Below are 125,263 nucleotides of genomic sequence, written 5' to 3'. Positions count from 1 at the left end.
TCTTGTATCTGGCTTCTGCTTCAGAAGAGCTGTTTTGGTCAATATTACAGGAAGTTAGTATGTTCCTAGTGAAGTTGAAAGGAAACAAAACCAAAGCTCCACAAGTCGAATCACAGTATTTATTTAATTTTAATTGTATAGATAATTTTAATCAGTGCCAGAAATACTATGACTTGCAAAGCAGTTTACAGTGACCTTTAGTTTCAGTGTTCTTGGTCAGTAGCATGTTATGCTTGCACTTTTTTCCCATATGAATAGAAGGTCATCTGGTATTAAGTGCATAAAACCCCATCGATAATCTAGTCAAGTGATTCGCTGCTCGTTTTACACTTTCTCTGCTTTAAAATCACACATAGGATTAAAGTAAAATGGCCAAGGATGTAGTTTACCATATGTAGATACACGTTTTGCCTTAACGGATGCAGAAGAGCAGTGATAATTGCCATGCACTGATATTTTTTTTTTCCGAAGGGGTTAAGCCCTGTAAAAGCTACGCCAATGTATTTCCATTGCGACAGTTAGAGGAAAATAATCAGCCCTGCACTTTTTTTAGATGCCTTGTTTTCCCGGAATGGAGCTTAGTGCTACTGTGTATCTGGCTGCAGAGCCACCTCAGGAAGTCCCTCTTTTTTTTTTTTTTTTTTTTTCTCTCTCCTTCCTATTTTCTTTTTCTAATTTATTTATAAATATAAATGTTTACATAAAGTCTAGGTCTTAATTTTGACCACTCCATTTAAATTATCATCAAAAATACTTCACTTAAAATGGAGTCTCATGTTTAAATTATATTCTACAGAACTCATTCTTAGTATTTTCATAGGTATTACAATGACAAGCTTTTCATTCTGTTTACATGTGCCCAAATCAATTATAATTTCTTCCTGGATTAATTTTGCAGCTGTAACATAAGGTTATTCAGTGAAATGTTCCAGATTGCCAAGTTTGTCACCATAAAACCTGTTAGGGTAGAATTTGGTGCCCTAATGGGGTTTTTTTAATCAACCAAAAGTCTCGGCCACTTTTTCTACATTCAGTGAAAGTACTCCCGTAAGTTATCATATGCTTCACGTGTATCTCTGTCTTTACATGGTAGCTTCCCAACTTTGTGCCCTTTGCAAAGGCAGGTTTGACAGGCTGGAAAATGTATCTAACAACTGGGTGTCGTGTCGCGGAGCCTGCACCGTTTTGAAGGGTTGTCTTGTACATATGTTCTGTAAATCGTAAGGTAAATGGTTCATGATTTTCAGTTTACGAAAGTAGTCTGTTAGGTGAGCACCGCAATGATTTTAGTTTTGTTTTTGCTTTTTACGATTAGTAATGTTTTAATTACTCATCTAGGTCAAAATAATTATCAAGTACAGTACAAATGTGTGAAATAATTTGTTCACACCAACAGTAATTTATTTTATGGCAAATTTTAAGACTAAAGGCACACAGCTTTGAGTCAGTGGAAAAGTAGTGCTATAAATCAAATTGCTGAGTAATTTTAAGTCGATTTTATTTTGTAACATTTTTAGTGAAAACTTATAGAACTTTGTAGTTGGCATTGAAGTTAATCTAAAGACACTTTCATACTGAATTTAGTATATGTTGGCATTGATTTGGAATAATGAATGAGTTTGAAAATTATTACTTTTCTAAATTATTTTATTGGCGAGACACACTGTTTATAATATTTTTCTTTCTATTGTTGCTGATACTCCTGTGCAAAGGTGTCTTCCAGGGTTCAGCACCTGTAGCTGATCTACAGTTTTGATTTTAACGCTTGATTGTTTGAAATGTGATTACATACTGTATGGTTCGAATTTTTTATGACTGCTTTTCTAATTTACAATGATGTTTTCTTACTTTGTAACCAATTCCAAAGCAAATTAAAACATTATTTCAAATGTAGAATCAACATTCAGTTTGTACAGAAAACCACAACTCTCAGACTTGTCTTTTATGTTGAAGATCCAGCCTCTGTTGTTTTAATTACCGCTAGAATAAAATTATCTTTTGTAATGTTTCAGAAAGCAATAAAATTCTACTGAACTGTTAGAGATGTTTTTTTTTTCTTTCTTCGGGGGCTGCGTGTGTGGGGCTGCGTGTGTGGGGCTGCGTGTGTGGGGCTGCGTGTGTGGGGCTGCGTGTGTGGGGCTGCGTGTGTGGGGCTGCGTGTGTGGGGCTGCGTGTGTGGGGCTGCGTGTGTGGGGCTGCGTGTGTGGGGCTGCGTGTGTGGGGCTGCGTGGCGTCCCCGTGCCCATGGCGACGGCCACCGGCGTCGGCGTCGCTAGGGCTGCCCCAGCGCCCCGGAGCACGGCGGTTTGCGATTGGCCGGCGAGCCCGGCTCTTCACGAAGAACGTGGGACGCGATTGGCCGAGGGGAGGGGCTCCGTTCCCTGGCGGACGGAGCGTCGCCGTAGCCAGACGCGGAGCGGGGGCGCGACGTGAGTGGGGCCGTGCGCGGGGTGGGAGGGAAACCGCCGGGCGGGCGTAGTCCCCTCAGAGGGGCCCGCGGGCGGGAAGGGGAAGGAAGGGATAACCTCGCCGAGGGGGAAGAGGGTTGGTGTGGGGAGGCAACAACGTGAGGCAGCGTCCTCTCAGCGTGTCACGGGTTTGTCACAGAGTTACCGGATGGTCGCATACTCTAGCGATGGCATAATTAACTCACGAAGCAATAAAGGTTTCAGACTTGACGTTAAAAGACTCAAAAAATCACGTTAGCATTTGGGAACATACATAAACATGCAACTTGATTTTTTTTCTTTTAAGTGTTTTATACCAAGTGCTAGGCCAGACCTGCTCAGTCACGCATAAGATGTGAAAACTCCAGGGAATATCTGCTTCTAAATGAAGCCCAGTTTGTGTGGCGCGCTGCCTGCCAACCCGAGACTGCATCTCAGCCCTGGATCTCGCCTGACGAATGAGGAGTAATGCCTCTAAAACAGGGGTTACCCTACCCCTATCCCTCCCCTAATGATGTCTTCCCCAGCCCTGAGAAGTCAGAAGACTTCAAACGACCTCATGATTCCCAGAGGGTCCAAGTTGCCGCAGTACAGTTCCCTGAAAAGGTCCGCCTGGCAGGGGAGCAGAGAGGGGGAATGTCAGAGTTATGTGTTATCCTTGCGTTGATACAGAGCTGCTCGCTAGAGCTCACAAACCCTGGTTTTCTTCCTATATCTGTGAATGACAGGTAACAGGGTAGATTTAGGCACAATCTACAGATAAAACTTGTGACCTGGGAAAGAGCCCAGAGGTTTACATTTCATGGGTCCGGGAATCTGAGAATAGGCCTGGCCATTAATGGCACCGCTAGAACTGGGGTGGTGCAAAGGGCAAACAACCAACCCACGACCCGCACCCCAAAACCCAAACCCAGCAGTGGCTTGAATATTCTAATTTGTTGGAAAAACGGGAACCTCATATTGGATCCTAGTTAATTTTCAGAGAACCTTCAGAGAAGTTACTAAACACAATAAAATTAGAGGTAAATATATGCATGTGTAAGTATGTGTAGCAAGCATGCAGATCACCATATTGACCTGGTCAATCAAATGTGTAAGAAATATTCTTCAAACATTGTCTTTATGGGTTCATCAGTGTAGAATTTCCTAGACACGGGCTGTCACTGGTGGTGACCCATCCTCTGACTGCTGCGTTCTCTGGGAACAAGGGGGGAAGCGGCCCGGAGTTCCCTTTGGTTTCATCAGACTGGAGAGGAGAAGTATGTTTTGGGAACTTTTCGTCATCTTTTATGCTTCCTTTTGTCATTTCTATTTTGACAAGAATATATTGATAGTTGCCCTTTTAAGAAGTGAGTTTTCATCTGACCTCACAACCAGCTTATGGTATTAGATACATTTCTATCTAGCAAGAGCATCAAAAGTCTTATTAAAGCCAAGATATAACATATCTACGACTTCTTTATCCAGCTTAAGCCAGTTAACCTTCTGTGTATAATTAGATAGTGGAACTCAGCCACTGGAGCAATTAAGAAAGGAGTTCAAGGGTAAATCAAGCAACTAGTTGGCTTACAAACTATCCATATCCAGTACTTATTGCTAATAAAGATTATAAAGAATCTAATAAATCTTTTTATTTAAGAGAGTGTCTAACCATTACACTGTAGTTTGTGGGGGTAGAATTATCCCCCAACATGTCTTTGTGTTTTTGTTTATTAGGGGGTTTGTTTTCACCTTCTGAAACTTTATGTGCTTGTATCAGCTGACACAGATACTAGACTGGGCCACAGATCAAGTCTGGGGTGGTAATTCCTTTGTCTCCTATTTCTCATTATGTGAATTCCTTCTTTTCTGACAGGGTTCTTGGAGCATTTCTTGTCCTGTCCTCTCCTGCATGCCAGCACTGTCAGAATGCATCTCTCTTCCTATGTAACTGAGTTAACATAACTGATTAAATGTAATTATCCCCAGTTAAAATTAATTAGTTAATATGGCCCTCATTTCATTGTTTTAAATGGAATTGAATAAGGCTCTATGCTGTAAAGACAATTTCCTTTTAATGTGTTTCCATTCTTTTAAAGAATTGTCTGATCTCAATCTTTTTCTGGCACAACCTAAGTGAAATGCAGGCGTTGTTTCATTTGTTTCTTATACATTACTCATGGGGCTGGCTTAATAGCTGCGGGATAGTTCTGAGGCTAGTTAATAGCCTGGCTCCATGGGAATTTCTGCTGCCACGAGTAAAGAAGAAACACAGGGGTGGGAAATTATTCAGTGATTTCAAGAAAGTCAAGTAACTGTGAGAATAGCTAAGGAAATACTTCATGCCTGTTTTCTCAGGTTTATGGCTGATGCAAGGAAAATGGTTGTTTCCTTTTGTCTAGCCCTCATTTAGGGTGTGTGCTGATACACCTACCTGATTTAATGACTGGCTACTGATGAAAGGGTTTTCTGCTCTTCTCCCTCTATTTACAGCTGTGCCTTCCTGCCCTCTGCCTTGTCAGCAGAGATGCTCATCAGGCCACTCCAACAGTGAGCTAAATTAGTAGAAAACTAATTATATAAAGTGAGGTGTATTGTTTTGTGCCTCTTTAGCTCTCTAAACTGGCTCAGGTTTGTGTCAGATCAGCTGAAGAAGTGGAAGGGAGTGGCTGAGGCGGGAAAGGGAAAGGATCCACCATTTTTACCAGCAGCTGGCTGTTAATGAATTGGCTCATCTCTGTAGTAAAGCTGAAGGGCACAATACTTTAAGCTTCATGGATAAATGCTTCTTTCTGCATATTGTACCTGTTCTTGTCCAGCAGAAATACTTGGGGACAAGCTATAAAGCAATCAGAGTTAAAGTAGGAGAGATTATTTGTAACCTGAATCAGGTTTCCCAATCCAGTGAGCTGTGCGCCTATGGAGGTGCTGTGCTGGCAGGTCAAAGAGGTTGTGCAGGGTCAATTTGTGGCCGGGGCTGGCCTCTTTTTGTTAAAGTGCTTACTGACTCATGTGGGTTTAGCGGCCTCTAGGAAATGTAGAGCTGGGTGAGGGCTGCATCCTTGCGTGAGCTGCATCCCTTCATTCTCAGACAGCAGCAAAGGCACATTTTGATCTGTAATGACAATCAACCTTTAAAATATTAGTTAGCTGTTACTCTATTTCATCTTCATTAATGTACCACAAACAGCAAAAACATTGGACTGGCAGCCTTATAGCAAGATTGGTCTACAGTTGAAAGATTTTTGTAAATAATTGCGAAGACTGAACAATTTTGGATTAAATCCTAGCCGTACTGGGAATCCTGCTGTTCATGGTTGAGAGGTTTAACCCAAGGATTACTTTTTTAAATGGGATGCTGAAAATTTTAAGATTTAACTTTATTTGCTCGTGGACGAGTTGTTTTGTGTGTGGTTTTGTTTGGAGATTCTTTAGTTGGTTGAAATCTGTTCTTTGTACACACATACTCATAAGCAAGTTGATAATCTGTGAGTTCCACAGTATTTCTTAAGTGCAAGTGTGAGGTGATGATTGCATCATGTCGTGCCTCAGTGATGTGCCGCGTGGATTGGGGTGTTAGGAAGAGGGTATAAAATACAAATATGGCTAAAACAATACATGGAAATTCTTACCCACGAGGATTCTTAAACTTGCTTAGCAATGTACTTGGCTTCTCTTCACTTCTACTGCTTTTGAAGCAAAGGAAATAAATGAATTGAACTAATTTCATTCGCTTTAATCAGAATTCAGGAACTTTGTCTGCTGATGGGTAGAACAGATCCTGCTTATATTCATTCCCTGGTGATAACTGGTACAACAGAAGTGTTCTGAGGTGGTTTTTAATAGTCCTGTTGAGTGGGTGCATGGAGGAGAGAGGAATTTGTTGGGGATCCAGATCAACCATTCTCTATGGGGGGACTGGTGGTAGGATAAAGGCTTGGTCAAAAGAACAGAAATGGATGAGCTCACAGGCCACTTCCCAGGGTGGGTTAATGTAGTGCACGAGTTCATACTGTCAACAGTTGCATTCCGGGTGGTTCTGTGTCTGATGTGAGAATGTATGATTGGGAAAATAACTCTGATTTTGTCAGTGGGAAGCAGCAGCTTCTGGTAGTTTATGATGCTTTTATTTCCTGCCAGGTTTTTTTTCTTCTCTGCCTTTAGAGGAAGAGGAAGGAATAAAAATCAATAGCAGAGGAACACTACACTGCACAAAGAAAGAAGGAGACTATCATATTTCATACGGAAAAATCCTATTAAAGAGACACCAAAAGGAACATCCAAAGGGTCCCTGTTTAGTAAATAGTAAAATGGGTAGAAAAGATCAGTTAGTGGTATTATATCCTTTTTTTTTTTTTTTTTTTTAACTGGAGGTGCTCTACCAATATTCTGTAGCTGTATGCAGGTCTCTCTGATAATTCTTCAGCCCCAGCCTGCTCTTGATCATTCTTTTTTCTCTCAGGGCAGGATCTGCATTGGTATAATTGCTTTCATGGCAGCAAGAGATCCCTCTTGACTACCCTCTTTCTATGTCTTTCTCTTTTAGGGCTTTATATGATTTTCAGTGAATGAATGTTGTATACTATGCCAGCAACAAGCTGTGGGCTTTTGTGGGAAGTCAGACCTGCAGACTGAACATTTGTTTGCAGTGAATCTAATATGAGGCCAATGAATCTATGATACGGCCAGGCCGTACAGCTCTGCTCTTCTATGGAAATAAGCTGCGTGTCCCACCACAATAAAATAGTGCCCACTGGGCACTATTGGTACAAGGCATTCAGGTGAAATTCAGAAGACCCAGATTCCAAAGTGCTGAAAACTTCTGTGGTTCTTTGGTAGACTGCATGATGTATGCATCTCATGTGTTTCTCAGATACTTCCTTTTTCTACCCTTCATCTGTCTTGTTTATTTAGATGATAAAACCATTATATTCACGGTTGTCTGGACAACAGCTTGTGTGATACAACCTTGATGTCAGCCTATAAGCACTGCTGTAACAAAAACAGATAATGCATGGTGACAAATAATGGTAATAATGTGCAAGAAGAGGCAAAGTCCCAATAAAAATGAAGTGTAATATCAAGACGGCCAATGTTATCTACCCATGTGTTGGGAAAATAAGGTTTCTGTATGTTAGGTTAATTACTTTCCTGTTAAGATCTGGAATTCTACAGGAAATCCTCATATAATGCCTAGGGGTTCATGTTGGGAAAATGGTAGAGCTGGTTTTTTTCTTAAAATGTCATCAGTTGGTTCTGTAAGTAAATATTTGTTGCCTTTGTTGCAATGATATAATTCTATCTATCTGTTTTTAAGGAAATGAGTTTTTAGCCATCTGATAATAGTTACACACAATGCCCTATCAGGACAAAAAGTTGAAGAGCACAGAAAAAGGAACAGACAAAAATCCTCATGGGACCTCTATGAGGTATAGTATCTGATGTCTTTCTTTGAACTGCAGCAGGACCCGTGTGGAATTTGCACTAGCTGCCAAAGCAGACTGCTTTAATTTGAAATGCAGTATAAACATGACAACTGTTACTCTGGTCACAAAGTTTATTTACACCTTTGTTGATTTAACACATTCTGGAGAAGCTATAAATTCTTCTCTATGCAAAATGGGGACACTCGGCAACACCAGAAAACTTTATTTTCTGTCAGTAGCATTGTTGCTTGTTGACCTTTGCTCTTAAAAGTACTTTTATGTAACAATTAACACATATATTTATGATATTGTGTTTTATCCTAGGGATTATTCTGATCTTAAAAGACTTCAGTCTCTCTTAAATATTCAGTCGAGCAACCAACAGGTATTTTTCAATAACTATTACTTTTAAATAACTATTAAGCATGCTGTAGAATTATATAATTATAAGTAATGGCAATTATGGATTGTGGCAGATACTTAGGATATTGTGTTCCATTATGATTAAACATGTTAGCAAAACCTGCTGTAGCAGATGTGGCATCACTTTTAAAATAATATTTATTTAATTATTTTTATCAGTGCATATAGTCAAGTAGCCTAACAGATTTTTCTTCCATGCTGCTCCACAGTGTCATGAGAAGGTAGGCTTAGAGTTGTATTACTTACAATATTATGAAGAGTGGTAAAAAATATAAAATTTAAAAAAATCAGCATTTTAACCTTAAACAATTTGTCTCTGGAGGAAAACACTTCAGCTAAAAATCGTCAGGGCATAAATATCAATGCATGAATCTTATAGGACACAGTAAAATCTCCTTTACCTCAAGTCACTTGGTAAAGCTTGTGTTTGCCATTTGAAGCAAAGAAACCCAACACATGATGATAGGTATGAGTCCTTGGAATGCCAGAACAAATTTTCCTGTTCTATTCCATAAAACTATATGACAAAATGACTTGGGGAATCATCCATGAGAGGTAGGAGTCATGCACTCCCTTCCTGGATAGAGCCGTGGACTTGCTTCTGAGCCAAAAACTGAAACATGGGAGTTCTACAGTCTAAAAAGAATATGAAGGTTGTGCAACTGTAGAATTGGGACAGGTAAGGAGCATAGATAATGAGCATGTGTTGCAGATTCTATTGAGCTTTACTATTATAAATTTTAAGATGCTGTTCTTCACATTTTATATACCTCCATTTACTTGTTTTCCAGCTTTGCTTTACATCAGTTTTCTACCACATCAGTTTTGTTTTGCATGGGGTGTGTGTATATCTTATAATGGCAGATGATAGGTCCAAAGTTCAAGTCAGAACTTGAGAAAAGGTACTTTTGCTTGATAATATTCTTATAGAACTTAAGATGCAGTGTTTGACTAATGAGTACTATCCCTTTACTCCTTAGCTTCCAGCTATACGTTTTGGAAGTGGTCAAACCAGTGTGACAAGAGCTCAGCAAAATGTCAAAAGCAATGAACAAAAACCCTGTGGTCAATGGCAAGAACTAGCAGAAGCTGTTGAGCTTGAAAACTTTAGGTAAAAAAAAAAAAAGAAAAAGCTCTGAACATCTTTATGTATCTTAAGCTTCCCAAGGTGTTGAAGGCATTTACATGTTCACTTACGCCTGTTACTTGTACTTTCACATTAACCCACTATTGGACATATGAATTATATATTTTTAACTTTCTAAACCTAACTGTCAATGTTCCTGCCTTTCTAAGTTTCACACACATGTTCCCACTCAGCAGAGGGTACTGTTGAGAGTTAATATAGTCAAGCTAAATAAAGTAATTGTTTCTTTATTTGGAAAGCTTGTATTGTGCCATTGTAATAGTCCCAAATTATGCATGAGACGGACTGTTCTTCCATGTTAATGTCTGGAAATCTGACGTTGTGTTTTTCCATTGTAACTGCTGATACGACATTTCTTAATTTTTCTTGCTAAGTTTTGGCAATCTAAAATTATGTTGTGGCAAGATAATCAGCAATTCAGCATGTTTGTTTTGGTTCTTTTTTCCTTATTAGCGTGACCTACAAGAATGAGAGAAATTTTAGCAAACATCCCAAACGTGAGCTGTTTCAAGAGATCTTTACAGCTTTAGTTAAGAACAGACTTACCTGCAGGTCAGTATATTGAACATATTCGCACCCAAGAAGGGTCACTCTCTCTTGCTGTAAGCAAAGAACCAAGATGCATGGATAATGTTTCATACTGTTTCAACAACGTATACAGCATATGTGGTTTAACAATAATCCTCTGATGGAAACTGCCAGCTTCCCATCTCTGCATAATCTCAGTTTTAAACAATCACTTCTGTAATGGCTTTGAAGACCAAATGCTTGGGGTAGTGGGACGGAAAAAGGAAGGTCTGTGTATATGACAGAATTTGGATGACAGAAATTCTAACATTTGCTATGCGTCCTTAATTGTTTTTCCATATCTGGTATCTGTAATCTATGGTTTGCTTTTCTAATTTCATTTTTATTTTACTCATTTTACTTGTATTTTATGGACTGCTGCCTATAGGGAGATCGGTAGCTTTCATAAAATTCAGATGAATTGATGCTACTGTTCATATTTATTTGTATTCATGTCTATAATGGGATTAGAAAGGGATCACTTATGCTGCTCTCATTTCAGTGGGGAAGAAGTGCAAGACCTTAAAAAAATAGGGGAAATAAAAAAGGATATTTTCTGAAAAAAAGAATGTTATTTCAGGATTTCTGTTACTATACACCACTGCAATGGGTTGTATTTTTCTTTTTTTAAAGCCCAAATAAATTTTCTGAAAAATCTTAGATGGTACAGAAGCTTAAAGGAAGAATCCTAGAGCATTTAAAGGTACTAATGTGTAACTGCTAGAATTTACAGAAGTACCTAAAAACCACCAAAAAAATCACATAGTTTGCTTATACCTGTTTCAGAACTAACTGGGGAACTAGGGATCGCATATTTGATTATCTAAATAGCAGTGAGTTTAAGACAGATCATTTAAGTGATTTGTAAATCTGGTACCTCTTTCTTTGAAAGTGAACTTTATCATTTCAGTGCCCACCGGTGGGATGTTAGTGGCTCAGCTTAATTCACCAAAAATCTAAGAATAACTTGCATTGTGTCTTCCCAAGTTCTATTTTTATGTGCCATACCTAGCTCATGTTTTGGTTTTTGTTTTGTTTGGTACTTGTTGTTGATGACGATATAGCAAAACCAGCCTTGTATTATAAATGAAAGCAACCAGGTAAGGTTAATGAAAGGAGCATATATTGCTAGGTGTGTAAAACCCATGACATAAATGCAGTTACAAAGGTGATTTAGTTGCCCTTTATAAATATTTTACTATGGCTGCCATGGTGTCCTCTCTTTGGAACTACTGCCATTGCATTGTGTCAGAGTCTTAGAAACTGTCACCCTCACCTGTTATTACATACTTTTGCTGGCATAACTGTGTTGGTTGGGGCACAAGAAAAAAATCACACCCACTTACTGGCATCACTGTGTCAGCAGAAGTTGTGACTGGAGGTAGTTCCATTGACAAGAAAGCTGTGATCAGCTTAGCTTAAGTAGTGTGGATGACGAGTTTAGGTAAGCAGGCAGAAAAAAATCCTGCTGGAATATACTGGATATATACTCAGGTATCTGACGATGAGTATTATAAATTAAACTATAGTAGAAGAAGCCCTCAGGTGTTAATGAGGCCTAGAGAATTACTGTCCGTCCTTGGAAGTGTGACAAATCCGTTGTTCATCCGTTAGGTGAAGAAACTAACTTCTGTTGAGTCAAAGCTTTTTGAAAGAATAACTTTGTAGAACCACTGTGATAATGATCTTCAGGCCACTTTAAAATCTGACCTACAAATTCTGCCTACCAGTATATGGTTGCTGTTTTCTTTCCATGAAAGTTTTGTGATGTTCTGAAGTGGCCAATTATGGAAGGAAGAATAATAAAAAATAGTATTACTTTGGGCAGAATATTGGCATAGAAGGGCTGAGATTTTGTTAGTATCTATTTGAAAAACATTTATTTTTATCAAAATATTTTTAGCCATTGGTGTTGTTCCCAACTGCAAATGATAAAAAGGGAAGAGAACTGCCATGTCTCATAAACTTCTTCTGTTCCTTGGAAACTTGCCCAGATACTACAACAAAAAAACCACCACCGCAAAGATGTCCAATTCTGGGTTTATTTTAAATAGGAAAATGGGGATATATACCTTCAACAGACAATGGAAATAGTGATTCTATTACTGGTATTTTATGCAGGATTACTGCCCCTGGATACTTTTTGCAAATCTGAGTTGTGTTTTCTGCCACGTGTTTGCTGGGAAATTGTATGGACAGATATAAAAGAGGAATTTCCTTTATCAGGCACACTTAAACTAAATAACAAATTATTCCAAGGACTAATGGCATTAGAGTTTTTAAAACCGAGGATAGATTATGCTAATTCAAAAATTATTTCAAATCTGGCTATTTTTACTTCTGTAGCACCCATGTGGTTTTTAAAAATATTTTTGTGTAAGTGTGTTTTGTGCACTGAAGTTTGATATGTGGTTTCTCAGTGATTTTGCTCTTCTGGGCCTTGATGCAAATACTTAAAATAAGTTTATATCAAAGCATGATCAGTTTGTGCTTAGAGATAAGCATGTACTGTTCTGCATCAGTTCAGTGATAAGTGATGGCTGGCAACGCTCATGTAATGAATCAATTTATTTAAAGCTGTTACTATATTTGAACATAAATGTTATTAAAAGTTCCATAGTATAGTATGTTGTACAGCTGTTGTAGGTCACTAATCTTCTAGTCAATTGATTCCTGAATCAAAGTGTTTCATCCAAGTGTTTTAACATATTTTTATTGTATTTGGTTTATGTTTTGAATATCTCTTTTACAGGGAGTGGGTTAATCAAGCTCCGTCCATCCATTTTCTTAGAGTATTAATCTGCCTTAGGTTACTAATAAGGGATCCATGCTATCAGGTCAGTATGTCAAAATACTGTATCTTGTATGCATAAGAGAATGCATATAAGCATCATACATATGAGTTGTCATGAAGCATGTGTATAAAAATGTGCATTCTTATTGATGCATACTTATGCATACTTATTAGATGCATACTTATTATATGTAAGTACCTATGTACCTATGTGTAGGTGAAGATGCTATTTGCAAACAGATGCCAAGAGAGTGAATTTGCACTGTTACTGCATAACTTGCTCAGTTTCTGGAATTTCTTATGTAGTGTCTGTTGTTGCTAACCCTAAAAAAGAACCTGTAAATCTCCATAACAGATGGCTCGGTCGTTGCTCCCAGCCCTAGACTCCGTACCTGACATTAGCACATGGATGTGTAGAATTCCCATAATGTAGTAAGTGAAGGAAACTGAAGGCTGCCTATTCCTCCTAGCAGCCCAATGCTCTGAACTACAAACAACTAGCTTTTAATTTTATTCTGGCTATTATAGTTGCTATTCATAGGACTAAGCCTCAGACATCTGTTAAGATATTTGGGTTTGTGTATTTCTTTTCTATGTGTTCCAAAGCTTAAACTGTTTTTCCAGTTTTCGAACCTTTAAAATTTCACTTCTGTGTTTTTATTTGTCTTCTAATTATAAATAATTCTGAATTCTGGAGATGCTAAGCGTCTTTGGAATCCATTGACTTTGACAACTGGAGTTAAGGTTTCTACACATTCATAACAAACAGTATTTATATTCTAATGTTTTCTGTATTTTGACTCAATTTTTAAAATTTTAAAATTTTCTTTTAGGAAATGCTCCACAGCTTGGGCGGGATTGAAAATCTAGCTCAGGTAGCATTCCTCATAGTACCTTTGTTCATTATGTTGCATGTCAGTTTATTATGATAAGGATGAAATACACTGTAAATAGCAGCGTACATATAGTCTTGGTTTATGGAAAAAAGCGAGTCTGTTCCTCTGTTTGCCCATAAGCAGTTGGTGTGGATTTTTTCACTAGTGCACAAAGCAGCTCTCCTCATATTTTAGCAGCATTTAACCCAGGACTTCTAGTTAGGAGGTTTAACAAATGCCACCTGAAGTGGGAGGAGGATTAAAAAAGTCAGCACAGTTGGTTCAGTCAAAAGAAACTGTAGACTTTTGAAGGAAGATGAGTAAAGTCACCTTGAACTGTAGCAAGTGACTTTTCAAAGGTAAAAGCATAGTGATAGAACATTAAACAGGTTTAAACTTGGGGACTAAAGTATATTTGCATTACAAAACGTTGATAGCTGACTGCTTTTGTTGTACAATTGTTGTACGATAATTGTATTGTTATTGCTCTGTGTTAATGCTGCTTTACTCCTGGGTTTTTAATATTTGTTCATCAGTGCCAATTTAGCAGTAAGATATGACATATCTTGAATATCTTTGAAGTTGTTGGCAGTTTGCTTTCTAGAAAAAAAATCAGAATTTTAATGACAAATATATCTTTATCGAATGCAGTCATCGTTCATGAATATTTGTAGAGCCACCTGTAGTTCAAAGAACCAGTAGTGTGCTATTAGCCCATTGGTCAGTCAAGTGTTTGAAATGTCCCTAAAATTTCTGGAGTTAAAGATTGTTTCTAATGGATACCATGGAATCATAGAAAGTCCTAAGTTGGAAGGGACCCACAAGGATCATCAAGCCCAACTCCTGTCCCTGCACAGGACAGCCCCAAGTTCACACCATGTGTCTGAGGGTGTTGTCCAAGTGCTTCTTGAATAGCGTCAGAATGGGCGCCATGACCTTATCGCTCTCTACAACTACCTGAAAGGAGGTTGCAGCGAGGCGGGGGTCCATCTCTTCTCCCTCGTAACAAGCGATAGGATGAGAGGAAATGGCCTCAAGCTGGCAAAGGGGAAGTTTAGGTTGCACATTAGGAAAAACTTCTTCACTGAAAGGGTTGTCAAACATTGGAACAGGCTGCCCAGGGAGGTGGTTGAGTCTCCATCCCTGGAGGTATTTAAAAGAAGGCTAGACGTGGTGCTTGAGGATATGGTTTAGTGGTGGACTTGGCAGTGATAGGTTAGCGGTTGGACTCGATGATCTTAAGGGTCTTTTCCAACCTTAATGATTCTATGATTATGTGACTGCCTCCCTGAGGAACCTGTTCACCCTTCACCCTTTGGGTGAAGAAGCTTTTCCTAATATCCAACCTAAACCTCCCCTGGCACATCTTCCTGCTATTCCCTCGGGTTCTAATATGATACCCACAGGAACTGCTTGGCATTTTCCAGTGTTGTATGTCATTAATGCGTAGCCCTACTTTTTGAGGAGCTTGGACAGTGAAAAGCCTCCTGAAACGTTGGCAACGTCTGCAAGCAGAATCTTCTGGGGCAGGCATCCTAACTGTATAATTGATAATAATTTTTACTATGCATGTGTTGCTGGCATAGAGAATTTAAAAAGTCATGAGATGCAATTTTTATGATTTCTGAGCTTCTGCAGAACTTAATCTTTTTTGTCCTTTGCAGCAAGATAAAATTGTTAAATGGATTTCTAGCACTCTGAAACGCAGTTTGAAAAAAGTTATAGCTGAGACTTTCAAAAATTCCTCAGAAATTTGGAAGGTGGCAGTAATTTCAAGGTGAATTGTGCATCCAAATCACAAGTCTAAAGTCCTCCATTAGACTATTTTATACACCATTAAAACCACATTTTTTCTTTTTTTTGCGTAGTTTCAGATAAAAAGCTGTTCTCATTTTAAAGTGTTTTGGGGTGTTTTAGTAGAAAACTAATAAAATTATTATTGCTATTATTACTTTGCATTATTTGTGTCCTCCTCATGTGACTTTTCTTTCTAAATTGTGTGCTAATACTGTAGTTCTAGCCTGTCTGTACCATCTGCTTGAAACTGCTGTAGTTTCCCTATACAGTGTTCTGGAAATTTCAAAATGCCACCATATGTAAGACTGATATACAAGTGATGCTATGAACCATATAATGATTTTTTGTGCTAACAAATATTACATCCTTGTGATAGTTCTCATTTTCTGGAAAAATATGTTTAACCAGATAATTATTAGGGTTGTTAAAAAAGATTGACCACCTTTCCCACCAGTTGTCTATGTCCAAAAAAACCCCAACCCAAATCCCCCCTGCAGTTGTGTAGGTTTTGTAGAGTCTGAGCCTGTCAGCTGTGTGGACTGAATATCCATCTGGTTGTTCCAAACAGTGGCCAATAGTAGGTGCTGAGGTTTGAGAGCAGAAAACATGAAGTCGTAATTCCCTAGAAAATGCTTACCAACATCTACCAGCTTGCAAAGAAGGGAATTTTGGCCCTAAAAGTAGTTGTTGTTGTATTTGATAGTCTTCAGTGAGTTTTCCGTGTGGAATTTTACACTTGCTTTTTTTAAATTGTTATGCTTCCAAGATCTCTTCTGTTCCTTCACAAGTTTTACAGCAAAAGTATGTGGGATGGTGCAGATGCACCTTTTCCGTGAAACCAGTGCACCACCTACAGGCTATTTCTGTGCATAACACTCTACGTTTATGAATTCTTAAAACTATTTTTAATGGTATCCTTCATTCCCCCCACCCCCCCTTGTAGTATATGGAAACAGTAGCAAATGGCTATCTTGATTATGGAGAAGAGCAGCATAATGCAGACAAGCTGGTCAACGTGACATGTAAGTGTTATAGCTGATAACAAAAATTATAAGGGCGCTTAGAAGTTTTTGTGTGAGGCTTAAAATGTTAATACCTGAGGTGGTCATTTAAGTAAGATATTACTAGATTCACCGTAGTCATCATCATACAAGTGAAAACTGAAATTGCTGTGGAGAAGCACATCTTGGTTTTGTACATAAGTAGTATTTCGTTAAGAAATTAATACCTCTTTAGGCACTGAAATAACAGAGTAAAATGAACGAGTCACGGTTCAAAGAGAGATTGTGCAGTGTCTTGCTTTATTTTATGATTAGTAAAATGAAAAATATTAAGTGGTAAAGCTTCAATTTATATGACTTCCTTTGTTTCCATAGACATTTTCCAGAAGCTTGCTGCCGTTAAAGGTCAAAGAGAATGGGTTATAGCAAGTGGAGCACATAAAGTAAGTGCTTTATAAAATTGCTGATTATAACCAATTAGCTACTTAACTGAATGACTTACGCTTTTCAGATGTGATCTAGGTGGGAGTAAATTCCTTATCTTGTCAAGCTTGTAAAGTAAGGTAATCTCGGCTCTGTGTTTTACAGATGTATTTGTAGTATCATCAAAACTGTTTCTTATATGTAAGGTAAGTGGCCTTATGCATGGTTATTAGTTGTTTGAGATAAATAGGTCTTAAATGTTTGGACCAAACTAATTTGTATAAAAATTACTACTCCTGTTTATACTGTCCTGAGCTACATGTTACTATGATATAAATTGGTTTATATGTTTTTTAATATAAATATATTTTTATTTATATTTGTATATAAATTTCTGATATGACTTTTCACTTATAAAGTATTCTGTGTCTAAATGGAGCGGTGTCAACCGAGACATCCTTTGCTATACATTACTATATATATACATTGCTATACATCTAAGGATCTGTACTTAACCACTGCTGATTTATGGCCAAACTCAGAAACAGTAGATCAAGATCAGTATAACTAGTGCTTTGTGATTCTATTATGCTGCTGTAAAACATTGGCAATTATGATCAGAGAGTATCAGACAACATATTTTTAGAGAAGCTAGACAAACATGGAATTCACATTGATATAAATCTTTAACAGAATATATACAGGGCCTTAAATGACATTCTGCATTGCTTAAATATAAGCTGAAAATCAAGGCCTCCTGAAGCAAAAAGTTGATTTAGAACTCTGAAGTGTTTTACACAGGAGCAGATTTTTACAATGGTATATTAAGTTGGACAGATTCTTTAACGGTCAAGAGAGATGCTAACTGCAGTTTGAGAAGAAATGTCCTTGCTTGCCCTAAGACTGGGTGTACTCTAAGACTTCAAATGTGTACTTAAGGTGGATTTTAAATGTGCCTAAGACTTTTAGTGTATTGTGTAAAGGATTTTGTATGTTAATTTTGACTTTTCAATAAATAACTATATACGTGTTTGAGTCATAAAAGAAAATAACCAATCTATATTTATCTTGTTTTGTGTTTCCTTTTCCAGACCTTAGTAAATTTGTTATCTGCCAGAGACAGCAGTGTGCTTTTGGGTGCCCTCCTTGCTCTGACTAGTCTAGCAGAAAGGTAGGTTCAACTTAATGTGCTGTAGTTCACAATAAGCATTTTAATGTTATCTCTTGACACAGCATTAAAACTGCTGTTTATGAGAAGACTACAGTTTTTCAAAATGAGGCCTTGTTTTGTGGAGGTCTACGAGGTATGCTTAGTTTCTGCTGCTTTACTATAAAATTAAGTAGACGCTTTGGTCCTTGCAGCAGACTTCTTTCTCATGCGGAGAACTTTGCAAGACTGGAGTCATAGAATCTCTCTTTGCAATCCCTATGCAGGATTCTGTAATTCTTACTGACTTCCTGCATATAGAAATCTTTTGTGCTGAGCTCAATGTAACAGTGCTTCACAATAACCAGGAACAATATTGCTCAGTGTAGTAAATAATGAATGCATATACTCAAATCCATGTGTGTATATATCCTCTCTTCGCTAACAACTCTCTTAAAATAAGACATTTTTTCCTGGTGTGGAGATAAAAAAAAGAAAAGGAAGATACAGCACCTTTCATTCTTCATAGTTTTATAGATGAAAAGCTGCTGCTTTTGCATTACTGTTCTGCTGACTTCCAGAGTTGTGTAATAACTTTATCTTCTAAATGAAAATTGTAAGGAAAATTGTAAAACTGAAGAAACCAGATACAATTCAATGAGATCAGTAGAAATTTATTGACTAAGATTTCTCTGGATTTTCTCTTTCCCAAATTCCTTTCATTCTATTTCAGTTAAATTTTTTTTAATATCAGTATTAATTTAAATGATGTTATACATACATTTTCAACTTCCATTTAACTTTCTTCACAGAATTAAATGTGTTAAATTTGAACTGGGCAAGAAAGTCTTTGGAGTATATTACAAATGCTTATGGAAATTATATTTGATTCTAAAAATATACCTTATTTGCTCAATTTATAGTATGAAGAAAATTAAATACTCTTGTGTCTTTACTTTTATACCTTCACACTTCTTTTGTACTGGGAAAATTGGAAATTTTTGCAGTGTCAATCTTGACTCATATTTTTGTGGCTTTAAATATTTGTGTGCCCTGTATAATATTATTCCTGAAGACTTGAGGAAAAAAAAATTGGTCAAATGTATAAGGAGAGAGCTAAAGAGCAATGTGTGTTTTTTTCATATAATTTAATTTGATATAAATGCTAGGAATAATCAATTTGTAGTCCAGAATGTAGGGAGAAGATAAGTGAGCTCACCATTGTTGAGAACTTGCTGGTGATATTACATGAATACGATTTGCTTTCTAAAAGGTGAGACTTCGCTTGTAGATTGTGTTAAAATATTTTTTTTTAATTTTTCATTTAGGTACATGTTAGAGCAATTAGATAATATGCTGCTTTAATAGACTCAAGGTAAAGTTCTGATACCTATGTATTTTCAGTCAGATATTGATAGAGCAGACTCTTTTCTAGCAGTTTCATTACAAGCTGTCTCCTCTCTCTCCAGCGATGGCCTGCAGCGTGGTGCGAATAAATTGCAATGTTAACATACAGTGATAGCAATTGCTTTTCTTGGTGCGTCTTCTCTTTGCTTCTCGCAGACCCAAGTGGTTAGATGGAAAGTGCGCTGAACTCTGGCAGTTCCTGGGATGCCCAATATAAACTAGTGAAAAACTGCAAGAAATATAGCTGTTGGAGTTTATGCTAGAGGCTGGGTCAGACCCCATATCCCTTCAGTCAGAAAATCTTAAAGGTTCCTTCAGTTCTTTAAATGTCCTTTTGTCTCAGCAAAGCCTGCTAGTTGAGCCTAGTATATCTGCATTTCAGTAAGAAACCAAAAGACTCTCAAATTTGATGATATGTCAATTATCCTATGACATTTAGAATTCTGAAGAGATTTTTTAAATTTCATGCTTAATTATTTCACACATGTAAATTGTTATACATATGATCAAAGATAAAGAAGTTGAATATACCAAAAGATTTTATTTAGACTCTGAGTTTGAAAGTATTTAGATTATGCATAAACCAAAAGTTTGTAATAAAAACCGGTATTTGAATGTAGACAGGGTGCTGATGAAGTACAGTGCTAGTTAAGAATAATTTTCAATTCAGATATGAATCTGAATTCATACATTTCCTCACACACATGCAGCTTTTTTTTCTTCAAGTGGGAATAGAAACCCCTAACCATATTTTATATGGAAAGTCCACCTTAATTGGAGTGAAGTTAATGAAAATCTTGTATAAACCTTTTAAATGATATATCCAATCCCTTTTGTAAACATAATATTCAAACCATACTGGAGAAGAATCACGATTATTTGTGGAGTTATTCTAATTCCACAGATGGACTTTAAAAGGTCATGCAGACAGTGCTACTTGTAGTACTAATGCCATTAACAAGAAGGTGGTACCACACACGACTGCAGCCTGCTTGGCCACCCCCATACACGGCATACATGGCTGTGTATGCTTGGCTGCCTATGCTGACAGTCAAACTCAATGTTAATATAATTTCATCCCTTGTGCAAATTTGGACCACCTTCTTTTTTTTTTTCTTTGTTTAAAACAATGACTTTAAGCAGTTTTCTTGAATTTCTTGTTTTTTATAAAAGGTCTCTGTTCTTTCTTAAACATTTGCAGGTTTTTTCCTCTTTGCTAACTGACAATACAAAATAATGATGGAGTCATAGTTAAAATTTCTTGCTGATTTTTTTTTTTAGGCTCACAGCAGAGTTGCTACGTCTCCTCTGTGCAGAGTCACAAGTCAAAGAGCAAATAAAAATGTACGAAGGAGTTCCAGTCTTGCTCAGTTTACTCCATTCTGATCATATCAAACTTCTATGGAGTGTAGTTTGGATTCTGGTCCAGGTTTGTGAAGACCCTGAGACTAGTGTGGAAATCCGAATTTGGGGTGGAATCGAGCAGCTCCTTCATATATTACAGGGGTAGGTTTTCAGTCCTCAGCATTGTGGCAGTTACATGAGACTCTTTCATAATTTAAGATACATTTGACCAAGCCCTATTTTATCAAATAGCATCTTTGTTTTGTTCAGCTGTATATGATGTTTGCAGAAGTTAGAAGGCTATTTAGACCATAATGAATAAGCTGTATTTTTTTCAGCTATGCGTATTTCATTGTAATCTTAAGGTGTTTTTCATAATTTCAGCGTATCAACTAAATAATGAATAGATTATAAATACATCATTGCTGTCTACTTCATTTTCCTATTAATCAGACATCTATTTAGTGAGCTAGTATTGTGAATATAATTGATGAAGGTAGTAAAGGAATTTTCTGTTTAAAGGCTTGTTTGCTTTTTCAGTGTATTAGCTAATTCAGCGAAAAACATACAAATTTTCAGAACATCAGAAATGGTTAATAAACATACGTTAAGCCTTTTTTTTTTGACACTGCAATTTGATTTCCCCGCCCAGGGAAAGAAATCTTGTTTCTGATCGCTCTTCAGTTGGAAGTTTATCTAGTGCGAATGCGGCAGGGAGAATCCAACATATTAATTTGTCAGATGATCTGAGTCCTGATGAGATACAAGAAAATACTTTCTCACTTCAAGCAGGTAGGCTTGTAAGGCCTAATCCTCTGTTATGTGTTTACTTACACTTGCGCAAAGGGATTCAAAATATTTAAAAATTGAAATTGTGAACTTTTATACCTGCTTCAGGGAGTGGGAGCACCAAGTCAGCTGTGTTTGTTTCAAAATGTGTAATACCAGCACGTTATTTTCAAAAAGCACACTTTTTTTTAGAAAGAAGCAAAGGATAAGCTATTAACTACGTGGGAATTATATATATTTCTTCCACCTGTAAAAACATCTCAAAGACAAATTTTTTTACTTTGTTTTTAGATTGAGATTATTTTTATTTCATCATATTTTTCCCTCTATGCAAATTTACTATGGTAGATCAATCGTGAATTGGTTATGATGAAAGCCTTTCAAAGTGGTATTTTAAAGACTACCAGTCGGGCAAGGGTTCCTCAGTAGTTATGGAGAGAATCCCTTTTAGAGGAGATTTCTCAATAGCATGTCAACTATCCATTCTGAAATGCCATCCGGAGGATCATGCCTTTTTCCAGTTACTATACAAGGAAAATACAAAATATCCTTACTAGGATTACATGAGCCTTTGCAGTATCTTCCTGAAACCTGTAACATAATACGCAAGTTATTTTGAATACTTTATCATGAGTGTTACCTCTGAAGAGCTGGTAATGTGAAATAAATTGCAGTACCAAAAGTACTGCCAGTGCAATATTGCAGTGTATTTCTGGGTTACTTCTGCCTTCCTTAAGGACTCCTAAGAAAGAGTAAGCACTGAGCCTACAGAGGTCCTTTTTAGTTCTGACCGAGTACTTGTTTATGTTTTTCGCCTTCTGTATTGCATATGGATGGCAAGGTTTTGTTAGCAGGGGGCCTGCAGAGGTGGCTTCTGTGGGAAGAGGTAAGGGATTGCCGTGTGCTGGACACAGCTGGTTCCGCTGGCTTCACAACAGACCCACTGCTTGGCAAAGCTAAGTGAAGCTGGTGGTGCATCTGTTAACACATGATTCAGAAACGGCAAAAATGTGGGTGAGCAGAGAAGAAAAAAAAAAAAAAGGGAGTAAGAAACAGCAGCGCAAACACCAAGGTCAGAGAAGGAGGCGGAGGAGGTGCTTTAGGCACCAGAGCAGCGATTCCCCTGCAGCCCATGGGAGAGACCTCAGTGGAGCAGGTATTCACACTGCAGTGTGTGGAGAGGACCCACGCTGGAGCAGGGGAAAAGTAGAAAGGAGCAGCAGAGTGGAACTGTTATGTACTGACAGTAACATTCACCCACCACTCCCCAGCGCTGCTGGGGTAGAGGAGTCGGGAGTCAAGGAGTGAAGATGAGTCGGAGCGGGGGGGAATGATGGTGTGGGGGAAAGGTGTTGTTTTAATTTTTGTCTTTGTTTTTTTTGCTATCAAAATCTATTTTAATTAGCAACAAATTAAATTATTTTTCCCCAAGTCAAGTCTGTTTTGCCTGTGATGGTAGCTGGTAAGCAATCTCCTTGTCTTTATCTTGACCCATAGGCTTTTCCATCCTGTTTTCTTCCTCTGACCTGTTAAGGAGGTGGAGGGAATGAGCAGCTGGATGGGCATTTGTCCCTTAGCTAATGTTAACCCACCAGACTATCTGAATATCTTTATAAATCTGGCCCTAAATGTTACATCTGAATTTTTATTCTAGCTTGTTGTGCTGCAATTACTGAACTGGTGCTCAATGAGGCTAACGCTTACCAGGTAGTACAGGTAGGAAGACTTTATTCAGTTAAGTAAGGCATCCTAGTTAAAAATTTGACTTAATTGTTCTTATTTGTCACCATAATCTAATTTAATTAATTAATAATTTAATTAACAAATAAAATGCATTTGAAAGGTATTTATATGATTTAAATATCTCTGTTTCTTTATACCTTTACACATAGAGACATATACACAAAGATATCAAATTACGCATCTAGCTGTCTGGGAGAATAAACAGCATTATTCAGACAGGGTTCATTTTGGTTTCTTTTGCCATGCTTTTGCCATATTCAAAATAGGATAGCAAATAAGAGTAATGATGGTATTCACTGAGAAATACAAATTCTGAATTTCCTAAAGTCTATTAAAACAAACTCTGTGCAGCTTAATATTGGCGTGTTGTTTCACAAACAGTTTCTCTTTTCCTTAGAGTTTGGTATTTCTGAGAACTACCTGCCACTCCATCCCCAGGGTTGTATTTCTAAACTGTATTTTAAAATGTAATATTTAAATCAGGTAGACTCTATGGTTCTGAAAACCATTGTTAAAATCCCTGGTATGTATTCCAGACATAGTAAAAAAGACAAATATTTAGGACATTAATACCAGCTAAAAGCTGTAGCCAGCTCTTACACTCTAAATATTAAGTCAGTGGTCAAAGCCTTCAAGATAGCTTAAAACCCAGCTAGAGGTATTCCTAGACGTATTGAGAGAACAGAGAGCCTTAAATATTACTGGGAAAGAAGTTAATGTATATTTCAAAACTGTTAGTTAAGAGGAAAGGAATCGAAGTAAGTCTAGAAAAAAAATTATTTTCTATGTATCTTAAGCACTAAAATAGTCAATAAACCATATTGATTTAGACAACATTTTATCTGAACAATGTAACTGCATACATTTTAGGCTGAGCTGGTTTCATCAAAGTAAAATATGATTTATTTGAATTGAATATCTTTTGAAAACAGTGTAACTCCTGGAGGACTTGGGAAATAAAAGGCTGATTTTAACAGAAAGTACTGCTTTGCTCTATCAGTACATGAGAACTGTGGTGTCAGTAAATTGCTTAAAAATTGATGGGACGATGTGCAGGTTCAAGCTTATCTTCTTCCCCCACTCATCCTGTTATAAGACAATAACCTCTCCCTTTGTCAAAACACCAGCCACTGTCCCACTTTCAGATCAGGGCATAGCTTCGCGCATGTTTATTTCAACTGGTATTCCACCCTACAACAGCCTCTGTCATTTTAAATCCTGTTCCTTTCTCTGTGCTAATATATCTTTGAATGTTGCATGGTGAACAAGATGAAGGAACTCAGGTTAAAAACAGATAGAGGGAGAGGATTTGCAGTTCCTTCGGTTACGTGCTGAGAAAGTCAGGCTAAGTGATCTCTAAAGGTTTATCTCATTCAGTGGCAAAGAACTCTTGGTTCAGGCGGTTAAGAACCATTTGCTTCTGCTGTAGCTGCCCTCTACCTGTCCATCCTATGTCCTTGTCTCAACTTACAGCCTTGATAGCAGTTTGCAGCAGTTCTGGTAGTAAGCTGGAACATGTTTATGAATCAGTGACTATACTGCACAGCCTAAAACCTTAGCTCGACTCTACCTTCATGAACAGTCTAAGGAAACATGTCAGGAACTGCAGCAGAGACTCTGCAGAGGTAGCACATATTCCCTTCAACTCTGCTAGAGAGGAAAGTAGTCTCCAACAGGGAGCTTGTCAAGTAACTGGGAGCAGTACTGTAACTATATCTACCAGCCCCTGCCTATCAAACCAACATGATGGATACATTAATGGAGGACACAAGTATGGTTACATGAAAGTGGTTACATGAAATACAGTATGGTTTTCACATAATCCAACTGAAGGCACAAACATACTCCTCAGTCTTTCCCTTCTGGTGTCTCTCCAGTTTATATTTACTGTGATGGGATTTTTGATTCCTGACAGTTCAAAATGTCCACATGGTGATGGGACATCTGTTGCTGCAATTTTCTTCACCTTTAGAGATAGAAGCATTGCTTCATTATCTGTTCGCAAGCTCTCTTTGCAGTATCAGTTTAAATGTAACAATGATTTCATTCAGATGTACGCTTAAGGTGTTTGAGCGTATAATTTAGGTGTGCAGTAGGATGTTGAGAACTTGTCAATTGGTATTAGCTTCTGATTTATCTGAAGTAGTATTGTTTTTTATTTGTGGTTTCTATGCAAAGGAGTGCTGTGAATATTGACCTTTCTCTGTTTCCAGGCAAATGGGATATATACAATAGCAAAGCTGATTTTACCAAACAAAGGAAGGAATGCTGAAAAAGCTAATTTATTACAGGTACCTCCCTTTATTATCGTTGCACGTTGAAAGCCCAAAACAGTCCCTGATAATTTTTTGATTTTAAAGTTTGCTTTAAAGGGCAGTAAAAATATCCTACTCAACGGGGAAAAAACCCACCGAAACAAAACCAGGAATAACAGATGGCCCAGGAAGTAAAAGCTAAATAGTGACTCAATTTCTGGTATTCTGTTCTGATCAACTTTGTTTCTGACACCTCATAGAGTGTAAAGGAAAGTGAGTATTTAACTTCTGATAATCTCTCCTCCATTTTTTTCAGGCTGCCCACCATCAGATCTTCTGTGTAGTGTCTTGGTCTTCATTGAAACTCACTGTAGATTTGATACTGTACTAATATCTGTTTCTTTCTGGAGCATCTTACTGTGGGTGTTAAGTAAAATACAGGAAAACATCCCATGAAGTAGAGCAAATTTAAATGTAGGATAAATATAGAGCTAGTAAGTGTAGAATGGCTTGTTTTTGCACGTCAGTGCCCCCATAAATGTACTGGTTAGTGTCAACTTAGCCTAAAAGTTATTAGTAGTAATTAATTATCTGGTAGCTCTTCTCCAGCCTCTGTGAAATGGTGTTGGTGTCTCTCTAAGCTATAGAAAAGTAGTCATCTGGGGTTCAGGGGTGAACACAACTGCTGCTGCTCCAGTTGCCTTTCTGTGGGCAAGTGTGAGGAGATCCTTGGCACAGGTGAATGCAGGCAGGATCCTGCCTCTCACCTGGTCTTTTTTCTGGCATAGCCCTACACTAACATGGCTAAATAGCTACTCAGCTATCTAAGCAGGTAGACATGCCTGGATAGCAAGGAAGGCATTTCCACACACACAAAAATTTCATTGTAGTGTCATCTCTCTTGTCACAGTTCTTCTAGAATAGTGTTGGAATGCATATTCAGTGCAGCAGGTACCTTTTGCAATGAGGTTTTATAGTGCACTTTGGCTAAATCAGCCTAAGGGTGAGGTAAATAAAAATCTTCTTAGAGGGTGTATGAAACTAACATGGAGGCTAATAAACTGGAGCATACACTCAGCACAGTTGCCCCATACAACTGTAAGGAGCTTAATTTACGCCCACTGAGATTTTTAGATTCCAGCAGAACGTGTTGGAAATAACTCACAAGAGAGGCTAAGCAACTGTAGTTGGGTTTAAGGTGAAGCCATGTGAGTTAATAATGGACTTCATGATCACATATGAAAACTAAATCTGTTTCAGTCAAACACTAATTAGTATATTTTTTTAATGAAACCTTGTTCAGATTCTCACACTGCTATCTGTATTGCTTTTATCATTATTACTGCTATGCAATATGGATGCAGCTTTTGGAATAGCCTTTTTGAATTTCATAGATTTTTCTTAGAATTCTCGCAATACTGGTCTGGTTTCTTTACTCCTCTGTTGTCTGCATTTTCAATGATTAAATTTTCAGCTTCCTTCTACCATACTACCTTAGTGATCTTACTCTATTACTTCAAGGGTGGTAGTAATATCAGTCATTTATTCTGCATATGTACCATACATAAAAATCATCATGCCTTAACTGCATATCACAAATGTTAAATGTTAATCTCAAAATACTAGTGTGAGAGACAAGTATTATTGCAATTTAAAATATCTATTTATCTCATTATTAACCTATTATTATGTCCCTTCACTGATTAGCTTTCTACAGTAAGGTCTATGTATAATCTGTAAAATGAAAAACTTTCCAGATAGCAGCTATGCCCCAGCTGGTCTGGGTTATTTTGTACAGCTAAGTTGTGACTGTGATTCTCAGTGGAATGTTGGATATCGTAACACACCATCCTTCTGTGATGGGGAGTTTACTTTGGACTAAAAAGAAACATCATCTGTAAAAGAGACAGCTTCTTAGCAGCTTTACCACACATTCCTTTTCTGTGACATTTCAAGTATCCTGCTTCCTTCAAAAGTAACATTTGGCCTTTATTTTCTTCATTTCATGTACTGTCCGTATATTGAAAGATTTTGTTTTTACATGGGGATTACTTCTGCAGTTATGACTAAGAGACAGTTACCGTTGTCTGAATAGGTATTATCACACAGGACTGTAGTTGCATTTTAGTCACTGATGCAATAAAGTAATTCTAAATTATGTTAGAGACATTTGCTATTTGCATTGTTTCAGATATCAATGCCTTATTTCTCTTTGACTTACTTTATACAGTCATCTTTCTTTGGTCAGCCATATATGTACCATATTATGGACTCCTGATAGACAGAATTAAAGATGAGTTGCATAAAAGCATACACATTAACTACCTGCCAGTAGCTGTTTTAAAAATAAACTTTCTTCAGTAGAGATCATATCAAAACTAAGGTACATAGAGATCTCTGTAAATATGATGAACTTACTATTAAAAACAAAAAAGTAGACCATTCTCTCTTTCTCACTTTTCTTTTTTTTTATTGTTCCCTGTTAGAACTTACGGTGTTCTATATTGCATTTTTCAGAAAAAATGTAAAATACTGTTTTTACTGCATCATTACAAAACCATTGATTACATTTACCTTTTTCAGCATTGGAGAAGAGAGCAGGTCTCAAATTTTGAGCTATCAGCAAGTAAAAAGAGATGATTAAGACTTAAATGTTCCTCAGCATATACTATAGCTATAGTCACTCACTTTTTTATTTTTACTTCTCTCCCCCTACCCTCTGCCTACTTTTGAAATGCAGAAGGACCTTAATATACTTTTATTTTTTTAATTATCATGTTAATAATGTAATCTATCTAGTCATTTAAATACAAAGTTTACCAATGTGTAAAGTCAAGGGGAATCCTTGATGTTTATCAGTGGCTTTCCCATTTGTCTATAAATTTGCCATTAATTTAAGTATTTTTCCTGCGGTAGTGTTATGCCTTCAGAGCCCTGAGATTTCTCTTCAGTATGGAAAGAAATCGACATATTTTTAAAAGGTATGTTAACAAAATGTTTTTGCTCCTTTAGGATGGCTTTCAGAAGTTGTCACTCCACTCAGAAAGGCATGTTTTTTACGTCATTTGTTTTCAACAAGAAGAAATAGTAATGGGCAACTTCTGTACTGTCCACAGCTACAGACAGCCATTCCTGCATTACATCAATGGCAGCCTACAAGGTTTAGACGTTCAGTTTGGGAACTTCTTTTGTATGCATGCCAGAGAACCTGGCTCTGTGGGGCTCCTTCCTCCCCCATTAATCAATGTTTTAAATATGTTGGACATAAAGCTTACTTTTATCTTGAAGATTAGCAGATGCAAGTTACAGCACTGGATAGTAGCAAGTAACTGGGAGCAGTAAATGTTTCCTCTGAGCACCCACTCCTTCACATGGGAATGACTTTGCATCAAGCTGGTTTACTTAGGAGTGTTGCTGAAAGTTTGGATCAATAAGGAGAAAATATCTTTTATCAATTACCCATTTTTACCAGTAAGATGACAGTTTCACCAGGCTGGCCACAAAGGCCATGTAAAACCTAACAGTTTAATTTGTGGGATTAGGATAGTAATCATACTTCTTAGGACGTCTGCCTGTCAGTAGTGTTTCTGTATGATTTTATTCTGTATCATAAATTACTAGAATTCTAAATGTAACTTTTGTGTTATATTTGCTTTTTAAAAAGTGGTTTTTGTAATGAAAGGGACCTACTTTGTAATTAACATTCAGGGTTGAAACTTTCAAGTTTGGAAAGTGATAAATCTGGACTGATTAGCTGTTTTTCATATTTTGCCAAATGCCTTAATTTTCTGTATTTCTACTTCTGCCAGAACTTTAAAAAGAAACAAACCTTCAGTTAAGCATGTCACTTATTAAATATTGCCTACTCTCTGTTAGCTTTTGCTTTTCTCAGTCCTTTCCATCTTATAGAGTAGACTTCTAGGACAAAAATTCTAAGATGGGTGTCGCAATTCTTTAAATGCAGACAAATGTTAATCCCATCACTTAATGCATCCATTACAAGAAGGAACTTGGATAAAGTGACAGCAAGTATAATCTAAAATATTATAAGAAAAAAATAGAAAAATTACTGGAAAGCCAGGAGGTGCATTGACTTTAAGGAGGCTTATACTTGTTTGAAGAACTGGCATTTATATTAATACTGAACCCATGGAGGCTGAAGTTTGACTTTTGAAAGGTCCTTTAACTTCTGTGTATGTAATGTTAGATGGTTAATATCCAAACTGATTAATAAAAAGTAAGTCTATTATTTAGAAGGTTCTAAAGTAAGTTGTAATAGTAAACATTGAAAAGTCTGTGCTGTAGATTAATAGCTACTGTGTACACTGTTTCTAAAATATATAAAAATTTAAACCTTTGTAGACTTTTCCCTACTGACTTGTTTGAAATCTTCATTGATATTGGACACTATGTGCGTGATATCAGTGCTTATGAAGAGTTGGTATCAAAGCTGAATTTATTAACTGTAAGTAAAAACATTCATACATACAGCTTTTAGAAGCTGTATCTTTTTCTACATTCTTAGCACAAGAAAGGCATGAAATATTTATTTATTTGTAATTTAATTTATAACCAGGAGGATGAATTGAAGCAAATTGCTGAAAGTATCGAGAGGATGAATCAGAGTAAGGCACCTACAAACCATATAGGCAATTATGCAATTTTGGAGCACCTTGGCAGTGGTGCTTTTGGAAGTGTGTATAAGGTAAACTTCCCTTTTTTATATAGTAATTCACAGGTTTGAGGGGAAGCTTCATGAAGAGGGTTTAATACCTCTTTTAGGCATTACCATCCTTTGAATTTTAGTAGGGGAATGTAGGTCTGAAAGGGCCTTTATGGATCTGGGCTTGTTGTTAGTATTTATGGTGATTTTGTTTGTCCCCTCTTGTGTTTATAAGATTAACCAGTGTATCTCTTAGGTTTCCTACTTTTACTTTAAATTCCTTTCCACAAACAGCATTTCTGTCTATTGCAAAGGCTAACAAATCTGTGTAAAACCACAGAAATTCAAGCATGTTTTATCTGAAAAGCATCACTAGGCACAGTGTTACTTCAAACACTGTGGCAAGATCAGCAGTGTACTGCTAACCTGCATTGTGGGGCTCCAGTTCTTTTCACTAATCACATCATACATGGAAAAAGCTATGATAGTAGCGTTTGTGAGACAGGTTTGGACTCTGATAACTAATCCGATAGCCATAATAATATCCTTTCTATCGCCTCCCTATATTAATTCTACAAGGGTTTTATCTTTTTCGTAGGTTAGAAAACATAATGGACAAAATCTCCTGGCAATGAAAGAAGTCAATTTACACAATCCAGCATTTGGAAAGGACAAAAAAGACAGAGACAGCAGTGTAAAGAATATTGTCTCTGAACTAACCATCATCAAAGAGCAGGTGTGTCTCATGGACTCTAGTTTCATATATGGGCATTCTGCTGTTAGCATTATTACCTGTGAGTTCTCATGTAACAGGGCTTCCAGCTGCCATTGCTATTTTTGTCTGATCAGTACAATATTGGCCCCTTTTACCTGAATGCTGTCAGAATTGGAAATCTCCTTACTGAAGTGTTAGCAGCAGTGCAAATGCTTGTTACTAAAGATTTTTTACTTTCTGTGTTGGCACTATTTTAACTTTTTTCAGGGATTCTGTAAACTAAGATTGTGATAGAAAACGCATGAGTCTCTGTTCCATTTAATGAATTCTTGGGTTTAAAGTAGAGTGAGAAGATAATTTTCAATTGCAAAAAAGACTAAAATACTAGACTGATCGTTAGTGTTCTTAGGCTAAGAAAGCCAATACTTTGATCCAGGCATAATTGCCCATCTTCAAACTTCATTTACTCTCAATTATTAAAGGGGAGAGTGGAGAGGAATCATACTGTATTATCCTCCTGGTTGCTCTAATAAAGTGCAACACTTCTCTGTGTTTGGAGTAGCAGTGAAGGTCTACTGCACTATGGTTCATAAGCAAGTTTGTGGAATCCTTTTGGAATCCTTCCTTCCAATGTATAGCTAAACATTATAAACACTGTGCCATCGGTTTAGCTATTCTAAACATCTAAATTTCTTTCCTCATTGTAGCTTTATCATCCAAATGTTGTACGGTATTATAGAACCTTCTTGGAAAGTAAGTATGAACGCAGAGAATAACCGCATTGTACATGATGAAGAGATAGAAATACTTCATAAAAGCACATACATCTTGGAAGGAGTGTATCAAATTTGAGCAATAAATGGTAATATTTTCTTTGAGAACTGCTACAGTTCAGGCTTATATTCCTTTAAAATTGAAAAAAAATGGTGAGATGATACTTATATTTGTTTATCAGTAAAACTAAACGCAATATAAATATGTGGACAGCATCATTCTCATCCTACAGAGTTAAGGATCCAAAATTTACAACTGGAATGCTAAGCAGGGAGAAAAGCTATAGTAACTAGTAGAATGAGTGATATAGATTGCTCAGCCGTATTGTCTTAATTTTCTTTCTATAAGGAGTTAGCTACATGCACCTGCCCACTGAGTGATTATCAGGCAGTGAATTCCTTATAGGTGCTGTGATACGATTTGACAAAAAAAAATGGAATAACAAGGAGTAGAACTACAATTAAAATATATTTGTCTGTACAAATAAAATTTTAAAAAGTAAAAAATAACAGATTTTGAATTATATTTTAACTGCAAATACTCTATTTTCAAATGCCTTCTGTATAAATGTATTGTTCTATTAATTAATTTTCTGTTATGTAGATGACAGATTGTACATAGTCATGGAGCTCATAGAGGGAGTGCCATTGGGAGAACACTTTCACTCTTTGAAGCAAAAGCAACAGCAGTTTACGGAAGAAAGAATATGGCATATATTTATCCAAGTAAGGGACTGAATTTTTTTTGTTGTTACCAGGGCTTTCCTGCATGTAATTAGTAGCACCGTTTATGTTTGTTAGGCTAAATGCTTATTATATCAGGCACTAATATCAGTTATTAATTTAATTTTATGTGCCTTTATTTAGGTTGTAGTTAAGAATCTTTGTAAGGCTCTTTCTGTTTGTTTTTAAGCTATGTCTAGCTCTTCGTTATTTGCATAAAGAGAAAAGGATTGTTCATCGAGATCTCACTCCGAACAATGTCATGCTGGGAGATAAAGACAAAGTTACAATTAGTAAGTAGAACTAATTTACTTGAAGAGAATTTCCCATGATGTAGGTAAGTAGAATTTCTTTCCTGAAGGTTTCAGATTCCTGGGTGTTGGTCACTATATTTGGAAGCTAGTAAATTATTACATTATTATACCATTGTGTAAAATAATTGCTAATGCAGACTTTGTGATCATTGCTACCAGGTGTCATCAGCCATGACTATATATTTCGCAGCTATGTATGTCAAATATGATGGAGGAGATGATTTAGCCGTAAAAACCCCTAAACTGTAGTTATGCTTCAAGGCCTGTTTTTATTTAAATCAGCAAGAATATTGAGGTAACCAGGTTAGATAATGAGTGCTAATGAACATACAAAGTACAACAGCTGTCTGTTCTCCCATACAATTGTTTAGTACCTGTCAGTTGTTCCCAGTTATCAGCTCCAGTGAGCCTGTAGTAGTGAATATACTTGACCTGTATATAATCTCAACAGTGTGGAGGAAGGAGCCTAGGCAGGTTTTCAGGATAGGCTTTGAAAGCCATATGTAAGTGAACTGTACTCCAAAGTGTGACAAAGTTTTACTGTTTGAGTGAGTGAATACAACCTGGTACACACAGCAAGCCTTACAGGCAATTCAGATGCTGTAGTTTTAAAATTCTTAGAGAACTACTGCTTTCTTACTGCTCAGGACACAGAGCAAAATAAACAATTTGATTACTGCAGAATTGTTGTGAGAGTCTTGATGCAAAAATCAATCTCTCTTCTTTAAAATAACAGGGAACTGTAGACATGTGTACACATCCAACCACAAAACACTCAGCTGTAATAGGCAAATTGTCATGATTTAACCCCAGGTGGCAAACAAGCACCACACAGCCTCTTGTTCACCCCTCCCCCCTGCTGGGATGGGGGAGAGAATTGGAAGGGCAAAAGTAAGAAAACTTGTGGCTTGAGATAAGAACAGTATAATGGTTCAGATAAAATAATAGTAATGAAAAGGAAAAGAAGAAAAAGAGAGAAACAAAACCCAGGAAAAAAAAGTGATGCAACCACTTACCACCTGTTGACTGATGCCCAGCCAGTCCCAGAGCAGCAGTCACTGCCAATTGGCCAACTCTTCCCAGTTTATACAATGACCATGGTGACATATGGTATGGAATATCCCTCCGGCCAGTTTGGATCAGCTGTCTTGGCTGTCCTCCCTCCCAGCTTCTTGTGTACCTCCTTGCTGGCAGACCATGGGAAGCTGAAAAAGTTCTTGGCTAGTGTAAGCACTACAACTAAAATATCAGTGTGTTATCAACGTTATTCTCATACCAGGACAGTATCCACCCCATATTCTATACCATCTGTGTCGTGCCCAGGTCCCACACCTTCCAATACATTCCGATGAATCACTAGCACTTTTCCTGTCTTTTGATATATATACTCAGAGGTGTCGTTCCTTTAGTTGATGGGCCATCCCTCTAGAATGTCTGTTGAGTTCTTTGAGTCCATGACTTTGGGCTCCATCTATTGTAATTGTCTTTCAGAGCAGGAGAGATGGTGTGTGGCGTTGGATTGTTGCATGCTGAAGCCAGTTCTGGTTCCATCACCACTGCACTTTGCTCGGTTTCATCGAAGTTCATTCTTCATTAATTTGGGTGATTCTTACTGTAATACTATTGATTTTAGTATGTACCAACTATAGTAGTGGTGACATACAGTATTACGTAGCAATTAACATAATACAGTTCAAATCACTGGCTATTCTCACCCAAAATGAAATGACCTTGAGGCATGTATTGGACTTGCCCATCTTTCCACATTACCCACCAAATGCACCCAGGTCCTTGAGCAAAAGCAACCCCATGAATGAATGGGTTTGCCTTTGCCCAAGGCAGGAATAACCCAGACTGTCTTCCCCAGCATATTTTTTATGTCACTACAGGAACTTTATCCCCTTCTACAGTACATAGAATTTGTGACTGGGTAGGGCCAGGTCGATTGGCAGATCCCCTAGTGTTGACTAACCAGGTAGCTTTTGCTAAATGTATATCCCAGTGTTTGAATGTTCCAGCACCCATTGCTCTCAGTGTAGTCTTTAACAGTCCTCTGTATCATTTGATTTTCCCAGAAGCTGGATGCATGACAGGGGATGTGATACACCCACTCAATGCCTTGCTTTTTGGCCCAAGTGTCTATGAGGTTGTTTCGGAAATGAGTCCTGTTTTGTGGCTCAGTTCTCTCTGGGGTGCCATGTCACCATAAGGCATGTTTTTCAAGGCCCAGCACAGTGTTCCAGGTGGTGGCATGGGATATGTTTCCAGTGATCCGGTGGTTGCTTCCACCATTGTAAGCACATGGCGCTTGCCTTGATGGGTTTGTGGGAGTGTGATATAATCAATCTGCCAGGCCTCTCCATATTTATATTTCAGCCATCATCCTCCATACCACAGAGGCTTTAACTGTTTGGCTTGTTTGATTGCAGCACATGTTTCACGTTCGTGGATAACCTGTGCAATGGTGTCCATGGTCAAGTCCACCCCTTGATCATGAGCCCATTTGTATGTGGCATCTCTTCCTTGATGGCCTGAGGTGTCATGGGCCCACCAAGCTATAAATAATTCACTCTTATGTTGCCAATCCAGATCTACCTGAGCCACTTCAATCTTAGCAGCCTCATCCGTCTGTTGTTTTGATGTTCTTCAGTAGCTCAGCTCTTGGGGACATGAGTACATGTGATGTACTTTTACAACCAGGTTCTCTACTTTGGCAGCAATATGTTGCCATAGTGCAGCAGCCCAGATGGGTTTGCCTCTGTGCTGCCAGTTGCTTTGCTTCCATTGCTGTAACCACCCACACTGGACATTTGCCACCATCCATGAGTCAGTATAGAGACAGAGCATTGAAGACTTTTCTCGGTCTGCAATGTCTAAAGCCAGCTGGATGGCCTTCACTTCTGCAAATTGGCTCAGTTCACCTTCTTCAGCAGTTTCTGCAACTTGTCACATAGAACTCCATACAGCAGCCTTCCACCTCCGGTGCTTTCCTACAATACAACAGGACCCATCAGTGGACAGAGCATATTTTTTCTCATTTTCTGGAAGTTTGTTATACAGTGGGGCCTCTTCAGTACACGTTACCTCCTCCTCTGGTGATATTCTGAAATCTTTGCCTTCTGGCCAGTCTGTGATCACTTCCAAGATTCCTGGGCGACTGGGGTTTCCTATTTGAGCCTGTTGTGTGATCAGTGTGACCCACTTACTCCACGTAGCATCAGTTGTATGATGTATACAGGGGACCCTCCCTTTGCCCATCCAGCCCAGCACCATCAGTCGGGGTGTCAGGAGGAGCTGTGCGTCAGTACCAACCACTTCTGAAGCAGCTCGAACCCCTTCATATGCTGCCAATATCTCTTTTTCAGTTGGAGTATAGCAGGCTTCGGATCATCTATATCCCTGACTTCAAAACCCTAAGGGTCAACCTCGGGTCTTCCCTGGTGCTTTCTGCCAGAGGCTCCAGGTAGGGCCGTTCTCCCTGGCTGCGGTGTAGAGCACATTTTTTACATCTTGTTCTGCCTGGAATGGCCCAAAGGCTACTGCATGAACTATCTCCTGTTTAATTTGTTCAAATGCTTGTTGTTGCTCAGGGCCCTATTTGAAATTGTTCTTCTTCTGTGTCACTTGACAGAGAGGGCTTACGATCAGACTGTGATTTGGAACATGCATTCTCCAAAAACCCACAATGCCTAAAAAAGCTGTGCTTCCTTTTTGCTAGTTGGTGGAGACATAGCTATTATGTTGTTGATCACATCCATTGGGATCTGATGATGTTCATCTTGCCATTTTATTCCTAAAAACTGCATCTCCTGTCCAGGTCCCTTGACCTTACTTTGTGTTATGGCAAAACCAGCTTTCCAAAGGATTTTGCACTATTTTCTTCCCTTTTCTAAAAACTTCTGCAGACGTTTTGGAGCTTTACTGTGTTCCAGTGCAGTCTGGATCATCCCATGGCAGATGGTAGGACTGTGTTTCCACCCCTGGGGCAGTCGATTCCAGGTGTACTGGACACCCCTCCAAGTGAAAGCAAAACTGCGGCCTGCACTCTGCTGCCAAAGGGATTGAGAAGAATGCATTAGCAATATCAATGGTGGCATACCACTTGGCTGCCTTTGATTCCAGTTCATATTGAAGTTCTAGCATGTCCAGCGCAGCAGCACTTGGCAGAAGCGTGACTTCATTCAGGCCACAATAGTCTACTGTTAGTCTCCACTCTCCATTAGACTTTAGCACTGGCCATGTGGGACTGTTAAAGGGTGAGTGGGTCTTGTTGATCAATTCTTGGCTCTCCAGTCAGCAAATAACTTATGGATGGGAATTGGGGAGTCTCGGTTTGTGCGGTATTGCCACTTTTGCACTGTTGTGGTAGCGATTGGCACCCATTGTTCTTCAGTGCTCAGTACAGCCCCAAACAGAAGGGTCCTCCAAGAGACCAGGCAAGGTGGACAGCTGTTTAATTTCCTCTGTCTCCAAGGAAGTTATACCAAAAACCAACCAGTACCCTTTTTCCTTGAAATACCCTTTCCTGAGGTACTCTATGCCAAGGATGCATGCTAATATGCCATGCATGCTAATAGCTGAGATGCTGGTCTGTACGTGTGGGGAGTAGGACCTGTCCTCTTTGAGTTGCTGGAACTCCTGGGACAGTTTGTCTGCAGATGAGGTGAGGGAGGAAGAGAAATTTTCTCCATATTCCCAGAGTTGGCCAGCCAGCTCATCCACTGTTGGTCCCTTTCCTTCTCTCCTGGTGAGTACCATCAATGAGTTTGCATGTGACGATGGTACACTTCATATAAACTTCTGCCACATGGGTTGTGTGCACTGGCCTCCATCTGAATCTTTGGATAACTGTTCACTATTCAGGTCACCATAAGTAACCTGTAGTGTGGCTAATTCCCTGAGGTACTGGATGCCTTTCTCCATGGTGGTCCACTGCTAGGTGATATATAACATCTTTGTTGAAGGGATGTCTTGTTTTCATACCTTGACAGGAATCACCTCCAGAGTCTAAGGGCTCGTGCCCCTTTCCAATTGCTTTGTCAATGCCCTATTCTCTAGAAAGAGATCCCAGTTGTTTGGCTTCCTTGCCCTCTAATTCCAGGCTACTGGCCCTGTTATCCCAGCATCAGACCAGCCAGGTGACAATGTGCTCACCTGGACAACAGCTGAAATCTTTTTGCATGTCTTACAGCTCACTTGGGGATAGGGATCGGGTGGTTTCCATCTAATTTATAAGTTTTTCCTCTTCCTCCTCTTCTCCTTGTTATGGCCCTGCTTTTTCATCATCTCTTACTAAAGGAGCTGTTTAGTATTTAGTAACTGTTGTTTTATAGTAAATATTTATACCTCATCATGTACACACTTAAGTTCATTTATTATTAAATTGTATGTGATTAAAAACTCGGATTCTTAGTAATGGTATAGTTTTGAAAGGAGGTGATTTAATGGCACATTTGTCCCTGAGTGATGAAAATAAATATTCAGAATATAATTTTAAAGTATCATATAGTTGTATTTTATATCAACATTCTGCCACTGAGGGGCAGTCTTGTCTTGATGTAACACCTTTGCCTTACCTCTGGTCCAATCTAGATATATAGAAGTGTAAATGTACTTTCAAATGTAAGATCAAAATTGTCATTGAAAAGCATTTATATTTTTGTCAAAGATTTGTAGGAGTAGAGGAAAATTGGAAGAACTGAAACTTATTTTGACTGTTTCTACAGTGTTTAGTTTGAAACTATTGCAATATATAAACAAACACCTACTTCCTTTAGTACTTTAACTAGCACCAGTATGTACTGAATTTTTGGAGGGTGCTGAAGACCTTTTATCTATTACTTCTGAGCCTTGTTGTTTTACAACCTTAATGAAATAAGGAATAACTTTCTTTCCAATTATAGTAAATATGTACTCTATTGGTGCATGCTGTGGTATTATGCCTAACTCTTACAGTCCATGTATGCCAAAGACTGGAGTGTGTGTGATCTTGATAATTATATCTTACAGGATTTGTGGGTAAGTGTACTTTGTGATCTTGATAATTATATTTTACAGTATTTGTGGGTAAGTGTACTATCCATTTGAGAATTTCAAGTGGTTCTAGATGAAAGTTAATGCAAAATGTCAGATGAAGGTGGAAGCAGATGCTCAAATATTGGGAAACCTTAAATCTGCCTCTGCAGTGAATTTAACCTGTCAGCTTTTATAAAAGGAGAGGGTCTGCTCTAAGATCTACTCAGAATTGTAGTTCCATGTTTACAAGCTGCACAGTCATCCTGAAGAGAGACAGTTCAATTTTCTGTAGTCTTTCAGATCTCAAAATTGTCCAAAACTTGTCTCTATCTAACTAGAATAATACTTCCATGGCCTACCCATGAGGCAGTGTTGTGTGACTATGTCATTAAGATATGGTCTCTGATGATCCAAATTATTTTGCCTCATAAAAGCTTGTATATCTTATAATGCTGCTCTCTTTTCTTTTCCTGAATCAGTCCTTCTGGAAATAGTAACTCTTGTTAATCTTTTGATATAAGAATCTGCAGGCTGACAATATAACAAAGGCAGTTTATTCCTCTGTAACAAACATTCTTCAAGTATGTTTGTTGTCTTCAGAGAGGTGCCTTAGTTTCAGACCCTCATGGTAGATTTTGATTAAAAAAAAAAAAAAGAATAAAGTGAGCAATACTCTGGAGCAAAGTGCTTCTACAGGCTAAGACTTTCATTCTGTACTGTGCGTGGCTATGCAGCAGCCCCAACAATGAACTACTTTATGAAAGCTCTGGGACCCGCAGGTAGGCGTTTCTCACCATGTATGTGAGAAATGAGCCATTCACGTTCCAAACCCCATAAAGACCTCTCATACAGTTTCTGAGTTTACATTGATTGAAAAGGAAAGGAGTGCATAGTGTGGGAGACATTCCCACCTTCTGTCAGCACAGAAAAAAATAAACCTGCTAAAGAGTTATGCTTGCTTGTCCTGAAGTCATGGAGAAATTGCTACATACAGGTGGCCCTTGTAGAACAATTCCAACAGAACTTGGTAGGCAGGAACCTATGGTGAAAGGTGGCTGAAAACTGGAATTCATACAGGCAGAGTGCTCTGCAACTGGCCTGGCACAATATGCGATTAAGCTATGAGGGACACTTTCTAGAAGTCGTCTCTGAATATCATCTCTATAGGTTTTACTGAAAAAAGAATACCTGAGGTAATAGTTGGAAGAACCTTTCAGTCTGTATATTCACACTGTATTTATTTTTCCTTAAAAATTGAGTGTGATCAGACACTATCCTTATCTGGGTCTTTGGTTATTGTTTTGTTTTTAAACTTGTGTACGATACTAATGAAAATCATAAGTCCAGGAGGTGCTTCATTCTAATGTGAAGATTATATAACTTCCTTTGCATTTCCTATGACATCTTTTACACATGTCAGTTAAATCTGAATTATCCCAATCTTTTTCAGGCTCTCTTAAGTTGTGTGTTGATGCAAATGGAAACAGACATTTACAATCTGATCCTAGTTAGGCTAGTGGTGATATAAGATCTCTGTTTCTGACTGTAAAGAACTCTAAGCATGCTGTTGTTATATAGTCTCTGGAACTGCCCATCCTACTCATTTGTTCTGTTTCATCTCTGGCATAAATTTGATAGGAAGGGGGCCATAACTACCATATCTTATATGTTGGTATAGCATTTAATCATAATTGGTTGATCTACAAATGATATGAAAATATAGATGTTGAATCATGCTAACCTGCAATTTCATAAAACATCTCATTCTAAATCAGTAGAAAAGTGTTACTGAAATTGGACATCTCTGGTCAGTTTGAATGTCTGATTTATAATTTCTGACACACACACCCACAAAAGTAGAATTTTAGCCACCGCCTGAATGAAAGTTGTTTTGCATAGGTTTTTAGAGAATCATTGAACCAATATTATCCATGGCTCTAAGTTTAATCTGCCCAGCCTTTTTATATAAGTGAGTGAGAAGTTACAGTTTTCTGAATTTAAAATGTGTATCTGCTCTTATTGTAGGTATTTTTTACTGCAGCTGTATTTAGTTTCTAGCACAGCATATTTCTGTCTAGAGCTTCATAGCTGCATCTGTTTGTAGGACAAAACAGATCCTGATGGTCAGAGGGCCGTGTGGAATCACTTTGACACCTTTTAGGTCTGATATCAAGGAGAATTGTGAAGGGTTCCATAAGCGCTTTTGGGTGGCACACTCTGTTTAATGTTTAGTACACATGATACAATAGCAGCAGAAAGGATCTGTATGGAACTGAAACCTAGGATAATATATCAGCAGAATACTAGTTTTGAGACAACTGATATACTTCTAATCATAGCAGGCAGCTGTGAACTGTCAGAATGGTGAAGCAAGTGATACTTGAAAAGTTCAAATAGTTGCTGGATGCTGGAAGAAAGCTACCTGTTAATTTTGTAATTCCGAATACTTGCTTGTGGAATGTGCTTTTTAAAAGACCTATTGCCTCCTGATTCTGTGCCATGCCGAGAGAAGCAGTGGCCATGAGGTAAAGTAGATATAACTAGTGTCTGTCTGTTGTGTGTTCGTCACTACTTTTCAGAGTCACTTGAATTAGTGCTAGTTTTTTTGCAGATTATATGGCTCATTTAACCAGTCTTCATTATCAGAATTGCTACCCTTCATACCAAGATTCATGGAAATGCTTGTAGTACTTAATTTCCAAAACTTTCATAATAAGCTGAGTGGAATTTTCCACTTGTTTACGTTCACACTGTAAATCAAACATTCCGGACACTATCAGTGGATTAATAGCACAATCGCATCTCTCTCCACAAATCTCAGTTCTAGCTGTGGATCAATGCTCAAGTTCTTAGTGCAGAAGTTACAAGTTTCACAAAACTGACAGACAGTAGACTGCGTTTACAAAGCATTGATATTAGCACACAGAAAGGGGAATGATAGAATAGCTAGAAAGATATATTTGGGAATGATGAGAAACTAATTCTGTTCCCATTCTATTGATGGAAAAGGGTAGAATAAGCATGTACTACTGCTGATTAACTGCAGATTACCTTGATTTTAGGATATGCTTTTATGGAAAATAAAATTAAAGTTCTATTTTTAACTCCCAGATCACTGTAACTCGGTAAGTTGCTGATAAACTTTCTCGACTGTAGGTGCAAACTTGCTGAAGAGAAGCAAAGTGATTTTGTCTCATCCTGAGCCTTTTAGGGTAGAAGAAGAAAGTGTTCTACGGGGACACAATGAAAATCTGACCTGAGTAGGTCTGAAGTTCACATATGTGCTGAATTTTATACTCCATTCATCTTCCTTTTTTGCTTTGCTTTTGGTCTTTGTGTGCATATTTGATTTTAGGAAAAATTGATATCATTTTCAAATAGGGTTAAAATATAAATTAAGGCAACAAATATGAATATGAGGTCAGTGTTGTTAAGATGTAGTATCTGGAAAAATTTCCTCTTGTTTTTACTGTAGAAGATTGATCTACTAGGTGAAATCTTTGGGGAATAAAATGGCAAATGAAAAACCAGAATTGACAGAATTTGTCAATAAAAAGAGAAAAAAACATTGCATGTACCTAAACTGCTCATTTAAAGAGACTGCTAAGATTTAGAAAGTTTTTGTAATTCAGCTATTATGAAAGTTGAAGAGACCTTTCTGTAGGAGGTTAAGATACTAGTTAAGTCAGCCTACTCATTTTTTCATAGTTGTCTCTTCCCTTGATACCCTCTTCTGCAGCATGCTGATGTTTTCTGAAACAATCTTATTTCATTATCACTTACTCTGCTACCCTAAACACAACGTAAGCAAGTGAAGAAGGGTGTTTCAGAATCTGAAGGATTATGACTGCATCATTTTATATTAATTTTTCTTCCTATTTGAGGACTGTCTTGCATGGTTGCTTGACAATTTTTTAATGGATTTTTTAAAAAAAATAATGTTTAGTTTTCTAGATTCCTGATATACAGAGAAAAAAAAACCCTCAAGGCTTAACATTTACAAACACACTACAAAATCTATTCAAATATAATAATACTGTGAAGATATATGGCTACTGGTAATGAATTGCTGGTGAAATTGCATGTCTGGTCATATTTTATAAAGATCCATCTAATGATGAAAGTTTGTTAGTTTTTTTTATTGTCTTTGAACAGACTTAAAAATAATCTTTATCTTCAGTGAAGGGTGCCAAGCTTCCACCCATTAGAGAAGTTAGTTGTAAAGAAATCATGTCAGTTGAGGTTGCACAGTAGACAAAGCACCAAAAACTATTACCATGGAAATTTTATTTTATAAAATTTATTTGCTAGATTTGTGTACCTACCATTCCCCTCAGTTTACAACCTGTCATGTATTAGGATGGTACAATAAGTTGTAGTGGTGATATGCATGTAATTCACATGAACATGAAAAATTTGAAGTAGTGTTTAAAACCGGAAAGAGTATCATATTTCCGAAATGGCATGTGCAGGTGAAAACAACCATAATTTTGCAGCAACAGACAACTCTCTTTTTGTGCAGGTAGGTGGATCTTTCCACTGGTGCCATTAAAGCTCCAAGACTGCATCCTCATAGAAATGTGTCACGTAGTAGCATTTTGGTTTTTCTTCAGCTGTACTATGAAATAACCATTTTTAAAAAATTTTTGGTCCAAAAAGGGTAATTCTTACTTTTCAGGAAGGTGGGACAATCTAACAGTCAAAATTAAGGGGTTTGTTATTCTTGGGGGATGAGGGAGTTGCCTCTCTAATACTGATTTTATTTCTGCATTGCAAAACAACCGGGCAATAAGAATCTTCTGAAGGTAGACAATTCAATGATTTTAGGACTGCAGTATCAGGTCTGGGGCTAGATTAAAGCAGCATGAAACTAGCCTAGAAAGAGTGTGAGCTAAACTCATCAAGACACAATGCCAGATCAGCTGGTTTCCAGAGGCAGTGCAAAAGAGGGGCAGGACTGGTCTTTTTTATGGCAGAGGGTTACTAGCTCATCTTTCTCATAGAATCTCGCTCTGAATCACTAAAATGGGTTTACAGTTTCCCTTTTGGATCGCTGATGCAGCATGCATTTGTATATCCTGACATAGGTGGCTGCTAGATGACCTGCCCTTCCTCCTGTTTTCTGCTATCTCTTTGTCTTTCACAGCCTTTTCTCTTACCAGCCTTTGTTTTCGATAATCTAATTTACTGGTTTCACTGGCCTTCTCAATATGATTTTCTAAGGGCTTTTCCATTTTTCTCTGGCACCTTTATTGTACTGATATTTATCATCATACTGTCAGCATTGATAAAGTTCCTTCCAGCAAGCGATCGTAATGCTTCTGTTAGTTGGTAGGTTGCTTTTTTGTGTAAGTAAGAATGGAAGCTGTAGGAAAACGTTTGGAAGCTGTAGGTTTTGTATTTCGTTCTGAAATTAGTGAGATTTGTGATCAGTTGCATCCGCATTCGCACAGATACGTGTGAATTCATTACATCTAGCTTCTGAGGCAGGGCCCATTCCTGTACTTAAAAGCTATGTCTTAACCCTTGGTGTACCACTTGATGAATTAACTGTAGTAAGTTGAGGCGGTTCAGGAAGAACGCTGTCTTTAATAAGTAGGATTTTGAATTTCAGGAGTGACCAATAACATCAGAATCGCTAGATCGGGTGAAAGATTTATGTAGGTCTCTCGCTGTGCTAAAAGCTGGCACTTGGGTAAAGTTCGTGGGAGGCTGAGCAAGTGTTGAGGTATCTTGCTCTCACAGTTTTGTTCCAGCTTCTAAAATATCTATTGCTATAATGTGAAACTGTTTCAGGGAATTGCTAAATATGAGTTGTCACAATGGGTCCTTGTTTATCAAGCCTCGGTTCACAGCTGAAACAATGAATACCAGTTAATCGGGGTCGTCTTTATATTCGGTCATATCTTCATTTAATGATACGGGAGGCAGGCCTTTTGCAGTGCTCAGAAATCATTTCGTTTGTTAGTCATTGTAGCAACTTCTGGCATCAAGTACCACATAAAGATTCCTCAAGTATTCAAAGTTGTAGACCAATTTGTAAGCTGCAGACAGATGCCTAAATAAATTAAAATAAGCAATTTTGCTAGTTCAACGCAGTTCAACTTTTGCCAGTTCCTTTTCATTCAATTCTGTATTATGGTCTTGAAAAAGCATTTATGTTTAATGTAAAGCTGCTTGTCCTGTGCTTTACATTCCTTAGCTCTGGCAGTACCAATTGTATTTAGGAGCTTCTTGCCTGGTGTCAAGATGGTTTAGTAGAATTTGGAAAAAGTTACTGCCTGTGAAACAGGTTTTTTTTCAATTTCTGAGGACCTGAGCCTACAAAGAAGGAACTATGTTTATTATATCTGGCTGATTTTCCCCTTGCTTTCTTTTTTCCAGATAATCACTAATGTTGTGTTAAAATAGACTACTTCTTCCAGAACAGGGATGTCCGGCTCTCCTCTTTCCTTTCCTGAATCTTTCAAGCACCAGAAACTGAATTTATTGACTAATTCAATGACTTAATACTCTTTCTTCATAGAATATTATATGAAGAATCCCAAAGGAGGGAATTTAGAGTGATTCACCCCAAATAAATTAGGGAAGTATCAACGTTGCAAAAACCTCTGGTCCTTTTGGGACTAATATTGCCTGGAGTGAACTGCCTGAGCACTGTCTTAGCTCAAGGGCAAAAAGGAGGCTTCTCAGGGATCCTGTTAATTTAGCATTCTGGCACTGCAGAGCTAGTCCTTCTCTGAACATCTTGTTCAAAGGAAAAAGATCTGTGGCCTGGGTACCTAGATTTGACTTTCTTATCAAAGGCCCTTTCTGAATAAGAGATCTGCTCCCTTTCAGACCATTAAGGCTCACACTGAGCAAGAGCCAACAGAAATTAATTTTTCTTGCCTGTGTTTGTTCTGATCTGCAGCTTTTTTTGATGAGTAGAAGTGTTTTGAACTAAAATGTTTATGAACGATCTCACTGTAAAAAGTTGGAATTGGAATGCTATGTGCCCTGTCCAGGTAGAACAGGAGCCGTAAAGTATTTTAAACGATACTATTTACCACACAAATCTTCCCAATTCTGAAGTAGTATTACAGTACAAAATGTATTAACAGACTTAACAAGTACAATGATTTTCTCTTGCTCTCTGTGGTTGGATTTAGTAAAAGGCAATGTATATTAGCTGCATTGTTGCACTGAGGCAGCAGTAGAAAAGAAGAAGTGAAAAAACTAAGCTTGAACTGTTTGCATGGAACTTAGATTAAAAATATCTTCTCTGAAGACCGTGTGTGACAATTTTGTGAAAGACTACCTGATAATTACACAAAAGGCACTTGTATTAACATAATTGCATGATCATCTAAATCTACAGCTTTTGTCAGAAGGTAAGGCTAAGATTCACTGTTATTTCTTACCAAATGCAATCTTTGAAAATGAGCTATTGAGATATTAGACCCCCCTATACTCCTTTGTAATTAAATTTGAGAAAGTCCGCCCTTCCCAGCTATCATAATTTGAAGGAAAACAAAATAATTACTAACTTCATTACATTTTTTTTTTCTCATTTATTTGGGCATTAGATCACTGCTTATTAGATACTTACCATGGTCATGCAGTTGATTGGAATATATTAATAGAAACCTGAAACAGGTCATGTACTTTGAATTGAAAGCATCAGAGGTGTGTTTATAATATTATTAAAGCTGGTAGGCCTGATTCAAATATAAGTTGTTGATTAATGGGGAGTGAGGAAGATAGCATGGTCCATTACTGTGAAATGTAAAAGATAAAAAAGCCCCAAACCTCCCTTCTACCCTCTCCCAACTTTTCAGCTGCTGTGAACCAACCCTGATTGTCACGCAAAGGGGGTGGTTATTGACAAGTGAATCTTTTTTTTCTTCATTGTAGCTGACTTTGGGCTTGCAAAGCAAAAGCAAGAAAACAGCAAACTTGCATCAGTAGTGGGAACCATTTTATACTCGTGGTAAGTACTCCTGCATACAACATTCAGTCCAGTGACTTCCATCTTAGTGGTTACTTTTTTGGAGCAGACAGGCAAGTTAGAATGGAGTAAGGAACAAGTTACCCACCTACAGCTACTCTGCAGTAGTTGGTTGCCTACCTCTTTTGCTGTTGCCTGTTCTTGCACATGGTGGTTACTGTGGGTTAAGTTGGTGCAAAAATGAAGTAACTGCCACTCTGTAGTAACTTATTCATCTATCTATATCCTTAAAGATAGATAAATGTGTTTTCAGGTACAAAATATATATATGTAAACTATATAAATTATTTTTAATGGCTTTTGATGTGGCTTCAATGTTCACTTACATTGTGAGTGTGGACAACTTCCTGAAAAATATTTGAAAATGGTGCTAGTGGATTTGTTTAGGAACAGTAGGTTTTAATAATTAAACTGAAATAATATTTTCTGTGGAGAAGCATGACACATATTGTTTGCAATTTAAGCTTAGTAAACACATAAATGACTGCTCTAAAATTTTGCCTTAGACAATACTTTATTCAGTCTGCTAAATGAGCTGCAGTTTCCTTTGGCATCCCATTTGAGAGCAAGCCAAAGTGAGGAACCATATTGTGTTAAATTGCGGTACCAATATAGCTACCTAAATTCCTGGATTACTACTGACTTGTGTTTTATTTTCTCAAGAGCTTGGAATAGAAAGCATTTCCTATCCAAAAGGTTCCCCTCCATATGTAAACAGTGTATTTAGTTGATAATATTAGATGCGTGTCAGATTGTCGCAAACAAAAGTAATTGTGGGCAGGACATCGTACTGATTTTTGTGTTGCATGATGTATAAATAACAAACATGCCTGTTAATTGAAGTTCCTGTATTGCAAACAAAAGGGATGATATCTGGGTGTATTATCTGGGTAAAACATCTAAATTGTGGAAAGCGCAAGCTCAGTGTTCATCTAATAGTAGTTGATGTGTTCTAGCCCTGCCACTTAAGCCGAGAATTTCTGTTGAGTGAAATGCTGACATCAGAATTCTATGAATTGCTAATCTGTGCCACAGTTCTAGATCTCTCTCTTCATTTGCAAAATTATGGGTTAAGCTTTGCCTACCCTAACTACTGCTTTATTAAGGAAATATATTTACAGTATGACCAACAGAAGCCTTGCAGATCCAAACATTTCTCATTCCTGCATGGGTTTGTTCCGGCTTCTTTGCAGCATCTTTTTACATACAGCTGCCGTTCCCTTTCATCAGAGTCACTCTGTTGCTTCTACTTAGTGTTCAGCTTTCTAAGGTCAGAAGTTGGTTGTCTTCTTTTAGGGACTTTCTGGTGCTCTTGTTCCCACTACTATGAATTGCCAAATCTAGCTCCTATAAGTAAAGTGAAGTTTATTTGGCATAGGGAATAGAGAAAGAAAACGGCAATGAATGCAAGACAAACAAACCAAGAATGTTGCACAGCATGCAGTCTATACTCTAATATTGTTTTCTGTTTTCATCAGAACTTTTAATTTATAAAATGCCTGCCAATAAGGAGAAAAACCTGACAGAACATTATATTCTAAGTAAAATGGCAAGTGGTTTCATCCTAAATTTCTTCTAAGACCGCTGTACTGGCTGGGGCTCTGACAGTATCTTTTGCAGAAGTTTACAGGCCTTTTTGATCTCAGTCTTCTTTAGTCATCTTTTCTGCTGTGGTGGCCACATGTGATGGCCATATACCTGCCAAAATGGTTGCCCTGCGTGCTGGTAATAAGTAATTAAAGGTTCCAGGCTACTTGGGGAGCTACTGATGGCTCTTCTGAATTAAGAAGGAAAGTCGAGAACTCAGGTGTTTGGCAGATGAATATAATTTATGTTGCCACTTTTGAAATTGTTACTTGTGATTTCCTAGTGCCAGAATGATAAAGATTGACACTTAATCCCTAGAAATTGCTGAAACCTAAGATGGCTTCAAGAGTGAGTCCCTGTATTGTGTTAAATATTCAAGTCCCATACCTTGAAAACTAATGCATATGCTGCTGCTTAGTGAGCAAAAGTAAGGCGATTGCAAGACTTTCTTAACTGGTTCCCCAAATACTCCTGAAGCATAGCACAATCTCTGAGTAATGCTCATTGGGTTTGCGTGGCAAGGTTTTGGTAGCAAGGGGGCTACAGGGGTGGCTTCTGTGAGAAGCTGCTAGAACCTTCCCCTATGTCTGACACAGCCAGTGCCAGCCAGCTCCAAGATGGACCCGCCGGCTGGCCAAGGCCGAGCCCATCAGCAGCATTGGTAGCGCTTCTGTGATAACATATTTAAAGAAGAGGGGAAAAAACGTGCAACACCATCAGCAGTCAGAAGAGAGGTGTGACTATATGTAAGTGGAACAACCCTGCAGACACAAAGGTCGGTGAAGGAAGAGGGGGAGGAGGTGCTCCAGGCAATGGAGCACGTATTCCCCTGCAGCCTGTGGTGAAGACCATGGTGAGGCAGGCTGTCCCCCTGCAGCCCATGGAGGTCAATGGTGCAGCAGATATCCACCTGCAGCCTGTGGATGACCCCGCACTGGAAGAGGTGGATCTGCCCGAAGGAGGCTGTGACCATGTGGGAAGACCATGCTGGAGGTAGCTCCTGGCAGGACCTCTGGACCTACGGAAAAGGAGCCCACGCTGCAGCAGGTTTGTTGGCAGGACTTGTGACCCCAAGGGGGACCCACGCTGGAGCAGTCTGTTCCTGAAGGACTGCGCCCCATGGAAGGGACCCATGCTGGAACAGTTCATTAAAAACTGCCGCCCATGTGAAGGACTCAGGTTGGAGAAGTTAATGGAGGACCTCCTCCATGAGGTCTCACACAGGAGCAGGGGAAGAATGTGAGGAGTCCTCCCCGTGAGGAGAAAGGGGTGACAGAGGCAATGTGTGATGGACTGACCACAACCCCCGTTCCCCATCCCCCTGCGCTGCTGGCGGGGAGAGGAGGTAGAGAATTCAGGACTGAAGTTGGGCCCAGGAAGAAATGAGGGGTTGGGGAAGGTGTTTTAAGATTTAGTTTTTATTTCCTCATTATCCTACTCTGATTTGATTGCCAATAAATTAAAGTAATTTCCCCAAGTCAAGTCTGTTTTGCCCATGACAGTAATTGGTGACTGATCTCCCTGTCTCTCAATCCACGAGCCTCTTACATTTTCTCCCCCTGTCCAGCTGAGGAGGGGATTGATAGAGCAGCTTTGGTGGGCACCTGGCATCCAGCCAGGGTTAACCCACGACAGATGCACAGTCTGCGAGTGATAGTTTGGGTAGTTAAGTGTAGTAAGAGTTTGGTATAACTAGTTATGTTCCATCTTTTTCAGGTTCTCTGAAATAATTTGTTTTGTTCAGTTAAAAACTGCGCAGAGAAGCTGTTGATGGGAATTTATTGTGCTCTTTCAAACAGCAGTTACGGGTAAAGTGTCTCCAAGTTAGATCAGTCTTCAGAAGTGTCAGGTTCCAAACCATGCCCCAGTGACCTTCAGGGTCACCGAGTTGTAATTTTCTTATCCTATTTTCTTATCCTATCAACAATAATTTCTCCCCCCCCCACACCAGATTCTGTTGCTGATATATTTGGGTCTTTTCACATTTTATAGGAAGTTTTTATCTGAGAGTAGCATTCTGTAGATTTGAATTTTTTTTTTTTAATATTTGCTTATACCACATTTATTGCTATTCTCATACCCTGTCTTCATATATGGAAGTTCCAGTCAGAGCTAGGACTTTGGCAGTTCTTTTTCTACCTCTTTGTCCAGTATTTAGATGTAAGCATGAGGATAAAATGTCACTTAGATGTTGCAGTCTCTCAGTAAGTGGTCTTTTGGGACATTACTTGTCAGTTCTACTCCACAGGCAAAATCATGGAAGCAGTGATCCTTGCTTGACTGCAGTCAGAAAACAGAACAAGGATACAGTACTGATGTCTTTGTATTTAAAATGTATGCTTGAGTAATATTTAAAATGACAGTCTAAAGCATTAAAGTCTTCACAATGTCATAATAATTTAAGAATGTTAAAAAGTCTTTGCAAAAAGCTGAACAAACTGGATGCCTCTTTTAAGGTACTTGGCTAGTACTGTATGTGACAGTGGATTCTTTGATACGGAAACCTGTTCACAAGGCATGAGGTGAACTGACTGAGTGTTTTAACATAAGTCATGAAGCAGAGGTCAGATCCTATAGACTTAATCAGTGCTTAGAATAGATTATTTTTGTGTTTGGGTTTTTTTTTTGTACGCTATAAGTAGATGTGAAGGGCTATAAAATAATCAAAATATTGGGAATGCACGTCTACCAAGAGCAGCAATATTAGTTCCTGCACAAAAAAAAAAGAAAGGAGGAAGAGAAAGAGCTGAGAAACAGGATTGCCATTTTAGATAGGCAGAAATTGCTTTCTTCTGAATTGACAGGATAATAGTTTTGGGTAGTCTGAGATGCAACCCACCCTTCTTGGAGCAGACAATATAGTACAGAAGCAAAATAATAAGTGTCAAAAGTAGTGGCTGGTGCTTATTGTTTAAATTTGGTTATGCAGCATTATGCGGAGTGGTTAAAATAAAAATATATGTCTATGTACAAAACATTTGTTTTTGGAGTTGACTGAATCAATTTGCTAATGCAGTTTTTTTAAAAACTGTGTCATCACAAAATAACAGCAGACACTGTTTTATGTTTAGAGAGGGGCTTATACAATTATGTTTTGTGATTGTTATGGTTTTAATTCTGCTTCATCCTAGGTTTTATTCTACTATCATTCTAATTAAATTCCTTTTAATTGGTTATGTCCTTGAATTAAAAAATCCACCAATGTGTACGTTTAGAATACCAAATGCATTAAATGGATGTGTTTACACTTAATACATTAAAAATTGAGGAAAAGACTGCTTTAGGGAATTCATAATTAATTCAGAAGTCTTTTTCCAGCTCATAAGTCACCAGAAACAATCTGCTCCAAGTTAGTGGTGACAGAGTCTTTATTATTGTGCTGTCTCGAAGGACTTCCCAGAAGAGACGGAGCAAATTGTACACGGTTATAGAGAATGATGTTTGCTTTCCTGTATACCTGCCTTCTCTTTGTTTCACAAAAAGGATTGTAGCTTATGGAGGAGATGTATCAACAACAGATCAAAAGATAGAAGTAAAAGTTAGCTGAGTCATGGTTACAATAACTGCTTTTGTAATTGTATGTGTATACAGAAACTTTTAGAAAAACTCTGGGAAATGAAGTAAATTTTGAGATTGGGATGGGATAGCGAATCCTGTCATAATTCCTTTAGAACTTGACTGATCTTGAAAAGCTGTTGGGAAACTGTGAAGATGAGCAGACCCCCTCAGGTATCATTAAGAAGTAGGTGAGAATGTTCCATGTTAGTTGGCAAGCTAACTTGATATTTCTGAAACATAATTGTTCTTAAATATTGAAAACTGATACACAGAACAATGTTATGTAAGATTTGGCTTTTTGTGCTAAAGTTGAGGTGTTTTCTCTTTGTGATGTTTCAAGGAAACTAATTTTCGGAGTAATTAGAGGTGCTATTTTACTTGTGTCCCTCATCTCCTCTGCTGTGGAGGACAAAATATTCCTTGATCTTAATTTCTGTTTATGGATTACACACTCAGTCTTCACACCGTGTTTTGTTACCCAAATTTCTTTTCTTATACTGGCCACTGCTTCTATTTATAGCCATATCTTGTAAGAGCACTGCATAAATCAATATTGTGATATGATTTCATGCAGAGATCTGCAGTAGCTGTTTTTTCTCATTGCTTATTCTGGTGACATGATAATATTTTCACTTATTTAAAGCATTTTTGTGTTGGGAAGGATAATTTAAGGTGAGGGATTGTGTTGTACTTTCATAGGTACTTAATTTTTAGCCTGCTTTATGATGCTATATGATCAAACTGATTGCCAGTTTTTCCATCAGCTCTTTCTTCCTCCAAAAATAGCCTGTGAACCATTTCACCTATTTCAACCAAAGTTGAGAGTTTAGACTCTTTCAACGTTTGTGAAAATTTCGTGATGGGTAGCGAGTAGAGACAATTTAATCTTTTTGGTGAGAAAAGTGTTTAAGCTCAGCTGAAATGTTACCTTCGAAATAAGCTGCAGTTCATGCTGTTATGTACCACTAGTTTGGTGTGTTTAGATGATCAAGAAAGTAAGAAACTGAAGGTACTGTGGGGTGAGGGAGAGTAGAAAACTAGTGAAAACCTAGTCTTGCTTTAGTTTTGCTGTTCATGGAACATCTGGCTACTGGACAAGATTTGCTGATTTGATTAGAAAGGTAACAGAACTTAAATAATCCTTTCAGTATATTAATACAGCATTTTTATCAGAGGATCTTCTGAAAGTCAATTAATACAAGTATTCTCTCTGAGAATGAAATATAGCAATGAAATGTAATTGTGATAGTGTGGTTGTAGTTTTGGCATAGATTTATAATAACACCTGTCAGCAAAAAGTCCAGTGCAATTGGAGGTGGAATCCACAGGGAGAGGATAGCTGAGGACAGGCAGATAATACTGTCTGTATCTGTATGCCACAGTGCAACTCTGCGTAGACATTATGTTTCATTATGGACATACTATTACTAAAAAGATAAGCTGGATGAACTTCAAGGAAGAACATTATAAGTAGTTGACAGAGATTGACTTACATAAAGAAGACCAAATGATTTAACGTTATGTAATTTTCATTAAGTAACAAGTTTGGCTAAATAACAGCTGTCACCTCACATCGAATGTACTTAGTACCACATCCGGTATTACGTAGCATTATACACGTGTGTAAAACTGGAAATGATGTTAAACGAAGGAAGAAAGCATGAAGATATCGGTATGTATCTCTGGAAAAATGTTTCAATGGAAGTGATAAAGTCCCCACCATAAGACATAAATCAATACTAAAGATGAGAGAATGCAAAAAAAATCTTGGGCTAAAAAAAACCAGGCCACTTTGGAAGTGACAGGGACTAGTTCATACAGATGTTTTTTCTATCCTAAGGAAAGAATTGGTGTACCCACAAAGCCTTAGAAGTGACTTAAAGTAATAGCATAGGTTTTCTTGACGAAAGGGAGTGTGAAAACATACAGGTTAGTTTCTGTACTTGTTTTCTAACAACTAGGGGTGCTGATCTAGCTTCTAAAGAATTACTTTGATGCTTAAAAGATAAGATTAATTTAGTCTGCTGCCTGGAAAAAAAAAAAGTACTATTCTACCAACATAACAGATTATAAACCAACAATGTACTTCTTGGAAATACTTCTTCCTGTAGAACTTGAATAACAATTATTCTAATGTATATTAATTATGTTTTTTTCCCTCAATGGCTTAATGCTTTTAATTCATAATCCCTTTGGAACAGATAATAATAATGAATGAACACTTTTTATTAGAATAAGATGAGTCATTTTATCAAACTAATTTATGAGCTTGTAAATGTCTTTTAGTCCAACGTTACTGGTATTTGTTAGCTAGAATTATTATTTTTAAATTTTTCTTCTAAGTACTGTCAAATGAGCTACATTTAGATGAACTGTTTTACTTCTACATCTGAACTGCAGGAACTTGGAATACTTTTCGTGTTTTTTTCCTGGTTTCTCCCATTCTCTTCTATCTTAGATGTTAGCTGTATCGGTATTTTGGCAGATTCTTACTGCTAACTATTTCTTATTCTGCTTTAATTTGCTGCTCAGTGTATGGTGTGCTCTTTCAATTTTTAGTGCCATTATATGCCATCTTGCTGTCTTTGATGTTTTCTTCATAGTGTGTTTGCTGTTTTACCATGTCTTTGGTGGTCAGTTAAAGCTATTGTTTTCACTTGGGTCTTTAGTGTCTGGTGTGGCTTTTGTTCAGTTGCTTGCTTTTTCATAGGATTGTTCAAACTACCTTAGTCTTTCCTTGGTTTCTTCCATCTCTTTTATACTATTTATTGGGGCTTTGTTTACCCCACAGCTGAGTTTTTGCACAGAGTAACTATTTTGTTGTTATGATAACTTTAATGGTAGAATAAGTGAAAGCACATGCCACAGTAACAGAATAGAGCTCTTGGACTCTATGTAGACATTATTAGAGTAAGTGTCAGAGTGAGAAGTGGCCATGTCTCATTAGGGAAATGTTAGTACTGGATTTTTAAGGGTCTGCTCTCCTCTTTTTACCCTTTCCTATTTTGTGCAGTAGTAGATTCACTGTCTACTTCAAGGAATGGCAGGCCAGCTGTGGCTTAAGAATTACTGGAGGCAGCATGAGGTATGTTAGGCATCTGATGGAAAGAACAGCCACGTCAGGAATTGACTAGCAAGTGGGAGGCTGAATATTTGTAATACTCTTCTAGCATAACTGAAATAAAGAAAATAATTAGAATCAGAAATAAGATAGATGACTGGTTAAGAAATGCCATAAAGGGGCATTGATGCCTTCTAAATGAACAAGAGGTTCACGTTTGAGTCATCTGCAGGCAAAGCAGCCAGTAGCCTTTCCTTCTGTTTCCTCTCTTACCATAAGTGACCGTATTTTCTGCTTGAGATGCATCCTATCAGGGTCTTATTTGAAATGGACATTATGGAAGAGTCTCTTTTGAGTGGAAGAGAATAGTGAAATACTGAAAGCAAATAATGGAATTAGTTGCTGGTACTTGAATAGCTTTTGTGGGTTAATCATTTGGAGTTAAACTACCTTTAATTATGTTACTGTCATTGACAGCAGACATTATCCACGCCTAGAGTCCTCAAACTTCTTGATTATGGCTGGTCATTGCTTAGAGGAATGTCATAAGGAGGTTGAATTTAAATATCCCATGATTTCAAACAGATGTATATATCTGCATTTACTATCTATTCTGCTGAAGAAAGCTCTTTTCCTGGGTTAGTACTCAATGTCTAGGCTCTTCACAATTTGAACTGCACAAGCAAGGATCAATGATTTTATGACTAAAGAGGTAATACAGTGTTACCCAGGGATGTAGCTATATGATCCCAACTGCAGACACTTAGTCTGTGTATTTTTATAGAGATCAAGGTGCTCAATTATTAAACTGGGAGATGCAGGAGTGTTTGTAAATGTAATTTATTTGTAGGTTTTGTTGATTACTATTTACAGATTAATGTGTACAGTATTTTCTTTCTACTTCCTATCTCAAGAAGAGTTGATAAAGGCTTTAGTTTATTCCTGGAAGGAATTTTAGAGGTAATTTAGAGAAGAAAACTGTGGAATTAAGTGTTTTTCTCATCACAGGATCATATGACAATTCAGCTTGGGTCACTTGTCCTATTTTGCATCTTGCTTATTTCTCAAGGGTGTCCATTACTGTGGTTAGGGAGTGAGCTGAATAGAATGAGGTGATATCTCAAACCTCCTCCTTCCTTCTCTTTAGTCTTTGCCCAATTCCGAACCATACTTTTTTCAGCTGATGGTTGTGAGCGAGCCATCAAGCAGTAAGTTGTTTAATGCTAAAAGATATAACAAGTTAGGCCTAGATTTTTATGTTATGATCCTAAGCTCATATTTCATCTGCTGACTTCTGTGAGGGTTTTTGCAGGCATCTGAATCAAGACTTTCTTTAGTTTTGGGAATTTTAAATTCTGTGTAAAAGGCAACAATGAAGTTACCATCTTCTTCAGGTAAAATCTTCAGCTGTGTGTGGGTTTTTTTTGTTTGGTGGTTTGTTTTTTTTTTTGCATCCATACTAAATGTGATTGGTAGACAGAACAGTAGTTACTAGTTAATGGTCTTGTATAGTAGGTTCGAGCAAATCCAAGTACTTGCAAAGTCATCTAATTCATACCTTACTGTCAGAAACAAGTTACTGCCAGCAACAAGTCTCTCTGTGGCTGGGATTCATCTTGCTTATATGTAATAATTCAAAAACTAGGCATCTTAGTCAAGTCAAGCAGCTAGATGACTACTGAAAATAATGGAAAAAATAAGCACTTCAATAATGAATTTCATCCCATCTATCTGAAACAGCTAATTTAGGATGAGATGAATCAACCACTTGATGTGCCTGTCTGTTCATTTGCTACAGAGGGAGCTGGAGCGCTGGCTTAGCATAAATCTAGTTTACAAGAGTTTAAAGTTAAGTGAAATGAACACCTTATATGTAATCAGTTATTCAAGATTTAGGTTTATTTTAGAGTTGTAGAATTGGATTTGCTACTGCTTATGGTCATCTTCTTGCAGATACTTATTTTTCCATGTGTCCCTCTCAATTTTAAACATTCATGCAATTTCTTGATGAGCTTGGTTGTTTGGACAAAGGCACTGAATGAAGTTCATTCTGAAAGGCATATAGCTCAATAATCAAAATCCTGTTTAGATTTCTGTTCCATAGATAAATGGAAAAAACTTCTGTTTTCTTGAGCTGTTTGTACAGTTACAGACTTAAGGCAATTCCTCAATGCATTTTATAAGAGATTGCAGTTATAATTCACTGGAAAACATTTCTGGTTGGAAGGAATAAATTCTTAGAAGTATCTGTCAGATGCATGTTATGAGTACCTTTTAGAATATGAGTGTTTCAATTTTTATGTACATGGATAGCACTTTGCCATAACTTACAGATATAATTTATCTATAGCATTTCTGTTAAAACTGACAGCTTGACAATCTGCTAGATTTTTTTGTATGAATAAGAGCATCAGATGTGTGGACCGTGCAGTGATGCTTGCCTTTAATAATATAAATCAAAAAATCATATTGAAGGGAAATTTTATTTTGTTAGTTGCAGAATCTGGTTTATACTTTCTCTTGTTTTAGACTTTGTTCCATGATGTGCCTGAAGAAATAATAGGTGTAAATTAGAACTTCAATGTGTTTTTCTGTTCTAAGCCTCCCTGAGAGGGTCTGTATGTAATACTGGAACACTAAACTACATATTAATGATACTTTGATTTGTCCTTATAATTTACTCAGAGATGCATATGATAATCTTGAAAATTGAGAAGTATAAACTCAGTTGAAAGAGCTATGCACATTCTGAACTTAGATAATTGTATTTTCATTACAGTGTGAAAGTTGATACTTCATTATATTCTTCAGTAACAATAAGACAACTGAAGGAAGAAGCAGCTTGCTATAAATATTACCTTTTCTGATAGAGCCTGCAAGTATCTTTAAGTTGTCCTTGAAACAAAGTTTTAAAAAAGTAAAGGCCTAGAAACATGTAGTAGTTTTACCCATTGACTTAGCACATTTTTTTCCAGATCAACAGATACAGTATATAAAGAAGGCCAAATTAAAACTGAATTATATCTTTATGGGATATTTCCCCAATATATCTACACATTATATTTGTGACTATATCCTGATGAAGGGAAAAAACATTGCAAATAGGTGTTTAACTTTTTTAAAAAAAAGTTGATAGAAAACCTTTGGTTGCAGATAAATGCACATAAAAGCCCATGAAACTCCAATACTTGTGGTCCACTTGTAAAGGGTACTTAAATATTGATAACCTTGGCCCTTGCATTATGTTGAGAGTTCTCACAATTTTTGTTGCCAGCATAAGTCAATGGTACTGTAAATTTTTTGTACTGTAAGTGCTCCCCAACTGCTGTATTTCTGAAATGAAATATTCACAGAATACCGTTCTGGCTGGAAAATTCTAGAGGCCCAAACCGTACCTTTGAGTAGTACTGTGTATATATGTATGCACGTATATATATATGAACACACATAGACATGCAAACACATATGTATAAAACACAGCAAGATTGTTCATACGAAACAACCATACCACTCCTGGGCCAACACAAGCATTTGTGGAAACATATGATGATGAACTATGTTAGAGAACTGACCTGGCTGAGAAAAAATTTAGGTTTTTCTTCAGGTGCGTCAGGTTTTTGGTCTGGTGCAAAATGCAGCTGTAGAGGTACTTGTGCTAGCATGGCAGAGCAGACAGTGATGGTAAAGAGTGACCAGGATCAGCAGGAGCGAAATAACATCTTGGCTTACAATATTTTTCAAATATACAGCCTAAACAACTTACCACATGTGAGGCGGTTTTGGCCTTCATAGTTTCATATGTGCTCTAAGTTTTGCTGGGATAAAAAGTAGGTATAAGTGACTCTGCACGTAGGGATTAGGAAGAGGACCTTGTGCTCTGAACATGGTTCTGCCTTGGATATTTTATGATTTAGCTGTGAAGAAGAAGATGTTTGTTTGTTTGTTTTTGATTAACAAAGCAATAAGAGTAGAGAATAATGGAATAAACTTTTTAAAACTGTAATTTGATTTCTATTAATATGTGATATGACTGATTTAGAAGTGAACTGCTGGCAGTTTTTGTGTTCTGGAACACTGCTAGAGGCCATAAATTATTTCTTAAAGTTAATATATTTGGCATCTCTAAGCAATAATATATAATGTTAGCACACATAAACTCTTAAAGGTTTGTAAATTCAAAGAAATAGAAATCAGTTGTTGAATGTTAACTGGATGTCTGTATCTTTATTTTCAAAATGGTAAAATAAAAAAACCAAAAGGTGGAGTATAAAACATCTGCTTCTATTCTAGACAGAGACACACTGAATATGTGCTGAAAGTAAGTAGTGAGTTAGTGATTTCTCTAAACTGTCGATCAACAGCAGTGTAGCTGAAAGCTCCACTTACTACTGGGATCTTGTTTTTACACATTTCTCAGTGCTCATTAACATTACAGATGGAGACAGACTACACAACTTTACTACTATTTGCAGTGAAAAGTGTCCTTCCGCATCAAACCAGGCTGGTTTTTTTTAAGATTTTAGCAAAAACATAAAGGAAGTATTATCATATAGTCTGTTGCATCCCACAGATGTTAGTGGCCTGTCACTGACTTCAGATTGGTTTTGCCTCTCCATAGACTAAAATATATCTGTAGAGGAACTTTTTGGGCAGAGACAGGGAATGCTTGGACTAGAAAATGAGAGAGCAATTATACGCCTGAAAGTTACCTCTCTTAGCTGACTTTCTCCCATTTTAAAATTACATTCCCCATCTGGTGGCAAGAGGATTTATTACACTGTAAAACTGCAAACTGAAGGTGGTAAATTTCTTCCCTACCCCCATACGTTTTAAAAAATGATGGAAATGATGAATTTTCCTATAGGTATCAGCAGAGGTTTAGGATGCCTGAAGAGGGTCTTCCTGTGAAGAAGAAATTTTGTGTGTGTGTATATATATAACATTTTACAAAAATATTTCACATAATTTGTAATGAGAAAAATGTATACAAGTTAGAAGACAATGTAATAAATTATAGAGTAACTTGGTGATATATTTCAAAATAGAAAACAGAAGGCAAAATTTTTAAGTAGTGGCTGGAAACCCTGTTCCAGCTTCATCACTAAAGGGATAGACAGAATATCCCCAAAAGGCTTGTGTTGAATTCTTCTTGTAGGTGAGAAATGCAAATAGCTTTCAGCAATGTTCACAGAGCTCTTATTCAAACTGTCAGTTTTGTGGCTTCTGTTCCTTTTTCCATTGCTTTTAGTGGTAATTATGAAGCTATAATACTGAATGCATATCTGTAACTTACAGCAAACTATCCAGAGAAAAATTGTGATAAGCAGCAACTGCGTTCTATTGTTCTTTTTTTTTTCTCCTTTGGGATGAGGCTGATGGTGAGCAGCTTCTTTTTTTCTCCTTTTTTTTTTTTTTTTTTTAATCTCCCCGTGCCCCTTCTGTGATTCAGAGAACTGATTATAGAGTAGATCTGTGTTTTTTCACACTGATCTCCAAGCGCTCACAAATTATCCTGCAGTAGTTTAGTAAAATGAAGACGGGCCACCTGGTTCATAGAAACCTAGAAATGGTGCCAAAACACAAGCATACCCTTGATTTTCCTCATTCTTTGGAATGAAATTGGTAGTCTTGGCCCTTTTCTGAGAAAACAGACGTTCATTGAAACAGGAGGGATTCTACCTTGATAGAAGGCGAATTTTTTTCACCATTATGCACCTTGAATACTGTGTTCAGTTTTGGACTCCTCACTACAAGAAAGACATTGAGTTGCTGGAGCGTGTCCAGAGAAGGGCACTGAAGCTTGTGAATGGTCTGGAGCACAGGACTTATGAGGAGTGGCTGAGGGAATTGCAGTTGTTTGGTCTGGGGAAAAGGAGGCTGAGGGGAGACCTTATTGCTCTCTTACCACTACCTGAAAGGAGGTTGTAGCGGAGCGGGTGTCAGTCTCTTCTCCCAAGTAACAAGCAATAGGATGAGAGTAAATGGCCTTGAGTTGCATCAGGGGAGGTTTAGATTGGATATTAAGAAAAATCTCTTTACAAGAAGGGTTGTCAGGCACTGGAACAGGCTGCCCAGGGAAGTGGTTGGGTCACCATCCCTGGAGGTATTTAAAGAGGTGTTGATGTGGTGATTAGGGACATGGTTTAGTGGTGGACTTGGCAGTACTGGTTAATGGTTGGACTTGATCTTTAAAGGTCCTTTCCAACCTAAATGATTCTATGATTATAACAGTCAAATGTAGAACAGGCTGCCTAGAGAGGTTGTGTAGTCTTTTCCTCTGAAGGGTTTCAAGACACTACTGGATAAATCCTTGGATAGCCTGGGCCAGGGAATGGTAGCCTCATTTTTATAGTGAACTGTGGCAATTAGAGATGCAAAGATTGTGTAAATACCCCCCTCTGCTTTGTTTTGATGAGTTCTGCCAGCAACTAAAAAGGCTATCTGTTGCAGGCAAGCATTATTTTATAGGTATCTTTAAAAATATATTTGAATATCTGAAGCTAATAGAAGCTGCAGAGACTCTTTTAGTAATTGGGACCAAAAAAAACCCCAACAGTTTATGGCACACTTGTCTGCCATCTCTCCTACTTGTCCTGTCTCCAACAGTGGCAGTAAGTCAATATCCATAGGGAATGAAGAATGGGATACACGTATTTGATACCCTGCTAGCCTCCAACTATTTTCAGCTTGGGTTGTTTCCTGAGCTAGATATGGTTTCTAGGCATGAGTGTTTGTATAACCACTACCAACTGCAGGAATCCCCATTAAACTGTGAATAATTAATTGGAGGAAGACTAAAAGCAATAACACTGTCATTGTTGAAGTCTTCTGCAGTGGTATACGCTTCTTATTTATTTAGTCATTCATTACAGTCACCACCTTTTCTGGGACTTAGTCTCAAAGAATCACTCTTAATTCAATTAATCTGTAACTGTCTAGCTGAAATCATGTCTCATTTGAAAATACTTCTCATACTTTAGGATGACATATACCAACTTAGACCTGTCAGAAGCACTTGGATTAACCAGCGAGCACTGTACCAAGACAAGTCATGAGTGGGCTCATTGAAATTCTGTGCAGCTTGGGAAATCTTCACTGATTGTGTCCCATGTAAAGTCAGCCTGATAGAATTGACAACATTTCTTAGAAGCTCTAGAAAATTAATGTTATTTTGAACATGTCATTCCCTCAGCTCCCCCTTTCGTCCCCCTCCAAATTAAGAACTTCTTCCTTCATTTTGTATCTTCTATCCACTAGTAACTAATGTGAACATGAGCTAATCCAGTGAGGACAGTTATCTTTCATACAGGTATGTGATGGTACTAAGGTAGCAGATTCAGATTGGGACAGTCCTTTTGTAAATCTCTGTTAAAAGTATTCTTAAATAAAAATCATGGCAAAATAACATCAGTGAGCAAAAATTATAACTGAAGGCTTGATTGCAAAAATGTCTCCAAGGCCATGTAAAGGTGATTTGGTGAAATGGTACTGTTTTACAAGTAGCACAAATATTGACAAGATTTAATTTTCTTTTTTTTTTTTTTTTTCAATACCAATTAAAAATTGTGGAGTAGTATGGAAAGCTATCTTTGGTATTTTTAAAAAGCTGTTTAATTTTGCCAAAGTAGTTCAGAAGAAAAAACAGATACTCTTTGAGTTAAGCAACGGCTTAAGTTCAAGACTCATTTTAAGGCTGTTGGCATAGAAGACTGTTATTAAATATAAAAGCAATGCTGATATGTTGAGCAAGAGTGAACTTTCTGAGAAACAGTTATAAAACCATCTGTTCAAGGATGCTGAGAATTTGAGAATTTGAAGAATTATTCTGTGGATATATTTCTGTGTCTTTCATTTAGAAGAATTTAGCCTTGCTTTTGCTAGGGACATTTGTTCAGTGAAGGACTCTCCTATAGTCAACATAATGCTGCTGAAGTAAGCTTTTTCAGCTTGAATACAGAATTTGGAAATGAGTGGTGATTTGTAAACCTAGAGGAAAACTGTAGTCATTATCTGGAATACATTAGCTGCAAGAACTAAATGACTAATTACGTAAGTATCTGCTGCCTCTTTTAATATCCAGGACTGTGGATATCATAGAGTATAACCTTAGTACTGGTGCTTCACAGCAGTACAATCAGCCCTTGGAACAATGGAAATGAAATTCTTTATCAGGTCTTAGAGTTTCTCCTTTTATGTATTTTTATTTTGACACTGAATGCATTTTATGATGTGGACATCTGTTTGCTAAAAATCTAATTGGTGTCACTGTCACATTTCAGCCAAATGAGATCTCTTAACGTAAGAATTAAAGGAAGAATCCTGCCTTTACAAATAAACCCAAAAATGGTCATACCAAAGCTACACCCTTAAAGTAATTTTCAGTGTTCGTGGCTAAGACTAATTTTGTAGGGTTTTTATGGAATAAAATTCAGAGTCTGGTTCTACTCATTCTTTCTGGCCATGACCAGACAGTGACAGTTTATACACAGTTGTTAACAGAATTAGACAAACCGTATGTACTCCCACTGCTCCCAATGCCACTGTGGGTGGCAGTGTACAGGAACAGAACTGGGTGCTTTCTCTGCTTGGCATCCCTCAACAGTGCGATCCAAAATATGCAACTCGATTGCAGAATTGTCTTGTTAATCAACAAGTACTGTACCCTACCCGCATTCCTAACTAGCAGATGGTGAGGCAAGCCTGTAGAACATGGTGAGGGATTTCACTACATCTCTTAAAAGTAAATAAATAATATTTGAAAATTCTATTTAAAAATCTAATTTACAGAATTTATTAGCCATGAAAGCATAGCATCATATAAGTATAGGATTTTATATCCTCTCTAAAGCTTTCATGGTCATGTTAGAGAAATATTACTTCAGTAATTTAAAGTACTTCTTAAGCAGGAGACAGTGTTTATTTAAGATATTGGTCATACTAATGATCTAAATATCAGAGACTTCTGACTAAAGACATTTGTTCTGGAAGAGAAGATCAAGTAGTACTCTCTCTGCTGCGAGTCCTCCTTTTGATTTAAGAAAAAAAACCTGGGATTAGATATGAATTTAGAACAAGAATTCTTTCAGCATGAATAAGCAGAGCAAACGACTTCATTAACTACAAGCTATTACACACTTGTGTGAAACCATGCTAAAACTACAACCCTGTCAGCACTGTATTCTTTCTGTGATTTCCAAATCATAGTAGTAACAAATAAATTTTTCCTAGTCACCATCCCAATGTCAGCTCTTTGCTCTGGACATCAGACCTGGTTCTTCCCTGCTGTTCATGAATACACGATTCTGCAGGCCAGGTCATGGTTGCTTCTGTTTCTCTCTCAAACGTATTCAGCTTATTCTTTCTGTGACTGCTATGCGACTTTTTGAATAGGTACACAGATTTGCCTTGAATGATCTCACTTTTGGATTTTAATATTATTTAGTAATTTAAAAATAATTTATAACTTTGTATCTTTGTGTGAAAATTATCACTAGAATTAAAGATTGTAAAATTAAGTCAGATTGATTTTTCTAAATAGGAGCATGCTTAGAACTTTACTAAGACGCGAGCTTTGCCTTAGTGAGCACACCATCTATATCATAAGTTGCAATACTGATGTTTGTTCTAATAGACACATTTAATACATAAAAATGAAATTTTCACTAAGTCCTCTGGTGAATCAGTGTCACAGTGAGGAATAAAAACAGTCTCATTACAGAAATGGTATTATGTTCTAACACCAGGTTCAACATCTTGTATCCCCCTCTATGGTTATGTAATACCAGTAGCAAAATTCAAGGAAAATTGCTAATTACGTTTCACTCAGGAATCTCTACCTTGCTTGATCAATTTTATCAAAACTGTCTGACCTGTCAGTGTCTCTCACTTCCCCACACTGTGATCTCTGTTCTGACTTTCTGCTCTGTTAAGATCACTTAATTTTTCTCCAGCGTAGTAGTTTATCTAAGGGACCTCATCCTATTTATTTTAAAAATCTGTTTTCTGTACTTTGTACATATCGGCAGCACACCTTCTAGCAATATAAATTATACAGACCGCATCATTAATTGAATTTACATAATACCTCTCAGCTCCAAAATAAGGCATTTTACAGAAGATATCAGCAGATTACTCGTGAGGTTGATATAGAGGTTCCAAATTCTAAGCTGAATGATAAAGTAAAACAAGTAGGTTTTCAAATTGATTTTGTAGATGAAAGGAGTCAAGTATTTTGTATATCTCTGAATAATTACAGAAAGAAGATGCTAAGTCAATAAAACACATTATGTGATATGACCTTTACTTACTGGTAAGTCTTGAACTCTAGCATCAGCATATCAATACTATTGTAAATTATTATCATCCAGGTTTATGAAAAGTGCTGAGGAAATTAAGGGAAGGAAGTGGAGTCTGCTTTGTACTGAGTCAAAACTGAAACTACTGCCTTCTTATATTTGCTTTAAATGGGTCTTTACAATGGATTTGTTTTTTTTTTTTTTTAATTGTGATTTGGTTGCCTGTTGAGTGTCCATGTGGCATCCTCACAGGAAATGAATTACAGTAGTTTTAAGAGGATGAAAATGATATAAGTTTTTTTCTACTCACATTAATAGCAAAATCGTATCCATTAGCATTCTAAATACAGGAATCTTATTAAAATCTTTCTGACATCTGAATCACAACAGGTTGTGATATATTTATCTTCTGTCTAGTCCATTTTTTAAAAAATACCAGGATTGTAAACAAGTTCTGAAAGTTGTCGTTCATTTGTATCCATTAAGTACAAAGACATTATAACACGAAATGAGTAGAAAGGACAAGTGAACAAAATTTAAACCACTAGTTTAAACTGCAGTGGAAGTGGAAAACTGTTAATTGTACTTCCACTTAAAGAATTTGGTTGGTAAAGGAAATAAATACAACCTTTTGAACATAAATGTATGTGCTCTGAAAATATGTTGTAGTGACTAACTAAATATTGGGTGTTTTTTTAATTAATCCACCTACAAGTAGGCTTACTTTTTTTAAATACTTGTGGGTTGCATTGCTTTTTACTTAGCCCTGAAGTTGTAAAAAGTGAGCCGTATGGAGAGAAGGCCGATGTCTGGGCTGCAGGATGCATCCTTTACCAGATGGCAACTCTGAACCCACCTTTTTACAGCACCAATATGCTCTCCTTGGCAACTAAGGTATTCAGATTTGTCAGATCAACCTAGGAATTATTTCTGCATGTGTTCACTAGATCCAGTTTAATGTTATAGAAGCATAAACTGCTCTCTGGCCAGATGTGTGAATGAGCACAAGTAGTTATCATTGTATGGATCGCTTGTCTTACCATTCTAATTGCTAAAATTGCTTGTAAATGTTAGTATATTATTACCTCTCAGACTGGCTTATTTTTATCATTGCATTTGGTGATAGGAGCTTTAGATCTAAAGAAATTTCTCGATGTACTATAATATTGGATTTTCTTAGCATTGTGTATTACACCTTAGGATGTGATCACAAATAAAAATAAATCATTGTTTGGGTTTTTTTAAAGTGTTTCCCTTATTCAGATGTTTTAGCCCTTTGATCTACAGTGATTATATACATTAATGTGGATCCCTAATTAGAAGTGACATTCTGCATTAGAAGATATGTTCTAACTTGTTTGGCAAGTTAGAGCTGATGATGTAACGCCCATCAGTTTGTTTCAAGGAGCAACACTTATCATATGGGTTCTTCAAATAAATAATGGAATATTTCTCTTCAACTAACTGTAGATTATTTATTTTGCAGATAGTAGGGGCTGTGTATGAACCTGTGCCAGAAGGACTGTACTCTGAAAAAGTGACGTGTACTATTAAGAGGTAATTACTCCTGTAGTTTTATTTTGACATCCTCTTGAAATTGTTTTGTGTGTTTCCATGTGACAGTTTGCTGACTTTAGCAACTGCTAGTATTTGTCTCTGAATATGAAATATCTTCTGATTTAAAGAAAAATGGAGGTACGTTGTTCCCCTGCTAAGAACATAGGCAATATAGTTGCATATGTGCAAATGGAAAACTCATGACGGTATAGTCAGCACATTTATCCAGCCAGTATAGACTTTATACTCTATACTGAAATGTAACAATACTGGTGCTGTTGTTAATTCCCTACACATCAGTTCCCCCCCCCCCCCCCCCCAAAAATACAGCATTTTGAGTAGTTTTCAAGTGCAGTTTATGGTCAAGGAAGAAACCCTGTTGCAATATGTTACTTATAGATCACTGTATGATCACATTCATAGTATTGTGTGTTTATTTGACTCATAGAAATATGTTTCCAACTACCTTCTAATCCTATTAGCAGGATAGCAGAGGTAACAAAGCAGAGATAACACAATAATGGAGGAAAAGATGAGCCTGTATTTGTTCCGCTCACTCATCACATAATTCTCTTAGCTATGGTTATATCTTCCTCATGATAATGTAAAGTGTAAGGCAAGGTATAGAGGCTGAAGTGGTGCGGTGCGCTTCTATGAAATTTAGCTCCCTTGATTTTTCCATTTCAGAAAAACTCCACTTCGCACAAAACTGCTTTTTCTTTCTCACTCAGATGTTGAATTGCATCTCTAAAAAGCACTTTACTGTACAAAGACTGTAATGTTTTTATACTATGTTTTATTGTACAAAAAGGTTTCTGTTATTTAAAGACCTTGAGGATGAAGGACAACAATGGAGAAGATAGGCAATAATAGAACTAATGTTTACCTTTAAGAGGTCCCGAAATTAATTTTAATATTTTAAATATTTACGGATGTTTGTAGTTAGGGTAACTGACTTTATTATTTCATTGCGCACTATTTAAGAATAATATAGTAATCCCAAATGCATCCAGAAAATATTTTTCAGACATATCATATCAGTATTGATATATACTGCATTCTCTTAAAAATTCTAAACACATCTTTATCGGTGACTTAGTTGAAGGTATGTGAGTATCTGGGTATCTGGTTCCTTCTTTTCGTTCCTGGTAATGATGAGAAACTCTATAATAGGAAGTTTTTGAGGGTTTTTCCAAGGCCAGCTATTGAGTTATTTATCATCTCAGATACTGTGGCTGTCTTAAACAGGTTCACTGAAAGTCCCATATCATCATGAGACCGGCTGCTATTGAGGCTAACTGGTTTACACAGACAATTAAATAGGTATTTGCCTGAATAGTAAAGTTAAGTTTTCCTATCATGTAAGAATTTTTTGCTTATTTTAATAGCAGTGGGAAGCATAATTTTTTTAAAAAAAAAATGTTGATTCTCTTACTATGGGTTAATCCTTAAATGAAATATTATGTTTAGGTTTTGGCTTATGCTTTGTGAGATATTTAGAAAGAAAAAATAACATAAAAGAAAAGCAGTAATATTCAGATTTTACTTGTAACATAGATGAGGAAATATTAACAGAAATGAAGAAGTTCTTCCGAATGACTGAAGCAAAACACATACTCAAAGATGAATGTCATAAACAGAAAAAATGATTTCTTGATAATGGTTAGCAAAACCATTGAAAGCTTCATGTTGCAACTCTAGATTTGCATTAGTGTTATTATTATTCAGTATTGTTATTATGAAAATACAGTTATACTGGATTAAGCTACTAAAGTTCTGGAATCATAATCGTCAAAGTCTTTCAGAGTTGAACAACAATCTACTCAATGTTTAGTCATAAATAAATAATTTCTTTCTAGATGCAGAGGAAATGGATTTAGGACTTACCAGAAATCTTTTATAGCTCACATTGTTCTTAGAAGTTTTGACCAATTTCAGTGGATTAAAATAAAAAAAAAAGAAAAAATCAAACAGAACATTTCCTAAGGGTGAAAAACTTGCATCTGTTTAAAGGGAATATAAAATTTTAAGTAAACCAGATAAACAAAGTTACCAAAATTAATGAGACGAATCAATGGATTTGAGCGAATTTCAAAAATCAAGAAGTTCAAGTACTGTGAAACATTTTCAAAACTGCTACTTTACATGGCAGTTATGTTATTTTAAAAGGTGCTGTTTTAGAAACAATGAAATCATTCTATGACACTTTCTTTAAAGAAAGAAGGATGTTGGGTTAAGTGTTTCTATGCTAGCTGGTCAACAGTACTCTTCAGGGCATCATATTAAATGATAAGGGTCACTGGAGTTAAGATTTAAGAGAGATTATAGTACGTGCAGAACTGTTGCCATCAGCTTTCATGTCCTACACTACATACAAAATATTCTGGGGATTTAAAGATAGACCTAATAGTATATTATTACTGTTACTGAACAGCTACCTAGGAGGCCTGAAACAAGAACCATAGAACTATAAAGTAATTTAGGTTGGAAGGGACCTCAGATCAGATACAATTAGATCTGGTTGCTCACTGCTCAGGGTCTTGTCTGAGTTCTGAATAGCTTGAAGGGTGGAGATCCCACAACTTCTCTGGGCCCTCTTCAGTGCTTGTCTGCCTTTGTGGTTAAAAGTAGTAGTAGTAGTAGTAATAATAATAGTAATCTTTATATCTAATCAGACTTTCCTGTGTTCTGTGTGTCTATTGCCTCTTGCCCTATCATGTGCACCTCGAAGAAGGATCTGGCTCCATCTTTTCTATACCCTCCTATTACGTAGACAGCAGTCAGATCTCTGTATAGGTGGTCCAGGTCCCTCTGACAGCAGCCCTGCCCCATGTATCAACTGACCCCTGCAGTTTGGTGTTTACAAACCTTTTGAGAATACACTCCATCACATCATCTAGGTCATTAATAAAGACATTAAACAGTGCTGGCCCAATATCAGTCCCTGGAGGATGCTACTTCCAGCCACTAGCTGGACTTTGTATGGCTGTTGACACCTCTTTGAGCCAGGAACTTCAGAAAATTATCTACCTACCTTATAGTCCTGTGGATACTGTGGGGTATTGCATCAAAGGCCTTGCTAAAATAAAGCTACCCACAGCATATTCTGCTCTCCCATTGTCCACAGAGCCACTAATCTCATCATAGAGAGCAATCAGGCTAGTCAGATAAGACTGCTGTTTGGTAAATCCATCCTGGCTGTTCCCAGTCACCTTCTTGTTCTTCGTGTGCTTCGAAATCACTTTCAAGGGAATTTGCTCTGTTATTTTCCCAGGCACTGAGGTGAGGTTGTCTGGCTATTAGTTTCCTGGATCCTCCCTCTTGCTTTTCTTGGATGTGTGTATGATATTCAACTTTTTCCAGTCTACAGGAACCTCCCTCTGATCCTTTCAGACAAGATTGATAGTGCCATTGACCAGTTCCATCAGCACCCTGAGGCTCATCTCATCTGGCCCCATGGGTTTGTGTATGTCTAATTGGCTTAACTGCTGTCTTACTATATTTTCTGCTGTGTGGTAATGCTTCATGCTCATGGATTCTACAGGTAGGCTCAGAGATCTGGAACACTTAAGGCCAAAGTTTCCCAATGGAAATGGAAGCAAAAAAGGGACTCAGTACCTCAGGCTTTCCCATGTCCCTTGTCAGTAGGTTGCATAGTGGGTCCACATTTTTCTTAGCTTTTCTTTTGTTGTCAATGTAATTACAAAAGGTCTTTCTTTTACCTTCTACAACCACTGCTAGTTTCAGTTCCAGCTGAGCTTTGGCTTTCCTAATGCCATCTTCAGGCAATATCTGTATGTTATTCCCGTGTAGCCCCACCCCTGCTTCCTACACATAGGACTGGGCTGTTCTTGTGGTTTGAGGTGTCCCCGAAGATTAGGTAGTGCTCTCAAACTTTCTCTCCCTTCCAGGACAGTCTTCCATGAGATTCTACCAGGAAGATCCCTGAACAGGCTGAATTGTGCTCTCCTGAAGTCCTGTGTTGTGACCATACAATCTACCTTTCTCACTTCTCTCAGGATTTTGCACTCCACGGTTTGATGGTTGCTGTAGCTGAGGCTGCCCTCAATCTTCACACCCCTGTCTTTTTCTTCTGTTTTTGTGAACAGCAGGTCTGGCAGAGTGCCTTTGCTAGTTAGTTTCTGAATCAGCTGCACCAACAAATTGTCATCAAGAGATTCCAGAAATCTTGTGGATTGCTGCACTCAGCCGTATTACCCCATCAACAGATATCAGGATGGTTAATAGGCCCCAATGAATATGAGTGCCTGCAATCACGAAGCTTCCTCCATCTGTCCAACAAAGGCTTCATTGACTTTCTCTTCATTTTTGGGTGGTTTATAGCAGGCATCTACCACAGTGTCACCCATATTGGTCTATTCCTCTGATCCTGACCCATTAGCTCTTGACTACACGCAGCCAGGACTGCAGGTTGCATCCACCCTGACTTGAGCCTTTCCTCCTCACTGGAAGAACTGAGAACACCACCGTCTCAGCCCCCTGTCCTTCACACTTGACCCCGGTGCCCTGTAGTCACTTTTTGTATGTTCAGGATCAGCCCTGGTAGCGTCATTCGTGCCCATATGAATGAGGCATATAAGCAGCAAGACTTAATAGCCCAAGGGCCAGATGAGTCTTGGTAGTATCTGCACAGTGTCCTGAATCCAAGCACCTTGGAAGCAACAGGCTTCACAATTATCAAATCAGATCAAGTAGATGGGTGCCTCTATTCCCTCAATCTCAAATGACTGTCAGCTGCTGCTTCTTATTTGTGATGTAGACACTTGATTCAGACTCACCTGCCTCTAATGTGTCTTCTCTTAGGTCTTGTTCTTCCTCACCTGTTCCCAGGTCACTATACCTGTTCTCTAAATGTGTATCTGTTGGTAGAGGAAAAGCCTTCCATTGGCAAAAGTCATAAGTCTCCAGCCTATCTCCTCTTGGGAGCCTCCTTTGAGGGTAATCTCTGGATTTTTCTTCTTTGCATTGTTTGGGGGTCTTGTCTCTGCAAAGTCTCTGTGAAGATCTTGTAATTCTCCTGTAAATCCTCCTGACAGCACACTCATCTCCTTCACAGCTGCTTTGTCCAGTGGTGCAACACCTTGACCAGAGCACAGTCCCCAAAGGGGAGGCCAATGTCTCCCCCAGCCCCAGGAAGAGACACCAGGCACTTTCTAGTGCGTCTGGGAGTGCACTGCAGCAGCCTGTTCTGTCTGGGTCGGTGCCTCTGAAGTGCCAAGGGTAATTGTTCCAGCTGATGCCAGAGACTGTGCTCTGTAGTGTGTCAACACCAAGGCTGCAGTGTCAAACTGTCCCACACAGGCTTGAGCAAAGCGCTGGCCAGCATGACTTGATAAATACCAATGGAAGAGTGCTGTGGTACTAAACAGATTTTTAGAAAAAATTAATTAGCTTTCATTAAAGAATGTTTTCTCTGTAGATGCTTGACTCCTGATGCAGAGGCACGTCCAGATATAGTGGAGGTCAGCTCACTGCTGTCTGATGTGATGATGAAATACCTGGATGTTTTATCCACCTCTCATCTCATGTTGGAGAAGAAACTGGATCGGGAGAGGAGACGAACCCAGAAGTACTTCATGGAGGCTAATCGAAATGCAGTAACCTATCACCATCAGCTTTCCCTTTTATCACAAGTAAGTAAATGTATTAGGCTTTGTTTTTTCTTATCATTGTTTGACATATCTGAGAAAATAAAGTACAACAAAGCAGAAAATAAATCAAAATGAAAAGATGCATCCTCTTAGAACATTTTTCTATGCAGGCTCTTTAATTTCTTTTTTTCTGGACATGATTATGCAGGAAAAATAACAGTGTCTTAAAACCCAGTATCATTCCATGTTGGAAAATGACATTGTTATGGAGGTACTTGCAGTTTTGATAGAATCTGATAATGTTTAATTATTACTGAATGGTTTGGAATAGCAGAGTATATACTTGGCTAGGGTGGAACAAATGGATAATCATGTGTATGATTCACAAACAGTGACACCTAGAAAATGGAACCTACGCAAATATAATTTTTAATTACAGATTGCTAAATAAAGAACAGTGATGCTGATAAGGTATTTGCTAATGCTTTCTTACTGTCTGATACAGTTCTGCAGAAACACTTCTTAAAATTCTTCCATTTGCTTCGGGCAGTGTTTTAAGCACTCTTCGTGAAGGACATCAGTATTTTACATAATGAGCCAAACTTGTACTTGACCTCGGAGAAGTTACTTTAAAAAAAATACAAGGACAATGCTTTTGTGTAGTGAAAGCTTACTGTGAAAATTATTGTTATGGTAATTATGAAGCAAAGTTATAATTTACTCAGCTACTCTTATCTGTTCAGCTATTGTATCTCTCTTAGATTCCTTTTATCAGGACTCAGTAGTGTGCACTGAAGAACCTCTGCAGGAAAAAATGTTTCAGGAACACCCGGTCCCAAACTCGTGGATTTCTTTTTTTGTTTAATATGGTATTTCTCTTCACCTTCCTGGAAAAACATAACACTTTTAGAAATTTTTAATGATTTTTGGTAGTTTTTGACCTATTAGTCCAAGATCATTGTTTGTACGTAACTATTTTTTTCAATAAAATGGATGCCAACAACTTCCAGAAAAACCTCAACAAACCACTGTCTTTTGAAATGTAAGAGGTACTTAGATGGAAGAAAGATACTGAGCAATTATTTTCCATGTTTTATGAGTTTTCTTACCCTACATATTTGGAAGCTTGTTGTATGCCATTATTTCTTCATATCTTGATATAGTCATTGTCTTGCGTAACTGTAGTGAAATTTGCAAAAAAATGTACTGTGGATGGAAAGCTGCGTGATTTGGGATTTCAATGCAATTATCTTGTCTTTGAGAGAAGAGTGCCCTGTCCAGACACTTGTCTTAAAAAAAAAACAAACCAAACAATATTCTGACTAAAAGTACTAGGAATAATTTCAAGCAGCTGTTCCTGAAATAAAAACTCTGTGAGGTATGCACAACCTAATTCGTCTTAGTCAAGGTCCCAGTGATTCCACAGCCAGGTAATTTGTCATTTTTCCACAGTGTCAAGAGAATTCCATGTTTCTACCATGTAGCTCAACATTTTGTTGAAGCCAGATATCTTATACTTTGTTTTCTGTCTACTAAAATATACTTAAGGCCTCCTTTGTCATCCCAGTTGTCATATAATGTTTCTGAAATAAAGACTGTACTCTCTGCCTGGTTTATGGAACTAAGCAGTAGAGATCTTTTGGAGCCAGAGTGGAATCTGTTTTATAGGTAATTTAAGACCAGTAGGGAAGCTGATAAGTAGGCAATTGAAAGGCACGTCAGTAGATGATGTTGGAGAAGTGTAGTTACCTTGCCTGGCAAGTACAGCATAAAATCCTTGCTGAAAAATAATCCTAATAAAAAGAATCATTTTTAGCTCCCCATGTAAATTCTTATCTTTCCATGTTTTCCATAGAAATTGTTCTTTATGTAAGAACAGAAGCAGATGTAGGGATGAAAGGTGTTTAACAGAGTTAGTGTGTTCACTAAAAGGTTAAGGTTGCTGACATAACACAGGGTATAGAGGACCAAAACAAGTAATAATAGTAGTAATTATCTCTCACATTGTGCCTTTCATTTCAAGGTGGTCAATATTATATTTTCATGCTCTGGGTAGGAAAAGGAGATGAAAAAAGTAGTTTGTGTAAGGTCACCAAAGAGGCCAGTGGCGAAGTTGAGTTTTCTGTGTTCAAAGCCAAATCTGAGTCTCAAAACAGTAGTTGATTTAACTAATAATAAAAGTATCTTTCCAATATTTTCCTTTAAAGAGATGAGAAGGTAGCCAAATAATAATTAGATTGATTTTGTTACATATACAGATTTGAAAAGCGTAGACATTATTTTGGCTGTTTGCAAAAAGATGAAAATAAGCCATCTTTATTACTTTGGAAATATGTATTTCATTACACAGGCATCATCCATTATTGTTTCATTTACTGCATATATCCTGAAGTGTTTTTAACTTAGAAATAATGCTTAGAAGCCCCTGATAAGCCAGTGTGTTCACATACTGTTTGACATAAATAGAACAACGTTTTTTTTTAGGCGATTTTCTTAATGTAGAATATCAATAAACCTAAAATAAATAGAATGATGAATATTGAGATCTGCCCTATATTTTGAATGTGGGAGAGAAAACTATAAGCTTTATAATTGGAGTCCGTCAGCTAAAATTATGTAACACAATATGAGCCATTTGTATCTCCTGCTACTTTGATCAGCCAGGTAGTCTGTCATGTCTGCACATTTTTAGTATACTGCCTGAGAGTAAATTCCTCTTCTCAGTTTCTGAATTTCTTATATGTGCATATGGCACACATGTTCTGTCACTTTCTTTCTCTATGCCAGCTTTTTGTAATACTGTCTTCTTTGTGAATTTAAGCTTATTTTTTTATTAATAATGTCACTAGAATATACATTTTATTTTTAAAGCCATATATGCAAATCCATGTATTCAAATGAAGTTCCCATTTATGCAGACTAATGGGAGACTAAGATGCTTAGATAATGGAAAAATAGGTACAACTTTTGTTTCTGAGTGTAGTGTGATATATGGAATGGCTCCACATCCAGTATTTGTCAGGGCTAATAGGGTGTCAGAAATCATTAACAGTGCATGGACTGAGCTGGTCCACTTAGGTCACCATTAACTGAGTGCTTTGACCTTATGTTCAAATGCACAAGAAAGCTTATTAGCAAGGTTGGTCTCCGCATTTGTCTGTTTTCACACTTGAACTGGTAAGCCTTCCCCTAACCCAGTATGTTGAAGAGCATGGCGTATAGACCCAAGGTGAGTTGTCTTCCATCTAGGTAGGATTTTTAGCTGCAGTTCAATGCTGGCCCTCCCAGACCTAGATCTGTGGGTATCAAGGTATTACACTTCCAGTGGACTAGGATGCTACTGCTGGGAGACATTCTGATTATTCTGCTTGCAGGCAGCTTGGTTACAGCCTATGCTAAGAAGCCTGCCTCTCTCACAGAAGCGGTTCAACTATTTATTGGCTGGAAATAGTGAAAGAAGCAGTATAGGAGTTTTCAGACAGGACTACATCTAAACTAAAGAACCTGGCCAGACCCAAAATGGCTGATGCAGTTTCCGTCTTCCATTTGTGGCATAAGCCTTCATAATCCATGAGTAGATTGTGTTATGTCTTTTTCCAGATTGATTTAGAAACATAAATGGTGTATCTAAAGACTAGAAAACCATTGGGATTTCCTTGTACGTCCCTTGCATCACAAAGACCCTGATGTAAATGTGTGTGAAGCATTTTGTAGGAATAACTGTAAATACAGAGCATACCACTGCTCCCACTCTTCTTTATCTGCAGGAATGGATTTTGTTTATCCCAATCTTTTTCTTCATCCACGGGGATGTGTGGCCAAAGGGGGAAGGGGTAAAGCTCATGGTTAAGAATCCATACATTTGTACCCACCCTGAAGGCTACTGGCAACTCTTGTAGTTAAAAGCAGCCAACAGCTTCCTTAGGTTTTTGGAAATGAGGGCAGGATCACAGGTCTCTGAAAGGCAAAGAAACACAAAGTGATTTAACTGCGTTTTCACCAAGTCGTTTCCCCCTACACCCAAATTCAGTTCTGCACTATTGGCGATTGCTGTGCTAATAATCCTGTTAGTTTCTGAGCATCCCCACATGCATTACAAAGTAGTGCTTAATTAGCAATTTGGTTTGAATATATCTATTTATTTTTTTGTTAACTCGAAGTTAAAGATTGGATTAATGTTAATTTCCTCTTTCTTTGTGTTTAGATATGTATTTTGCTCAATTCAGCCAATTGATGCATAAAAGATTTTTTTTTTTAAAACAACCATGTATGAATATAGCAACTGGCTTTGTATTGGCTGAAGCAAAAACTATGTTTGGTTTTAAAACACTTAGAATGCAACAGATTACTAACATTGCAGCAATATAGTCCAATCTTTATGTTAGGTTAGAATATTCCATTCCTATTTTTGTTAAAAATTGATTATTACAAATGTTATTAAAAATTTTGGGTGATAGCGCCTGTCTGTGCCCTGCTGCATGCAATTCCCATTGCTTTAGAAATGAACGACAACTCAGGAATGTCATGAAAGCTTAGCATTCCACATAATTGTTTTCTTCTTCCACCTTTCACTCTGTTGATTTTGTTCTGACACTGTTCTGTTTCGGCATTTATGTATGAGCAAACTATTACAGACAAATCCATAATATGTTTAATTCAGTCTCAATTTGTTTAGTGCATCAAAGTACTTTAATAGAATCACAGAATATAAGGCAGGAAGAGTTGTCAGAGATTAACTTGTCCATCTCCAAGCTGTAGAGCTACCTGTCACTCCTGACAGGTATTGACCAGTCAGTCATAAAAATGTCAAGCGATAGAAAGTCTCTCCCAAGGCAAACTATGCCAAATTAGGCAACAGTTTGGAACCAGCAGAAATGCAAAAACTGTCTTTATAGTCAGCAATCGCATGTCTGAATAAGTATTCTCCCCATCCATCCATCCATCCAAAGATACCATCTGGAAAACAATGAGGACGCCTGAAGCACTTTCAGAAGATAATTGGAAATCCTGGGCATACCCATAGCACATATACACTGTGCTATATACTTTGTCTGCAGTTTGTCTGATGCTTTCAGAGAATGTTGGTCTCACTTTGTATGCTTGATAGCGTAGATGTTATGTATGTCTTCTTTCCAGGAGATATTAGATGGACATATGCATGTGCACGTGTGGGACATATGAGACACTTGAAATTTTCAGACCCACTCTTAAGTGTCATTTAATTGCTCTGAGAGCACCAAGTCCAGAATGTCCCCAGAACAATGCGTTTACTGAGCACATTCAAACCTGCTACATAGTGTACGAACACTTATATCTCTGTGCAGGACCCCAGACAGATGCAATAGTTGAACACTTAATTATTATTAGATAGTCTTAAAGTCTAACCTAGATTTTACTTGTTGCAGCTTAAGCTGCTTACTTTTTGTCCTCCCCACAGTGGAAATATGTAAGAGTTATTTCTTTTCTCTTATATGTTATATCTCCCCTCTGTAATTTTTTTTTCTCTGGACTAAAAAAATCAAATTCCATCAGTCTTACTTTGTAAGTTGTGTTTTGTAGACCTCTGATTATTCTCATTCCTTTGCTGTCTCTCCACATTTTTTAACTGTAGTGTTCAAAACTGGACTCCCTTACTCCAGCTGAGAACCTTATTGGTACCAAGTAGAAAGATTGCATAGTTCTTGGATATGATTCTCTTTATACATCCCAGTATGATGTTTACCGTTCCATAACAGCAAGGTATTGTGTCATGCTCTGTTTCTGATCCACCAAAATCCCCAAATCTTTGCCTGCATGGGTGCTGTCTGACCAGTCCTTCCCCAGTCTGTCCATTTGTACAGTTGTTTCTTCCTGCTCATAGGACTCTCTATTCTCCCTATTTAAACTTCATCAGTTCTTTTAGTTTCTCCAGTTTGTCAAAATTTTCCTCAAAACCTGTTGTCACTTGCACTGACATTGACTCTGTGTATGATGTATATGCTGTAATATGATAGATGATGTGAATGTATCACAGTCTATGCGCATTTAATAAGCAGTCTCTCCCATTATGCAGATTGTTACTGTAATTCAGTGACAACATTGAAGGGTATTGGAACAAGGTCAGAAGGGAGCCTGAAAAATTGTGCTCGCTACCCATTTTCAGTTTAACAAACACTCAAAGTTATTACCAAGTTGAGTGCAATTTTTATGGTCGATTGTACAGCCAACTGGTTGTGATTTTGTGTAGGTCACACTTCCCTAGCTTCTTTGTAAGATGTCGTGAGAAGTATTGTCAAAATTCTTACTAAAATCATTATAAATAAAATCTGCTGTTTCTTCCCAGTGCACAGGGGCTGTTACCCTGCGTTTTTTTCCCAGACAATTTCATGTTAGCTCTGTGTTATTCATTTTATTGTTGTCATATAGTTTTTTACAAATAGTTTAATTGTGGAAGTAGTTATATTTTTTTTCTTGAAATAGAAATTTGATTGACTAGTATAATGCTGTAATTACTTGTCTCTAATAAAGATGTCTCTAAAAAAGGAAACATTTGTAGATGCCACTAGAGAGCTCTGTATTTCTTGGACAGAAAAGTTAATTCTTCTGCACAGCAATATGACAAAACAGAGCTAAACAAATGATCAATGTATGTACTTCAGTTAAACCTAGGGTTTGGTTGTTTTTGTTTTTTTTTTTTTTTTTTTTGACAGCGTTGATTTCAATTTATAAGAGATTAGATTCCTGTTGGAAGTCAAAAAGAGCAATTTAAGTTTCACTTCTCCAAAAATAAAGTGTATCTGATTTTACAGTGGTAAGGGTGGCCAGTGAAGAGAGAGACAGTGGAAGTGTACAGGATGTGGATAAAAAGTCTCAGCTTGTAGACAGAGGTTTTTCTTCATATATTAGGAAAAATTTCTTTACTGAGAGAGTGGTCAGGCATTGGAACAGGTTGCCCAGAGAAGTGGTGGAGTCACCGTCCCTGGAGGTATTTAAAAGATGTGTAGACGTGACACTTCAGGGCATGGTTTAGGAAGCATGGTAGTGTTGGGTAAGCAGTTGGACCTGATGATCCTAAAGGTCATTTCCAACCTTAATGATTCTGATTCCTGGCTGGGACATAAATTTCGAGTGTTTCCAGAGATGCTTTTGCTCAGTCATAAAGATGAATTCTGGAAAAAAAATATAATTGGTTTATAATTTCAACATTTTTTCACAGGACTGTTTTCCCCTTAGATATTCTTTTAAACTGTGTTTGTTTATACTAGAAGGCAGAGTTTGTTTCAGAAAACGTGGCGAACAATCGGGCCCATGGGGAAACTGAGGTATTAGTTTACTGTGAAAGTCTGAAAATAAACTGAGTCAACTGACAAAGCCTCCAGAAATATTTGTAAAATATTGGACTCTAGAATAAAGTGTAGGTATGACCATAGTTCAAATTAATATATATCAGTCTAACTCATGTTTCAGTGTCTGTAATATTTTTAATTTTCCACTGTTTAATAGATCTCTTCAAAGAATAAGTATGTTTTTCTGCCTATCTGAAGGAATTCTGTCCGAGGATATGGAAATGGTTGTTTCAAGGTGTTGGAGAATACTTTTTCCATGCTCTCTTCACAAAATTATGTTCTTTATGTCCTTATATTCTTATGTAGGTCCTTATGGTCCCACTCCAATGCTGAGCAGAAGTGGCATTGAACTTGCATCCCAGCCTCCTCCAGTCAGTATACTTTTCTCCTAAATCCTGACTGTTTTAGGTGTAGTAGCATCCTACTCAAAAGAGACACAACAGTATATAATCTCACTTTTGAAAAACTATTAGCTGTTGTCTAGGGCAAAATATATCACAATAAATTCATGTATTACTCTCAGATTAGTAATGAAATAGTATATTTCTGTATGTTCAGGTACTATGCAAATGAACCAGATTTTATGTAGAGACAGGTTATAGCTTTACAGTTTAGATCACTGCTTTAAGGCTTTGTGATATATTTCACTGATCTCTGAACAGTTTCTGTAGCAGGTATGATGATTATTTTTATCATGAGGTGTACAGAATTCAGTTCAGGCACTTCAGATGGATTTCCTTTCTTGATGTGGCAGTTAGATCTGACACCAATTGGTAACAGCAGCCTTTCTGATCTTTTTTTTTTATTCCCCTTAGCTCCACTTCCTTTACAAGTTATTGTTAACAATTAGTCATTAGAGCATGAGGAGTTTTAAGTTTGAGATGTCTATGCAGTTTGACCCTTCTCTCCCTTTAATTTGTTTCCTTTGATGTAGAACAGGTGAATCGGTTCTCTTTCAGTAATTGTACACTTACTGTTCAGGGCACAATAAGCATGCTTGTATGTCATGACTAGACTACTCTTTAAGTGAGCTTGAGAGTCACCCTCAGTGGTTGCCGTGCTGTGCTACACTGCAGTCACTACTATTGTGGCATCTTGGACATAAGCTCAGTCCAGTACTTAAGTATAAAATGATTTTTTCCCACCCAAATTTAAACAGAAAAGCTTGACAAGCCATCTCTTACAAGTTAAATTATAGTTTGGGGAATAGAACAAAAGGTGGGGAAATAATTGAAGCAGACTGTTACGTAGGCAGAGATACAATCAGTGCTCATGGATGCAGTTAGGTTTCTGAAGGAGGAAGGGTTTTCAGAATGCACCCATTCTGCTGTGTCCCAGTAAGGTCAAAATACTTCATGGGAAAGACTTGGGAAGAATATTATTTAGAGGCCAAATTGTCTTTGACACACTTGGTAATCATATAAGTATTTAGGAACGTATTATCTCCTAAAATTACTTTAATATTAAAGGTACTCATTTGTTTAATCTGATATGTTTATATAATTTATCTCCTGTTCTCCTTTATCACGCTTTGCTCTGACAAGATAGAGTAAAAAGAAGCATGAATTTACTTAGGCACAACAGAATATGAGAAGACTGGAACAATATATAAGGAGATAATAAAAACAGTCTGTTATCAAAATATGTTGCATTAAGATAGAAGCAATAACAGGGATCAGGGATCTCTATTCTTTCCAGAAAAGCTACAAACAATGACAATGGTAGAGGCAGAATTTTATACTCATTAAAGAACCCCTTGCTACATTTGATCAGTTCAGTCTTGGGGAGTCTCTCTGGCATCACATCATATCAAGTTGACTTCATATTTTACTCCCATCTTGACTGTTGTGCAGGTTTTGTATTGACCAAAACTGGTCTGCTGTTTATTGTCTAAGCTGGAAGAGAGTAAATCTCCCATTGCTTGCATCTGGGAATCTACTATCTTTGTCCAGTTTTTTATTTTTCGGTGTTGTTCAGTAGTTCTTTCTGGCCTGGCATTTGTTTCATTTTTTTCACTTTCAGCTCTTGTTATGAAGAGACCTTCAAGAACAAAGATGCCTTTTATGTAAAGGCTAGAAGTAATTTGTTTAGATTAAGAGTTTGAAAGTTTTGCTCTGAGTTTAGAATCAGTGACTGAACTAGGTACCATGTAGTCCTGGACTAACAGCTAAGTGGGAACCAAAAGTGCATTTTAATGTGTGTGTGTTTATACACAAGTGACACTCATTTGCAGGTTTACTAACAAGTGCTGGATAAGGATAATACATAACATTTCCTTTCTGTTCTTTGTTGTCAGAAAAATTATGAGAAGTTGAGCCTTCATAGCAGCAGCAGTGGAGCAGCTGGTTGCAAAAGTGAAGTTTCAGAAAATACTGACCTCCCGGCTGAAAGTTGTCAATCTGCATGTGGAAAACATGAGGAAGGAACATCTGAAAAAATCCTGATAGAGGACCACAGCATTTTAGAGAACTCCGAGAAAGGTCGTCATTGGCAAAAAAAGCATTAGGACTACTATTATGCTGGTCAGAGGTGCTTTAAAAGCTGCTTTGCTTGCATTTTTATGTGCAGATATGTTCTCTGAATTAGATGATGAGCTGGATGTCTTGGACAACTCGAGCTGCTCCAGTTCAAGTCATTTGAAAGAGTCTGCTATTGGTAAGATTCCTTAAGAACTAATTGTATGCTACTTTATAAGAGCAAAGTAGTTATTTATTCCAAAATATTAGGGTATTTCATTATCTGTTGTGGGTCCCAAGCAAAAGAAAAATAAAATAACTGTGCCTCTGTGGCAGCCATTTCCAGTATAATACTTTTTGCATCACATTTTCTTTGTGTAGCTTGTCCCTATATTTTGAAGTAATGCCTATGAAAACTAGAATATTATTGGGCAACTTGACAAAGAAAGTGTTTTTAGATTTAAAGCATAACTAGTGTTGATAAGAAACAGAAGGAAGACAGTGTGAAAGCTTCTGTCTCAGTAACAATAATGCTATGCAAATGAATAAATGAAGTGCCCTGTTTGTGGGTTGAAAGAGGCAAACTGTGGCTGTCTAGAAGAATTGACTAAATGGAATTGAAGGAATGCTTAATGATTAGAATTGAATTAGGAAGGGATCATGTGACGAAACACAGCATTAATTCTGCCCGTAGTTATTTATGGTAATCAGATAGGAAAGCACCAGCTGTGTTGGATTATATTCTAAGTACGAAATTTTTTTAAAAATGAAGAGAGTTACAAAACGTGTGCAACCACTGTGAGCTACCTGGTAAATTCTGAGCTACCATGATCTACCTGTTAAATGGGATGGGATTCTGAATAAAGGAAGATTAGAGCATTTCATCCTAGGAGAAAAAGATTGATATTAGAGACGAACAAAATTTGAGATTTCCATTCATCCCAGGAAGTTCTGACAGAAAATCTGTGGATGATTTAAACTGTCTTTTTAAAAAGTGAAGGGAATGCAGTTGCCTGAAGATTAAAAAATTTTATTGTTTCAGGGTCCCAGGCTTCCAAAAACATAGAACAACATTACTTAGATCTGTTCGTGGTGCTATTTGCTAGCTGGGTTTTCTTGGGATTTTGGCCCAGGTACTGAAGAAATATGACTGCTTTTAAGTGAAATGTCTACCCATTAGAGCAGGGTAAATAAAATGATTTGATAATTCTACCTAAAATCCATTAATATGATTTGCTAATTGTAACTGAACAGCTTGCCATTCTAAAGGCTGGAGAACCCGTGGCTAGCCAGCCCTAAGTGTATTATCAAGGTTTTCTTTTTAAAAAAAAAAAAAAGGCAAAAATGAAAAATGCTTTTTCTTTTTTGCTTTGTTGTGCTAAGAGAATAATAAGAGAAGCTTACAGGGTACAGGGAAGCCTAGCCTAACTGTGGGAGGAGGCTGCAAAGGAGGAACATCTTGAGAAAAAGCAGCCTGTGGAGGCAATGTTCTATTTTAGTGTTTATCCTGAAGAATAACACATTGTGCATCTCCCAGAAATTGAATTGTTTGTGGGCTAGTTCAGCATTGTACGCAGACATGTGAAATCTTTGTGTAGTTTGTAAGTCGCCACACCCAAAGTGTTACTGGTATTGATTTCCTTGTTAATTTTTAATTGTTAAGATTCAGACATTTACAGAATATCAACTTTTCCTAATATTTAAATGTTTTGTGGCAGATTTCCATTGATCTAATGAAATCTTTTAACTGTAAAGATCCGGTCACTTCCTATTAATCCCAGTAACTTTAACATTAATTTAGCATTTCTAGAAGTCATTGCCCATTTTCCTCCCAGCACAGAGTTTAATTGGTATATAGATACTTCAGGACTGCTTTTTCAGAAAAATAATTCTGCAGTCATACATTCTTAGGTTCCTTGTAGCTTCTACTTAATGTTGAAGTTAGCATTGTAGATCAGTTGTAATTAATGCTTGTAAGTTTTTCTTCTTCTCAGCGAAAAAGAAAAAATAGCTTTTAAAAAAACTATTATAAGTTCAGGATACTTGGGTATTGCTTGCGTTGTGTTCCATTCATTGCTAATAAATGGCTAATAGCATATGAATTATCAGCCACGGTTTTGTCAGGCACGTCAGCATTACAGGGGAAAATGTGACCAACTTTCATCTAGCTAACCTGGAAACTGCTGACATGAAAACATGAGTTTCAATTACGGGTCTATTGTTCAGGGTCTTGAAAGAGTTTATCTAATCTTGCTGCCATCATATCACTTTCAGAGAAAACATGATCTGCAAATGTAGAAGGATATTGCTCTATTTTAAAATTGGGGTGGTATGCTGTAAAAGGTTGCAATATACTGAGTTGTTCAATGTAGTGAACAGAGCTAAATCCAGGCTGGTCGTGAGCTGGGTTCCCCAGGGCTCAGTTTTGGGGCCAGTCTTGTTTAATATCTTCATCAGTGATCTGGATGAGGGGATTGACTGCACCCTCAGTAAGTTTGCAGACGACACCAAGTTGGGTGGGAGTGTTGATCTGCTTGGGGGTAGGAAGGCTCTGCAGAGGCACCTGGACAGACTGGATCGATGGGCCGAGGCCAGCTGTATGAGGTCTAACAAGGCCAAGTGCCGGGTCCTGCACTTTGGTCACAACAACCCCATGCAACACTACAGGCTTGGGGAGGAGTGGCTGGGAAGCTGCCTGGAGGAAAAGGACCTGGGGGTGCTGGTTGACAGCCAGCTGAACATGAGCCAGCAGTGTGCCCAGGTGGCCAAGAAGGCCAACAGGATCCTGGCATGTATCAGGAACAGTATGGCCAGCAGGACTTAGGGAAGCGATCGTGCCCCTGTACTTGGCACTGGTGAGGCCACACCTTGAATATTTTGTTGAATTTTGGGTCCCTCAGTATAAGAAATACATGAAGTTGCTGGAGTGTGTCCAGTGAATGGCAACGAAGCTGGTGAAGGGTCTGGAGAGCAAGTCTTATAAGGAGCAGCTGAGGGAACTGGGGTTGTTTATTCTGGAGAAGAGGCGGCTGAGGGGAGACCTTATCACTCTCTACAACTACCTGAAAGGAGGTTGTAGCGAGGTGGGTGTTGGTCTCTTCTCCCAAGTTACTTATGATAGAATGAGAGGAAATGGCCCCAGGTTGCATCAGGGGAGGTTTAGATTCGATATTAGGAAAAATATCTTCACTGGAAGAGTGGTCAGGCATTGGAACAGGTTGCCCAAAGAGGTGGTGGAGTCCCCATCCCTGGAGGTATTTAAAAGATGTGTAGACGTGCCACTTCAGGGCATGGTTTAGGAGACATGGTAGTGTTGGACCTGATGATCCTAGAGGTCTTTTCCAACCTTATTGATTCTATGATTCCAATGGCACAGAACCTGGTATGCATGTGAGTGACAGTGCAATAGCGGTTAGCTTTTTTTATAGTCCACTAATTGTCATTATATTTTTAACAATTTTACATACCCTGTGCTTTTCAATTATGCTTTAAGAAAAAGATTATTGGTCTTGGTCTAGACAATGTAGTTCTACAAGACCAGCTCCTTTACCAACTCCTAGGATTGCCAAATGCAGGGTATGTAGATTCTAGAAGAGTTATTCATGCTACCTGAAATTATTAATCCTATAGGAGCAAGATTCCGCACATTTCAGAAGCATAGAGGCAGTAGTAGTAGATGTGACTTTTTTTCCCTGAAGTCTTTATAATTTGAAATTATAAAGATTGACAGAAGATAGGAACATATTGAGTCAAAAAGCAACAAAGAGTGATGGGATGATTACAGCTTATTAGTTGCATTATTTTTCTTACTTTAAAATCAAGAAGGCTCCCAACTTTACCTTAGCTTAGTCATACTTACGGGTTTTTTACTTGGTTTTGATTTACAGTGTAACTGTACCTGTATTTCTGCTGGTAAATGAAATAGCTGGAAAATATGTGGTGTTGCTTAGAGCAATGTAGTCCAGTAGAGCTAGTATGTCAGTTGGGTGAGAGTTTAAAAGTTTACTCTATGTCTGGGAAGACTTTTTGGAAAATATGTTTTGTTTCCTTGAATCTCTTTCATTTACACTACAATCACAGGACAAAGTCCTAAATACATCGAAAGCCTAGTTCTGTGTAAAGTATGCTATTAGAAAACCCTAGTCCCCAGGATTTTATGTACTTGCCCTCTGACCTTCCTCAGAATAAAAATGTAAGCATACAATAGTTCCCTTTAAGAATTGCTTAGCTACTAGCTTTTCACAGGGCTAAGAAGTCTTAATGCACAGTCCTGTTGCTATGCTGTACCTTTTTAAGAGTTTTTTTCTCATAATTTAATATATGTTTCCAATATTTGGAGGAATCTTTGAACTTATCTAACTTATGACCAATAAGCAAAGACATTGAGATTCAGGACTCCTTTTCTTCCCAAAATTTCTGCAATGCAATACTATTCAGAGTTACTGTGTAAAGAAGAGACCACAGATCCACCTGAAAAATACTCTAGTGATGTAACTTTGGAAGGGTGTCCATATCTTTCTTTGAGCTTTTAGAAAAATTACTTGTTTACACAGTGCCAGACTTGAGTCTTTTGCAGGTAATGATCAAAGCAGTCAAAAGTATCCAGGTGAATAATGGGATTTCTAGAACTAGGATATTCTCAAAATAGGAACTCTGCATGTTGTATGTAGCAAATGACTGAGCCCTGAGTGAAGAATTTTGGAGATCTTACTGTGGTTTCACGCTTGTTTTTCCCAATTTGACTTTGTTTAAGACTCAGATTTCTCTTGAGACCTCAGTGTAATGGGACTTCATTGAAGACATCAGCTAGAACAAGATCTACCAAAACCTGGTTTTCCTATATGATGCTTGAGTTAAGCTTAAAGTATGTTTATGGCAACTTCTGCTGCTGTACATGTAGTTACTGCTAATGAGCAAAGAACATTTGCAGAGCTGTTTGCTCTGTAAAACAGCTTAATTAATGTGGTTGGGACTATCCGTTTCCACGTACAGTGGTTTAAAAGGCAGATTACTAAGAGTATTTTGTAGAAATAAAGGTAATTTGACCTTTCTCCTGAAAAGATCATTAAGCCATCATTCAAAAAGTCACTTCCAATGCTTTACTTTCATTCAAGGAGATGGATTGAAGTTTTCTGCTAATATGAAATCTTGTTTCAATTTTCCTATCAGTGTGATCAAACTTAAAAGGATTTTCAGAGGGTTTTTTTGATACCAGAGAAGTGAAAGTGAAAGCCAAAGCAAAAGTTGCTGTCTTCCCAGGTTTTTCTGAACTGCTATCATGTTGTAAGCTCTTTTCTTCAAATTACATGGTTAGGTGCCTGCAAGAGGAGAAAACTAAACTGTGTATTAGAATGTATTTGTATGATTTGCACTGTTGTCAATGCATGTTATGAAGTGAAAGCCTTAGGAGTTGCTTTAATTACATTAGCCATTAAAGACCGAAGTAGCAGTCAGAAAAGTGCTTGATGCCTCATTTGATATATATATATATCTATATATCTTTATAGAACTATTCAGAAGAGGGAGGCTGATGAGAATAAAATCTTTGGCTTTTGTGTGTCTCTCATATTCCAACAAGGGTGGGCACAAAACAGGAGAGAGGTGGACAGCTTATATTTAATTTTCCTAGAGATCATCTTGAACTGAGAAATTCCCCCTTGCAAGGCATTTAAATAAAACGTAGGTTACCTTGCTCTTCCCATCCATGTCAAAGGAGTAACCATGGTAAAAGGAAATATGGTCCAGGTAACACCCTGGGCTGAACTATGCAGTACGTGCTCCATGACTCATGCTAATTAGCTCTTCTGTGCATCTGTGTTGTTTCTTCCACCGTCTGACTTTGTATGACTAGTGTAACTCTTATACCAAAGACCAAGGATTACAACTAAAGTCATCAGTGTTCATGGGTGTGCATATACACACGAGTGTGTTTGTTAAAATGATTTTTAGATGTCTGAGTCTCCTTGTGCTTAGTTATTGAAGAAATTATTTCAACATATTTTCATAAAGAGACTCCTCTCAGTTGTAGTTGCTCAGTGGGCCTCTAACATAATAAGCAGTAAAAATGGCGCTGAAGGGTGTTGGCTATTTTTTACTCATGTTCTGCATCATGATTTCTGGGTGGTTTTTCTTTATGCATTAATTAGTATTTTCCTAACTTTAGCATATGAATCAGAAAATATTGCATCTCTGCCATGTACAGTGAGTGGTGAGACAGACTCTTTTGTGTGAAATATCATGCACTTGTAAATACACTCATAAGCTGGCAGATTAGCAAGTCAAATGTGGTGAGTCATCACTCTGATCAAGAAAATTTGGATATGAGCCCTTTACTGATAGAGAGAGTATTTATTTGAAACAGCCAAAGGGTATAGTATTTCAAACTCAATTTTGTATATGCATACTTGGAAAGGGGAGCTGTTTTTAAAATTCTAATAAACAGCTGCATTCAAACTTAGCTTTCAAGCCAAGTGGCTTCTGTTACAGATTTTCTCTCATATAGACCCATAATATATAATAGTCTTTGTTATAACAGAGCGTCTGAAGTTGTAACTCAAAATCCTTACCCCAAGCAACATGATTCAAGTTCAGTCAGAGCTTCTACTTTTGTATTTATATTATTGTGTTTGCATCGTAAGCAGGTAAAATATCTGTTCCTTGAATAGGCACAATCACATTTTCTTGATTTCCGAAGGCTTTCTTTACTTTCTAGGCAGTGGACACTGTATTTTCCGATGTACTTTCCTGTCTCAGTTATAAAGTTAAATATTTTTGCTTCTATAAGGGCCTAGTTTATTTGCCATTATGTAAATCAACTGCTCTTATCAAATCTTCTTTTGGCTAACTTCTACAGAGTTTTAATATCTGTTTTGCTAAGCAAAGCATTAACAGGGAATAAAATACTGTTTCTTTTTTCTTTCGTTCTGTCTGTCTGCATGTCTTCTTTATAGAGAGACAGATTTGGCCTAAAGATGTATCATTTCTTTTGGTTTTAAAGTGAATTCTATGTGACAGATGCCAGCCTCCTTCAGGATTTTTTTTTTAACTCGGACGATCTCAGAAAAGTAGGAAAAATAGAGACACTATATTTCAGAGCACAACAGAAAGTATGTTTGAACACAAAGAAAAGATTTAAGACTCTCAGAAATGTGTTTTCTCTCTGAAAGTCCTCTACTGTTGCTCTAGAGCTAATATAACTGCTGTAACAAGACCAACAATGGGAAAACTAGTGTAAGTTTGGCATAAAATCTTTTTTTTTCTTATCTACTGTTTGAATGATTAGATGCCTCTGTTCTTGTTTTATGACAATGCTTGTAATGTTATTAGTGTGGAAAAACACCTCATGTAGACAAAGATGTAGGGTATTATATTAAAATGCATTAATTGTACAGGAAAATTGTTGTAGAATTTCCTAATCTTACTACTCAGACCTTTGGTTAGCTGAAATATCTTTTGATTTAGACATACTTATTCCTCATTCAAAGTAAGATATCATTTGTAGGAGAGAGTGGTCTTTTATGTCAAAATTACCATCAAAGGAATGGTTTTGCAGTAATGTTTTAAGAAAAATGCTTGCTTTAAGACAATGCTTTCCAAGCGCATAAATAATAAATATATCATGAAACATTATCCTCCTTCTTCACATTTTTTGGCACTATGTAATAAATGACATGAATGTTTGGATTTGGTTTTATTACAGATTAGATGTTTGAACAATAACTGGTCATACCCCTGTCATCGAGGTCTTAAAATCAGTGGCGTTATTTGAGAAGTAAGGTATTGCATATGTAGTGGTTTGAATAGTTAGCTAATAGAATGGTGGCAATAAAACTCTGATAGAACAAGCTTTAGACAACCCATCAGAGGTCCTCTGAGAAAGTGGGTAAATGTTCTAGCTCTTTATCCAGGCTAGAGACAATGTTGTGGCTACAGTGGTAGCAGTAACTGAGGCAGTTGTTTAATGCGAATCCAGATAAATCTTCTGTGGCCATCTAGTCAGCATATGTTACTAGTTTCTGTGAAATTCTGAAAGTATTTATTAAAGTACTGTGCAGGGCTGAGATTTTAGTTATGATGCAAGCAAACCTTTGATACTCCAAACAGCAACTCCATAGTCAAATGGGGGTTTGGAGTTTGTTTAACAGTGTTTTTCAGGAGTTATTTTGACACCATGACTAGGAAATATGTAATATTAACATGTATGGATATATTTGTTTGAATGCAGAGATAATATTTATGCATTTGTTTCAGGTATAAATAAGCGAAATTTTAGTGCTTCTGAAAGACAATCTCAGATTAGGTAGGTCCAATTTATTATTTTAATATAGATTATATATTTGATCTTTGTTTTGATCAATTCCAGTCAGGTGTTTCACAGTGGAATGGTTGTGCGATTGCCTTCAGGAAACATTTCCGTACTTATCATTACAACTTCATTTTTATCTCAGTCTATGACACTTAGTCTGCTTGAGGGTGTTTGCACACAGAAGCTTTACATGAGTAATTTGAGGACAGGCATTAAACTAATAAAGAGTTTTAAAAATGGACCTGGCTACATCAGCTTAAACTGACATTAATTGGTTAGTCAAATTCTGGTTCACCTCTGTAAGATCCTTCATGGCCATGTGGCCATACAGATGAGTGCTATATAACTAAAAGAAATTTCATAATTGCCTATACCTGAAGTCCTACCTGTGAGCTTGGGTTTTGATCGTTGTCAAAAATATCATCCATCCTCACCTTATATTTAAGATATAACCTTTCCTATCAATATAAACTACTAAAACTATTGCTTGGGTTCAAACACGATACTTTATTTTTGCTTTCAGTGGTGTTCTTAGCATATGACCATCTGGTCTGTCACTTATCACTCACTAGCTTTCCAGTTTCAGCCCTACTGTGGTCAGTAATGGCAGCCTCCTGATGCTTGAGCGTTGAAGCAAGCACATTTGTTTGTTCTCCTTCTCTGCCCCTCACGTAAACATTAGCAAAGCTATCTGTTTATCTTTCTTCATAGCTACTCCTTGCAACTGTAATTTTCCCTACTGCCTAAAAAATATATACAGATTCTTGCCATGCTAGGGCTGTTGAGACTGCCATCTGTCAGGACATCATATTGGTTCTTTCAGTTCCCCATCTGTCTGTATCTACTTGTTGTTGCTTATCTCAGCTAGTGAAATCTGCAGGCTGGGACAGTGTTGGTGTTGAGTATAGAGTAGAAGCTAGCACTGAAACATCTGAACCTGTATTTCTGACATTGAGTTATTGCTGTTTTGGTGATGTAATATAATATTTTTTCCTCCACTTTACTAGTACTGTATGCATTATTATTCCTATTTTTATCCACTAAACAATAATTACTTTGTTTTTCATGTTTTCCATCCATAATATGGGTTAATTGAAATGTCTTTTGTCATGGTTTAACCCCAGCCAGCAGCTAAGCACCACACAGCCACTTGCTCACTCCCCCGCAGGGGGAGGGGGGAGAGAATCAGAAAGGTAAAAGTGAGAAAACTCGTGGGTTGAGAAAAAGACAGTTTAATAAAGAAAGCAAAAGCCACGCACTCAAGGAAAGTAAAACATGGAATTCATTCACTACTTACTGTTGGCAGGCAGGTGTTCAGCCATCTCCGGGAAAGCAGGGCTCCATCACGCATAATGGTTACTTGGGAAGACAAATACCGTAACGCCGAACATCTCACCCTTCCTTCTTCCCTCAGCTTTTATTGCTGAGCACAACATCATATAGTACGGGATATCTCTTTGGTCAGTTGGGGTCAGCTGTCCCGGCTGTGTCTCCTCCCAGCTTCTTGCGCACCCCCAGCCTACTCACTGCTGGGGTGATATGAGAGGCAGAAAAGGCCTTGACTGTGCAAGCACTGCTCTGCAGTAACAAAAGCATCCCTGTATTTTCAACCCTGTTTTCAGCACAAATCCAAAACATAGCCCCATACTAGCTACTCTGAAGAAGATTAACTCTATCCCAGCCAAAAACAGCGCATGCTGTACAAATGCAAAAGAATGTGTAATCTAGTGGACTATTGAGTTTTAAATATTAAAATCCTGTCTACTGTCGTCATACATTCAAGGCTAAAAACCGTACAGGGAAAGGAATAGAGTCTAACTTTTATTTAGTAGAAGCCATGCTATTTTGGACACATAGAGTAAGTCAGCCTTTATGTGACTTACAAATGCACAGTTAAACACTAGTGAATTTGGACAGATTTCCTTTAGAGGAAAAATGAGGAGGAGTCAGGGAATACTGATAGTTCCTCTACAGTCATTGATACCAAACAAGATTAAAATGACCTTTTTTTTTTTCTTTTAAATAATAATAGGGATTATATCGAAGGTCCAGGATCAAGACTGCGACCAGGTAATTTTGTGCTTGCAACAAAATCAAACTTTAACTTAAATTAAACCTAATAATTTCCAAGTTTTTAAACCTTATTCTCCTGTTGAACATAGAGTGTCTCCTCTTCTATTTATTCAGCTTTACTGCCTATTGATCTGCTCTTGGGAGTGCCTCCATTCGTGCAGGGTCCACACTAAGAAAATAGAGTGTTCTTTCGTGACGGTCGCAATCTCATAGTCTTCCAGTTGTAGTTCTTTGCAATATGAAAAATCATGGTATTATCTAATAATTATATTTTAAAATGTTAGAAAAGGAGATAGTTATATTTCAGATACAAATATGTTATCAGAAATATCCTTAAGGAATTTTTTAAAAATATGAATTCCAATAGTAAACCAGTAAGACCTCATTTTAATGGTCATTATCATGGCTAAACTTCTGAATGCAGTGGGAATTTCTCCTGTGAAAATAATACTTCATAGAGCCCTTGTAAATTATCACGTATTTATACATCATCACTGATGAAAGAAGTTTTCCATTTGAGATACTTTTCTTTCTTACTGAGAAGCTTCACATACTGTAAGCTGCTAAGCTGTGGTTTCAGAATGCACATTGTCTGAATTAAATACTATTTGAAAGAAAATTACTTTGAGCACTTGAAATACTGATCTTCATATAAAAAGGACTTTTTGTCTCTACTACTATTTCATAGCTTTTTGATACAAAAATTGTACTAGGGATTTTAATTATGCAGTACAAATCAAAACTTGCTGTCTGCTTTCAGCAGTTTTCAATGCTGTTTACTGAAGAGTGCCATTAGAATAACAATATACAGTTTAAACCCACTATCCAGCCATAATGTATCAGAGCTATAATGATCTGCAGACAAACACATTAGCCTTTGTTAATATTTTCAGTCCTGTGGGTAATTTGAGCAAACCCAATATCTTTTGTCAGTAATGTTTTCCTTTTGGGTAAAACTTTTAAAAGTTTTGGTCAAGTCTTCAGCAGCCTGGTCACACAACCCCCGAATAACGTTATACTTCTGTATTTAAAAGCACTATAATTGCGGAGTGGTCTGGAGTATATGGACTTTATGGGAACTCCTGAAGTTCCCAGCTGAACATTGGGTCTCTAGCTGTCTCTGAGGCACACAGACATTACACGTAAACATTACATCTGGTCCTCCTAGACCGGTAAGTCATATTGTTGCTGTCATACTAGAATAGAAAGCAAGCTCTTTACACTGAATAACAGGGAAATCCATGTTATATCCTATTCAGTCCTTTCTGTTTGCTGATATGATTAGAAGCATATTTTTATTCAAGGGAAAAAAATTAAAATCTGAGAAGACCCACAAAAGAAAGGGCACTCATTTATTTGCTTTTGTTTTGTATTACAAGTCATTGACAGCAAACGAGAAGTCAAATACCACAGAACAGGGAGCAGTGAAAAAGGTAACATGTCAAGGAAGTAAAGTTTTTATCTGTGTCCTAACAAAAACTGAAGATTCCTAGGTTTTAACGGCAAGACCACACTATTTATTTTGGGATTGAATATAGCAGTGTTGAAACAGTTGGTAGAGAGGTGAAAATGAGGCAAAAAGAGCTAAATCAAAATTATTCTTCTTGTGGCATATCATATTTTAGATTATTACAGCATGGCTTCCACTGTCACTTTGAGCAGAAAGACCTACCTAAATTCTTCCTTAAGTGGCACAGAGGAAATGAAAGACTTATTTTCCCTTATTGATTATTAAGAAGAGGCTTAGGGAAAAAAATGTCAGACTGAATTTCACTTACCTCTCTCAACCCATCTGCCAAAAGGCATTGCCACAAAAAAAGTGACAATAGCAATGATGTCATTATCTTCCTGATCCTACTAGAAATGTGTCTCTCTGTGATAGAGAATGACATTTTCTGTATCTCTGTTTTCTCTGAGAGCGCAGCTCAGACCTCCTTGGTCCCTAGACACTTCAGTTTGTATATGTCTCTCTTCTACTTTGTGTTAAGGTAGCCAACACAGAAATTCAACAGGAAAAATATTATAATAGTTCAGCTGTGGGCTAAATAATTTTGGTATTTGGATTTTATCTCCCTCTCAGTAGAATTGCCATTCTCAATACCAGGTCACTTTGCAAAAGAACCAAACATGTACCCCCCACACCCCCCCAAAAAAACCCCCAAAACACCAAACCCCCAAACCAAATGTTTAGGTGGAGGTAAATCTGTACGTAAGATGTTATGATTCTCAGGGTGTTTCTGTGTGAGGAAATTTTAGAATATGGATCTAAATTAGCCTCTGAAAGGTAGTTTAGAGATAACTGTGTTTAAGAGAGATACAGGGCTGCTGGCTGAAGTTCAGTACTTGGACATAAGCTCTTTGCTTAGCTTCCAGGTCTAATACTCAACTTGGAAAGGTAATTTTGTCAACTAATGTTCTTTAGTGATACACTAAGTGTTTTACAGAATCATAGAAACGATTGCCACAGTAATTAATTCATATGTATCTAAATAAAATTAACAATAATCTAATAAAAATGATATGAGGAAGCCTAAATATTTGAAGTACTGCAATATTCTTAATTCTAAAGTAATGTTTTTCCTTTTAATTCCAAACTCTGCCCTTACTTCAGAGTTTGTACTACAAAATATAGTGTAATTGTCATCAAGTATGATGTGTGCTTTTTAGCAAAGATCACATTTGGATACCCAATTAAATAGTTAAGCACTAAAATATAAGCCTGTGTGTGCACTGTTGGTGAATTTGTGTGTGCATATCTATTGTGCATGTTAGGTAACAGCTAAAGGAAATGTTCAAATACGATGTGTTTTAAAAAAAGTTTGGTTTTTTTAAAATATCTGTTTTAGAATAAAATATTAGAAACAACTTATAGCAATGTTGTTTTCTCAAAGTGCCAGTACTTTCATGTTGTCAATGTCCAGCTTTGGGATCTCTTCGTAGTAATTAGTCAATATTTTATCTTCTGATAAATATGATAAATATCTTCTGATATTTATATTCTAGTGTACAAGTCTGCTTGAAATGTTAATGCTCAGAGAAGTTATATGAGATATATTAAGAGACACAACACTTCAAAACTGATAAAGTATTTAATTTTTAAGTTTGTTTAGTCTTTTCTTCAAATAGGCCAACTTTATATCCCATATAATGTGACAGGGGCAGGGGGTGATAAAATTTTTATTCTACATAGTGTATATGTAAAGTGCTTAACTCATAATTACATGCATATATACTTGTGATTTGAATCTGTGTTAATATTTTCTGGTTTGCATAATCCCATTTTGTGGTTTGCTTAACCTCATGCATTTTTCTATAAATTTCTAACTAGCTTTGTATTTAAACTAACTAGCTTTTTCCTTATATTCAAAGGTCAACACTACTATTTCTATGGAATTTACAAGCAAAAGCAATATACAGTCTGCAATACAGAGCAATTGTCTCTATTCTTTACTTTGCAGGGAGAGGAATTTTTACAGCATTATTCTTTGCTTAGCATTGATCTTTTATTCTAAACATGAGAAATGCCATTTACACACTTTATTCTCTATTTTGGTCATGGAGAATGCTGGTAACAGGTCCTTTTTACAGTATCCATCAATATGTCCTTTAGACGTCTGGTGGGGAGGAATTTATGACAAAGAACAGAAACCACTATTTTTTGATGCAAAGTAAAGATGACCCAAGAGATTCATAGCATCTTGCATGTTTTCTTGAGGTTTCTCTCAAAACATGCTCTTGCTAGATATGGGAAACAAAAAGTAGCTGTGATAAAGCAGCACACATCACTGTAAGGCAACATGAAAATATATTTTAATGAAATTGTTCTCCATATGGTCCTCATCAGACATTTTATTGTAATTCTTAGGGTAAAATGAAATAGGGTAAATTTTGTAACTTCAAAATATATAAAAAATAAATATAATGTGTGATATTCTGTGTAAAAAAATAAGTTAAAATAAGAAAATCCTGTTTGTCATATCATTAAATTTCCTTTGGAGTAAGTGTGGGAAAACTTTTATGATTAGTGAGGTACATTCCTACTTCGTTCCTCTTAGAGTGACTTAGAAGTGAAATCAGAGAAAGGGATCTTATTTTGAAACCCGTTATCAATTACATTGTCTAATCTTTAAGCTTTTAGATTATCCTATTTTTGTTCCCAACACTATTAGAAAAACAAGTTGTGCATGAAAACTTAATACTTACATCTACAGGTTTTTAACAGGGTAAGCTATTTAATATATTAAGGCAACAAAATGAGCTGTGTTCCTGATTTTACTGTTGTCATCTACAGCATCGGCAGGAATTGCTGTATCACCACGGAAGGTGCGTCAGATCAGCGACCCTGTTCAGCAGATTCTTATTCAGCTGCACAAAATTATCTTCATCACTCAAGTATGCCTTACTGTTTCTTCTGACATTCTATACTTTTTACTTATTTGCTGTTGTCAAAATGATGGTGCTGCAAAGTGCTGCTAATTTAGTCACTGTTCTTTAAAAACAACAGAACTTGACATTTTTGCAGATGGCAGGATGCTTTAAAAATATATCATTTAAATAAAGACTAACCTTGAATATTAGTATGTGGAGGATGGCAATAATTGAGTCATATGAAAAAATTCATTGGCTCACCTCGGAAAAATGGATTGTACAGTAAATTATTTTTACAACATTCTGTCATGCCAGCAATATGAATATTTTAAGTGACTTAATATCATATATTGACATGGAGAGTATATAAAATGCTTTCCTCTATAGCACTAATTTCTAAATAACTTCTAAGTAATAATTTTTGTTACCAATAAATAGTAATAATTTATTGGGATTTCTAGTGCAATAGTTCAAATCCTGAATATGTTAAATATTTTGAAATATTTTTTCAAAATTTTGAAATACCTTTTTCAAACCAAGACTTATTTCAAAACTAAGTTCAATTGTTTCATAGTGAAAGAGAGTTAAAGTTATTTCATGCTGATTCCAAAGCAAAAAACAAGCTGATATAAATCTGCATTGAACTCTCAACTAAAAATGTGGCAGAAAACTTCTTATTCTCCAGAAAGATGGCTGCCATTCAGTTACTTGCAAAATTTGCTATTACTAAACATACATGTTTGGTTTTTTTCCAGAATGAAGTGTTTATATTTGGAGAGTGATGTTTATCACCTCAGGGGATTTCATATTGCTGAGCCAAATTTATATGTTTTTATTTAGAGCAGAATAGCATAACTTGGGTGTATAATAGCATAATTTGGGTGTATTTTACGTGCGTATTTGTTTGTTTGGGGTTTTTTATTTGTTTGTTTTAAACTGTCAAGCTTATTAAAAAAAAGGTAATACAGAACATAAATTACCAGAGACAAAGAAAACAGCTGTTATTTAAAATAATTGGAATTGATTGAATTTATTGCAAGAATGAACTACTTAACCTGCTACCAGAAATGAGGCAGTTCAGTCTTTATATGCTATATTAGGAGTGTGTCCAAGATGCTCAGTAGTGAACCTCTCCTTTCTATAGAAGAAGGTTTTCTCAAGTAACCTAGTAATTAATGCAAGTTATCATAAGGTGGATGCCTGATCACTGAGGACTAACAGCAACTCAGACTCGCTCAGAATTGACCAGTGAAGCAGTAGTAACAACTTTGATGCTTTTGGCGTCAATTGGTTTTGGAATGGGAAGGCAGAGGAACCAGGATCCATTCCTGTACTTGTTTACGGTGGACTATGTGCTTCTTTTGTACTTGTTAATGTTCCTACAAATCTAAGGTAGAATATTTTTTATAATACATAGCTGTTTTATAAAACTCCGTTGCATATTTCAACTGACAATTCTAAACTGAAGTTTACAAGGGAGAGTTCTTGCCTGTTAGTTCTTGGCTGCCAGCAGCCTTCCCAATCCAGTTTCCATGGGAACAAGAGTCAGAGTGATCTCTGGAAAACAATGTAAGGGAAAGCTTTCAAAAAATCATTATGTAAATCCTTGGCCTTTTTTTTTTATTAAGTGATTTGACATCTGATTTCATTAAAACCAAAGCTAAAATTGAACACTAGCGCCTGAGGCAACTCAGAATTTCTCATGCAGTGGACTTGCCCTTTACCACCTTCGCTTCAGAATATCCCAGTATGCCCATGGTACATTAACTGCACACAGTTCATTGCAGTGGCATATAGTCTACAGAGTATCTTGCAGGCCTCTCCTAAGGCATTTTTTTTTTTACTCATTTATAGGCTAAGGAACATTCAACATCTGACTAAAAGCATATGTGTAAGACCTTGTCTGCATTAAAAGGGAGTAGTACCTATCTGTAACAAAAAAATGTATGCAACCAGCTGTGTGATGGAGTTTTTTTGCTTAGGATGTAACCTTGATCCCTGGTTTGCCAGAACAAACCAGGACTGCTGAGATGTCAATAGAGCTGTTCCAGATTTATAGCCATCTAAGAGCAGTAATTTGTTCCAATGGGAAAAAAATCCTTATAATGTGTACTGTGACAGTGTTTGAATGTGAATCATTAGTGGTCAAACCCTCCCTGAGTAGTCAAAAAGCTTCCTGAATTCAGTGGAGTGGCCCTTTGTGAATTTACGCCAGCCATGTGATTATAAGCTCTATACTAAATGGTAGAAAATCATAGTTTTATAAACACTGTCTGCAGGTGTAAGCAACTATACAGAAACAGCATAGAGGATCCTTCTAAAAGGGTAGTACATACCATAGAATTGTCATCAGACTGGGTTGGTGTCATTGCACTGACCAGCAGCTGAAGCTTTACATTTACTGTTGGAGCATAAAAATTATTTTAAAATCTCAAAGAGCAAAGGAAAAGACCTCCTTTGAACTGTCTGTTGAAGACTTTAAAACACAATAAAGTATGATTTGTGCTTTTCTTTTGTAAATATAGTTGAAAGATGTGCACTTTTACAACCAAAAAACGGAGGAGAAAGTACACAAATTCAGTTTTGCTTTGTAGACAAGTGAAATGTAAATTGCCTCCCACAGGCAGCTTCTAGCAAAAGAGACAATCTGAACTGTATTAAGATGTACCTAAGGACCTTAAAAAAGCCTGTCAAAGCTGTGAGAAAAATTCACATTAATTCCTACGCATGTTGAATGAAGGTCTAAGCTTCTTGAAGTTCCATTAATTTCAGCTGGAGCAACTCATTATAGCCAACATGAAATCTAGTCTAATGTTTTATGCGTTTTATCTGTAGAAAAATGTCCCAAATACTAGCCTTTGATCAGGGAGGCAAATCTAGTATTACCTGTATTAGGCTTATTTTAATGATCTTTACCTTCAAGGCTAGATGGAGTTACATGATATCCCATGCCTAACAGAATGGGCAAACTAAGGAGCATTATTATAATACACTGTTAAGCCTTGTACTGTTATCTAACACCATGCCATTAAACATAAATGTTTCTTTTTGCAGTGTAGCTACTTTTTTCAATAATGGCATTGCTGATTATATCGTCTTTACGGGGGGTGTAAATGAATGGTGAAAGCATCTGTTTGTTTGTTTTCTATAGCTTCCTCCAGCTTTGCAATGCAACTTGAAAAGGAGAATCATTGAGAGATTCAAGAAATCCCTCTTCAGTCAGCAGAGCAATCCTTGTAATCTGAAATCAGAAATGAAAAAGGTGTAGTACACCAATTACTACTTATGGTCGACTTTGTCTCTTCTATTTGAATTAAGCTGTTGATATTAATATCACAAGAATATAAGTGTAAGATTCCATTTTTTAAAGGGGATATTTAGATTCTTCACTAGCTATCCTTTATTTGGAAAATATGGAGGCCTCTTAAGTAAGCAATTTCTACAGATTGGTTTCAAGTTTGTGTCTGATCATTAGAATATTTATTGTAAATGGAATGGATCTGCTAGCTGCTAATGGGCAAAACCAGACTTCATCTCATCAGAACTCAGAAGAGGAAGGAAAATCTAACTTTTTGTGGCAAAGGCTGATAAAGATTACGTAAGCTCTTGATTTGTGTAAGCTCTTCTTAATTTACTATTAGTTTCCCAGTTTTATTCATGTTTTGGAATGTAGTCCTACTAAAACTATGAATTTTAAGACAGCACGGTCCCAGAGTGTCTTAAATACAGCAGACCATGTTCCATTGTTGCATACCGTGTCAGAAACAGTTAAGTGTCATCAGTTTAAAAATATCGCGGATTTGCAAGAATGGCACGACTAAAGAGCCATGCCTGCATGTTTTCCAATGACATGCTGGGTGCTCTCCAACAGAGAAGGAGCTAACGACCAATATTGGAATTTCTAAATGTTCCTTCAAAATCTCCTGAGAAGCCTGTAGTCAGCAGAGGATCTGAAAATGACATCCTCAGCAGCTGTGTACTGTGGGAGACTGTGAGGCTAAGATATTTCATTTTTGAATTGATGACAAAGCAGTTACTGGATATGTTACTGTATCTAAAATCTGATGACAAAGGTAATTTCTTATCACTCACGTTATTCCCCTATGTAATCTAATTTGATTGTCACCTACTTGCACGGAATTGTGGAGTCTTCTAACTCATTGTTTGCTATGGAATGGACTGACCCCAAATGCTAAATCCTTCCTATACTTTTGTACTAATTAATCTGAGATGCTTAAGCTCCATGGAAGGTGGCTACTTAGTGTTTACATTGGTAGTACATTTGAAAGATAGTTAAAGATGCCTCCCTCTGAGCCATTGGTTTCATGCCAGTTTGCTGTCCTGTGAATCAAGCTGGGATTTACATTAAACCATTTCTGTATTTCAGCAATAATATTAAATCTAAGGAAATATTTGCTAACCATGTATTGAGTTGATGCTTTCTGGAAAGGATGCCCCAAAATAGGGTAATAAGAAGGAGGTATTTATTATAAAATGCCCAGAAATAAAGGAACATATTTATTTCTAAATTTATAAATGTTATCAACTGTAAAATTGTGTAGCTTCAAAACTATTGGATTTAAACCTGAAGAAGAGGGAAGAAATACACTATTTAAAAAGTTAATGATAGTAAATTGAAGATGTTTGAAAGGCTGAATGCAATTATGGGCATTTCTAGCTTGAAGGAAATAGTTATAGAAACTATCAATAGAAAGCAACAATAAAAAGTGCAGTTAGAAGGATGAAGAATTGATAAGCATCAGTGAATAAATGGTACACATTTTACCAAAATCACGACCATAAATCCGTTGGGTAACATGGGCATCATTTGGAGGTAATAGGAAGAACCTAAATAGAGAAAATAATTAGGCTGAATTCTTCCAGCAGGTGTTGTTATAAGGTTGGGCAATATCTGCAAATAAAACTTAAAAATCTTGGGTTTTTATCTATGCTGAATTAGAAAACCTAATCAGAATAACAGACAAAAAGATTCTTCCACTGATTGGTGGTGGGGTAAAGGTCTTCCAACAATAGATATTATTATGTTTCTGTACTGTAGAAGTGTTAACATGGTGCAGAAATGCATAACTGGAACTTCTTTTCTGCCCACAAAGATGTTTTCATGTCAGAGTCGTTACCAGTGGATATTTTGAAAACTAGATGTTTTTAAGTTTATTGTCAGTATCCTTGTTCACATAATCAAGTAGCTAAACTGAATTTCAAGTTTCAGAAGTGCTGGGATCCCTCTAATGGGAATTAGACAACTAGAATATGGACTAACAATTTCACTTGAAGCCCCGGTTTTGAAAACCAGAGTCATCGGCTGTTTCTCTCCTAGGTTTGAGGGAATATAGTCTCTTGTTTATCTTCACACAAATGTATAGTTTATGACATTTTATTCAGATAGTCTGAAGAACGCAGTGCTTTATACTTAGTGCAGATTGGCAGCTTGCAATGTTCAGACAGTGTTTCTGGAGAGAAGAAGGTAGGACATACATAATTGTGTTCACCATTTTTTCATTAATCTGAAAAATATTGAAATCTCCTTTGACTTCTGATTGCAATGGGAAACATAGGAAAGGGTAAACTGCCTCACAGAATTCTGAAGTTTTGGCAAACAGGAAAGGTGACAATTTCAGGTGTTCTTTGCTTTTTTCTCTTTTTTTTTTTTTTTTTCTTCCCCAGCTGCTGCAAGGTTCTCTTGAATTGATTGAGCCCAACTTCTTCACAGCAGATTGGCATGTGGTACATCTCTCTTCAGGTGGAAATATGTCACTTCCAGATGATAGAAAAGGTAAAGAAAGCAACAAAACCTCCGTAGTGGCATATATATTTCTAATAAAGTGTATGGTATCAAAGCAGGAGTTGCTGCTCTAAGATCTGTCTTTAAAGGCAATAAAGTTATACTGACTACACTGATTTTCATTATAGGGTTTTTTTGTTTGTTTCTTTTTGTTTTGTGTAATTCCTGGTAAGATATGCAGCCTACCACGGATTGAACATTCTACTAATTTAAGAGAGTATATTTTGGAATTACAAAGAAATATCAAAGATCCAAATAACACATGGTTCATCCATGAAAATCAATAGAAACTGAACTGTTTGTAACTGAAAATATCCTGCTTAGGATTTACCTGTCCTTGCGCATGATTCTGAAATGAACTCTATTTAAACCCTATGTTATTCTGGTGTGTTTGGAACGGTTATAGGGATGATTTAATTACCTAGAAGATCAAGCCCTGCAAACTTGAGGAGGGAAAAGCTCCACGCTATACCACATCTATATCGTGTAAAGTGTATACAAATACTTTAGAAAATGAATAGTGTCAAATGTACTTTGGACTAGGGATACTCAGAGTGACAAATCATGAATTCCATCTTTTGTCAAATCTACCATCTCTGGCATCATCTGGGGTGGGGAAGCAGAATTCGTAGTTCAGAGACTTGTTTCGTCACATGCCTCTTTATGTGATGGACATAAGGGAAATGTGCAGCCTGTATTTTTGTATTTGTGCCATTTCCATTCTTCCAAATTCAGGAAAATCTATGTCCCAGTCCAGGGACTAGAGGACATAGTGACGTTAAAAACTTTGGTTTTACTGGCCTCTGTGTTGAAACTTGCATATCAGTTCCACAGTTTATTGCAAAAAGTGAAAATAATATTAGGTGTCAAGGGTAATACTTGAGTAGGAAATGAGTCCCTAACAATCACTTTAAATATGAGCTTTACTTTTTCCTGGAGACAACAATGTAGTTTGATCAGATGCTCAATATCTTTAATTTTTGAATCTCTCAACCTGAAAAGAATACTTTTGTCTTCACAAATTGTTGCTGGCTGCGTGCCCTTTCCACTACAAATTGTAAGTGGGAAGAATAAGAAAGTTGCATTACTGTGTTCTGTTACACTACATATTTAAAATATTTCCCATCAGTTAGAACTCTTTCATGATGCAATAACGTTGCATGCCTCAAACATTCACATCATGCCATAAGATGCCTCCCACCTTTGCAGGGGGTCATTGTGGACAGTGGAATTAGCTGTTGATAACTAGCATCTCTCTTGTCATTACATTTGTACTGGAGTTGCTAAGAAACTGATGAGGGAGCATAAACTCCAAATTCAGTAGTATAACATCACTTGCCTTTTACTTGAAGGTATCATTGGCACTTCTGACATTGCAGAAGGAATGACATATGAACAGTTGCAGGTAAGCTGTAAATATGGCTATATGCATTGATTTATTATTTTTCATAAAGATAATTTACTGAAATTAATTTCTTTTATCTTTAGACTCTAATTGAAGATGTTCTAGAGGAAAGTGGTTATTACAATTTCTCTTCTAACAGGTGAGTCTGTTCAATTTAAAAAGAGAAAGTTAATTATGATGTGCTAAACCCAAATGTATCATCTGACTGTTTGCGCGATTGCAATTTCACTTTAAACTTAGTGCAATACGTGGTTTATTATAGTACATGGATGCACGGACTGGAAGAAATATATATGGGATGTATTAGCTAATCTAAGCAGGTTTTTTTGGCCACATCCGTTTTCTTCACTCAGATGATAGAACGGCACAAGTTTGGCAGCAATTTCCTCACATTTTTCCCATATAAAATCACAGCTGAATAAAAGTTTCATTTAAATAGAAGTATATTTTAGTATGATACTCTACCATTGCAGGGTTGAGAGGATAAGGCTGACATATTTAGTAAAATATTTGAGTACGGCACAACAAGAGAATAAGTGGCTGCAAGCACAGAAGTGAGGGGATGAAAAAGAATGTAATGGTCTTTGAAACTAGGCAAATTATTTGTCCTAGAGATGGTGTATCTTTCCTGTAGGAAACCCTTGAGGAACATGAGAAAGAAAATACATGAAAAATGTCCTTATAGTCCACAACATAACCTTAGCATTTCTCATTCTTTTTACCTGCTAGCCTGTTATTTATCATCTCAGATATTCTTTAGTGCAAAAAAAGTTCACTACTTCCATCAAGTAATTCTGTTCCTTGTCCTTAAAGTAATCAACATTTTAAACCCAGGGAGACTGCAGTTAGGTTTTCTAAAACACATAAACAAATATATACCCCCTCCCCACCCAAAACGGATATTAAGAGATTTTAAGGATTCATAGTTCGTGGTGCTTCAGTGACATTTTTCCATTATCTATTATCTCTGCAAACTTTTCTGTATGGATTGACTTCAGCCTGAAAAGTTTCAAATGTTAGTCTGAATATTTTTATAGGCTACTCATTAAATTGGAATTCCAGCTTATGAGTGTCTTGCAGCTGCCAGCTGTAAATATTGAAAAATCATGATTCAGCAGTCTCAAAATAAAATAATAATTCACTCTTTAAACCTTCAGGGTTTTTTCATTTGAATCATATTTACAGAAGACTTTTGCAGCCATGAGATCTAACAAATTTGTTTATAAGTGTTTTCAGGTATTTTAAATTTTTGTCCTAATCACGAGCTCCCAAGATTTGGAGCTTTAGAAAAAATATTGCACAACTTATGGGGGGTGGGGGGAAAGGCTGTCATAAGGCTCTCATTTTTAACAAGATCTAGCAAGTCTTATAAATGTATAAATGCATTGTAGTTGTATAGGCATTTATCTCCCAAAAAGACTGGCAAAAAGCATCTTACTGCAATTAACCATAATGAAGCAGGTGTGTGCTGAACATGGACTTGAGTATTTTACACAAACTACTATAAAAATAAGATATTTATTAATGGAAATCATAGAATCATAGAATATTTCAAGTTGAAGGGACCCATAAGGATCATCGAGTCCATCTCCCTGTTCCTCGCAGGACTACCTAAAACTAAACCATATGACTAAGAACATTATCCAGATGCTCCTTGAACTCTGACAGACTTGGTGCCATGACCACTTCCCTGGGGAGCCTGTTCCAGTGACCGACCACCTTCTCAGTGAAGAACTTTTTCTTAATGTCCAATCTGAGCTTCCCCTGGCACAGCTTCATTTTGTTTCCTTGTGACCTATTGCTTTAAATGTAATTGCTGAAATGTAAAGGATGCTTAAAGATTGCAGGCAAATATGCTAGTACTTTCAACATGCAACACATGCATGCCACAGAAATGCACGTGAGACTAACAGCAGTAAAATAATTAACATTGTGTTTTCCCTGATTTATTCAGGACTAATTTTTCTGCTGTGCTAGAATTCCCTAGAGGGTGGTTGTTCTGAAGAACCTTGAGTTATTTTTCCACATTTTTGGAAATTTTATTTCAGAGGAGACATAAAACAATATTCTTCATATCCACATGGGATGACAGTGTAGTATAAGGTATTCTTCTCTATGCTATGTTTATCCTGCAAGGGGAAATGGGATAAAGGGCAAGCAGTAAATTTCCACACATACAAGAGGTCTGGAGAAGGCCAGTGTATGTTCATCATCCTTCTTCACATTGGTGGATGTGCTCTGTATTTGATTTTCCCAGAAACACAAGAAAATTGGAAGTCACATGTGTTCCTCTGAGTCGTGCAACTTCTTCACCAGTGCTGATAATATGTTATCCACAGTCACTGCTAATCTGTGCTTTGTTCATGGGACTTGTAGCAAAGACAAAACTGATTTTGGAGTGGGTGAAAGGAATGGAGTGAAATCTCTTTATAGGTATGAATCTCCTTAGAAGTTTAGAAGCATGTTCTGGATTTGATTTTTTTTCTTCTTGCTTAGAATTATTAACGTGTGCATGTAATAGGTATTGTTGTAGACTTTGACCCACTCCACTGCATGTGTGTCACTGTAGCATGTCCTGTCTTTAGCTGGCAGATACAAAATAGCCATACTGCAATCCGTCTGTTGATCTGTCACTGGCAACAATACGCGCTCTTGATTTTTCACTATGATTTTGAATATTCTTATGTGCTGTGATGCATAACTACATTTGATTCCCCTGTCGCTATTATATCACTTCTTTTCCAGACAAGGTTCTACTCCCAAGTAACTTACTATTTTTCCTTCTCTTCTAGAAAATTGACGGACCATGCTTTGGCCTTTCAAAAACATCTATTTCTATTTCCAGAGGACATGCCATGTTTTCTAAACTATGCTCTGCTCAATGTCACTCACAGCTTTCAGAACTTAAGCTTTTTTCTGGTTTTTTTTAATGTTTTTTCTTCTCGCACTCTCTCCAAATAGCCAAACAGTCCAGTTGTGATAGCTGTTCAGTATTGAATGATTCATTTAGCTAGCAGACATGCATCATTAGGCTTCACCTCAAACTCTCCAAACAGTTTAAGCAAGAAGCAAGCTAGAAGGACAAATCACTCTCCCAAGCTGCACTGCAACTCACTTATCAGTGTCCACCGTTATCTGCTTTTATTCTACCATGCAGAATTCAGTTTGCAGCCCTCAGAGCAACATTCTAGCAGCCATTCTTGCCTCAAACTCTTTTGAGCCTTACTCTACTTCCTCTCTTTTATGCACAGTGAAACATTTCAGAAGCAACCGCAAATTTTCTGGCAGAAACTCAATACATTCTGTAGCTTGCCTTCTTAGAAAAATGTTCATAGAAAAGCTTTAGAAAAAAGTATGAAGAGTAATGAATATTTGTATCTTGTTTGCTTTAGCAACATATAGGAAAATAGAGCTATTTTTAAACTTTCTTAGCTTATTTTAAAAGCTTTTCGTTTAGATAGCGTTTTTCAGTTTCTAAGATCGGAAGTTGTAATGATGCAGCATGTGTGGGGCTTTCACAATGGAAACAGAATGATAGTGTTTCTAGCAGGAACCAAATTGCCTTCCTTCTGCCCATAATAAGTCTCTAGTTCTTCTGATAGAAATGGGAAAGAAAGAACTCCAGAGGCTCAAAAGTCCTCAGAAGGCATATCAGAATACCACAAACTTGATTTGTGAAGTTGGAAATTTTAAAATATATTTCATCATTTTAGGCCAAATTTCTTCATTATTTCTGACCAAGTTAACTTGACAGTATCAGTTCCATATGTTGTGAGGCTACAAGGTGAATTTCATTTTGGAATGAAGATTTCCACTGCTATGCAATGACATGGGACATGTGTGCTGTTGCTAAAAGCAGTATTAAACACAGAATAAACAGCTAGATAGCATATAGCATAATAACGCAATCTCCTGCCTCATCACGGAAGAGACTTTATAGAGAAAAGAATTGGAATATTTTTTTTTTACTTTTCTGGTTTTTTTGGGCTTTGTGTGCATTGTCTGTCTTTCCCATCACTTTTGCCCCTTACTGTGCCCCCCAAAGTCCAGGAATATATGACGGGAAACCAAACCTTAAGTGAGGTGATGACGTGAAAATTGTAGTAGGACGAATAAACTGTATAAAGGGTTAAATATTATTCAGGCAACTTGATTGGGTGATGAGAGAAACATGAATCTTTAGAAACTGAGACAGTTTCATAAGAAAAATGTCATGCTTTCCCCCTCCCACCCCCCCATTTTCATTACAATAGTAATTACTATCTCAGTACCAGTCATTTCATGGGGATTAATGACCAGCTGAGGATAATGACTCTCAGCTTTATCTTGAATAATCAGCTTGTGCCCATTTATCACTAATCTCCTGAAATTACTCAGCACTCCAATTGTATTACTTATTTATACAGAAATTTGGTAAACATGCATTAAACCCCCCGTAATGTTTCATAATTAGTCTATTCACATCCATTGTGCCACTCTTTCTTTTTCTCCTTCTGATTTAATATTATACTGCACAAGAGGCAAGTTTCCTTGTTGTTTGTGAGCCTATTTATGAATAGGACAATGAATGCTGGTTTCAAACTTTCATTATGCTTTTTTATATTGAAGTAGACAGGTAATACCCAAATTGATGCAGAAATCTATTTTTAATAAATTGCATTAAAAGACTTAATCCAAGCAGAAACTCAGTTATATGAAAATTTTTTTTGCTATAAATAAGCAAAAATAGCAATGGTCAGAGACAGGAATCATGTTCAGCTGAGTGCCGTAGCTCTGTCATTGTTTAACCTCGGCAGTCAGCTCATCACCACACAGCCCCTCACTCACTGGTAAAAGTGAGGGAGCTCATGGCTTGAGAAACAGTTTGATAGGTAAAGCAAAAGCTGCATGTACAAGCAAAGCGGAGTAAGGAATTAATTTGCTAATTCCCATCAGCAGGCAGATGCTTAGCCATTGCCAGGAAAGCAGGGCTTCATCACACCTAGCATTTACTTGGAAAGACAAATGCCATAATGCTGAACATCCCACCCCTTCCTTCTTCTCCCAGCTTTTATTGCTGAGCACAACATCGTATAGTACGGAGTATCTCTTTGGTCAGTTGGGGTCAGCTGTCCCAGCTGTGCCCCTTCCCAACTTCTTGTGCATCCCCAGCCTACTCACTGCTCACTGGCAGGGCAGTGTAGGAAGCAAAAAAAAGGCCTTGATGCTGTGTAAGCATTGTTCAGCAGTAACTAAAACGCTGGTGTGTTATCAAAACTGTTTTCAGCACAGATCCGAAACATAGCCCCATACAAACTGCTATGAAGACATTTAACTCTGTCCCAGGCAAAACCAGAACAAGCTTATATGACCAGAGGTTTTTTTAAGAGAAATGTTGTTTCAACATTAGTTTTATAGGGGAAAAAAACGATTGCAGTGCAAGTAAGAATAGAAGGAAACAGTCTTAATAATCAAGTACATATATTGATATGTTGTCACTTATAATTTTCCTAACTTTGTTCGATTCAGTCTTTTCCATTGTTTTTGAAGTTTTAGAATTAGAGAAGCAACCATTTGTGTAGTTAAGAAGATCTGTTTCATGAAGAGAAGAACTGTCATGTCTGGCTCTAATGATAGTTATACATTTTTAACTACTCAAAGAATAGCTCAAGGTATTATTCACAGAAGGATAATATAGCTCAGGAATGACAGAAAATTCTGAATTTTGCCTGTTTGAGGCAGCCCTCATTTGTATTGGGTCTACGGTACATGGGTACATCGTTTGAAAATAGAAATGCATTAATGGAGCTTTTTCTAGCTGCAAATTCTTACCATGTTATCTATTTATTCTTCAACATTAATGCACCTCTTTAACTGAGCTACATGACTAATGGATTCAAATTTTGTTTTAGCTTAGTTAATGTTTTTTCATGTTCTAGAACATACCAAACTAGACAGTAGATGGAAGTACACAGCTCCAGTGCTCCTAGAATCTGAAGCGGCTTTTCTGACTTTGTGACATCTAGGTGATTTAAGACAGACTGCTACTTTTTATTCCATTCTGGCACCACTTCCTGCTAATGTTGCCTGGCATTTTCTAACTGTTTTCTTCTTCCAAATGGTTGTCCATGTTGATTCTTACTTCTTATGTCTCATACATACCAAAGACGACTGTTTTGGCCAGCAGTGTTAATTACAGTCATACCAGCAATCTGTTTGTATTTCTCCCCAAGGAGGTAAGGTGCTGAGCCAAAGCTCAGCAGTACTTTTTTTTTTTTTTTTTCTTCTAAACATTCATGGCTGCAAGAGTCTTTGAAGTAGCCACCCGCAGTTCTGATAGTTATCAGCTGTGTGGCACTGTTAAGTATGCTGCCCTATTCCAGCAGGCCAGCATTCACCACATCTTTTCAGTTAGCTATCCACTAAGAGGCAACATTGGCCTACCTTTCCCAAGTCACAGATTCTACAGAAATTAGAAAAAGGAGAAGCAACATGAAAACATGGGGTAGCAATTAATCCTAGCTTCAATTTCATCCAGCTCCTAGGGTAAGGCAGTGACACTAATCCTTGTTACACGGATGAACATAGAGTGTTCCGATGACAATGAAATGTGTGGCCAAGAGATGGATTATAAAACATTTGATGGATAGAGTTCACCACTGCACATGGTAATAGCCACACTGCACCTTTTCATACTTGCTAGAGAGGTAATTTCTACTAAGTTGTTACAGCTGCATCAATATTGGTTGTACTCAGAAGATACATGTGCCAAGATTTCCTCTTAATAGCACAGTGGAGCTCTAGAGAAATAACGACTTAAAAACTAGGGAAAATGTATGCCTTAGATACTAGGGTATTAGCAGCTGTGCATGTCAAAATCAGATGGCCAGGTGTGAAAAACTTCCTGCTAACTGGATTTTTAGAGAATTGCAGGAATGTTCTAGTTGCTTCAGGGTTGGCCAGTAATCTAATGACACAGAAAAAGGATTTGCATTTTTCTGATATTACAATACCATAACAAAACAGTTTTCCCACTTTGGTTGTAAGTCAGTAAGTTTTTTATTTTAGGCTTTTTCTCCTGTGAACCAGAATGACAGGAACTGTAGCAGAAACTGTTTATTGCTCTAGCAGTTAATCAGCTAGATTTGGCTAGTATTGGGGCCGCTAGGTATAAAAGACTTAGATGTAGAATCTGGCTGTAATTCATGAGGTTGCGGTGTGCAGAACAGAGAAGTGATCCAGGGATCCATCTGGTACAAGTACCAAAATAATCTGATCATGTGGTAGGTCTGTCGTTGACCCAGAACCTCTCCCTTCACTCAACTGAAGTTTCTCTTTAGCAATGTGATCTGTGGAAAGGTGCATTCCGCCTCTTGTTGGAAAAAATGAAGGAGCATCTGGCCTGAATTTTGGCTGACTGGTAGATACAGAGTCATTGATACAGTTCAATGGTGAATACACAAAATTAAGTAGTCTCTTGACAGTGGAAATGCCTGAAGTCCACACTGTCTGTAGAAAAAGTGCATGTTTATAAAGCTGTCTGTCAGCATTTGGACTGTGGGAATGACTGTTTTCAACACTAGGCAGATGGCTCTGATCCCTTGCAGAGATCACATGCCCTGAGCTCTCAGACGTTCTTATATGAGCTTCCCATCTTTGAGTAGAAGCATCTGTCGTCACAGACTTGTTTGGCTGAGATAAGATGAGTTTGAAGCAGGTCTTTCTACCAGTTTGAGGAAAAGATTTACTTTGAGACTTATTTCTGTGTGTCTGAGATGTCTGCTTGGCAGAGTTCTTGTATAGAGCATAGATAAAGTCTGTCAAATAAAATCAAATAAGAAGGCACCTTCCTGCTTAAGGTGGTTCAGAAAGCTCATTGTAGACTGGAATAATTCTTACAGTAGCAGACGTGTATCTTATACAGCTGCTCTGAACTAAACACTTTCAGTTGAAGTAAAGAGGAATTTTCCTTTTGTTTTTCTGTTTGAGGTGTTAATGGTTTGCTCCAGCTAAGGCAGTTTAGCTGAGAAGAGTGTAATACCTTTCCATGTCACAGCAAGATGCTGCTGAAAGGAGTTTTGGGAATTCTTAGGCTAAGTGAAAGACAATCTGAAACTTTTTGAAGAAATGGAAGACAAGATTGGCCCCAGTGTTTAGAAATCAAGGCCATACAAAGATAAATTCATTTTAAATGTCTCAAGATATCCTTCATGACTGTGGCTACGAGAGGAATTGCATTGTTACATAGGTAGCTGGTTTGATATAGCAGTGTAAGATACAACAAAAGCTATTGTAGGATGTCAGTGTAGTGCTAACAGGCACAGCATTCCTCTAAATACTGTAGTTGTGTCCCTTGTCCTCGAAGACTGCCTTTTTGCTACCAGACCTTCCGTTTACCGATAAGGGAAAGTCAGACCTTCATGTTTCTGGTACTCCCTAAAGATAACTATTAGTCTCATCGAAGTGTCAGCCCCAGTTTTGAAAGTTAATTTGAAACCTTTTACTGAAGACCAATCATCTGAAAATCATGTAAAAAGAAGGAATAGCTGTTTGTTTTACTGGGATTTTGTATCTGTAAAAAACCTTGATCTCCTTGATCTCCAGAGTTTTCCATGTTTCCTTGGAGTCCTGTAGTTCTAGAAATCTGTGCCACGGAAGGAGTTGAAAGATTTTAGCCTTTACAGCACTGGATGAAGACACTGAAAATATGAAGCTTTGCCCTACATTGCTTGCCCATATTAAAAAAATTCTAGTGATGTTTTCTTTATTAACTTGTGTTTTAGAGCACATATTTCAAATTTGGCCAAGGAAGCACCTCTTTTGCCACAGATATGACTTTTACCCTTCTCTTAGAAATTCATGCCAATGTAACCAAGTTATAATTTTGAAAAATCACAGTAGGTATTTGCTTAACAGTAGCCTTAATAGAACACTGAAATATTGTCAGATCAAGTCTAGACATCAGAAAGTGAGTCTGATCATCTTAAAAGTAATGCCTGGGCAAAGAAATGGTAAGTAGCAACTGATGAGATAGAGACTAGGAAGTGAGCAGGAGATACGTACATCTAATACAGAGCCAATAACTGCAGGACACACAATGTAGGAATCCTGGAAGGGAGACTGGTATGGGGAGAAGGAAGAACCACCTGTAGCTGGGACTGATCAGGTGAAAAGAATGGTTTGCAGTAAGGGCAGGTAGTAGAAAGGTACGCACACAGAACAGGAATCAAGCTCAAAAGCTCAGACAGAAGGGGACCCTCTGACAGCTGGATCATTTGAGTGCACACTGTTCTTTTTTATATCATGAGAAAAGTGCATATATCTTTATCACCTGGTGCTCACAGAAGAGTAGCTACCCCTATCTGCTACAAGCTATTTATTAAAGAGCAGAGTCTGGGCAGTGTAGTTAATTGTTTCAATGAACTGAGTTGGTGATATCATATAATGAAATTTTTGGAGAGAGGTTAGTTTACAATGTAAAAGTCAGGAAATAACGTACTAAGCTTTACATGAAATATTCTTAACTATATTGCAAAGGTTCTGATTCAAGGAAGACATAGAAAGTACTCTTAATGTGAATCAGTGTAAATATTTTAGTTGTGTGAATACAGCCAACATGGCTTTACCAAGGGCAAATCATGCCTGACTAATCTAGTGGCCTTCTATGATTGAGTGACTGCATCAGTGGACAAAGGAAGTACTGTGGATGTCATCTACCTGGACTTCTGTAAAGCCTTTGATACAGTCCTAACAACATTCTTACGTCTAAACTGAAGAGACATGGGTTTGATGGAAGGACTGTTAGATGGATAAGAAATCGGGTGGGTGGCTGCATCCAAAGACTTACAGTCAGTGGCTCAATGTCCAAGTGGAAACCAGTAGAGGGTGGTGTCCCTTACAGGTCTGTCCTGGGGCCAACACTATTTAATATCTTCATCAATGACACAGCCAGTCTATGGATGACACCAAGGTGAGTGGTGCAGTTGATTTGCTTGAGGGATGGGATGCCATCCAGAGGGACCTTGACAGGCTTGAGGACTGGGCCCATGTAAACATCATGAAGTTCAACAAGACCAAGTGCAAGGTCCTGCACCTGGGTTAGGGCAATCCCCAGTATCAATACAGATGGGGGGGTGAATGGATTGAGAGCAGCCCTGTGGAGAAGGACATGGTGATACTGGTGGATAAAAACTGGACATGAGCTGGTAGCGTCCAATGTCCAAGCCAGCGCTTACAACCCAGAAAGCCAACTGTACCCTGGGCTGCATAAAAAGAAGTGTGGCCAGTATGTCAAGGGAGGTTATTCTCCCCTTCTACTCTGCTCTTGTGAGACCTCACATGGAGTACTGCATCCACCTTGTGGCCCCGGAAATTGCAAGAAAGACATGGGCCTCTTAGAGTGGGTCCAGAGGAGGGCCACAAAAAGTAATCAGAGGGATGGAACATCTGTTATGAAGAAAGGCTGAGAGGGTTGGGATTCTCAGAAGAGAAGGCTCCAGGGAGACCTTATTGCAGCTTTTCCATACTTAAAGAGGGCTTGTAAGAGAGATGGAGAGAGGCTTTTTACCAGGGCCTGTAGTGACAGTAGAAGAGGTGATGGTTTTAAAGAGGGTAGATTTGGATTGGGCATAAGTTTTTTTACAATGAGGGTGGTGAGAAACTGGAACAGGTTTCCCAGTGCAGCTGTGTATGACCCGTCACTGGAAGTGTTCAAGGACAAGTTGGAGTTTTGAGCAACCTGATCTAGTGAAAGATGTCCCTGCCCATGGCAGGGGGGTGGGACTACATGGTCTTTAACCCAAACCACTCTATGATTCTATTTTTGCACAGGTACAGTACCCCATTAAAGATTGTTATCTACATAGAGGGTTGAATGAAAGTTTGCTGTCAGCCTTCAGTGGTTTTTTTTTTTTTTTTGTATACTTGGCTTTACAACTTTAATAACAACCTTTCAGCTTATGGTTTTTTATCGACATGGGTTGAAGTGTGTGTGCAAAACTAAATTATTTTTCATATTTTTCCTTTCCTTATTACTGGAATACTTCCATATCTTTCTGTACTTCAGTAATCAACATAATATTCTGCTTTCTGAGGGACCATATGTATACAGGAATGTTTGGAAGGGCTTTGGATATCTGAATTATACACATTGTATACAAGCAGTCATGGAAAATTTTGGAAGAGGTTTTACTCTTGGAATGGAGAGGGGTGGAGTTTTGAGACAAACAAGAAACACCTGTTTTACTCTCACAGCACTGATTATGAGAAGTCTTTACATCATATTTTCACAGAGTAATTATAACAACATAATACAACTTGATTATGAGGCAATTTTCACCTATATGAAGCCAACAGAAGCAGCTCCATCACTTTCTGTGTTAATTTTCTATGTAGCAGGCTAAAGACGAATTAGAAAAGGAGAAAGAAGTGATGGTAAAGACTTTCTTTCAGCTAGTTCTCCACAGTGCTGAAGTCTCTGGAGATGTTGCATCAGCAGCATAAGTTAAAGCTGGCCCACAAATACATTATGTTGCATTCAGGCCTCATTGATTAGCTGTGGGAAACCTTTGCACCATGCTGCTCTAATTCTATTTGTGTGCAGTGCAGACTAGTCCATAAATTTTGAGTCAGAGGATCATTAGATGAAATAATTCCCTGTGTATAGCATAAATGATAGAATTTCACCCAGAGATGTCTGCATCAAACTGTGTTGTAAACTCTGAACTAAAACATTTCTTCTGATAGACTCCCAAGGTTTCTTGTCTTCAACATCACGCCTGTACATCAGCTTTCTGCTGACAGCGCAAAGATTGATCACATACCTAGTTATTTTGAATAGTGGGAAATTCTCACTTCCAACGTGTACTAACTACTGATTTTCTCTCCCCCCCCCCGCCCCCAGGTATCTGTACTATCCAAGGGGAACAAAGAACTGTCCAGCGGAAGAAAAGAACTTATTCTGAATGAAGGGTTCAGAATATTTCCTTAACAAAGTCAACCTGCCTGTACTTCAGCGGAGGCTGTCTGATTACCAAAAGGGCAAGATTTGCTCATTAAATAGCATCTAGATGGAATTGCAATGTGGACAGCTTCAAGAGATCACGTGAAATTTCAGGATGATACTGTTAACTTCAGCTTTGTTTACAGCTTAAGCACTTTACCAGGAGCATGGGGAAAGATGCTTCCAGGTTTATACGTCAGGAGGAAAATACAATTCCCAACAGTACATATCTTCTATTTTTATAATTTTTTAAAACAATTTGATGCATAGTTCAAAGTCTGTAACCTTATTTATATCCATGTATGTCTTCTATGGGAAGAAAAAGAGCTTTGTAATATGACCAGACAGAAAATATATGTAGGTTCACTATACCAGAATTAGAAACAGATTAAGCACCATCGGTATGATTTTAATATTTAGAAAGAGTTTCTCTGCTTATGTTTGGATGGTAACAACTTCTAATGCTAGTATGACATGTTAATAGTCATTATTTGCAACTGGCATAGCTTCTGAAAAGATTGTTATTTTTAAAACAGCTGGTTTTACTGCTATTTCAAAATGTCTATTATATGTTTGTCTTTAGGCACACACTGTATAGATCTGTGTGTAGAAAATGTCATGTACATTTATATACATTTTATGTGCATATTCATTTACTGTGTAACAAAGTAAATTAAATATGTGCTTTGCTGCTAATCAAAACTGTAGTACTTAAAAGCACTTCCAGAATGTCAATATTCAATATTTCAATTTATTCACTCTGTAGTAAATGGAGATAAAAATGTCTCACTGCAGTAGCAGAGAAGCTATTTTTTTTCTACAGTTTAGTAAGGAATACTTATTAAGTACAAAGGCTTTTCTCCACAGTTGATACTGTGGCAATCATCATTGTTGAAAACAACCAGGATGCACTTGGTGATTTATCTCTACTAACTCTCTTGAAAATTATTAACATTATGGTCATCGAATGATTACCCATAAGTAATTTGATAGAGATGTATGTTGTGTACTATTCTTAGGCTGGCAAAGGTTTGTTTGTTTTGTTGTTTTTTTTTTTCCCAAGTGGTTTGTAACTATAAATAGCTAACTGGCATTCATTTCCTAACAATTTAAGTGTATTATTTCACCTATGATATGTGACTTTAACATCCTGATTTGTGAAGCAGTGAAAAAGGGCCCAATGGGCAGTGTTTTTTTTTTTTTAAATCTATCATCTTTTCACATATATATAATGTAGAAAGTCATCAGGCGCTATCTTTGCATCTATGCAGTGGTACAGTAGTGATAGCAAAGGTCTGTTAAGGGTCGAGACGCATGTTTCTTAAGGTACCACCGGCGGGTAATTACAGTGCCCACCATGAATCACCATAGGTGATGCATTTCCTGCAAAGTAACCACTGAAAATCAATTCCTATTGTTAGTTTTGCTTTGCTAGAATGGAGAAAGGGAACACAGTATGGTTAAATCTGATGGATTATAAAGTAAATCTATACTATATATGTCTGCCAGTTTGAACTGATTAGACTTTTATCCAAAATACTTCATTTAAATTAAACCTTGATATGTTGGTCCTACTCAAATTGCATATGAATTCTCATAATAATTTTCCATTAAAATAGTGTAAAACCAATTTACACTTAAAGTAACCTATTTTAATGTATTTTTGCAGAAATGTCCTATTTTAAATTGTCAGAATGCATCGAATGCCTTAGAAATAATTTGGACCTTATTTCAAGCATGTTTTGAATTATTATTATCTATATTTTGCTGTATTTCTGTGATAGTGTTGTGTTCATTCATACTTGGTGACATTATTTTTGTTGAGAAATAGAGTGTAGTTAATTACTTTTACTGTGTTTCTCTTAATGTATTTTTAGTGCTGTTAACTTCACAGCGAATTTTGTGCTCATTTTTGTGACTGTGAAAAGTGGAATACTAGTTGTTGGCCAGCAGAGGAGAGCAGACTTCTCTCCAGTAACAAGATGAGAGGTGGATTGGTGGCATGTACAGCTGCAACCACCAAGGCAAATCAAAGCAGGGAACCAGTGGTCTTCTCTGTTTCTTTCCTGATATTCACCAGGATCTTTGCTTTTTTTTTTTCCTCCTTGGCTGCAACTTGAGCTGACATCTGGCTGTTGTAGGAAAGATCTGATGCATTTTACATGTATGACAATTAACTGCCACAGAAGATTCATTATCTAAGCTGTTAAGTAATTTATGGCATTAGTACATAGATGTCCTCCACTGAGATCAGGGCCCATTGTGTTTCCCGTTGTATGAAAAGTAGCAGGAACCAGTTCTGCCATGAATAATTTCTTTATGGCTAAATGCTCTATAGGCAATATAGATAAAGCATATTTAGGGAAACTGAAAATGAGTTGCCCAATATCATTCAGCAAATCATCAGCAAACTTGAGAACGGGATCTACATCTCTGGGAGTTCTAATCCAGTGCATAACTGGTATCCTCTAAGGTGTGTGTCATTTCCTCTTGTATGCTTGTAATCTTTAATGTAACCTGTGCAAAAACCAGAGAAACAGGCATAGCTGTACTTACTATTTAGCTAATTGAAAAAGATTCCACGAAGTTTGATGCTAACTATGTTGAAACACTGTACTAAACTACAACTAACCTTTGATTATTTGTGAATTAATCTAAACTGTGATTTATGTAGGCCTTTCCTTAAATTTGCTTGGCTGCAGTGAAGTATGTAAGATTATGTACTATTCTGCCTTCTATTATTCATACTTGTGCCTGCTTTCTACAGTGATCTGATTACAAGTACTGTCTCGGGAGAATGCGCTCTGTGTGTGTGTTCTGTAGCCTGATTTACATGTTTTGCTCTGTTTGAATCATTTCCCAGTCCCCTGTCATATCCCTGAATAATCAAATGTTGACATTGGATAAAATCACTAGTTTTATTCCATAAGGGAATTCTTGTTAAAAGTCACAGAATAATGTTTTTAAAGACTATTTCTTACAGTCATTGTAACTTGTGGAATTACTGCCTGATTATTGGTATTTCATGTCAAGAAATTTGGCAACTAGTTCATGAACTTATGGAATTATGTTAATTAAAGAAGAAAGGCCAGCAACATTCCTTGCTAAAACCAAGAAAGCTTTTAGCATTGACTTCCCCGAACTAAATAATATACACAATTTTAGCATATATGAATTTTGTTGTGCTTTTAGGAAGAACTGGCAATTCTGAATTACTGCACTTCAGGAGATATGAAAAGAAGAAACCACCTGAGAATGTTTGGTTTTGACTGTATGAATTTGCCATGCATTTGAATTCAAAAACTGAAAGTTTCATTGTTCAATTTGTCTAGATACACAACAGCAATTGGAAAGAAAGGTCTCGTAATTTGTTTCTTGGCTTGCAGGGAGGTAAATCATATGAATCCTCTCTGTTCAACTGTTCTCAATAGGAGATGGTGAGAATCATAATGAGAAAACTAGTTATTTTAAAGTATTTGACATTTGAGTCCTCAAATTTTCTACCACACTAAAAACTTACATCTATTAAGATTCTGCTTCCATAGTTGAAGTAATTGTCCACTGTCATATTTTGACCTAATCTCTTTCTTTCCCAGCACCACTGTGTTTGTAATTTCACCAGTCAGGACATGTTCCCTGGCTTAAGCTGTAACTGGACTTAGCTTTCCTCAAAATTTAGACTTACCGTAGTTTCAGTACAGTCTTTCACCTGCCTCCATCTCCGTTGGAGCAATGTAAGCAAGTATAGATAGTGTTGGGTGTTAGCCTCAGCAATGGAATCAGTAGTTTGCTGCAGTCAAAGTCTTGCTTACAGGCAAAGAGGAAGCACACATTTTTATATATGTATATGTGTGTGTCTATGTACATAAAAAATATATATTCCATGATTTTTAAAATTAGTATAGTTGAAATCTTTGCAGCCTAAACAAAGGATTGTTATTAGTCTAGATCTGATGCAGAAAAATAAAGAATAATAATGCAGTTAAAATTGCTTTACAAACACTTAGCTTCTCCCCATTTTGGGAGGTTATGCTCACCCTTTCACTGCTCCTCTGTGTCCCAAGGTCAGTGGTTTTGTTCTGGTGGGGGTGTTACCGTGAGCTGTCAGCATCTAGACTCCTGTGCCAGGTGGAATAGGGTGTTCATATTGGTGGTTCCTTCTTCTGCACTCTCAGATCCACCACTTGGGATCATTTTAATACATTTGCTAACACACTTTTACACCTTTGCCATTTCTTCATTGGTCTGCAGCTCCATGGTCTGACTGGATTTATAATGTATGGTGCATTTTACATGTACTAGATACCAATTCTTTGTTCTCTTAGCTATCCCTAAACCCAGTTTTGTCCAGGCCTGCATTTTGTTACTGATCATGGTTGAGTTGTTTATAGTTGCCGAAGCCAAGCCTGTGCCTCATCTCTTATCATCCCATACCTGTACCCCTGTATACCGCATCTTGTGTCTCCACTTCTCAAGGCCTCTGCTATCAGATCAGGCCTATATCTCTTCATACTACACCATATTGTTAGAGTCATAAGTACCCATTTCTGCATAGAGTAACTGGTTTTTACTGCTGTCTATATAAAAATATGGTTGTACTATACAAAGATAAAAGTAGAACACAGGTACGTGATTGGTCAGTTAGATGAATTGCAGACACAGCTAAAGCAAGTAAAACAAAGCTGCAGGCAGGTCAAGTCGTATTCAGACAGAGAAAGGCTGATGAACCTCAGGCCTGAAGCCTTGTAAATTCAGTATAAAGGTTATGGCTTGTTAGCAATGGTGCTGCTGTATCGCAGAGCTACATGATTACAGCTTTCAGAACTTTTCAAAATTCACTAACTCTTGCTCCTGTAGCCCGTGTGCTGCTCTTAATGCACTCGAAAGGTATGAGTCATTAACACAGTGGCCATATTCCCGTGTGTCTGAAAAGAAGGCCTTGTTGCTGAAGTGTGGTCAGTACAGTCTAGCTGATGTGTGATCAGCAATATTCATCTGGGAGAGAGAATGTTTCAGAGCTTGCCAAAATGGTGAGTTGTTTTTGCTGAGTGTGTGACCACATGACTCAACAAGTGGTCAGGTAGATGTCTTTTAGAGCAGCAAATAGAGCCACAGCAGGATTAAAAGGAAAATATAAAAACAGCAGATCCACTATACAAGACAGAAAATTAGTCTCTTTGCCAAGGATGTGGTCTGAATATTTCGACTGAACTGCCTGTGCGTCTGGTGCAGCCTAGGCTGCAGTGCTGACGGGTGGGAAGAGAACACTGGCTGTGTGGACTGAGCAGAACATGCCCATAGACTGCAGTGTTTCAGCAGCCTGTGGGTATCTTGGACCCTTGATAGCAGGGCTCCATGAGGAATAGTTTGACGATTACTGCTTCTAGCTACTGAAAAGATCATGTTCACTGTGAGGACATATTATTGGAGGCTGGTAGGTCAGATAATTTGCTCATCTTTTCTACGTGGTCCTCAGGCAACATAGGGATGGCGTTGTCCCATAGACTACCTTCCTGAATTTCTTCCACAGTGTAATATATATGTTCTACAAATATATAAATACAATAATTGAAACAATATTCAGTCATTGAAGCAATGTTTATTGACTTCATTTACAAGGGCTTTAAAAAATTTCTTTTAATTAACTATCTGGAATCAAAGGTTTACATTTCTTTAGCTTGATTATGATGATTAATTCTTTACCTTTTCTTAGACAGGTCATGATACAATGGAATTATACAAGATGAAAGCTGGCAGAACATGTCAGTTTGATGTAGTGGGTCCGATGCTCTGGCCCGCAGCTGATGACACAGTATATATACCTGAAGGGTTTGTAACTAGTATCGGTTGTGATTCATTTGCAGTCCAAATGCAGCCAATGAAAATAAACTGGAGACAGCAGTGTGCCATGCAGCAGCAGTGTTGGTATGAATGGTCCTCTTCTGAAGACCTGTAGGAGCCTGCAATGGCATGAGAAACCCCGGAGACTTTTGTAAAGCTCTACAATGCAATCTGTTAGTCTTAAATTATGTTGTGCTGAATGGATCATTTCTGCAATTAGGTTTATGTTGCACAGAGTAAACATTAAATAAATGAGGGAGGTGTAGCACTCTGTGGATGCAGAGCTATTTTTAAAGATATCTTCAGTGAGGCTTAAATTAATATTGACCTATTTGTCATCTTCCCTTCTCCAAGACAGATATTTCCCATGCTTTTTTACGTATAGTTTGAATACCATCTCTGAATAAGGAAGCCTGGCAGATGATTGGAGCTTTGCCTTGAGTGACCTGCCCACGGTCTTTCAGGAGGAGTTTCTCGTGAGAATTCATTATTAAATGATGATGCAGTAATAGTGATTCTTTTTTTTAATTGAGAAATAATTATAGAATGGATGGAAATAGCTGCTCCTGACATGAAGGAGTAATGGCAGATGAAAACTACTGTGTTACTGACCAGATTAATCAACAATAAGCTTACTTGTCATAACCCTGTTCTCAGTAAGAAGTGACTGCTGAGAGACATGCTGGTGGAAATCGGTGGGTACAAACCCTTTTTTCCAATAGGAAACTGACTTTGTTATCAGATGTCACTAGGTGAAACTGAGTCTACTTGGACTCAGTTGGACAACTATTGAAAAGGTCCACTAAATGCAAAGCACATCAGTGATAATTCAGCACTGTTCTGCTGAATCATCTATACATTGTGGAGCATTTTGAGTATCTGATCAGGCTGCCTCTCCAATTTTGTTTGTTGAGACGTGAGAATCCCCATACTCACGAAGTACTTATTAAAAGGAGGACAACCTTAGTCTTTCCAAGGACGAGACTTCATCAGTCTCCTGCATGCATTTTCTGAACACTGCGACCTCAGCATTGGTGTATCCAGCACTGGGGTCACACACAGATTAGGATACATTGCTCTAGAATCTGGGGATCAAGGAATTCCTGCAGGGGAGGAATTCTTGCAGCTTTTTCTTATCAATGTCATGTAGAAAAACATGTAATATGGCTGCAATATAGAGCTAGAGCAGTGAGCAAATACCCAGCACACTGAGACTATCCTGGTGAGTATTCAGGACTTTGTTGAAGCTGCCAGTCTAAAGGCATTTTGGAAGTTGACTGTGCCCTTTTGCAGGATGCCTGGAAAGCATGTATAGCTTCCAATCAAAAGGAGTTTTCTTAGAGGAGTTAGTAGTGAAAAAAGTTAATCGTATAAACCCAAGCTATGCCCAACCATTTTGGTATCCAAGCTTTAATTCTGATTTTAAATCAATTCTTTACCTAACCTTTTATCACCTTCTGTTTCTATTGCTTTGTGTATTTCTGCCTTGTCTTTGTCAGCCTATGAGGAGAAGATAGCATACTTACACATAGGGGAGAGATGAATTTCCTCAGGCTATTTTCCAAAATTTGTTCTTTGATTTTGTGTATTTCTGTGTAGCTGCACTGTTCTTTTGTACACCTAAGAAAGATCTAGAGGGTATTCTTAGTTCTACAGCCAAACATCCTTGGCAACAAGCTGCATCTTTTGTTTAATGCAGAGGGGTTACCCATCTTTTTTGAATGTGTGCTTGTTTCCCCTATCTGGTCTCATTCCTGTTTCTTAAGACTGCACACTGCAAATGTTCACTCTTTACTGCTTCAAAGAGACAAGCCCAATGCATTGCATTCAAATAACCTACAGGAAATATTGAAGGGTATCCTAAAACATGTTTCACCATAATCTGTAAAAGAAAACACAGTGAATTTTGGATTGAATTTCTGTAATCATCTCTGTAGCACATACTGCTTATTTCTCGTAAAGCAAATGATATATTTCCTCTTCACTAAAATGTGTTAATTGCTTGACAGTAATTATTCTACGTTTGCTTCATTACCAAGTAAAATATTAAGGCTTAAATATCCTTAATTGTAGGGACTAACATCCTGTAGCTTTGACTCATTTATGTGTTTGTAAAAAGCCTTAAGATTTGTTGGGTGTTTTAATATTATTCTTTCATATTTGAGGAAGTTTTTTGCAATCTTTTTCATCCAGTTTTAGAGGGAGGTGAAAATTATTACTGTGTGTCACTGGATGAAGTAGATGGAGGAGGAGGGAAGTAGACTAGGAATCATGGTAAATGTTTTGAAATTTCATTATTACGTTTGAGAGTTCCATTTAGATGAGACAAGAAAACTGCATTTTTGTAATATATAATAATTTTGTAAATATTTTGTAATAATAGTAATTTGCATTCCTGTACAGCTTTCCATCTAAGGCTCTGAAGTGCTTTATAAACATTAATGAACCAAATCGCTTAGCACCCAAACAAGGTAGAGATTAAGATCCTCATCTTAAAGATGCAAAAGCTATACAGAGAGACAGAGAAGCTAGCAATAGCTTAGCTCTTTTACCCATGCACCAGACCTATGCTGGAAATTCTTGTTGAGTAAAATATCTCATACCGTGGGTGAGAACAGCAAGTTCTTGAGAATTTGTGGCAGACCTATTTCTCTGCAAGCTGTAGGATCAAAGTCTCTTGATTCTTTGACTTGTATTTTAGCAACTACATCATCTCTCTTCTCTCAAAACAGAGGTCTTGCATCTAAGGATATTCTTATAACTATTTACTTGTTTGAAAAAAGAAGCTTTTCTATGTGTTCCTGAAGAAGGGATAAAATTTAGTTTCTATGAGTTTGACTCACTTCCCAGTCCTGTTACTCACACCACAGTTAGTCATTTATTTAAAAAATAAAATCCAGAAGCAGAAATGTAGTGACATAAAGCTGCGTTTTGCCATCATTCCTAGCTGTAGTTGATGCAGCTGATTGCACAGATGTCCTTCCACTGTGGAAGTACAGATAGTACTTCCACTAGCAAATTGAGAAAACAAAGCAAAACAAAAAAGGACAAAAACTGGAGTGGTGGATGGGGGGTGTGCGGATGCAGATTTGCAGAAAAGGACCTGGGGCTCCTGGTGGACACCAAGTTGAATAGGAACCAGCAGTGTGCCCTTGCCACAAAGAAGGTGAATGGCATCCTGGGCTGCATTCTGAGTTCTGCAAGCAGGTCAAGGGAGGTGATCCTTCCCCTCTGCTCAGCACTGGTGAGGCCTCACGTGGAGTATTGTGTCCAGTTCTGG

At 37.4% G+C, this 125,263-nt stretch overlaps 1 protein-coding gene across 1 annotated transcript; it reads left to right on the top strand.

Annotated features, from left to right (window-relative positions):
• Positions 1-7,749: 7,749 nt before the first annotated feature.
• NEK10 (NIMA related kinase 10) lies at positions 7,750-104,305 on the top strand. Its single transcript, XM_075083273.1, has 34 exons — positions 7,750-7,855; positions 8,177-8,237; positions 9,256-9,386; positions 9,876-9,974; positions 12,742-12,826; positions 13,617-13,658; positions 16,399-16,477; positions 16,832-16,899; positions 17,971-18,050; positions 19,213-19,299; positions 20,715-20,939; positions 21,430-21,569; positions 23,221-23,282; positions 25,523-25,600; positions 28,481-28,545; positions 29,927-30,029; positions 30,141-30,269; positions 30,826-30,963; positions 31,650-31,695; positions 32,320-32,441; positions 32,629-32,731; positions 46,664-46,739; positions 66,023-66,152; positions 66,745-66,815; positions 72,256-72,469; positions 82,049-82,232; positions 82,321-82,407; positions 90,459-90,507; positions 92,546-92,583; positions 96,878-96,978; positions 100,106-100,216; positions 102,640-102,748; positions 104,110-104,162; positions 104,246-104,305. Exons 1-34 carry the CDS (start codon positions 7,782-7,784, stop codon positions 104,303-104,305), a joined length of 3,300 nt encoding a protein of 1,099 aa, XP_074939374.1. The 5' UTR covers positions 7,750-7,781.
• Positions 104,306-125,263: the final 20,958 nt, after the last annotated feature.

The sequence above is a fragment of the Phalacrocorax aristotelis genome, chromosome 2, assembly GCF_949628215.1.
Source record: "Phalacrocorax aristotelis chromosome 2, bGulAri2.1, whole genome shotgun sequence".
Taxonomy (NCBI): domain Eukaryota; kingdom Metazoa; phylum Chordata; class Aves; order Suliformes; family Phalacrocoracidae; genus Phalacrocorax; species Phalacrocorax aristotelis.
Note: the sequence above shows the minus strand (reverse complement) of the source record. Positions and strands in the feature narration are given on the sequence as shown.

Coding starts and splice junctions, on each gene's coding strand:
- NEK10 (XM_075083273.1), top strand. CDS start 7,782: ATGCCCTATCAGGACAAAAAGTTGAAGAGCACAGAAAAAGGAACAGAC. Junction 9,975..12,741: donor AAGAACAGACTTACCTGCAG/GTCAGTATATTG, acceptor TCTCTTTTACAG/GGAGTGGGTTAATCAAGCTC. Junction 28,546..29,926: donor AATCGACATATTTTTAAAAG/GTATGTTAACAA, acceptor AAACCTTTGTAG/ACTTTTCCCTACTGACTTGT.